This window comes from Schistocerca piceifrons, chromosome 7 (genome assembly GCF_021461385.2).
Source record: "Schistocerca piceifrons isolate TAMUIC-IGC-003096 chromosome 7, iqSchPice1.1, whole genome shotgun sequence".
Lineage (NCBI taxonomy): Eukaryota > Metazoa > Arthropoda > Insecta > Orthoptera > Acrididae > Schistocerca > Schistocerca piceifrons.
The window spans coordinates 191,848,758-191,992,936 of NC_060144.1; the positions used below are offsets into that span (position 1 = coordinate 191,848,758).

The 144,179-nt window shown below is 40.7% G+C and overlaps 2 protein-coding genes across 3 annotated transcripts; one reads left to right on the forward strand and one right to left on the reverse strand.

Annotated features, from left to right (window-relative positions):
• Window positions 1–11,368: 11,368 nt before the first annotated feature.
• On the reverse strand, window positions 11,369–23,116 carry LOC124805260. Its single transcript, XM_047265771.1, has 3 exons — window positions 22,821–23,116; window positions 22,537–22,702; window positions 11,369–11,972 (listed from the first exon to the last, which is right to left on the reverse strand). The coding sequence occupies exons 1-3, from the start codon at window positions 22,933–22,935 to the stop codon at window positions 11,708–11,710; spliced, it is 546 nt and encodes a 181-aa protein (XP_047121727.1). The 5' UTR covers window positions 22,936–23,116; the 3' UTR covers window positions 11,369–11,707.
• A 1,103-nt stretch (window positions 23,117–24,219) lies between these two features.
• On the forward strand, window positions 24,220–93,250 carry LOC124804852 (zinc finger CCCH domain-containing protein 11A-like). Of its 2 annotated transcripts, XM_047265204.1 has the most exons (7): window positions 24,220–24,351; window positions 26,146–26,282; window positions 54,328–54,396; window positions 64,097–64,216; window positions 72,633–72,762; window positions 87,797–88,009; window positions 90,970–93,250. In XM_047265204.1, exons 2-7 carry the CDS (start codon window positions 26,277–26,279, stop codon window positions 91,668–91,670), a joined length of 1,239 nt encoding a protein of 412 aa, XP_047121160.1. In that variant the 5' UTR covers window positions 24,220–24,351; window positions 26,146–26,276; the 3' UTR covers window positions 91,671–93,250. The 2 variants fall into 2 exon arrangements, with proteins under 2 accessions (XP_047121160.1, XP_047121161.1); XM_047265205.1 differs by lacking the exon at window positions 26,146–26,282 and having other exon boundaries at window positions 24,227–24,351; window positions 90,970–93,249.
• The last annotated feature ends 50,929 nt before the right edge of the window (window positions 93,251–144,179 follow it).

Here is a 144,179-nt window from a genome sequence, read left to right on the forward strand (position 1 = left end):
GCCTCCACCAGCTTGAACAGTCCCCTGCTGACATGCATGGTCCATGGATTCATGAGATTGTCTCCATATCCGTACACGTCCATCCAATCAATACAATTTGAAACGAGACTCATCCAACTAGGCAACATGTTGCCAGTCATCAACAGTCCACTGTCGGTGTTGGCGGGCCCAGGCGAGGCATACCGCTTTGTGTCCTGCAGTCATCAAGGGTACACAAGTGGGCCTTCAGCTCCGAAAGTCCATATCAATGATGTTTCATTGAATGGATTAGCATTGAAATCTGCAGCAATTTGCAGAACGGTTGCACTTCTGTCATGATGAACAATTTTCTTCAATCGTCCTAGGTCCCACTCTTGCAGGATCTTTTTCCAGCCACAGCAATATCGAACATTTGATGTTTTACCGGGTTCCTAATATTCATGGTACACTATTGAAATGGTCATACAGGAAAATCCCCACTTCATCACTACATTTGAGATGCTGTGTCCCATCGCTCGTGCGAGTTCAAACTCACCTAAATCTTGATAACTTGCCATTATAGCAGCAGTAACCAATCTAACAACTGTGCCAGACACTTGTTGTCTTATGTAGGCACTGCCAAACGCAGCACCATATTCTGCTTGTTTACATATCTCTGTATTTGAATACACATGTGTGTAACAGTTTCTTTGGCATTTCAATGTATAATTTCTACAAATATAACAGAAAACATTTGGGTTCTTCACACGCTTGTATGCAGACATTGTCGTAACTACAAACATTAGTTGAACTGTTTTATTAACTCTGTCTTAAGTACACAGGATGATCACAATGTAGCACTGGAAATGCAGGCCTGTCATAAACACCACTTTCAAGGTCACACAATAACAGCTAATATCAACAAGTGTAACAGACTAAAGGTATACAAGACCATATTGACAAATTTCCTTCCAACAATATGCGTAACCTACAGGTATAGCAACATATCATTTAAGTGAAACTGTGGCAAAGCTTTACATGACAGGAAAAAACTGAAAGCAGATTTGGAATGAGCATAAAGATTTGAGGTACTATCACATAATAATTTTCAATCATCTGATACAATGCAGACTAGTGTTATCTCAGTCAACTACTGGGTGCAGAATCTTAAAACCAGGATATGGATGAGAGTCCATTTGAGCCAACTTAAGCTAGGTAGTAACAGTGATGGTGAAATGAAAATGAGAAATCATAATGGTAAACTCCCCCCCCCCCCCCCCCCCTTCCTGGTCTTGGTTTTGAGGGGGAAGGATGAGGCTGTCTGTGATTGATTGTCAAAGCTCTTGGGCCACACTATGCTCCCACCTCACTTGGAGGCAACAGTGTCATGATTCTGTGGAAATAAAGGAACACATATGACCCAGCTAAATGTGTCTGGATCCTGTCTTCTGCCTAGAATGCTCTATGACCACTTCCACCTTTGGCACAGATAACAGCAGTGATATGTCGTGGTATGGAAGCAATGAGGTCTTGGCAGGTCACCAGAGGAACCTAGCACCACACCTGAACACAAAAGTCACCTAATTCCTACAAATTCCGTGATGGGGGGGGGGGGGGGGGGGGATGAGCTTTGGCGCCACATTCAATCGCATCCCAGATATCTTCAATCGGGTTCAGACCTGCTGAGTTGGGTGTAATCACATCAATTTGAATTCGCCTCTGTGTTTCTCGAACCACTCCGTCACACGCTTGGCCTTGTGATATGGTTCGTTATCTTGTTGAAAAATGCCCCTGTTTGGAAACATTGTCATGAAGGGGTTATATGGTCTGCAACCGATGTAAGATACTCCTTGGCCGCCATGGTGTCTTGTACAAGCTCCGCTTGACCCAGGGATGGCTGTGTGAAGGTATGTCGAAGCATGATGGGGCCACTGCCAGCTTGTCTCCATCCCACAGTATAAGTATCAGAGAGCTGTTCACCTGGAAGATGACGTACTTGGGTCCTCCCATCGGCACAATGAAAAAGATATCGAGACTCATTAGACCATGCAGTGCTGTGCCACTGCACCAATGCAACACGTCCATTTCTATCGTAGTTGCTGATGTCGTGGTGTTAACATTGGCATATGCATGGGTCGTCGTCTGCCGAGGCCCATTGTTAGGAGTGTTCAGTGCACTGTGTATTCAGACAACTACTACTCCAGAATGAGATTTTCACTCTGCAGCGGAGTGTGCGCTGATATGAAACTTCCTAGCAGATCAAAACTGCGTGCCGGACCAAGACTCGAACTCTGGAAACATCCCCCAGGCTATGGCTAAGCCATGTCTCCGCAATATCCTTTCTTTCAGGAGTGCTAGTTCTGCAAGGTTCGCAGGAGAGCTTCTGTTAAGTTTGGAAGGTAGGAGACGAGGTACTGGCAGAAGTAAAGCTGTGAGGACGTGGCGTGAGTCGTGCTTGGGTAGCTCAGATGGTAGAGCACTTGCCCGTGAAAAGCAAAGGGTCCGAGTTCGACTCTCGGTTCGGCACACAGTTTTAATCCGCCAGGAAGTTTCAACTTCTACTCTGCCTGGCATTAAAGTCTGATGTTAGTTCCGCCACAGCTGAATACCTGCCGGCAAAAACATTGTAACCCTCGCTTTTCTAAGAAACTGGTTTGTCACATATAAAAGTTGTATGTGCCAAGAGTAAGGCATGTATGATGTTATGCTGGCAAACATGTACATTATGCGCCATTTTTCGTTTGTTTCCTACTTGTCGCGAGGCGCTCGGATGCAGAAACATTGTAAATGTGGAGCAGGAACGTTGTGTGATGTTAGGTCAGAGCATGTACGAAGATATAAATAGGGGACAGAAATGGAAAATTAAGTATAGTGAATGGAAGAGGAATGCGAAGAAACATAAATGGAATTCGGGGCAACCATATTTGGCCCACAATAGCAAACCAGTACCTGGGAAAATAACTGCTGAACAGGTGGGTGCATAAACGTTGTATGCTAATCTAACAATATTTCTGTGAAATGGGAGATTCCATACGTTATTCGCAAACATTATATTGTAATGCGCTGTCATAGCCTTTACCTTAGACGTTAATGTGGTCAACTATACTTACCATTACATCGTGCTCCTTTTATAGGTTGCTACCTGCAAATGTAGATACCAGTGTAAAACACTAAAAATGAAGGACAACACAGAGCTGTTTCAAGAATTCTATGCTTTAGACTATAATGCACAAACCAGACATTTGGCTTCGTCATGCATTGAAATAGTAGACATCAAACGTAGGGAGACTGAGGAGACCATTTCGGGCAGACACTGCACATTCAGGGACTTTTTAAGAAGAGGAGCAGAAAAAAATTCAGGTATGTCAAAAAACGTTGTGCATGGTACATAGGATTACAGCTAGAGGTGTACAAATGCTCCAAGGAAAGATTAAATGTGGCGTGCCAATGGAGAAGACAGAAGGGGTAAGCATGTGAATCGTCCAAATAAGCTGCAGGACAGCTTGAAGGACATGATAAGAAACCACACTGAAAGCTACCAAAACAAGAAAGCCACTACTCAAGACATAAGAATCAAAAGCTCTGCCTGAGATCAGATTTGAATATTTCTAAACTTTTCCGACTCTTTAAAGAAGATAATCCAACAGTGCAGTGCAGTGAAAGAGCTTACAGAGAGATTTTCAGGGGACAATATAATTTTCGCTTTGGAGTACCACATTCAGATTCATGTGAGTATTGTGACAGACTGTTCCTGCTGTTAGTTAACAGTAAAAAAGAAACAGAGAAAGAAAATTGACGAAGAAAGCAAACTGTGCCATTTACATGCGGAAGCAGCATACTCAATGCTGGAGAAGTATACAGCAAAAGCTAAAGCAAACAAAACCTATGTTTTGATATGCACAGACCTCCAACAGGGGCTGTATTGCCCTACCCTTACCCATTCTGCAGTTTTCTATCAACGTCAGCTGTCAACCTACAATCAGGCAATACATAATGTTGGTGACAATAAGGTGTGGATGTGTGTATGGCTTGAAACTGTTGCTAAGCAGGGATCAGCAGAAATTACTTCGTGCCTTCTGAAGTATGTAACATCTACATTTTCAGTACTAAACCCATGTGAAGAAAGAACTTTAGTGGGTGGTCAGATCGACGCACAGGACAGAACACTGGCTGGAAAACTATTGTTTTGTATCAATATCTTCTGAACATGAAGTATTTCACCTCTGTGGAGCAAAAGTTTCTTATCACAGGACACAGCTTTTTGCCTTGTGACATAGATTTCGCATTAATTGAGAGAAATAAGAACTACTCTGTGTATGAACCATCTGAATGGGTTCAGGTAATAGCTACTGCACAACCAAACAACTCGTTTCTGTTGTTACATGGAGCAGGACAATTTTATTGATTTAAGTGATATTGAAAAGCACGTCCACAAAGATCCAAAATGCAAAATAATGGATTATGTTTGGATGAAGATATCTTCAGACTCCCCAACAGTACCTCAGTGCTGAAAGAGCCATAACTACTTGCAGCCTTGGTACTCAGCAAACCACTCCAGGGGTAAAAATAGTATTACAGTTCTGCTGGTGGTGTAGAGCTTCAATGACCTACCTAGACTTTATGGTGAGCCATTGCCTCTCTGCAAAAAAGAAAGCTAATCTGCTAGTTGTGCAGATATATTCCTGAAAAATACCCAGAGTTTTATGAGAACCTAAAGATAAAGCAAAGTCACAGTGTCACGGTCGGTCACGCAAAACGTACGTTTGCAACAATACGTTGTGTGTGCTGTGAATAATCGTGTTACACAGTGGGAACTATTACTAATGTTTCGTTTAAACTCCGTGTGCAGTATCGATTCTGTTTCATTATATTCTTGTGAAATGAAAATGTGAACGTTTATCACTGCAAAACCTTCTTTTGTAACAATATTTCCATCTTCAGTCAAACGCCCAGAAGTTCCGACATTGTATAATGCAAATTGCATTTATGCCTAATCAGAATAAAACCAATAAACAGTATTAGAGGTTAAATAATACCAGTGGTATAAACGTTGTAACTCACAAAAGTGTGCTACTCTCGTTAAGAGTTACGTTTTTGCATGGATGCCGAACGAAAATCTGTAATATCTTGCTTTTCAGGACACGTATTGCCACAACTTGTGAACACATTAATCAGTAATGGACTCATTTCAAGTGATTGTAAATGCTATTTCTGCCATTCGTAAACCTATTGCATAGGTAATGGTTTTTGCGCCTCCTGTACAATTTGTATTTTGAGGGTTACAACGTTTTTGCCGGCAGGTATTCAGTTTGCTGCCTGTCCTGTTTTACCAGTATGCCCAATCAACTATGTCAGACATCTGTAATGAGGGGGCGACTATCCAACCCCATAATGTCTGGACATGGTTTCACCTCAGTTTCGCCATGTACTGAAGGCACTCACCACAGCCTTTCTTAAACACCCGACAAGTTGTGCAGTTTCCAAAATGCTCATGCCGAACCTCTGGACCATCACAATCTGCCCTCGATCAAACTCAGATACATTGCGTGCATTTCCCATTCTACACATGAAAGGTACTGTCATCTATACTATGTACACCATGTGAGAGAGAGACTAGTAGCCATTCCTTGCCAGGTGGTGATGCTGTCACCCGGATAATATTAGGTCAGTGGTCATAATGTTGTGGCTGATCAGTGTATGTGGTTATGGTGCTTGAAGCAAGTTATAAAAGATTAGAGGTAGCTTGTAATGCCTTGTGGCTGTGTCAGGTGATTGTATTGATCCAAAATTGAGTTTACGTAAGCTGCAAGTATTAAAATTCTACTTTAAGATAAAGTGTATTTCCTGTTAAAAATTTTTTTGTTGGGCATCCTGAACATAATGTTTATGATAAGTTTTATTGTTGGTTCTTAAACTCGCCTAATTTAAATTGATTTTCACTTCAATATTGGCTACGTAAGTGTCAAACAGGTTTCCTTTTAATTATGTTGAATGATTATTTGCCAATATATGTTTGTAATTTTTTTAATACATGTGTGTTTTAGATTTTGCCTGTACCAGGCATAGGTTAATAAACTCTTAGAAGACAGTGGTCGACAAGGCCATAGAAGCAGTTTGTTTGAAGGCTATTCTATTCACTGTGCACCAATGTCATTGTCATTTGAAACTTTTGTAAACTATTCAGACTGTTATTTGTTGGTAATCTGTTGCTGAATAAATGCCTATAGTTTGTGTGTGTTTCTCTAGGTTTGTGTCCATGTCTTTCCATGAATTGGGCGTGTTTAGAGTTTTTGTCCAGTAGCATGACAGATTGCTCAGGTACCAGCTACGAGAATATGTTATACCAATTGCTGAATGATCTAAAACACATGAAATATCATGCGCCGTAACTGTTCCGTAATGAGCATTATATCTGCAACACACGTTTATTAGTGACACAGGATCTACACTAGCTGGAATTTTATTTACCCATTTGCATATGTACACAAGTATTAATTTGAAGATGATGTGCAGCAGCACCAACTCACTTTTTATCTATAGTTTTTTCTGTGTTTATTGTGATGCTAAGAATTTTTGATTTGTATAGATGTAAGGTTATTTTCTCTGAGTGCAGAGGTGCTCCTTAGACTTACAAACTGCTGAATATCCCTACACTTTATGCATTTTAATACTATGAGATACATTTTGTGACGAGAGCATGATCAAACTTTTTAAACTGAATGAATAGTAAAATGTCAATGCTGTCCTATTGGTAAATGAAAACATTTAACAGATACAACACAATTTGTTTTGGGTACCATCTGAATACAATACAATTACATGCAAACATGTAATATACTAGACTGTTCACAAAGCAGACATAAGTAGTACACTCCCATAACAGACTACTCCACAACATGAATGGTAGTGTATTGCTGATGCAAAACGTTTAAGCAGAGGTTTTTCCTCTACCGTTTTTGGTTGAGCATCTGTATTTTCTATTAACTCCAAAGGTGAAACTTCCTGGCAGATTAAAACTGTGTGCCTGACAGACTGGAACTCGGGGACCTTTGCCTTTCGCGGGCAAGTGCTTTACCAACTGAGCTACCCAAGCATGAATCGTGCCCCATCCTCAAAGCTGTACTTCTACCAGTGCCTCATCTCCTACCTTCAAACTTTACAGAAGCTCTCCTGCAGAGTGAAAATCTCATTCTGGAAACATCCCCCAGGCTGTGGCTAAGCCATGTCTCCGCAATATCCTTTCTTTCAGGAGTGCTAGTTCTGCAAGGTTCGCAGAATGTGTGTCCAACACCAATCTTTGCTGAGAAAACTTCTCATAACATAAAAGCAGTGTGAAGCATCCAATGGTCATGTCTGAACTAAGCCGCGGGTGAGCGAACAGTAAAATGTGGCTGTTTGCCAGATGGTTGTGCAAAGCACATTATTGGACATTCAAATGTACACACTAACACACACAAGCAAACAAGACATGGACATAACACTCTTCTTGTTGTGATCTTCAGTCCTGAGACTGGTTTGATGCAGCTCTCCATAACACTCTTATGAATCCATTAACATTGGCTTTTGTAAAGAAGCAGGATACTATCCCAATTTTAAAGTTTCAGCTTCATCTAAATACAAACTGTACTTATGTACGAGGCAATGTCAAAGTCTCTCCCATTACATAAAATCAACCGTAACTGAGTCATTCCTATTGAGTACAGTATGAACATTCTAAACTCTCATTATCTATTGTTATAAAAGAAACATACTAATATTCTATATGTATTCGTATATTTTCACTCAGTATGCACCACAGTAACATTTTTTTTCAAAAGACTACTGTCAAGATACAAATGTTTTATGAATCCCAGAGCTTTGGCACATATGCGAGTGGATACAAGGGTGAGAAGCAGTAAGAAAGTGCTGTGTGTACACCATGGGGTGTACTGAGGGAAATAGTGCCGGCTGACCTGTCATTACATGGGTGACCACGCAACCTGCATCTGACATCACTCCTCCACTGAACTTGCGACCTGCACTGAGTCACATACATGAATCAAATGTGTCTAAACTCTAATCTCAATCTTAGAACAATACTGTTGTTCACATATTCTGACATATACCTGTCATCAAACCTATGACAAATACTAATGAATCATTCATTTATGGGATTGTTCTCGACAAACATGCAAAAATATATGCATTAATTTTTCTTTTCTCTGTGTATGGGGAATCTATCACTTATACGAGTTGAAAGACATCTCACAATAAAGCAACAAACTGTTTAATAGTCATTCAAGGGGGTAATTTAAGACTTCCTTAATTCTTTTTTCTGTGTATTTGTTTATGCTTATGTAAAGGAACAATGGCAGAGGTTAATATTATCTGTAGCAATAAAACGAAGGCACAGTCTTCAATCTTTCTCCTTCAACCGCAGCGAGGAGATGCCTGGCTGTTTGTTTTTATCTTTAATCATCCTGGTTTGTCATGCAAGCTTTGCTATCTGTAGTTCTGAATAATTTATAATATATGTAGATAATTTTCATTCAAAATGTGTTAGAAATCTTTATTAACCTGAATATGTAGACCAGTGCTGTGATAATCATTGTGCTCCTACTTCCATTTTCAGCAGTGTGTGTGTGTGTGTGTGTGTGTGTGTGTGTGTGTGTGTGTGCATGCAACACTTATGGGGCACTGATCCACCATTGGCGTGGTTTCGTTGCTAATTTTCAGTTTTTGCCCCTTATCGAACAACCTCAACCCACAGTCATTCAAAGAAGCAGTCAGAATTTTAATCACGCAGCATACAGCTGTCACCAGATCGTGATGTTAATTACGCACTCCGTCTTCTGGCCACGAGTGGCCTACCGGCACCATCCGACTGCCGTGTCATCCTCAGAGGATGCGGATAGGAGGGGCGTGGAGTCAGCACACCGCTCTCCGGTCGTTATGATGGTATTCTTGACCGAAGCCGCTACTATTTGGTCGAGTAGCTCTTCAATTGGCATCACGAGGCTGAGTGCACCCCGTAAAATGGCAACAGTGCATGGCAGCCTGGATGGTCACCCATCCAAGTACCAACCACGCCCGACATCGCTTAACTTCGGTTATCTCATGGGAACCGGTGTACCCACTGCGGCAAGGCCGTTGCCTCATGATAATTAGAATTTCCAAAAATTCCATCAGTTTCCATTTTCAGTTGTGCTGCTTCCCAATCCAGGACAATGAAAAAACTTGCAACACTACAGTCCAGCAGCTGTTAGTACCATCATTCCTGATAGGCAAGGTTGACTGTGAGCAGCACTGGACTACCTATTAGACGTGTACCGTGATGAAGAGTGGACACACAGACCATTGTAAAAAATTTTAACATTTGCTTTATCTGTAGCAGTTTTTTTAATTGTTTCAAGAATTTTACAATTGTACTGTAAACAGAAGAGCTAACTCTGTAGCAAATTCAGCATACAATCTGACAGGAATTCCATCGGGCCCAGGAGTTTTGTTTAATTTTAATGATTTCAGCTGTATGTCACTGTCAATCGCACTACTGTCTAAGTTCCTCATCTTGGTCATGAAACAATGATTAAATTGGGACTATAGTTCTGGATTTTCCTCTGTAAAGCAATATTTGAATGCAATATTTAATATTTTTGCCTTTGTTTTGCTGCCTTCAATTTCTGTCAATTGCTGTCTCTTCTATTAATTTCTACACACTGACTTTGGTGCAATGAATAGCTTTGCCTCATAAACAAGCTTCAAAGCTAAAATATAAGGTGCCCATATTCATTTTACACATAAAGTATGTGGAAACATAGCAGAGAGTTAAGTAAGAAGTAATTGTATAAAATCAGTCTAGCACTTCAATCTAACACTATCAAAAGGCTACATCCCTCACACCTACACACGAAAAACTTTCAACAAGAGAAACCAGTATATTATTGTGACTAGTCCTACATCACAGGGGGGGGGGGGGGGCGGGAGCAAAGCTACTGCTTTGAAAGAATTATATAGTTGTTCAAATGACTAATCAGGTCATTGTATTTTTTTATTCCCAACAAATGTATCATGAATAACTGTGCAACATTGCACCTATTAGGGGGTATATGTGAAATATATACATGTCCATGATTTTCTCCTTGTCATCAATATGCCCTACAAGTATTGTGTTTAATACAACTCTTTCTTACACGTGTCAAAGAGATGACAATTTGAGTGAAATGGTTAAATTTGTGATGTTTGACATTGAAGGCCTAATGGATTTTACATATGCATTCACTGTGAATAGAAAGCCACGCCTATACTGATGATGCTATCTACAGGTCCATTCCACAAGAGCTTGAGCTTGGTATTGTCTTCGGAATTAAGTGCCACAGAATCCTGTTATCAGAATTGTTTCTACATTCTCTAGTGTTTCACGAGGCACGGTTTATGGATGTTCTTGAGGTGCCTGCTCTCATTCACATCCTTAGTTGGCGTATCCTACTGATCACCACCCATGCCAAATACTCTGACAACACGCATGCAGTACAGTGCTGAAAAAAAATTAAGATGACTCATAAAAACATTTGTTTTTCATTTCACAATGATTATTATTTATCATGCATTGAAAAGTGTTACATATTAATATAAAACTGTTTCTTGTATTTTATGGGTCCACCTTGGGCCTCATAACCCAATTTGACAAAGATCAAATCAGCTTCCTTGCACTTCTCCATAGAAACTTCATTCTACAGCATATGGACTGCCAATCTCAAGTCATACAAGTTCTTGAGGTTTGCGTTTGACAAGACAATTGTCCATAGCGTTCCACAAGTTTTCAATTGAACTGAGATCAGAGCTACATGGCAGCCATGGAAGCAGCTCAATGTCTCTATTCCAAGACCATTCCTTTATGACAAATGGTGCATCTCTTGCTGAAAAATCAAGCTGTCACCTCCCAAAATGATTCAGAAGGTGTAAAACATGTGTTGCCAAAATAAAGTTAAAGCAGAATATTCAAAAATGCTAGAAAAAATTAGCCATTTTAAGTACCAAGAAACCCTAAAAATAGGTAATACAAAAGTAATTTTCTTGTAATGTGCAGCAGTCCTATGATGATCCACTTTTGAGCTAGACCACTCCCTACATCAAAATTAAGTGATTGTCATTTTTTAAAATATAATTTTTTTTCAAAACATTTAACTATGAACACAGAATAAAACAAATTTGATACGAAGTAAGTTTATGGGCAGCACTGAGGTAAGTGCTGTTAGGTGGTGGTCTTAGTTTTTTTCCAGCACTATATGAATTCCAAATGAAACTTTCCTGGTCTGTATTCCCAGCATAATACCTTGTTAACATCATACAAATACAATAAAAATCTATAAAAATGTGTATTCCATGTTAGAGATTCCAATGTTTTCAACTTTACACAATAAAACATAACATATGAACAAGAAGGTACTTTTTATTTACAGAGTGTGCTTTTTTTCTTCAAATGGTGCTCCATCACTCCAACTGCCAGTAACAGCACATACAAAATACAGTATTTCAGCCTTTTGAAATTATTGGTTAAGATATAGACATTTTCAGCCTATCTTACAACTTATGCTAACTTAGTACATGAACATAAGCGAAAAAATTTCTGAAAAAGTGTGAAAAGTGTGCACGCACGCATGCACACACGCACCAGTCTTTTTACTGAATTATATCTTCCGGTATTCAGAAGATTTTTCACAACAATAGTAATAGAACACTGAAATAAAAAACCACATTTTTCACACACAGATTATCCATCTTTTTCAATTTTACTTAAAAGCATCTGTATGCGACCTGACATAACAGGTTGACCACATGCAGTTTTTAAGGACAGTTTTTTAAAATTTTCAGTGCGTTTACTTTTGTACTGTTTTAATCTTTCCTGTTTCTGCATCAACTGTTGCTCTATCATTTTCACCTTAGCCTCTTTTTCTCTTTGTTTCTCCTCAAATGTTTGTAATGCTCGTTTAAAGGCACTTGCTTTATGCTTCTTTAGAGATAGAGTACTCGAGTCCCTGAAACAATCATTATTACATTAAATTAGTACTCCGGTACAATGGTAATACCTTTTGTTTAACAAAAGGAGACAGTGCAACAAAGAATCGGGAGAAAAGGGGTGAGGGAGGGAGATGACAGATAGTGTGGAGGGAGGGACGGGGGGGGGGAGAGAGAGAGAGGGGGGGAGAGAGAGAGAGAGAGAGAGAGAGAGAGGGGGGGGGGGGGGGGGGAGAGAGAGAGAGAGAGAGAGAGAGAGAGAGAGAGAGAGAGAGAGAGAGAGAGAGAGAGAGAGATACCCTTCACAACAGAACAAGTGTTATCACAATGCAAATGAAAAAACAATCTGGAAAAGTAAATAAAAGTATATCCCCCCACACACACACACACCACAAAAAAAACAGAGGCTCACACACATATACTCCTATTCTGGATGAGTCACACAGTTCTGCTCAGAAGGATTTCCATGTGAATGGTCTCTAAGAAGGCAGGTGCGCAATTAAGCTGCTGGTCAGATTGACACCCATACCTGCCCACCAGTGCATTTAGACATACATGTCTGGCACTACACATTTTTGGCATGCTGCTGTTGTGCACACTCCTGCAGATTCTTCTCAGCAGTAACCTACAGCATATACCCTGATTATAGCGGATCGCCACTACTGGACCAAGGATTTTGCGACAGTCTATAAATATCAATATGCTTTAAGGAGAAATGTATGTGGAAAGTGGCATCGTAACATAAATGAGACACCCAAATATAAATTAGAATTTAAAGACTGAAGGCTATGGCGAACTGTTTTACATACCAGTTTTTCTCAAAGCAAACCACAACTGTTGCAAGGGGGGAAAAAATTTAAAAAAGAATAAAAAATATTACAAACTTAGGGACTCATTTAGAAAGGTAGTGAAGAATGTTTGTGACAGTAAGTAAAGTGGCAGATCTTTCAATGACTTATCGACAAGCTTTGAGGTACTATGATTTGCTTTTATTTGGTGTGGAACAAAAGTTGCCAAGTGCAACTTGGTCTAAAATAGATGTTTCTGTGGGTATGAATAAGTTGTTAATGACTGAGGATGATGAGAATGGAACTGACCAAGAGGTTACTAGTTTTGGCGGTAGTCAATACAATGACAATGTGAACACGTTAGAAAACTTCTGTAACCCTTCCTTCCAATACAAAATGTGTCTTATAAATTTCTGAACTGTCTTTTGCTCTTACAGTTTGATATCTTGACACAGCAGAATGCAAGCTATCACTCTATTCCACCAGTCACCCTCACATAATGTATAGTTTACATCATGACTTCAATGCTGAAGCAGAAATGTAGCCTTTACATCCATCTACATAAAAAAAAATTGTGCAACACACAGATCAAAATGACAATTTATCTGATAAACTGCATTGTTTGTGTATTTATAGACAAGGGTAAACACACACACACACACACACACACACACACACACACACACACAGGGACTGGCTGCTGTCCTCAGCAGCCAGAGAATGATCATTTGTGTGTATGTAGCCTATTTCCAATGCAAGTCTTGTTGGCCGAAAGATTACTTTCTCATAGTCTTTTATTGCGCCTAACTATGACTCATCATCTCTACTATATGGTGAGTAGCAACTATCCTTTTCATAATACTGTCAATGTTATATGCTGTAGTCTATATAGCATGGTTGGTTGTTCTTGTCTTCAGTCCGAAGACAAGAATAACTACAATGGGATGCATTTATAATTTTGTGTTAGACTGTATAGTGCTTATGTGTAGTTTAGTTTTGTGACCTCATGGTTTGGTCCTGTTTTTCTTTTGCAGAATTTTATAGAGATGTCTTAATGTTACGATATATTTTGCACCAAAGATATCAGTTTGTGTGTATTGTTTTCTGTGGTTTATGTGATTTGAGCAATCATTCTTTGTTTATTGATATTATAGGTGATAAATTAGTAAAATGTATAAAATACAATTAGTATAAAATTGTATGCATTTTTTTAAGAAGCTGCTCCATCTTTGGATGAAGACTTTTGTAAAATTTTCCTTTTTACGTCTGCTTGTTTAGAATTTTACCGAGGTCTTTTCTTCATGACAGTAAAGATTTCTATTTCCTCAAGCATTATTTTTCTTTATCAGCTATGTATAGAATGGATGTGCCATTGTGCTGTGTGTCATCTTGTGACACTGTTCTCTCAGATGTGTACTGAATGCTGATGGGTGACTTCCACTGTGCATGTATTCTTACAATCTTGGTTTCAGATTCCTTCCTGTCTTCCCGTCATATTTCACACAGTTTTTACATTTTAATTTATAAACTCCAGATATGAAAAATAATGTGTGTCATTCTGGTGAAAGGTACATGCATGCTCTTATTGTGTTCTCTGATCTGAAATAGGTTTTTAACATATTGACTGCTGTGTGGTCGGCAGTGGCCAAAGCAGACAGCACTGCTCTGCCGCGGGCTACTGGCAATCAACATGTAAATTTTTCTTTTTGCGGGACATGCTGGATTTTGTCTAATATTTGACCACACTATGGTAAGACAATGTATTTGCCTTTTTTAATTTTCACTAATTAGGTGTAATTTTTACTTATATTACACTATGACGATTGTTTACAACAAATACATAAATTTCTACACAGCTAAACACTGTCTCAAGCTTGTAAGTTTCATGATAGGTCTAAGTCCAGGTTTGAAATCCAGTCACATGCTTCTGCAGACAAATTGCAAAGGTCTTCCACTGCCCCTTCAAAAGCTCTGAGGGAACGTTCAAATGTTATGTACTATTTGTTGCTCACTGACAGATTCAGGAGGGCACTTCCAGCCCCACTGGGACAGGAATGCTCCAAGTCTGCCACAATCAGTACTGTTACGATTCAGTATGCATCAGTTTTCAGCTTAGATGAAAACTTGGTGGTCATTCACAGGGACTGTTGACTGGTTAATGATATTACACTGAAGACTGCTCCTGCAATTGACTGCTCCAGGTTTACGTGTGTGTGTGTGTGTGTGTGTGTGTGTGTGTGTGTGTGTGTGTGTGTGTGTGTGTGTGTGTGCGCGCTTTCGGACATTTTCAAAAGAACAGACATCATGCAGAATCCGCAGCTGCGATACATATCCTGCAAATTGAAACTGTAGGGAGCAGAAAGAAAAGGAAGAGGAAGCAACTGGTATCAGCTGAATCGGGACTTTATGTGGAATCTGCGTTTATGAGTGAAAATGTTTGCTGGACCAGGATTCGAACCCAGGATCTCCAGCTTGCTAGGCAGTTGCGTTAACCACAGCACAATCCAGAAAAAGTCTTTATTGCAAATACACAGACTATCTAGGCACACTACATGGCAGACCCATATTCCCACCTAGTGACACCTATCTGTAGTCACCGACCACGTCCTCTATGCTTGTTAATTTAGATTCCTGCCTGGGGTCAAACGATATTGTGCATCAGCACTGGAGGTTGTGGATTCATCACCCACTGAGGTGAATCAATTACTGAATGTGTAATGTAACAGTAGTCTTGTAAAAGGATATCCTGGGTTTGAGTCCGGCCGGAACACATTTTCCCTTGTCAGTGCCAATTCCCAGTGACGTCCCGCTGCAGCTGATATCTTCAGTTCCTTCCCTTTGCTTCCCCCCCCCCCCCCCCCCTGCACTAACTGGATGGTGCAGTGATTAACCTGACTGGCTAGTAAGCAGCCATGTTTAGGTGGATCCCACATAGTTTAGTTGGTTGGTCGGTTGGTTTAAAAGAGGGGGAAAGCGACCAAACTGCGAGGTCATTGGTCCCTTGTTCCTAATAAAACAATGCCCCAAGTGTGAGAAAAAATAGACGAGACATAACACAAAACAGAAAGAAAGGAAAGAACACAAGAACGAAGCCAAGGCAACAAACACTAAAAGAAACAAAAGAGGACAAGAGAACAACAGAGAGATGCAAGAAACAGTTAGAAGACAGTAAAACAAGGAAGCAGATTACAGTGGCTGGCCGACCACGAGAATAAAAACGAAAAGCCAGCTACGTTGCAACACATTAAAACCTCCACCCTAAATGAACTAGGGTGGAGGACACAGAGGGACAAAGTACATGTGCTAAAACTTAAATCAAATGATAAAACCCACCCTCATGTATAAATGTAAAACTAAATCAGTCAATGAGGCAGTGTCAGATAAAATGAGCAGCAACGAGTCCAGTAACACAAGATTTCGTCTGTGGGCAGTCAAAGTGGGACAGTGCAACAGAATATGGGCCACTGTCAACCGTGCGCAGCACAGACACTAAGGTGGGTCTTCACAGTGCAGGAGGTAAGTGTGGCACAACTGATTCCCTGCAAGAGGTCCGCATAGAAGACTTGCGCACATTCTTGGTCACCTTAATGACTCCCAGTTTGTTGTGCATACTGTTATGGCATTCTGTCTCCCAAAGCCGAAAAACCTTGCGACATAAGTGAGGTTCAGAGATGCCCATCTCCAGAAGTGGTTTTCACGTAGCCTGTTTGGCCAGCCTGTCGGCAAGTTCGTTGTCTGGGATGCCGACGTGTCCTAGAGTCCACACAAACACCACTGAAAGACAGGATCAGTCCAGGGCATAGATGGACTCAGGGATGGACACCACCAAAGGATGGCGAGGGTAGCACTGGTCGAAAGCTTGTAGGCTGCTCAAGGAGTCTGTACACACAAGAAACGATTCGTCGGGGCTTGAACAGATATACTGAAGTGCACGAGATCTGGCCACCAGCTCTGCAGTGTCTACACTTCAGCCATCGGGCAAGGAATGCTGTTAAATATGGCCTCTGTGGACAAGGGTGTCACCAACATTACCATCAGCCATCGAGCCGTCAGTGTAAACCACTTCAGAGCCCCGGAACACTTCAAGAAGCGAGAGGAAGTGACAGTGGGGAGCTGCAGGGTTAACGGAGTCCTTAGGGTTATGCAAAAAGTCCAGGCAAAGCTTTGGCATACAGCTATGGACCTCTAATATAGGTCGTACAGGCAAGGACTCCAGTTCACACATAAGCAATTGCACACGAACCACAATCATTAGCCATGACCTGGGCCACTTATGCGGAAGGTGAACCGCCGTGGTTGGGAAAAGATGAAATGTACACCTCACCTCACCGGTCTAAACTGGTGCACAGCTCACTGTCTGACTGCAAAAGAAGGTTCCTGTGAAATATGATACCCTGGAACACATTTAAGCTCTTATGGGGTGATGGTTACAGTAACATCCCCTAGCTTGTCACTAGCAAGTAACTCCTGTGACTGGGCAGAGGATGCTGTTTTGATCAAGACTGATCCAGATCTCATTTTGGACAAACCCTCCACCTCCCCAAACTTATCCTCTAAATGCTTAACAAAAAACAGGCTTCATCGTCACTAAAGATTCTCCATCAGCACTCTAACATACAAGGTACCAGGGCAAATACGATCTGCTGCCATCCTTAGCCTAACGTTCTTCACACGGTGTGGCCAGGAAGGGTATCATACTTCTGTGGATACAATTGAGCTCGTGAATGCTTACGAGACTGCTGGCATTTCACCACCAGCAAGAGATGACTGACTACGTTTCATCGCTTGTCATCCACCCTGATGCCACCCACTCCGACCAGGGGCCCTCCCCACGGGTGCCACCCAGCTGCAGCAAAGGCCACCTGGCAGGATGGCCACTGCTGGGAGTCCCCATGCCCCAGTGGGCATACGTGGGGAGTTAACGGTGTAGGCATCAGCAGAGCAATCCGCGTGTGGTCAGGGGGCTACAACCAACGGGGTACACGGTGGCCCTACCACAACGGACTGGCTACCGTGCCGGATATCAGGTGCTACGAAGTCTACAGTCATCGTTGACACAGAAAGCGACACTGCACAGTGCACGGTGGAAAACACACCCAGAAAGGTGTCCTCGCTCAAGGGACGGAGAATGAGAGGGACTGCAATGTGACGATGAGGAAGTGGGCTAAAGATCTCAATGGACACAATGCACCATGCAAGGCACTCTTCCCCAATTGGCTTGCTCTTTGAGAAAATTTTGAAGAACGGAGGTCAAACCCTACAGGGGACCATCACATAAAGGCCGAAACGTGTGAAACTCATTTTAGTCGCCTCTTAAGACAGGTAGGAATACCTCGGGCCTATTCTTACCCCCAGACATGCTGGGGCTCACGCTACAAATCATCTGGCTTGGAACTATTTTTTAATTAACTGATTTGCAACAGTTTCCTGTGTCACTGAGGTGCCAAATGCAGCTCAAATTGCTGTTGCAGACAAAGTACAATGTGCAACAGCAATACGCTAAATACAACAGTCTTCCTTCTGGGCAGTGCCATACGGACGTCCAGCGCCCGGTCTTCTCGCGAGCACCGCTTCCCGGACCACCGCTGCCAACAATCGTGTACAGGGGTACGTTTCTGCCGAGTCTATCTGCAATATCGTGGACGATCAGCCAGCTTCTCGTAGTCCTATTACACAATTGTGTTCAAACCCAGTGAGCTGTCGATAATGGCATCTTCTAGTGTTAAAGGCATTCTTTTCTATCATCATCTAACTATGCCCTATCGCAAACGTATCTAACAGTCACAACAGTTACAGTGCATATTTAAAGCATACGTGATTTGCATCCTCATAGTGGCACTACTAGCACCACTCTTCTGTGAATGGTGCATAATTTGAATGTATGTTATCTTTCAAATGTAGAAACACGCCTACCAACTTTCATTTATCTCAAACAACTACTTCTTGGTGTTGGGAATCTATCAGTGTAAATTAAGGGAAAGTAGAATATTCATAACAGAAGTAAGATTTGAAGGCAACATCCCCCACACTAGACTAGTTCCATCTGTCACCTAGGACTTATACCTGTGAGTAATTTTTGCACCAGTTGCCAGGTGATGCAGTCCTGAGACTGGTTTAGTGCAGCTCTCGACATTACTATTCTGTGCAAGCCTCCATCTCCCAGTACTTACCGCAACCTACATCCTTCTGAATCTGCTTAATCTATTCATCTCTAGGTCTCCCTCCACGATTTTTACCCTCCAATGCTAAATTGGTGATCCCTTGATGCCTCAGAACATGTACTACCAACCGGTCCCTTCTTCTTGTCAAGTTGTGCCACAAACTCCTCTTCTCCCCAATTCTGTTCAGTACCTCTTCATTAGTTATGTGATCTACCCATCTTATCTTCAGCATTCTTCTGTAGCACCACATTTCGAAAGCTTCTATTCTCTTCTTGTCCAAACTATTTATTGTCCATGTTTCACTTCCATACATGGCTACACTCCATACAAATACTTTCAGAAACGACTTCCTGACACTTAAATCTATACTCGATCTTAACAAATTTTTCTTCTTCAGAAACACTTTCCTTGCCGCGGCCATTCTACATTTTATATCCTATCTACTTCAACCATCGTCAGTTATTTTGCTCCCCAAATAGCAAAACTCCTTTACTACTTTAAGTGTCTCATTTCCTAATCTAATTCCCTCAGCATCAGCCAATTTAATTCAACTACATTCCATTATGCTTGTTTTGCTTTTGTTGATGTTCATCTTATACCCTCCTTTCGAGACACTATCCATTCCGTTCAACTGCTCTTCCAAGTCCTTTGCTGTCACTGACAGAATTACAATGTCATCGGCGAACCCCAAAGTTTTTATTTCCTTTCCATGGATTTTAATACCTACTCCGAATTTTTCCTTTTGTTTCCTTTACTGCTTACTCAATATACAGATTGAATAACGTCAAGGAGTGGCTTCAACCCTGTCTCACTCCCTTCCCAACCACTGCTTCCCTTTCGTGCCCCTCGATTCATAACTGCCATCTGGTATAAATTTTAATATTTGCACTCAATCTTATTGAGCGAGTTCAAAGTTCTTGATGAACAGCTCTCTTTATATGACATCCTCTTCCCCTTCTATATTATAGCCTTCATGCTCATTTCCATTGTATAGTCTCTCTTTACACACACACACACGCGCGCGCCTACCTTCATTTTTTTTCTCCCCTTTGCTTAATAATGGCTTTCCATAAAGCATGCTCTGGACGGCAGTCACCACGTTCCACACCCCAGAACGTGATCGTTGTGTTTGTGTTGCTGAATGCCGATAGACGTGCAAGTGTTTGGTGGCTAGCGGATGAGCTAAATATGCTATGTGGGACTGTGCTTCTCATCATCATTACCGACGGTTTCAGTATGTGTAACGGGTGTTCCAAATTGGTTCCAAAAGAGTTCAGTGATGACCGGAAGCGCAACCATTTGGAGATTGTGACAGAACTTGTTGAATGGCTGGAAAGAGACCAAGGTTTTTCAGATAACACCCTCACTGCCAATGAGACATGGTTTTCTGGGTACAACCCAGAAACGAATTGACAAAGGTCAGAGTGGCACACTCCCATGTCTCACAAGCCAAAGACAGCAAGAATGGGGAAATAAAAAATGAAAACCATGATAGCATAAAGCTTGATCCATTCGGAGTTTGTATGGCAAGGAACAACTGAATGCAGTCACTACCTCAGAATTAAAAAAATTACTAGCAGATCACACAAAGCACATGCCCACTTCAATGTGGATGCTGCATCAGGACAATGCGCTGTGCCACGCCACTCTGTTGATTCGGCAGTTCTTAGCAAAGTGAAACTTGTCAATGCTGCCGCAGCCGCCGTACAGTCTCGATACGGCACCATCAGTCTCCTTCCTGCTTCCATGTATTAAAACCAAGGTAAAGGGGCATCACTTTGATACCACTGACGACATCCAAAAGTCAAAATACATGCCATAAAGAAATTTCCTGTCATCAATTTCCAGGAAGCATACCAGGTATGAGGGAATTGCTTGAAGCAGTGTAATGCTGCTCAAGGCAGCTACTTTGAAGAATTTTAATATATTGTACAATTTGGATCAATAAATTTTGAACTTATTTATGATCACACCTTTAATACTAATGGAGTTCTAGCTTGCCTGCAAAACACCTTCCCAAAGGTAAGGGAAGAAAGCGCCCGCCAGAGTACAGACAAGCCAATGACAAAATCCAAAGGGAGGTCTGCTCTAAAATAATACCTACCTATCAAGCCAATATAATGAGCCATAAAATTTTAGGAATGTTTTGACACTAACTGCAAACATCTATGATCTCAATGTATATGCAGGGAAACAAACAAGGCAATGTCTTCCAGTGATAAACACCCTAGGGGAAAGGGTTGTTTTGGTTCTGGCAGAAAAAAATCAAAACTGCATGTGTCATATTTGTTTTTGACAGATTTTTAACTAGTATCAAGTTGCTCAATACCACCAGATTTCCAGCAGTGGGTACAGCTATTCGTTCCAGAAAAGATGTGCTGAAATTTCAAGGGAAATTGAAAAAGAACCTGATTTTTTTTTTACAAACCATCATGAAACAACAACTAGGTCGCCAGATTAAAGAAGTTATTGTTCGTTGGAGTTGTCACGATGCTACAATATAGGAAGCTCATCGCAAACAAAGATGGAAGCAAGCTGGAGGTAGGTTGCACAGGCATAATTTGTTTCTACAACAATTACACGTGCTGGTGGAACTCCTGACAAATGCTCAAGAAAATGTGAAACAACGTATTTTATAAGTTACATGTGCTTTCTGCTGCGAACACATGGATTTTGCATAAGGAAAATACAAGGTGAGAACTCAAACCATTAATTTGTTGTTTCACTCGCCAAAAATCTGGTAGCGGCCAGAAAACTAAACAGCCATCTCAAATGAAAGATATACGGCGACAAGTCATCAACACCAAAGCTAATTCTAAATGTAGATAGCCACTTGCCAATTGAAGGTACTAGAAGGAGATGATGCACAAAATGTGCCAAGAAGAAAACTAATAAGTGGACAAAAACAGTTTGAATAATGTCTCAAATACCTTTTTGCAAAAAATGTTTCACATCCTATGACACACATTCATTGTAACCTTTTCCTACATGCATGTGCTATAAACTTTATAAAAATTAAACTTTCGCACATTCAGTCGTTTCTCTCATGTCATGTCTAGATTACCAGTGGGACATTTCTGTCCCAACCCTCAAAATTTCCCTCTTCCACAACAAATACCTATGATTGTGCACAACTGACTTACCATTCATATGAAGAAACTAACACTGAAACAACAAAAACAATAAATGGTAGTGTAAGGGTTAAGGTCTGTAACCCAACTGCCATGCCATGCCACGCCACGCCATACCGCCTCCCCTCAGTGACTACGAATCGGTCTGCACGCTATCACCATAGGAGTGATGCTGCAGGCCACTAGCTGTAAAAGATCACTTCATACAGAAATCAGGCATTTCATCGGGAGAATGCGATTACGGAAATTGTGCCCTGTTTTGTCCCTATAAAACACACTTATACAATGAATTATACATTTGCCACTTGATAAAAAAGGTAAATAATTACAGTCATATAAGAGCACGACACATTTTGATAGTACAAATGTTGAAAATAACTAGAATGTAATGAATATTCATGAAATATGACAACAGCATAACTGATACTCCCATGATTAACTACGGGCTAAGGATCATGAATGAAAAAAATCTATAGACTGTGATGTATATTAAATGCATCACACCTGTTAGCTGTTTGTGAAGAGACTCCCGGGTCGTTGTCTTCGCTGCTTCGGTGGTTTCGACGCTTGTCGGCCGGATGGAAATAATTTTTCCCAGGATCTTCTTTTCGAAGTTGTTTATAGTACTTCCGTAACGCTGTCTTCTGTTTCTTCTCTTCCCACTTCTCGACTACAGATTAAATTATTTTAAGGCGATACAACCTACATGTTCACGGGGCGGAACAAAAGCAACTATCTTACACTTCTCAAGACCTTGCTGTTAGAACATAACGACCCAACTAACTTACCTTTAAGTTTCTTGTTGAAGGTTTCTTGTCGCCATTTGTTTTTCATGTACTTTTTAACATCACCCTTTCGACGACACTCACTTTCGGGAGCAGATGACTCGACATTTTGCCTCATGATTTTGAGGAATATGAAATATATTTTCACTTCAGTTCAGATATACACTCGATGAAGCATAGTGTGTTCATATTACGTTACGTTGCCTCGCCTTTGCAGTTGTTACTTGTAACTGAGTACCTGACTACCTGCCATACTTCACTCACAGTTCACACTAGTTCACTGTAAACACCACGGATAACCACGTGTTTAAAACCAAAGTCAATCAACATCTGCCCGCGATAGGATAGTCCACGGCCGCCTGGCGGCCGTGTATAGTCGGCCAGCGGTTTAAATTTGATTCACGTAATTTTTCATTGGAAAAAGTTTGCCCACGACTAAAAACATTAAGACAGTACGAAAGCATTGAATACTAATAGCTTACCTGGAATTAAATTTTTGTTCAGCGGCATACTGAAAAAATCAAAGAAATGAGAAACATTAATTGGAAAAAAATGTTTCAACGCCAATGTATAAATAAATAAATTTAAAAAATTAAATAGAAAGATTAAGAGTTTGACCGTCTTTTTAGGCTGAGCTACTTGTCAATATACACTCTGCAATGATTTTTATATAAATGATAGTCGATCATTAGCTATTAATATAATAGGAGAATGCATTTACACCACAGTCTCCTCGTTGAAGGAGGTGGTGTTTGTACTCATTTGCAGAGGCATTATACACAGTACGGGCAGTTCACGGGGAAATCCACAGAAACCATCCCATGAAGTAGTATTCTGTTCCATAAAATGTCACATTTTGGCAGGTCTGAACTAACTGCGAATGACCGTCTATTTTTATTTAGTTCTCGCCGTACTATGTTGATGCGAGACAAATGACAGCAAGGACAAGAATGATGGAAAACTGGGCTTCATGGCGAACTCCTCTGCCAATGTGGAACTATAGGGAGAAACCACAAAAATCTGTAACTGAGCCAGTGAGAGATTGCTTAGGTTACAAGTCCCGCATACTCACCATCTTGCTACTTCCCTTGATATCCTCGCACCCGCTGTCATATACACACATGCTTCGTCTGTCTGGAAAATGAAGCTGATTTTTTTAAAAAAAGCAATATTTTTATAAATCAAACTATATGTATTGCTTTAGAAAAGCATGTTTATTTAGGCCATATATAATTTTTTATATTATCTTATGCACACACGCGCACCTGGTTTAAATGTAAATGTTACGAGAAATAGGAATAAAATTCTCCGTAATACATGATTCATCATTGGGGAGAAACTTGTATCAACTTTTTTTCAGCTTTCTCATAAAATAAAAATTGGTAGTTGTCGATAGCTTCGGTATCGGATGCTATTGAGCGATGTCAAAGAGTATCGTAGATAGTAGAAATCACCGAGTGAAATTACAATTCCAGAACAGAAGAGAGTTCTGCTGAAAGTAGATTAAGATAGTGTGTAAAAATATACATTGCAGGTATGTGCTGTAAAATTTGTGTATAAAAATATGCACTTAAAACATGTGCTCCAGTAGCATATTTCTAGTACATTGCACTCCTTATTTGGAATTGTGTTTGGCATCGAAGACATATGCTAAATTTGCAGGAATTTGTTATTGAGAATATAAATGAATAACGGTATAATAAAACATAATTATTTGCCTGTGTTTGTACCTGTTAACGACTAAGCTAGAGCGAGGAATTTTACTTTAAAGTATTTCGGTGCTTTATAGGTGGTAGAAAGGTCGCGTATGTAGCGTACAGCAGCCACATTGTTCACTGTAAATAAATGCTTTCTGAATTACAGAAATAATTGTTTGCATCCTGTTAAAATACTCAATCCTGCACAGCCATCTCAACTCCACACCATAAACCAAATCAGCTGTCTTGTACACACTCTAACAGTTATGTTGTAATTGAAATATTGTCACAGTCTTGTGGTGTGGTCCACCAGAATTGTCCACATTGGCTGTGTTATTGAGTTTATACTAAGCCCTGACCTTTTCCATGAATTTCTTGCGTTGATGTTGATACTGACTTTAATTCTCTTTTCACTTTAAGAAAAGTGCCATACCAGTTGTTGACATGTATGGTAAATACTGTGTGGCAGAGTCAGAAATGCTAACTAGGCGAAAGTAGGGGGACAGGTCACGTAAGAAAAAAAATATGAGAGCTGTAATGAGAAGACTCAATCAGTAATTTAATCGTCCATGTGTTAACTGATTTTAATGTAACTTGGCCTGTCACAGAAGAATTTCAAAGTATCATGTAACTGCTAAAAGAATGAATCATCAGTCACAAATGCCTTGCAAAGAAGTGTTATCTTCAATTCTGTTTGATAATACATGCCTTAGCCTATCCTTGCTGTTAACAAAAGAAAATGCATTTTCAGAATACACAAAATGAAGTCAAAGACACCTGTTAGCATAATATTGTGAGAAACATGTACCATCTATCAATGGACTTGTCATATGACTTCTAATCATGCTTTCAGGTCCACTTTATCATCAGTATTAGCAATTTATTTATGCAGAATCATTTTAGTAGGAAATCAGATTGGTCAGCTTAATACAAGGAGAACATAGGCTAATTCATTTATACATACACTTGAATACCCACATGCTTAATGGAGGGAAGATGTGTCTGGTTATCAGCTGTGGACTTGGTGAAGGAATCATCCCAATATTTGATGCAAATAACAGTGTAGAAAACAAATTTAAAGATGTATGAACATAACTACTTTTCAGAAACAAAAAATAACTGTTGAAGTGTTTCATTACAGCTCATGATATACATAAATGTTTTCGTGACAGCTTCAAATGGTATTTGGAAATTTAATTTTCTGATAAAATAAATTAATGGGATCATGTCTTCAGAAAAGATGCAGCAAGGCAATGGGGTGTTTCAAGAGTTTTGATTCGCATGGACAGGAGGTATTGATAGTGTACGTATTTGATCTTTTGCATCTAATGAAGAGCATTAGATAGCAGTATGAGTGACATGTTGTTTGGGATTTTATTAATAGACCTACTTTTTATTGCTCATGTTTCATCCCAAACATTTTATGCATTGTTTGGTCTTTTGCTTCCTTGTTTGCCGAGGCTCCTTATATGATTACATTGTGAATTGACTATTGACTATCGCTGCATTTATAAAAAAATGTAAGATATACCAGCATTATCAATTCCTTAAAAAAAACTGAAGTGTTTCTCACATACTTTGTTTATTAATATTGTAATTCCTCAGATCTTCCTGTTGTAACTGTGTAACAGGTTCTCAGAATGCAGCTCATTGGAAGTAATTGGGTGATACAGCATTTCAGTGTCCCTCATGTATTGCAGTGCTGAGTGGATTGTCTGTCAGTATACCATCAGCCCTCTCCCTTCCCTTTCATGCTGTGTTGATGTCAGTAAGTATTACGTTTGCTCCTCAGCATCTACTATGAATTTAACTGTTTGTTTTTTTGTGTGTGTGGTCAGTTCCCACAAAGCATCCCAGTTCAGCTGTGTGAGAAATAAACTGAATGTGGATCACCTGGGATCCCGTTTGTTTAATACACACATGAAATACAGGCAGGACACATGGCACTGAACTGAATATATGCAATCCAGTCTCATTAGTGTGACCACTGCCTATGTTCAATGTCAACATGTAACCCATCACAGATATCGGGTGCTGCACTAGCATGTCAGGGTGAAAAACAGTGCAGTTGCCATGTAGCAGAAATGGAGGAATTTATCTGACTTCCAAAAAAGCATGATTGTTGGCTTTTGGAGGGGGAGGGGGGGGGGGGGTAGAAACATTTCCGAAATGGTTAAGTTTGTAAACTGTTCATGCCAAAATGGCGATATCAAAAACCAGTGCTGAGGCAACTGTGTTGCATCAAGGGCCGCCATAGGTGGTGGGTGAATGACTGCTGTGGAGATGTGTATGGGTGAATAAACATGCAACTGTTGAACTACTGACTGCCCAAATGAACTAAGATCCTACCAATAGTCTCCTCCATGACTGTTCACTGAACATTGCTGTGTGCGGGCCTCCGCAACAGGCACTGGCTCAATGCACCCATGCTAACTTGCTAACGAATGCTGGAATTTGTATGCCAGTACCACAACTGGATATCTGTTGAGTGGCGTCGGGTGGCCTATTCAGATGAATCTCATTTTATGCTGGTTTGAACTGAAAGCAAACACCCTGCAACAATGGTCAGAAGGGCCTATGCTGGAGGAGGGAATGTTAAGGTCTGGGTAAAGTTTTGTGGCATTCCCTGGTGATCTCACTGTTCTGGAATGGAGAGTGGATCAATTATTGGGGCCATGACCACCTCCTACGTGCAGTTTGTCTTTCCTCGGATTGTGGCATCTACTAGCAGGACACTGCAATGTGTCGCATAGCTTACAGTGTACTTGTATGGTTTAAAGAGCACCAGGATGAGTTTATCATATTCCTCCAACCACCAAACTCCCCATATTTAAACCCATTCTAGAATCTGTAGGACTACCTTGATCAGGCATTCCATGCCATGGATCCTCAGCTGAGAGATATAATGCAGCTGGCCACAACACTGGAGACGACATAGCTCCACACCCGTTAGCATATACCAAAACCTCATCGACTCTCTTCATGCACATCTCACAGCGTTCTGAGTTGTAAAATGTGATTATTCAGAATTTTGACAAGTGGTCACAATAATGTGACTGGACAGTGTAGAATACAATCATTGCCACAATGAAAAGTGAGGCTGCCAGTGGGTGTGAATTTTCAGTCTATCATGGATATGTGACAAGACAGTTCATAAGAATATGGTGCACACCAGTTACTTTCATCCAGCTGCATTCCAGAACTTTTAGCTACTAGTGTAAGTCTTCTCTGATGATACACACTCAATTGAAAATTTCACTTTCAGACTCAACAGAAGCTTAGTTTTCAAATGCCAGTTTAGTTTACAAAAAGCACTCAAGGCCATTTTTATTTTTATGGTTTTTTCACCTCATATTGTGTACAGAAACACTTCCATTGTGCCTATGACTGTGACATTACAGTATTTTCTTTACAGTTTGTTTGACACAGGTTATTACGGTCTTATTATCATTGGTTTTCAAGCCCATTTTCATACTTGCTTAATAAGTTATTCCAGCTGTTGCAGTTTTATCTATAGGCTACTAGAAGTGGTACAAGTGCACTCTGTGTCGGATTTTCCATTGCATGCTGTTGTAGATAAGTTAGCATGATGAATGATGGTACATCAGTACGACAATACCTAACTCAAATGTAGATAGCCAATGTGATTCTCATTTGTAATTTCATTTGCTTCATGGATGAAGTCAACATTTATTTCCTGTCACATACAGCAGTTTAGTAAGCTGATATTTTGTGTCACTCACAGGAATTTAAGCTGTGCTCTTAGGTTCCTGCTTAACCATACTGTCAGAAACAGCAACATATTCGGCATATACAGCCACAGATTACGTGACAAGCAAGACTATAAATATGACTGCTGCTCACTTTACTCACAGAAATTTAAGCTGTGCTATTGAGTGCCAATATAACCACAACCTTGGAAATCATGATATATTTGGGGGAAAAAGTAAAGTATTTGTACCACAATTTAAGCTGTGCTATTAGGTTCCAACCTAATCGTACTCACAGAAATAGTGACAGTTCCGGGGAAAAATAATCAAATATTTGTGGCAACCACAATTATGAAATTGAGCGACTCTCATTGGCTGCAGTATATTTCGCCTGATTGACTACAACCAATGGTGGTGAATTGCCAACTGCAGCGTTTAATGGTAATGTGCTGACACTGTAAGGCCACATTAGTCCTAGAGGTAAATAGTACACTGTTTATTAACAATTGCCCAGTGATAAATGAGACCTCTGACCACAATGGTCAAATAGCAGCAATGGCCCCTATGACACCTCAGTTATTTGTTGACTAGAAAGACTTTGACTATCCAGTAAGTAGTTTTAAAAAGCATTCAGAGGATGTTGTGGTGATTTATTTAATGTGTTAGATGCCACTTGTAATTTTATTAGATAAAGGACCTCTTCACTTGTGTAATTGCCTCCCAGTGAGAACTTTGAAATATGGCAGCAGTACAGGATTGCGTAAACCACTGGTTACAAAGATTATTTAAATAGAATCCTGTAAGCAAAGAAAATTATTTACTGTTTTTGTGTTATTAGCAATACTATTATTCAATTTTAAGAAACAATATTAAAATGTTTATGTTCAAAAGTAGCAGTCTTGAGAATAAAGTTTATACCATATGGTGCTCAGTCAAGATGGTAACTGGAAGTGTTGAGAATCGGGATGATTGTCATTGCGGAAAATTAATAAATGATGTGTACATCATACACCTGACATAGTTTTTAACAGTCAGAATTTTAATTGAAAAATTTAGAGTAGTTGGCTCAAAAAACTGTTCGTGTTGAAAAAATTTGAAGCTTAATATTAAAAGCTTTTTATTTTTCTTTAAAAAAAGGGTGGCCATTGTGGTAGTTTGTGTATTAGTTTATTACTTGTGCGCACAATTTTTCCAATGTGCTTTGTTTGTAGGCCTACACTGTTGTTAAAGCTTATGAAGAAGAAAGAATAATGAGCATATCTTAAAAGGGATTGCTAGTAAGACAGGATTCGGATTTCATAGGTTTCATACAGGTGGTTTTGCTGAGTGTGCCACCTGTAAATTCATCTCAGGTAGTAAAATATTTAACTGACAGGATATAAAACCTTGAAGTAGCTTGTCATCTTGGGAGCGAGTGGGCCAAGGTGTTGGTCCGCTCCAACCAATCCATAGTCCTGAAATGTCTGTGTCACATATTAGCCCACATTGTGACGAAAGTGTGCTGGTTTACCATCGTGCATGAACTACATTTTTATTACACTTCCTGGCAGATTAAAACTGTGTGCCGGACCGAGACTCGAACTTGGGACTTTCGCCTTTCGCGAGCAAGTGCTCTACCGACTGAGCTACCCAAGCACGACTCAGGCCCCGTCCTCACAGCTTTAATTCCGCCAGTACCTCGTCTCCTACCTTCCAAACTTCACAGAAGCTCTCCTGCGAACCTTGCAGAACTAGCACTCCTGGAAGAAAGGATATAGCGGAGACATGGCTTAGCCACAGCCTGGGGGATGTTTCTAGAAGGTAGGAGACAAGGTACTGGCGGAATTAAAGCTGTGAGGACGGGGCGTGAGTCGTGCTTGGGTAGCTCAGTTGGTGGAGCACTTGCCTGCGAAAGGCAAAGGTCCCGAGTTCGAGTCTCGGTCCGGCACACAGTTTTAATCTGCCAGGAAGTTTCATATCAGCGCACACTCCGCTGTAGAGAGAAATTTTCATTCTACATTCGTATTCTTTGATGCAGTGGCACAGTCTCCAACAAGGTGGACATTATATTAATGAGAAAGTCCAGATAATGCACACCAGTCAACCTTTGTGGTAGCACGCATGGCCCTATTAATCTATTGTTAAGTATGCTGCCCATAAGTTGATTGCGAATCAGTGTTGATGCCCTCTTTCCTGGAATTGCTTGGGGATTATATCTGCCCATACATGCTGGTTGTGGAAATTCACTACACCATCTCTTGTGAACCCTGCCTCATCGGTAAATAAAATCTTTGATATGAACAGTGGATTGCAGCACACTTCTGCAACAGCCATTGACAGAACCATTGTCTTCCATGATGATCCTGTGGTCTTTGGGCCTGAACGCAGTGTAGATAATATGTGTACAGCAATTGTTCATGAAGTATCCCCCAGGTGAGAGAGAGAGAGAGAGAGAGAGAGAGAGAGAGAGAGAGAGAGAGAGAGAGAGAGAGACGCACATTCTACTGCTGCCAATTGTCGCACACTGGTCCCAGGGGTTTCTTACATCAAACATAGCACACGCTGCTCCATGTCAGGCATGCTGACTGTGCGGAGCCTTCCACTGTCCGTCTTCTGAGGTGCAGGGCTACTTGTTTCGCTCAGACGTTAGGAAAGCCTGCTGGACAGCTTATCAGAGGGCACACTGCGCTTTGGATATTTTCCAACGTAAAGGGCACAGGCTTGCAGGCTTCGTCCATTTGCTAAATCGTAGCAGAATATCTTATCTGCTATTTCGCTTGTCGAGTAGTAGGCTTACATTGCTAATAAGTGGTAGGAAAGAGAAAATGTAAATGTACTACACCATTTGTATGTACAAACAGTGTAATAACAGTAAACACATAAGTGAATCTGCATTTGGAAGAAGGTACACACCATGACATGTCCCCAAGGTTGACAGTACTGTACACTAAGGGACATAAACCCAATACAAACTGTGTACAACATTACTCAAACCACACAACTGACTGCATACCACGTAGGTAAAGTACTGTGAGTAAGACATCGTAATACTATGCTGTCACATTTGAGAGATCGCAAATGCAGCAGCTGTGCTAATATCTGCAACCAGGCATTCCGCAGCCCTTCCTTTAAACACATGTTTATCTTGGAAAGTATGCATTTCCAGACCCATTTTTATTGAACTTGAACACCCAGTATATACAAGGGACATCCAGTAATTAGATAAGTCGATGTAGAAAAGAAAACTAGGTTTTTAAAAAATTATACTTGCAATACTTTTCAACATACTCTCACCAATATTAATACATTTGACCAATGAACCAGTTTTTTTTTTTTTTTTTTTTTTTTTTTAAACCTGATACAAACAAGTCTTTGACGTGTTTATTTTAGCAACTTCCCCACAATCCTTTAATCACCACATTGTCACAGAACTTTTTCCCACATAATGCCTGCCTGAGTGGACCAAACAGATGAAAATCAGAGGGTGCCAAATCTGTACCGTAAGGGGAGAGAGGTAGTATTTTCCAACCCATTTTTTCAATGGTTTCTTGAGTCTGATGGGCCTCGTGAGGACAAGCATTGTTGTGCAGCAATATCAGGCATTTTCTTTGAGAAAAACAACATTTTTCTCCTGTTGCACACTTTACCTTGTTGATCAGCATGTCTGAGTAGCAGATACTGTTTATTGTACACTGATTTTCCAAATAATCAGAAAAGATGACACCTCGAGCACCCCTAAAGACAGTCAACATGACTTTTCCCTCTGGTTCTTGAGTTCTGAATTTCTTTTGGATAGGTTCCATTCCATGCTTTGCTTTAGACTGAGCCCAAGCTCCAGTATGTTAAAAGCTTGTTCACAAAAGGATCACCTTCCATTTCATAGTGCTCTTTCAAGTCTGTACACTTTTCAACAATGCACGCCATGGTGGCTTGTGTGCATCAATGATACAGTTAGCTGTACCATAGGTACAACCACAACGGTGGGGTATCTGTTGACAGGCCAGACAAATGTGTGGTTCCTGAAGAGGGGCAGCAGCCTTTTCAGTAGTCGCAGGGGCAACAGTGTGCATGATTGGCTCACCTGGCCTGTAACATTACCCAACACGGCCTTGCTGTACTGGTACTTTGAAGAGATTAAAGCAAGGGGAACTAGAGCTGTTATTTTTTACCAAGGACTTGAAGCTCTACTGTATAGTTAAAATATAAATGACATTCTCTAGAGTAAAATATTTGGAAGGTAAAATAGTCAACATCAGGAGAAATGAAACCGGATCTGCAGATGAATTTTGATGGGGAATGGGATTTGATAGTAGGAAAAGGAAGAGAAGGAAAAATAATAAGTGAATATGGACTGGGGGAAAGGAATGAAACAGGGACTCACCTTCTAGAATTTTGCACAGAGTGCATTTTAATCATAACTAACACTTGATGGAGAATTGTGAAAGAGTGTTGTATACACGGAAGAGACCTGGAGACACTGGAAGCTTTCAGATGGATTACATAATAGTAAGACAGATTTTGGAACCATATTTTAAACTGTAAGACATTTCCAGTGGCAGCTCTATGCTAGGACCATACTCTATTGGTTATGAACTGTAGATTAAAACTGAGGGAATGGCGAAAAGGTAGGAAGTTGAGGAGATGGGACCTGGATAAGTTGAAAGAACCATATGTTGTCGAGAGTTTCAGAGTGAGCATTAGGCAAGAATTAACTACAGCAAAGGAAAGGAATACAGTAGAAGACAAATGGGTGGCTTTGAGAGATCAAATAGTGAAGGCAGGAGAGGATCAAATAGCTATAAAGACAAGGCCTAATAGAGATCCTTGTATATTACAGGAGATAATGAATTTAACTGATCCAAAGAAAAGATGCAAAAATGCAACAAATGAAGATGGTGAAAAGGAATACAGACATGTAAAAACTGAGAGTGACAGGAAGTACAAAATGGCTAAGAAAGAACAGTTAGAGAAAAAATGTAAGGATATAGAAGCATATACCACTAAGGCAAAGATAGATACCCCCTTTAGGAAACTTAGAAACATTTGGTGAGAAGGGAAGCAGGTGTATGAATATTAGCTCAGATGGAAAACCTGTACTAAGCAAAGAGGGGAAAATTGGAAGGGGTGTGTGTGTGTGTGTGTGTGTGTGTGTGTGTGTGTGTGTGTGTTGGCGGGGGGGGGGGGGGACGACGGTTGATTTATATAGAGGAACTATACAATGGTAATGAGCTTGAAGGCAATAATATAGAAAGGGAAGAGGATGTCGATGAAGATGGATGGGTGATACAATACACTATGAGAAAAGTTTTATACAGCACTGAAAGAACCAAGTCAAAGCAAGGCCCCTGGAGTAGATGACATTTCATCAGAACTACTGATATCCTTGATATCCTTGGGAGAACCAGCCTTTACAAAACTATTCCGCATGGTGTGCAAGATGTATGTGATAAACAAATTACCCTCGGACTTCAATGTATAATAATTCCAAAGAAAGCAGTTGCTGACTGGTGTGAATATTACTGAACTATCAGTTTGCAAAATACTGACATGAATTTTTTAGAGAAGAATGTAAAACTTGTAGAAGCCAACCTCGGTGATGATCAGTTTAGATTACAGAGGAATGAAGGAACGCATGACGCAATACTTACTGTATGAGTTCTCTTAAGAGAGATGAAGGTCAGTCCTAAACTAACGCCTTTTTTTTTTCCAAGTGCAACTGTGTAGGCTGTAAATCACAACATTGATGACTAATTTATGACTTTTCAAGCTATTGACACACAGAAGTTTTCACAGCCTCCTCATCTTCAAGGTAAATCCCATTATGAGCTTCTTTTAGTGGCCCGAACAGATGGAAGTCTGATTGTGCCAGTTCAGGGCTGTATGGGGATGAGAATAGTCTTCCCATCCAGCTTTCACAACCTCTTCAGTTGTGTGATGCCTGGTGTGTGGTCTTGGATTGTCATGCATAAGATGATCTGCCATAGCTTGTGTTGGAGGAACTCCCTGAGGATGTGCTTAAAGCTGTTTGAGGGTTCTGACATATCGGGCAGAATTTATTGTTCATCCCTGCTCCAAAAAATCAACCATAATCACACTATCTGCATCTCAGAATGCTGTAGCCATAACTTTCCATGTCATTTGTGCAGTTTTGAAGTTTTTCTTCTTCTGTGAGTTTCCATGATGCCGTTTCTTTGACTGCCTCTTTGGTTAAAAAAAAACAAACCCATGTTTTGTCTCTAGTCACACTTTCTTCCAGGAGCTCCTCTCCTTCCAAATGGAAGTGCCAGAAGAATTTTTCATGTCCCTTTATTCTGGTCAGTTAACATTCTTGTTAACCAAGTTGCATGAACATTTAGTATCACAGTTTTTGGTTATTCGACATCATACGTGTTCACTGCCGAGGGAGATAATGCAGAGCTAATCATCTGCAGTCACTCTGCGTTCACCACGAATGATGCCCTTGACTTGCTGAATGGTGGAGTTGTTGCAATCACTGGCCTGCTGCTGTGAATTTTGTCAGCCAACAGTGTTCTCCCTTCAGCTTCATTGTAGCGATGAACTCACCATCTGACAGTGCTGATATCCACTGTTGCAGCACCGAATACTTTTTTCATCCTTTCATGACTGTGGATGGGCATTTCACCATCTGCATTCAAGAATTCTGTCACAGAATACTGCCTAATAAAAACATTGATGTTTGCCACTTTGTAAGTGAATGAAGTACTGGCATCTGTTGATGCAGAAAGATACCATTGCAGTGGGCTGGAGAAGCTGCTTTGCAGAATAGTGCCAAATTCAAATTTTTCACTTAACAGACGTTATTTATGGAGAAAGGGAGCATTACTGTACTTTGACTGACCCTCGTAGGTTAAGGAAAGATAAACCTACATTCATAGTATTTGTAGGCCTAGAGAAAGCTTTTGGAAATGTTTACTGGAATACACTTGTTGAAATTCTGAAGGTAGCAATAGTAAAAGACTGTTTACTACTTTTACAGAAACCAGGTGGTAGGTAGAAGATTAGAGGAGCTTGAAAGGAAAGCACTGGTTGAGAAGGGCTGAAACTAGATTGTAGCCTATCCCCAATGTTAGTCAATCTGTATGCTGAGTAAGCCGCAAAGGAAACCAATGAAATATTTGGAGAAGGAATTAAAGTTCACGGAGAAGAAATAAGAGCTTTGAGGCTTGCCGATGATGTAGTTCTGTTGGAGGCAGCAAAGAACTTGGAAGAGCAGTTGAATGGAATGGACAGTGTCTAGAAAGGAGGATATAAGACAAACATCAGCAAAAGCATAGCTTGTGTTAGATGAACTCACTGAGGGCGTGCTTAAAGCTGTTTGAGGGTTCTGACATATCGGGCAGAATTAATGGAATATAGTTGAATGAGGCAATGGTTAGGGAACTGGATTTGGAAATAAGATGCTAAAAGTACAAGATAATTTTTGCTTTTTTAGCAGGAATAACTGTTGGTGGCCAAAGTAGAGTGTATATAATATGTAGACTGGCAATTGGGATAAAAAAAATTTGAGGAAGAGAAATTTGTTAACATTGAATATAGATTTAAGTGTTATCAGTCTTTTGTGAAAGTATTTGTTTGGAGAGTAGTGGAGTGTATGGAAGTGAAAAGTGGGTGATACAATTCAGATAAGAAAAGATCAGAAGCTCCTGAAGTGTGGCGCTACAGAAGAATGCTGAAAATTAGATGAGTAGATAATGTAACTAATGAGGTGGTACTGAATAGAAATGGGGAGAAAAGAAATTTCCTTCACAACTTGACAAAAAGAAGGGATTGGTTGATTGGATATGTTCTGAGTCATTAAGGAATCATCAAGTTAGTGTTGGAGGGAAGTTTTGGGGATAAAAATTGTAGAGGGAGACTAAGAGATGAGTGCAGGAAGCAGGCTTAAAAGATGGAGATTGCTGTAGTTATTCAGAGGTGAAGAGGCTTGCACAGGAAGACTAGCATGGAGAACTGCATCAAACAAGTCTTTTGACGGGAGACCAAAGCAGCAAAGAACACACTTTGAGACTTATTTCCTTGTGTTGTGTTAACTCTTTCAGGACCCACCTTGCACTTGTTTTGTTGTGCTGAAGTTCATTACTGATAACTTTATGAACTATGGCAAGACTTACTGTAACTGCTATGTGCTGAGTCACAGACTGCTCTACTTGTATACAGCTCTACAAACCACTGGTGCTGCCCTGTGTAGATTACAGGAGTCTCAGATACGACTTGACATCATCTTTGACATTGCAGATGCTGGACCCGCTATACCGTTATGGGGTACGACTGACAACTGATGCCTCTCAGACTAGCCCCATGGTCAGCCTCCTAACAGAGGCAGGGGTTCTATTGTTGCAGGTTCTACGACAACAACAATTGATCGCTTATGCGTTACAAATCCACTGCTCCTTGGAGCACGCGAACTAACGTCATCATCTCTCACAATGGTGGACCAGGCCTGTAGTTATGATCACCACTTGCATCCAGCCCCCTTTTTTTCCTCCTGAACTCCAGCTTTCCCCTCTCTCTGGGCTCACTAATGTACATGGTGCATCCCCTGTCCACAGCTCTGTCTTGATCTATAACAAGGTCCGAAAGACTTGGTCCGTCTTGAAGCCCTCTGCCATTAATTCTTCTCCATTTGTTTATGTGCCATATAGCTGTTTACTACATCTAAATGCATCCCCTACAAACTACAATGAAGTGGACGGCAGAAGGCATTTCTCATTGTACATTGTACTGAGCAAAATGATGCAGTGCTGAGACTCTGGACTTACATTTGAGAGTACAGCAGCTCAAACCTCAACCTGGGCATCTGGATTTATGTTTTCTGTGGTTTCTATAAATCTCTTAAAGCAAGTGCTGGAATGGTTCTTTTGAAAATGACATGACAAATTTGCTTTTACAATTCCAATTTGTGCCCAGTCTTCGTGGACCTCATCGTTGATAGAAAGTTAAATCCTTATCTTAATTGCTTTGGACCCTGTATTAGGAATTCTTCTTATTCACTTTGGATATGAAGTGCTGGAAGAATGGATTTTTTCATGACGCTGTGCAACTATAATTAATCTGATCTCGTCTTCATGGTCCATAGGGTAGTGATGAATAGATGTCTGTAGTATACTCTTAGGTTCCTCATTTAATTATGGTTCTATAAACTTTGTAAGTAAGCTTTTGCAGAATAATCTACCTGTTCAAGTTTTTCAGCATTTATGTGATGCCCTTCCATGGTTCAAGCCAAATTGTGATAATTTGTGTTGGCCTTCTTTGTGTACATTCAGTATCCCCTGTTGGTCTTTGGTGTCTCTGAAAGTCTCCCAGTAGACTACAATTGTACCAGTGAACTTAAGACTGCTACCTGTTCTATCTACAACTGAATGTGTGTGATCATTTCATTTCACAAGCCACAAATTGTTACTTATAAATATTGCTGCGAGGTGCCAATCTTTGTACTACTGTAAGATCTTGTCTAGATCTGCTTGATTGTACTCTGTGACTGTTACGTGCATAACCTATGTTTAGGCCACACACACACACACACACACACACACACACACACACACACACACACACACACATATACTAGGAACAAACAATATTTCTACAATTCATGGCTTGATCCAACTTGGATACAGAAAGGTTTACGGTGATTGTGTGGTGTTGGTGGTGTTGTTCCCAAATTACCTTATGTACAGCTATGTACTTTTAATGTACAACACATCATTATGTGTACAGTCTAGACACTGTATACGTATAATAGCTTATACAGCAAATACATCACTAGTTGGCTATCCTGCACTGATTAAAAAAAAAAAAATCCTGCCATATAAATATTAGTCCACATGCTACTAAATTGAAGTTGCCAAGAAATAGTACAAAGCATTGGAAACATGATCGTTTGTCAGTACATTATGTCTCCATGTAAAGAAATTTGCAGATTTTGAACTTTCCTATAATAGTAAGCTTCATTTACTATGTTACCAGCCTTTAATACAAAATGTATGTATGACTACTTATCTTAAAATTGACACCTCTGATTTTATAATTGTTAGCATACAGAATATAGCGCATTTAAAGACATCAGAAACAATTACGTTCATTGCACAAAGGCCATTCGAGTTAAGGCTACCCACCACTTTGGATCTAATTCACAAAATTTTGAAAATCAGACTTCAGGTCCATTTTTATTTTGATACATGTCGAACATTACTTCCAACAGTATTAGGAAAATGATAGATTACTACTCACTGTAAAGGTGATACATTGCGTTGAGTTGCAGACAGGCACAATGAAAATACTGTTACATGTTTAGCTTTTGCCAATGCTTCCTTCAGAAAGGGAAACGTACTCATTCAGGCAAGCAAGCACATCTCATGCTCACAGGAATGCAACTGTCACATTGAGCAGCAATCTGGAGTGGGGCGGGGAAAGGAGAGGGATAACAGGGTATGGGTGGGGGAGTCACTGGATCGCAGAATCCTCTGTGTGAGGGGCCCAATAGGTGGGCCAGTTGTGTGCCTCAAGAAGAGATATCATTAGCAGTGTAAGGGGGGGGAGGAGATAAAGTCCTGGTGCTGCTTGTCTGTTCTGCCCACTGACTCCACTGCTTTCATATCGGAGTATTCCTGATGTATTTTTGCTGTCATGTCTCGTGCAGAGTTCATTTGGAAACAACTATCCCAGTTGCCAAAATCATTATTTACTCTTGCCAAAATCATTATTTACTCTTATATCCATTGACTGTTTAATGACCAAATTCCAGTTCCTATCGGCATTGCACAGTATCTTTGTCTGTTCAAAAATAAATATATGGCCTTCCTTGATGCTTTGCTTTGCCACAGTAGATTTGTCAGTATGGCTGAGGTGAACGCTCGTAAGTGTTCAAACAGTGCTACAAGATGTAATGCTGGATATGGCTGATGTACTGCATGCCACACTCTCAACTAGTGCTGTATGTGCCAGGTTCCCACAGCAAAGTAGGTCTTTGACACAGCTATGAATCTCTCAGTACTGTTCAGGAGCTTTCACCTCAACCAAATCATCAAGTCTACTGAAGGCCACATGTTTGTTTCTAAACAAAGGTGGTGTGTAACACCATCGGCTTCTGGGATTCAATCATCAAAGAGGCAATGGAAATAAGACCACATGGTGATCTTGTCAACCGGGACAAGGGTTTTCAACTGGGAGACGTTAGGTTCACTGCGGTGATACCTGTCTATGACGCACCTGTGCCCAATGTTGACCATTTGGCAGCCTAACGACTTTTGTGGTCCTATAGAGTCTAAGTGCAATGGGCCTTTCATGGCATGAAGCTCACGTCTGGTACAGCTACTTGCTGCCATAACTAAATCATTCTCAGAAATAATATGCGGATACTGTTTTCAGTACCCAATTACTTAAAAGCGGGGGGGGGGGGGGGGGGGATGCATAGCTAACCAGGTTATGTACATTTCAGGACTACTACTGCGAATGCTCAATCATTGTGTGTGCCTTCTTAGTTTTTTACAGAACTGGCCAGTTCAAGAATGCTTAGAACGTATGATTGTTTCACAATCTTTCTCGTCTAATGTTCCCAGAACTACTTCATGTATTGGCTGGTGGCCTGCCTTGGCTTTACATTACCCTCCTAGGGTTATTGTTGGACAAGAAATTTAGCAGTATTGATCATTAACCTGAGATGTTCGCTGACCTGTATGGAGTCTTCTGTGATATTAAGTTTTCTCAAATCCCTTCTTGTCTTTTCCAGCCATCCCATGTTATTCTCTTAAAATAAAATTGCAAATAAAATTAAATATACTCCTTTGCACCATTGTCATTCAGTCTATAAATATGACCTTAAATCGTTAATCTCCTCTTCCCTGTTGTGTCTATGATTGTTTCTATGTTTCTGTATGAATCTTCATTTCTCCTGTTGAGCCAGTTACCATCATTATTCTTTTGTTGTTGTTGTTGTTGTTGTGATCTTCAGTCCTGAGACTGGTTTGATGCAGCTCTCCATGCTATTCTTTTGTAGTCCTAAAATTTTTCTGCGAATTTTCCTTTCTTTCTTTCCCAGTTCTGTTTGTTTATCATATTTACTCAGTATTAGACATTCAGATACGTGTAGTGTTTCTGTGTAATTACTATTGTGTAGTGTTTAATTTTTACCTAGAACAATACTGATCTTTTTATTATATAGGTTTTGGGGGAGTTTGTGTGCTAATTCCATTTTCTTTGATCTTTTTTTTATTTGTGGTGTTTTCTAATCCATTTTATTGTATCCATTCTCCCAAATACATAAACTTATTAAATCATTTGATGTTACCATGTTGTCTTTCTAATTATTTTTCTCTGTTCCATTTCTGTTCAATGTATTGTTTTCTCATACGGTATTTGTAATCTGGTTTTAGCGGCAGTTTTGTGAAGTGTTTCTATCGTTATCTTTTAATCTGTTTTGTCCTTCAGATTATTGCAATATCATCAAAAAAAATTTTACATTTCATCTCAAATCTTCCTGTCCTTGTCCCAGATGGATTCCTTTGATGTCTTTCTCTTGTAGTTCTGTATCCCACTCTCCCATAACTTTGCCTGTGACCAGATGGAAAAGAATCGCTGAGAGTCCGTCACCCTGTGCATCTACTGTGTGAATTCTGAAGGGTTCACACACTTCTAGGAATTTAACTTTTGAAGTTGTTTCTGTTGGACTAATCGTGTTTTTGTCGATACCTGCTTGTTCCAGTGCTAGGAATACTGTCTGTCTGGGTACAGAATCATAGGTTGTTTTTTTAAATAAAAATATGCCTGGGTTTGATCTACTTTTTTCTGAATGCTACTTGGTACTCACCAGTTGTGTGTTCTGCTTGGTGTTCTACGTTATGCAGTAGATCTTTGGATATAATTTTGTAGGTGACTGGAAGAAGAGATATGCCTTGGTAATTGGTGGTATTTGTCCCGCTTCCTTTCTTGTGTTGCGGATGGATTATGGCTTGTTTGCAATCTTCTGGAATTTTTCCTTCCTCTTACCAATCTTTAATAACCTCATAAATGGTTTCAGCTGCCCCCGTTCCAGTTTTCAGATCTCAGATAGTATCCTATCTTTAACTGGCACTCTGTTGTTTTCCTGCCAGCCAGTGTATTGTTCAGTTTGATACAGTGATTGTGGTTCTGAAGGTGTATTTTCTATTTGAGACTGTCTGAAAAAATAATCTCTGTGTTGTTTCCTTGCAGTTTAGAAGAGTTTTGAAATATTTTTGTTGTAACTCAAAGTTCTTGTTATTAGTAATCAATTTCCCTGTTAAATCTTTAATGCGAAGGCTGGTCTACTTGTACAATTGGTATTAATAAATGGAAATATTTTTAAACATAGCACGCTAGGGATAAGTCACTTCTTGCCTCACTCTTATTTGATTTGACAAGTTTGGTGACTTCATTTTAGTTGGTTTCTTTATTCATTTGAGGACCATATACATTACATAATGTTGTCTAGTTATTTACACAAAATTATATGTCATTTGCACACCATAATAATTAATGCGTGAGTAGTACTACCATAAAACTCTTCTAAAACTATAAATTGACGGTAAATACAGTGTGTCATTGTAACTGTGGTGTCCATTCTTGCGCACAAATCTAAGCAGCAACTTGGGTGTTCAAATGGTACATTAAGTTGTGATTTTGGGAACTTTTCCTGCTTTTTCTTTCTTTGAAAGTGAGAACCTACCAACTTCATACACATCATTGACATATGTGCTATGAAAAGTACTTAACAGTAAGCTCTCCCTAAGGTTAGAGTATGCTGGTTGTGTGGAGTATGTTCTAATTTACAAATGATAGAGCACAGCAATCAGTCGTCTTTTTCTTGCAGGCTTTATTCGGCAAATCCAGATTTCGGCTAGTGCCTAGCCATTACCAGTGCACCATTTCATAGTATCAATGCATGTTCTAGTATGTCAGTCCCCTATTGTTTGGGCTTCTATCACAGTTCTTTCAAGACTACTCTTGAAAGACTCTGCATGATGAGTGACATGAGCGAAAATATGTCAAGAATGCTCTGATGTGAAAGTAGCAGAGCCAGCAGGTAAAATAGACAGGCAGCAGCACCAGGATCTGATGCCTGAACCCCACGACATCTCCTCCAGGGACATGCGCTTAGTCCACCCGTTGGGCTCTCGGTAGAGGAGACTGTGTTCCAGCGGCTATAAGGGAATGAATGAGACCTACAACCAACACTTTTCCTGAAGATAACAAGTAGGAAGCTTGTCAAAACACTGCGACAACATAGTACCATGACTCTGCTGATACCACGAGAAGATTTTGTCAGTGTAGTTCTCTGAAAAAGATGCAGTTCATTATAATAATGAGATTACATAATTGCTAGCATAAATTATACTGTGGTTGGTATTGTGTGGACATAGTTGTTTATGGCAACACTAAAAGATTAATCATGCCTCCAAAATGTCTACATTTCTTATGTAGAATAAAGAATGTCCCAATTCTCAATATGCCCTGCCTCCCATCTGTGTCAACTGTGGAGAGCGCCATTCGTCTTGCTTGCCTGGTTGCAGGATTCTCCAGAAAGAAAGGAAAATCATGGAGTACAAGACCCTGGACTGACTGACCTACACTGAGGCTAAGAGAAAATTTGAATGCCTGCATCCTGTGCATATGACATTGTCTTACGCCGCCGCTACAACAGTTCTGACACTACTGGCTCTGCTAACCCCAGTTACCTTTCAGAACTGGAAGACTACACCTGCCCCCTTGATTGTGGGGGGCCACTTCTCTCCCTGTTGCTCTTGCACCAACTACTTCAGCAGCAACACCCTCCCAACCATCAGGGACGTCCGTCCCAACTTCTAAGCCGGAGAAGCGTACAACTTCTTCAGCTGCTCGTGCTACGAAAGGGTCCCTTGGGTCACTCGCTTCCCAGGTGTCTGCTAGTGGGAAAGATGATACCTGCCAGTGGCTGAAGAGTCCAAAAGCAGCTGGTCGCAGGGTGTCACGCTCATCCTCAGTCCCGGAGACTGAATCAGTGATGTCTTCCCAGCCAGGGAAAGCCACGGAACAATGAGAGAAATCCAAAAAGGAGGTCCTCAAGACCAAGGGAATTGTGGTGGCACCCACACCACCACTACCTCCAAGCTCTGTGTCTGTGAATGAGGTGGGGATTCTGGCGTCCACTGAGGACATAGATCTTGGCGGACCCTCAGACAAAATGGATATAAACTGCTCAGGCAAAAAGTCGGTGGCAGCAGGTGACCCTGAGGTGTAAACTGCCTCATTGAATGTTCCATGCCTTCTCATTCTAACGGTGAAGTCATCATCCAGTGGAATTGCGGTGGTTTTTTCCACTGCCTGGCTAAGCTACAGCAACTGTTAAGCTTTACACCTGCTATCTGCATTGCCCTCCAGGAAACCTGGTTCCCAGCAATATGGACCCCTGCCCTCCGCGGCTATAAGGGATATTACAGGAACCATAGCGACTATAATTGAGTGTCAGGTGGAGTTTGCGTTTATTTCCTAAACTCAGTCTGTAGTGAACATGTGCCCCTTCAAACCCCTCTTGAAGCTGTGACTGTCAGAATAAGGTTGGCGCAGGAAGTAACTGTCTCCAACACATATCTTCCTCCAGATGGTGTAGTATCCCTGAATGTATTAGCTGCACTGATCGATCAACTCCCTAAACCTTTCCTGCTTTTTGGAGATTTTAATGCCCATAACGCCTTGTGTGGTGGCACTGTGCTTACTGGCCGAGGCAGAGATGTCAAAACTTTAGTGTCTCAGGTCGACCTTTGCCTCTTAAATACTGGGGCTGCCACACATTTCATTGTGACTCGAGGTAGTTACTCGGCCATTGATTTATCAGTTTGCACCCCAGGACTTCTCCCATCTATACACTGGAGAGCACACGAGGACCTGTGTGGTAGTGACCACTTCCTCATCTTCCTGTCACTGCCCTGGCATCGAGTCCATGGACGCCTGCCCAGATGGGCTTTAAACAAGGCGGACCGGGAAACTTTCACCTCTGCTGTCTCCGTTGAATCTCCTCCACATGGGAACATCGATGTGATGGTTGAGCAGGTAACTACAACAATCGTTTCTGTGACAGAAAACACGATCCCTCGCTCTTTGGGGTGCCTCCGGTGAAAGACAGTCCATTGGTGGTCGCCGGAAGTCGCTGAAGCAACTAAGGAGCGTTGGCGAGCTCTACAGCGACATAAGCGGTACCGTTCCCTGGAGTACCTCATGGGCTTTAAACAGCTCCGTGCTTGTGTTTGCCAACTTATCAAATGATGGAAGCAGGATTGTTGGGAGAGATATGTCTCGACCATTGGGTGCCATACGTCACCTTACCAGGTCTGGGCAAAGATCAAACGTGTTGTCAGGTACCAACCCCAACAGGTGTTCCCGGTGTCTACATAAATTGCGTGTTATCTACCGCCGCAAACGCGATTGCCGAGCACTTTGCTCGAGCATCTGTGTCAGAGAACTACCCCCCAGCTTTTCGCACTCTCAAGTTGCTCCCCCTGCGGGTTCGGGGGTAAGAATAGGCTCGCGGTATTCCTGCCTGTCGTAAGAGGCGACTAAAAGGAGTCTCAAACGTTTCGGCCTTCTGTGATGGTCCCCTCTTGGTTTGACCTCCTTTTTTTTTTTTTCCAAATTTCCGTTGTTAGTGCGTGCCATTTGGGGAAGGACGCCTTACGTGGTGTTTTTTCTATTGGTCCATCATGCACCACCATCTTGCATGTTCCTTGTTGTCGTGTGGCGGGATTTACACCCAACGTCTTCTGGGTTACCTCCTTCTCGTCTTGTGCGCAATCCCCTTCTTAGCGCCCACGACAACTGTGGACCCTTTCAACACCTAAAATCCAGCACGGTAGCCAGTCCGTTGTGGTGGGGTCGTCATGTACCCTCTTGGTGGTAGCTCCCTGACCACGCAGGGATCGCACTGCAGATGCCAGAGCTGTTTCCTCCCCATGCATGCCAAGGAGTATGTGCCCATCTTGTCTGGGGCACGGGGACTCCGGGCAATGGGATATCGGCCAGGTGCCTGTTGCTTTGGCTGGGTGGCGCCCTTGGGGAGAGCCCTCGTTCGGAGTAGGTGGCATCTGGGCGGATGTGGCGCAATGAAGCGCAATAAATCACACCAAGCTGGTGGTCGCACGGCCACCAGCGTCTCTAAGCAAGGCAGAGTAGACTTTGATGCTGCGCAATATGACCCTCAGTCGTTCCCCTCGTTGGCTGCGCCATGGGAGGGACGTAGATCTAGTGCCAAGCGGGAGCCTTATGTACCGCAATACCTTGTCTGCAGCAGGACTGATGGTGACTCCTTTCTTATGACGAAGCCTCTGTTTTTTGTGGAACACCTGGAGGATAAGTTTGGGGAAGTGGCAGGGTTGTCTAAAATGAGGAATGGGTCCATCCTCCTCAAGACGTCTTCCCCAGCCCAGTCACTAGCGTTGCTCTTGTGTGATTAGCTGGGTGACGTCCCTGTTACCGTCACTCCCCACAGTAGCTTAAATATGGTCCAGGGGATTATTTACCATCGTGACCTATTGTTACAATCCGATGACGAGCTGAGAGCTGACTTAGAACGACGTGGAGTGCATTTTGTCCGTCGTGTACATCGAGGACCCAAGACTAACAGGGTGGCCACCAGTGCCTTTATCTTGGCCTTCGAGGGTGATGTCTTGCCCGAGAAGGTCAAGATAATGGTTTACCGTTGTGACGTCAAGCCCTACGTCCCTCCCCCCGATGCGGTGCTTCCAGTGCTGGAAGTTTGGGCACATGTCCTCCCGTTGCCCATCCAGCGCCACATGTCGAGATTGCGGACGCCCCTCTCATCCCGATTCTCCATGTGCGCCTCCGCCTGTATGTGTCAACTGTGGGGAGCACCACACTCCATGCTCGCCGGATTGCCCCGTTCTTCATAAGGAGCGGAAGATAATGGAATTTAAGACCCTGGACCGGCTTACTTATCGAGAGGCAAAACTGAAATTTGAAAGGTTGTATCCTGCTTCCCTTCGAACATCTTATGCTGCAGTCACGTCATTGTCGCCCTCGCGAGCGGCGGTTGTCGCCTCCTCTGTGCCGCCTTCAGTGGGCCCTCGGGGCCATGCCTCTCTGTCTGCCCCCCTCATGTCTGGGGCCACGCCTTCCTCTGTTGCCCCCTTAGCCGTTGGGGGCAAACCCTCTTCTGTCGCTCTCCCCACGCTTACTTCGGGAGTGACATCTGCTCAAAAACCGGGGGGCTCGATCCCTCCCCGTCCTTCTCCACCGGCGTTGCCTCTGCCGGTTCCTCTCTCGCGGAAGGGGTCCCTCGGGGCTCTCCCTTCCTTCGTTTCCTCTCCTACCCAGCCGGATGTCAGCCAGTGGCTGAAGGTTCCGCCACCTGCTGGTAGTAGGGCTTCTGCGTCGTCGTCAGCCACCGACGCTTCTTCAGAGAAGCTCTCCCAGCCCTCTCACCCTAAGGGCAGACGCGAGAAGAAGAAACGGAATGTGTCCAAGAAGAAGGACGTTCTGGCGGTTTCAGTGCCGCCTGCTGTACATAGTCCTGGCTCCGGGGATGAGGTGGAGATCCTCACCTCTGCTGCGGATCTCTCCCTCACGGAACCCTCGGGGGCCTTTCCTATGGCCTCAGCTGACTCTCCTCCTGTGGCAGCAGTTGGCTTTGAGGCGCCATCTGCCTCTTAGTCGCCTTCACGCCCTCCCAGTCCCTTACTGCTTCCATTCTCCAGTGGAATTGCCTCGGTTATTTCCGCCACCTGCCTGAGCTCCGGATGCTTCTGAGTGCTTCCCCTGTTCTCTGCATTGCTCTGCAGGAAACTTGGTTTCCAGCAATGCGGACCCCCGCCCTTCGTGGTTATCAGGGATACTATAAGAACTGTGCTGCCTGTCAACGAGCATCAGGTGGGGTTTGCCTCTTTGTTCACCACTCTGTCTGTAGCTCGCCAGTACCCCTTCTGACGCCTTTAGAGGCAGTCGCTGTCAGGGTTGAACTCTCACCAGCTATTACTGTTTGCTCTGTTTACATTCCTCCGGTTGGGGAGCTCCCCCAACATGTCTTGGCTGCGCTGCTGGCTCAGCTCCCGCCACCATTGCTGCTTCTGGGCGATTTCAATGCCCACAACCCTCTATGGGGTGGGACTGTCTCCGATGACTGCGGTCATGCCGTGGAGCATGTGTTGGAGCAGCTCGACCTTAGCCTCTTGAACACCGGTGCTCCCACGCATTTCAGTGTGGCCCATGGCTCGTTCTCGGCCATCGATCTCTCTCTTTGCAGCCCCGGACTTGTCCCATCCCTCCACTGGAGGGTGCATCATGACCTGTGTGGTAGTGACCATTTTCCCATCTATTTGTCACTGCCCCAGTGTCATTCTTCTGGGCGCCTGCCCCGCTGGGCTCTCCACAGGGCTGACTGGCCGGCTTTTACTTCCGCTGCAACCATTGAGTCTCTCCCACAGGGTGACATTGACGAGATGATCCGTGTCTTAACCACGTCAATCATTTCGGCGGCCGAGGCTGCCATCCCCCGCTCTTCTGGACTCCCTCGGAGGAAGGCTGTCCCCTGGTGGTCGCCGGAGATTGCTGAGGCTATTCGCGACCGTAGGCGGGATCTCCAGCGTCATAGGCGGCACCCGTCTCTAGAGACCCTCATCGCCTTTAAGAGGCTCCGTGCCTTGGCCCGTCGCCTTATCGCACGGCGTAAGCAGGAGTGCTGTGAGAGGTATGGCTCATCCTTGGGCTCCCGTGTCTCCCCCTCGCTCGTGTGGTCCCGGATCCAGCAGATTTATGGATACCAGACCCCTATGGGTGTCCCTGGGATCTCCTTGGACGGCGCTGTCTGCACAGATGCTGCCGCCATTGCTGAACACCTTGCTGCGCACTTTGCTCAGAGCTCTGCGACTGCCACTTATCCCCCCGCCTTTCGCTCTCTAAAGGAGCGAGCCGAGCAGACGCTGTTATCATTCCACACGCGTCGTTCTGAAAAATACAATGCTCCTTTCAGCGAGAGGGAATTCCTCGCTGCCCTCGCCGACTGCCCTGATACGGCACCAGGACCAGACTGCATCCACGCACAGATGCGAAAATGGGGTCCCGCAGGGCTCGGTGTTGAGCGTATCCTTATTTCTAGTGGCCATTAATGGTCTGGCTGCAGCCGTGGCGTCGTCGGTGTCTCCTTCTTTGTATGCCGACGACTTCTGCATCTCCTTTAGCTCCACGACTACAGGAGTCGCCGAACGCAGGCTGCAAGTCGCCATTCGCAAGGCAGCATCATGGGCTCTGACTCATGGTTTTCAGGTCTCTGCAGCCAAGACTCGAGTTATGCACTTCTGCAGGCGTCGGACGGTCCACCCTCATCCTGAACTTTCCCTCGACGGCCACCTGCTTGAAGTGGTGGACACTTGCCGCTTCTTAGGACTCGTCTTTGATGCCCGGCTCACATGGGTTCCTCATATTACTCAGCTGAAGCAAAAGTGCTGGCGGCACCTCAACACCCTCTGCTGCCTGAGCCACACCTCTTGGGGTACGGTTCGCTGCACGCTGTTGCGATTATACAGAGCCCTTGTGCAGTCCAGGCTTGATTATGGGAGCCTGGCCTATGGGTCTGCATCACCCTCAGTGTTGAAGCTGTTAGACCCCATACACCACTGTGGGGTTTGGGTTGCCACTGGCGCTTTTCGTACAAGCCCCGTGGATAGTCTACTGGTGGAGGCCGGGGTTCCCCCACTGCGGATTCGCTGCCATCGACTGCTCGCCGACTATGCTGTCCACGTGCATTGCTCGCCGGGCCATCCCAATCGTCGCCTGCTATTCCCTGCCATGGTCCTCCATCTGCCCGAACGGCGACCTAGGTCTGGGCTTTCCATAGCTGTCCGCGCCCAGTCCCTGCTGTCGGAACTGGGGTCATTCCCTCTTCTGCCTCCCTTCCGGGTCCGTGCACCTACGCCTCCCTGGTGTTTGCCCCAGCCGTCCATCCGTCTGGACTTGGCACAGGGACCCAAGGACTTGGTTCCGCCTGTGGCCCTCTGTCGCCGTTTTCTTGCGCTCCTCGCCTCATATTCGGGCTGTGAGACTGTCTTCACTGATGGTTCCCTGGTTGATGGTCGCACTGCCTACGCTTTTGCTCACGCTGCCCATGTTGAACAGCGCTCCTTGCCGGCTGGCTGCAGTATTTTTACTGCAGAGCTGGTGGCCATATTGCGCGCTCTTGAGCGTATGCGTTCCTGCTTAGGTATGTCCATCGTCATTTGCAGTGACTCCCTGAGCAGCCTCCAGGCCATCGACCGCTGCTATACCTCTTCTCCTCTGGTGTCCTATATTCAGGAGTCTGTTTCCGCCATTACCCGCTCTGGTCGTTCGGTGGTCTTTATTTGGACGCCAGGTCACGTTGGCATCCCGGGTAACGAACGTGTCGACAGGCTGTCCAAAGGGGCGATCGACACCCCAGCTTTGGAAATCGGCCTCACGGCTCGCGATCAGCAGCTGGTGTTGCGCCGTAAGGTGCTTGGGATGTGGACTGCTGAGTGGCGTGGCATGACATCCCCGCATAAACTGCGGGCTGTCAAGGAGACAACCGATGTGTGGCGCTCCTCCCTGCGGGCTTCTTGCAGGGACTCTGTAATCCTGTGTCGGCTCCGCATCGGCCATACCTACCTGACGCACGGCCATTTTTTGCGTCAGGAGGATCCGCCCCTGTGTCGGTGTGGGTTCCGGCTGACGGTCGCCCACATTTTGCTGGAGTGTCCCCGACTGTGCACCCTCCAGCAGTCTTTTAATCTCCCGGGCACTTTGCCTTTGGTTTTATGTGATGATGCCTCCATGGCTGACAATGTTTTAAATTTTATCCGTGGCAGTCCTTTTTATGGTTCAATTTAGGGCGGTCCTGCACCTTTCCATTTCTGTGTCTTTTGTCCTCGCGTCTCTCCATATTTGTTGCTGTTTTGGTGTGTCGTCAGATGATTGACTCTTTCCCTTTTTTTTGTTCTTGTGGTCAGTCAACCAGTCTCCGGCCATCTTATTTTCTTCTGTTCCTTTCTGTCTAGGGTTCCTCTGTACTCTTCTTGTCTGTAGTGTTTGTTGCTGCATTTGTGTTCTTTTAGCGCCTGGGGGGGCGTCTCCTCCCCCCTTTGGTTTTTACCTGCTTCGCCGATTTTCTGCTCGCCTGTTTTTGGAATGGGGGACTGATGACCTTTTCTGTTTAGTCCCCCTTAAACATCCCAACAACCACCATCTCAAGTGGCGGCTGGAAGGGAAACTCCTCTCGTTTACTACACATTACAGTGAATCCTATAATGCCCCATTTACGGAGTGGGAGCTCCTCAGTGCCCTTGCACATTGCCCCAACACAGCTCCTGTACGAAATCGGATCCACAGTCAGATGATTAAACATCTCTCATCTGACTACAAGTGACATCTCCTCGTCATCTTCAACCAGATCTGGTGCGATGGAGTTTTTTCATCCCAATGATGGGAGAGCACCAGGTAAAATCCCACTTGATATGGATAGCTATCGGTTGGCGGTTGGGTTGGGTCCTAGTCATGTGGCCCACTGGCTCCATGTCAGGGTTGCTCTACCACTGATAATCTTGTGTATCTAGAGTCTGCCATCCAAACAGCCTTTTCCAGATACCAGCACTTGGTTGCCATCTTTTTTGATTTACAAAAAGCATATGACACGACCTGGTGACATCATATCCTTACCACATAATACAAATGGTGTCTCTGAGGCTCACTCTTGATTTTTATCCTGAATTTCCTGTCGCTTCGTACTTTGTGTGTCCAAGTTGGTGCCTCCCATAGTCCCCCCATATCCAGGAGAACGGGGTCCCGCAGGGCTCTGTATTGAGTGTCTCTATTGTTAGTGGCCGTTAATGGTCTAGCAGCAGCTGTAGGGCCGTCTGTCTCACCTTCCCTGTACACAGACAACTTCTGCATTTCATACTGCTCCACCAGTACTGGTGTTGCTGATCGGCACCTGTAGGGAGCCATCCCCAAGGTGCAGTCATGGGCTCTAGCCCATGGTTTCGAGTTTTTGGCCGCAAAGTCATATGTTATGCACTTCTGTCAGCGTCGTACCATTCATCCAGAACCAGAACTTTACATTAATGACGATCCACTCACTGTAGTGGAGACATATCGATTCTTAGGACTGGTTTTCAATGCCCGATTGATTTGGATACCTCACCTTCGTCAGCTTAAGCGGAAGTGCTGGCAGCACCTCAATACCCTCTGGTTCCTGAGCAAAACTGGGGTGCAGATTGCTCTACGCTGCTGCAGCTCTACAGAGCCCTTGTTCAAGCCTGCCTTATGGTTCGGCGGCACCCTAAGCATTGCATTTACTCGACCCAGTTCACCACTGTTTGGTTCATCTAGCGACAGGAGCTTTTAGGACAAGTCTGGTGACCAGTGTCCTTGTGGAAGCCAGAGTGCCTCCATTCCAGGTTAGGCTTGCACAACTGCTGGCCAGTTGCATAGCACATATTCTTAGTTCTCCTGTGCATCCGAATCAGTCTCCTTTTCCCACCCACGGCGGTTCATCTCCTGCATCGGCGGCCCAGGTCAGGGCTTCCAATTGCAGTTGATGTCCGATCCCTTCTTTCTGAACTGGAGTCCTTGCCTTTACCACCTACACTTGAGATCCATTCACGTACAACTCCATGGTGTACACATAGGACCTTTCACGTGGCCCTAAGGACTCAGATAACCCTAAGGCTCTCCACTGCCACTTCCTCTCGATTCTTGACAAGTACTGAGGTCACGAAGTTGTTTACACCGACAGCTCGATGGCTGATGCTCACGGCGGCTCCGCATATGTCCATGGAGGAAATATTGAACAGCATTCCTTGCCCGATGGCTGTAGTATTTTCACTGCTGAGCTGGTGGCTATATCTCGTGCTCTTGAGCACATCCGTTCATGCCCCGAGGAATAGTTTGTTGTGTGTACCGACTCCTTGAGCAGCCTACAAGCTATCTACCAGTGATACCCTCGCCATCCTTTGGTGGCGTCCATCCCGGAGTCCATCTATGCCTAAGACCCGTCCCGTCATTTAGTGGTGTTTGTGTGGACCCCAGGACACGTTGGCATCCCAGGCAACAAACTTGCTGACAAGCTGGACAAACAGGCTACGCGGAAACCGCTTCTGGAGATGGGCATTTCTGAACCTGACCTGCGTTCTGTCTTCCACCGCAGTGTTTTTCGGCTTTGGGAGACGGAATGTCATAATAGCATGCGCAACAAACTGCGTGTCATTAAGGAGACTGTGAATCTGTGGAAGTCTTCCATGCGGGCCTTTTGCAGGGAATCAGTTGTCCTGTGCCGGCTCCGCATTGATGACGCTTGGGCGACCCACAGTTACCTCTTGCGCCATGAAGACCCACCTCAGTGTCTTTGTGGTGCCCAGTTGTCAATGGCCCATATTCTGGTGCTCCGTCCCACTTTGACAGCCCAGCGACGAAATCTTGAGTTACCGGACTCGTTGCTGCTCATTTTATCTGACTATGCCTCATTGGCTGATTTAGTTTTACGTTTTATTCGTGAGGGTGGGTTTTATCATTTGATCTAAGTTTTAGCACATGTCCTTTGTCCCTCTGTGTCCTCCACCCTAGTTCTTTTAGGGTGGAGGTTTTAATATGTTGCAGATCGGCTGGCTTTTCCTTTTTATTCTTGTGGTCGGCAGCACTTGTGGAATTGTTTTATTAGGAACAAGGGACCAATGATCTTGTAGTTTGGTCCCTTCCCCCCCCCCCCCCCCCCCCCCCTCTCAACCATCCTTTGCAGCTGATTTTTCGGAGTGGAGGGAGGATTGAGAGTGTGTTGGAAATCTGTTTGCAGATTAGTCTGAAGGATAGTGCCTAACTGTGAAGGCCTTTGTGAGAGCATCTGTGTATGGAGCAAGGAAATTTTTTGTCCCCGGTTGGCCAGGCTGTATGGGAAGGATTTTTTGGTGTGGAAGGGATGGCAGCTGTTGAAATGCAGATACTGTTAGTAGTTCGTGAATTTAATGTGGATAGAGGTGTGAATGGAGCCATCAGAGAAGTGGGGGTCAACATCCAGGAAGGTGGCATGCGGAGTTGTGAGGAGGACCAGGTGAAGCGGATGGGAGAGACGTTAAGGTTGTGAAGTAATGAGGACAGTGTGTTCTGGTCCTGAGTCCAGATTGTGAAGATATTGTCAATGAACCTGAACCAGCCTAGGGGTTTGGGGCTGTGCTACACTAGGAACATTCCATAGATGACCCATTGGCCATTGGATTGGCATAGAAGGGTGCCATGCATTTGCCAATGGCTGTGCCACAGACTTTTTTGTGTACCTTTTTATACCTTTGTGTGAGCCATTGGAGATCCCATCCACACCTCTGCCCACATTTCACCCACCAACTACAGTGAGCAGCTATCTACCCTTTTCATAATTATTGATATTCTACTACGTTAATTATTTCTTGATGTTGGACATTTTTCTTGTCAGCGTATGAATGAATGATTTTAATCCTATAAAGAACTTGAAACACGCTGAACTTTACTTCCTCAGTCAGCATTTTTATCTCTTTTTCCAGTGGATGAACTGATAGGTGTGTGTAGGACAGTTTCAAATAATCTGGGCAACACTGTTTGTATAGGGAAGGTATTGCAAAATATTCAAATACAGAGCAAGTAAATAACTATTGACAACATAAAAGGAAAGAGTAATAGGTAACATTTGTACGTGTTTGGTCATTAAGCTGTTTTTATTAATAATATTTCTTCAGCTACAAAATTTAGAAAAAAGACAAAATTCTCTTTGTTTAATAAAATCAGGTCTTTCAGATGTTATTTTAACCCTGAGACAGTTTTTGGTGGAGTCATATACGTAACTATGTGTGCTTTTCCTGCGTCTTAAATTTACCATTGTCTCCAGTCAAGTGTGTCATACTTTTATCTCTAAAGACTATAAAAATGCAACTTGTAAAAGAATTTTGCTGTGTTATGGTATCGAAGAAGGTGGAGGTATTTCTGTCTTGTGTTTCAAGCTCTATTGGTCTTTGGAAGCACTTTTTTTGACAGGATGCAATAGTGATGTAGCAAAGACACAGTATATTGCATTAAAAATTGAAACTTTTTGTCAGAGAGAATTGCTTTACCATTATTGGTCTTATATTTCAGTTACGCATTATGGATGCTGCCAGGAAGAACAATGACTGCTACTTCTACTACTACTCTACCTGTTTGAAGGTAAAACAAAACATTTATTAATATTATTTGAAAGTTGAATGTTATTACTGCTGTGGTAAATTCAGTAATATATTATAAACAATAGAGGGTATGAAGTATGGTATTGAATAGGGCGGGTGAAATAAAATAGAGTTGGGGAAACACATTTAAGACTGAAGCAAAATTAACTCATGTTAGTGAACAGGAGAGCTGCGCATTACACAAAAATGTTTGAGAAAGTAACAGGACCAGACATGTTTAGTAACTATTATTTATCAGAAAAATCAGCATCAGTACTTTGAAGAGCTGCAGCAAAACACTGAAAATACAATTGCTGCTATCTCTCTGGCAGAGCTGCTACACATTCTTTGCAGTTTGATAAATCTGCATCAATGATGCCATTTCCAACATCTTTTGTGGTTGTTTATGAACAAGTGTCAATCCTGTGTCAGTCTTATTGTAAATATTTTCCGGGCCAGTTTTACTTTTGAGCACAGTGCATACATGCGTGCATGTGTTGGTTTCCATTGAGTGTCACCCACATATTATTATGTTATGTATAAAAAGGAATCTGAAGCAAGGTGTTGACTTTTACGTGATATCTGCAAACATTTCGTATCTTGGACCTCTATTTCCATGTTGAAGTAAAATATAGCTTATTATCAAGTCTGATTTGTAATATAGCTCTGTGTCATTTTGTGAAATAATATTTGGAATTTTTTGTTGATTATAATGTAAATTGTTTGGGCAACTTATTTTGCTGTGTCTGCGACTGACTGTGGCACTTTTTTATTCTTCCAGACTGTCATTGTGCCATCATGATTTTCAAAAGTGTTCTATACAAATATGAGGTTACTCTAAATGTAGCATGTGAGCTGATACAGTACTTAAGGCAATGGACTCACATTTTATAGTATGGTGACAGTTCAAATCGCTTCCTGCCGTCCAGAAGCCTTCGTTCTCCTATGGTTTGATGCAAATTCTGGGACAGATTCTTTGAAATGGATGTGGATGATTTCTTTCTTTTTCCTTCACAACCCAAACTTGTGCTCCAGTCCCAATACCTCGTTTTCAATATGTTAAACCTTGATCTTTCTCTTGTCTTGATGCAGACAGATTTGGTATCTGTCTCGGGACAGAATTATGACTCATCAAAGACCATAACAGATCTCCAGCCATGCATTAGGATTTCATTTTGTTGATGAGATGTTTATGAGCGTAAAGGCCATTGTATGGTGTTAGTTTTAATTGGTTGTCACGGATCCTTAGCATGTTTTCAGCGGTTGTTGTAAGTGCTATAAGTGAATTTCCTTCTGTCACATATTCTGACAGCTTCTGAGCAAGAGATAATGATTTTGAATGCCACAGGGATTGGTACTGAGCCCTTTCTGGTTTCTGACTTGCATAAGTTATCTTCCTGTGATAACCAAGTGAGGCAGCACTGTGGTTAGTGCACCAGATTTGAATACAGGGCGACGATGGTGGTCAAATCCCCATCTGGCCATCCAGATTTAGGTTTTCTGTGATTTTTCTAATTTGCTGAAGGCAAAAGCCAGTATGATTTTCTTCCCCATCCTTCATTAATCTGAGTTTGTGCTCTGACCCTAATGATTGCATTGTTGACAGGACATTAGATGCTAGTCTACCTTCCTTTAACTGCCAATGCCTTTAAAGGCTCAGATGAAAGCTGAAGATACCTATAAAAGGTTCACAGCTAATTTAAGTCTTTACATCACAGCGTCTCATATTATGCAATTTGAAACAAACAGCAATGACCTTTTAGCACCAGAAGTAGACAGTCATAATTAACTCTAATAGTCCTGATTTATTTATTTACTTATTTATTCAGAATTGACTTAAGTTGTAACACAATTTTAGGTATGCATTTTTTTAGTGTTTACAAAAACTGGCGGAGTTCCAGAAGGACATAAAGACAGTAGGGCAACTTTTTGTGAAGTTTAAGGCTCAGAGCAGTTTATATGTTGAAGTACCGTTATTTTCAAATAAATGTAATTAAATTTGGGTTTTGGGGTTAAAACAACTTATAAATACAATAAACAAACAAAATAATCTTACAAACATGTTTTATGCAACTGTAAGATAACATAAAAAGGAACAAACATAAAGGGAACGTCACATTTTTAGACACATTGTCATAGTCTTTTTGTGGCAATTTTGACATTTCAGTTGCATCTTCTTTTTGTTTTCTTGTCCGATGGTAATTCGCCAACATCATCTTGCCTTCCATCAAATCGAGACTCTTGTCTTGCCCTTTTGCTAGGACGCCCTCTAGTATTGCAGTGACAGTTTGGTGATGTAATGTCAGATGATCTGTGGCTTCTACATTGTCCTTGTAAAGATCCCGGGCATTTTGCTGTGCATTGTCTATGAAATGCGCAATGATGGAGAAATATCACTTTTTTCCTCTTGTAGAGCTTCTGTACAGGGATACATTTTGATCAGCTCAATCTCTGCCCCCATATGAGCATTGTAGGAATGTAATAGGTTAAGCTGAAGCATGTTAATCCTTTTCTTTTGTTCCCTGGAAAATCTTGCTATGGAACACAATGGTTGAACTCTGTAAGAGTTGATGGTTACATTAACATCATCATTGTCTTTCCAACGGACAGTGGAAATTCCTCATGTTGAGCCAAAACAAAGTACCCATTTTTCTTTTATCATTTTATCTGCGTATAACAGAGTACAATTCTTAACTCGTTTCCACAAGTTGCTTCCACACCCCTGTCCTTTAGGTCATTTAGCTGTTGAACACTGATAAAGAGGTTTTCAAAGAAAATTCACCATGGAACATGTGGAATGGACTGGTCCACTTAAATCATTACCACATCATAGCCCATACCTTGGTTTCATAATCCTTACTACACATGCCAGCTTGGTGATAGGGTTAGAGTCAAATAATATATCCACCGGTGATGCCTCCACACCAGAATTTTATTCCACATCAGATTGGTTTCCCTTTTATGAATATTTGCACCTGTGACTCCCAAAGTACGGGACTGTCGATTCATTGACAGAATGGTGCCGCACATTAGGTGCAAATTGTTTGAATCTCTCTCTCAGCATACACACTAACGGTCCCAAAAGATCAGATTTCTGTAAATTATCATTGTCACATACTAACAGATTGGAAAACGCAAAGTGAAATTGATCCCTGGACACAGCATTTTCTGTGAGGTCATTGTGATTGTCTCTATCTGGTTGCTAGTAGATTTTTCTGCGTGACACTGTTACGTAACCACTTAGCAGAAATATTGCAATAAACACCAACATCTCATCTTCTGAACAGTCTTTCAGCTGCATACTGATTTGTGTAAGTGACCAACATTTGAAGCACTTCTTTGTCACAAAACTGTTGGAAATATTCAAGCAGTGTTCGCCTTTTCTTCATGTCAATTGTGCACTTTAGAAACCATTCGGGTGTTGGATTACCTATTTCTCCAATTTTCCCATTATATTTCATGAGATTTTGAACTTTTTCCTTTGATAGCCTTGTTTGTTTGTTTGTTGTACTGCTGGAGGGTCCTGGAACCTCTTCAGAGATTAAGGATTGTTTTTGTGCTGTGTTGACAAAATTACAGTTGCCAGAAATGTCCAAATCACAAAGTGCAGTAGCATTGAGTTGGCTTGCTGGTAATTTGTGTACACTTGTATTTTCTTTGGCACCTGAGTCTTTATCTGTTATGTCATAAGTAATATTTAGAGGAGTGTGTAATGTTACAGCCATGCCACTAATAGTATTTCATGATAATTTGTTTCTAAGATGTCCAAAAATTCCTTCAGATTACATGGTTTTCTGTGAATTTAAAATGACAACATATCACCCTGACATCCTTCTGGGAGGACGGTTCTGAATTACAATTGACAAAACCTTTCAATTGTAATATAAAACTCTAAATAATATAGTTTATTCCATTAGCTCAGTCAATTCATCCTTGGTAAAATTGGACTTATTTTCAAGGCACAGTTTCTCAATAACTGTGAACTATAGCAACAAAATGACTGTGGCAGTGCATTGGTGACTCAATGCACTTCATTTAAATATGTGTCACTATCTGTTGCAACAGTGTGTTATTCATGGAAATCAGTAACTTCAACGCTAAATGATGTCATCCTTACAGAAGGATGTCGGGCTTACTTGGGTTAAGTGCAGTATGTATGAGGGGCAATCAAGAAGTTCCCATTCAAAGGCTGTGTAGTCCAGAATCAGTATACCAACTAGGCAAAATTACCATGAGCATTGATTCAATCATTCCACCGGTGCACCAGGTTGAAATGCCCATTTGATAAAACATTGTATTCTGCTGTGTGAAGAATCTGTAACTGTGTGCTGCACATCCTTGTTGGACAGGAATCGTCAACCTAGAAAATCAAAATTGGGACTCGAACGCTTCCCTAAACCTATATAGGTTAACAGTAACTACCGATACCACACTATAAATCTCAATACTTTCACCACCACCACACTTAATCCTACCACAAAAAAAGACACCTAGAAAATCGAAATTGGGATCAAACACTTCCCTTGACCTATATAGGTCAACAGCAACTAACGATACCAAACCAGCCATAGCCACAACCACACCTTGCAATCAAGCACTTCCCTAAAGTCATATAAGTCAACAGCAAAGCAAAATACCAAATCACCAATACAAACAACCATAAGTTATCCATACGACATCTCCACATATAGCCTGGCGCAAGACGCTGGAAATTTAGTAAGTCTCATGTCTTCACGAAACACTGAACGCTTCACGACTTCAACAAACAGGCCAAATAGCTGAAAAAATTTTATTAGAGACAACGCACTGTCCCCCATCATCACCGACAACCGAAAACTGTTGACCTTGTCAGTCATATCCATACCTACCAAAGGCATAAAAAAAAGCAATTTACTGAAATTCACACATGACAAATAGAAAAAAAACTACAATAACGCCAGCATAACAAAACCAGAATCGTTAACTCACTGAAAAATATTTCGCTGAAAGCACAGTCACCACCAATACCACACACGTGCAGTGCTCCCATACAAATGAACCGCATATGCCACGTAACACGCTACTCATAAACACACCACCAGAGAGAACAACCGACCGCAACAATACGCCACCTATGAACATGCTAATACACACAAATTAAACCGAAAACATCACCTAACACACAACATATAAACACACCACCAGAGAGCACCACCGATCACATAAAAACAACACCTACAAACACGCCACTCCCACAAACTAAGCTACGCACCGTCAAGACGTCACACACCACAACAGCCTTACATCACGGGCCATTCCGACGGGTGGAATTGGACATTTCCGTTGACCCAAACAAACCGTTTTGATGGAAAATTAAAAAATGCCTCCATCAGCCATTCTTTCTACAAGTTATCTGAATATTTAGATTCAGGGATCGAAAAATTTTGTTAGCTACATGGCATGTAGCAATATATGTACAATAAAGCTGAATGACAAGTAATAATGCTCCACAAATAGGACTCGGTATTTGTAGATGTAAAAATATTTTTTTCAAAAAATACCTTCGTAATCAAGTAACTTCTTTTTATTGGGATAATTTTGGGAAAGTGTAGCTCATTTATAAAAGAGATGATATATAGAATGTTAGTGTGACCCATCTTTTAGTACTACTCAAGTGTTTGGGTTCCCCACCAGGTCATATTAAAGGAAGAGATTGTAACAGTTCAGATGCATTCTTGGCACTGGTAGGTTCAATCAGCACACAAGAATTACAGTATTACGGAGATATTTCATGAACTCAAATGGGGATCCCTAGAGCAAAGGTGACTGTTGTAGCATGAGATGATATTATTGTGTACACTTCGTCGAAGGTGTAATCAGGTTTAGAAAAAGAAACCATATTGATTTATTTGCCCACAGGGATACATGGCAAGGGTTGCCAGGAGAATGAGATAAGAAAACTCTAGTAGCCACAGACCCATTTCGAAAGAGAAGGGAAAATTCAAAGACGAAGGAATGAAGCCATTTACTATCTGCTCTAGGCATTGGCTCAGACAGGGGGAGAGATTTTTTCAGGCATGGCTCGGAGAGCCCTCAGTAATACGTGTTAGGTGATGTGACATGAATTGATTGGCAAGGCGGCTCTTCTAACAACAATTCAGCCTATTCCACGGGAACCAGTTGATTGTTGTTGCATTAGCTGAAAGGTGATGGACAAAATAGGTGGACTCTTTGTAAAATCTAAATAAAATGGGACCTGGGGACATCTTGTGTATCTCCTACCCTCTCCCTGAAAGAGTTCATCATGGATGAACTCTACAGTGTCAATGGGGTCATAAATAAGGGGATAACAATATTTGGTTTTCATTTAACAGTGCAATATTTTAATTTCATTTAACAATTCACACCTTGGAACGTGAGTACAATTGTTACATCACCGTATGGTGACTAAAATTGCCAACATAGGAATGTGACAGTGGCAGCTTTGCAAAGGTAGTAGAAACTGGTTTCAGATAGCTTTGGGGAGTACAAGCAACTGAAACATTCATATGGCAAGGATTAGGATTTAACATAAAAATCACTACATGTTTAAGGATCAGGGTTAATTATTATTATTAATAATAATAATAATAATAATAATAATAATAATAATAATAATAATAATAATAATAAAGGAAGTGAATGATTGATTTCTAGTGCTTTTAGCGGAGGTGGCAGTTACAATGTAGTTTGTAATAGAGTAGAAGTTGTATGACGTTCAAAGGCCTCATCAGACTGCAGTTGATCTGTTTTAGAATGACATGAGCACACAGTGCCCAGCATCGTTATGGTGATAGGTAACTGCCAGGGTGGCATCAATTGTTTGCCAACCTGACAATAAGGCAGATTTAAATCACAGAACAGAATATTGAAACATGGTTGTCTGTTCCCCCCCCCCCTCCCTCACCACTTTTAAGTATTGTCACAATCTAATTGACCCAATAAAAGTAAAACAAATTGAAAATATATTAATGTATGGAAGGTGCCAAGTCAACTACTTGATTAAATCCTTCAGAGCATCAGCCAGGATAAAATTAAATAGGTTTGACTAAGAAAACTATAAAATGAAAGCTGCAAAACATGACACTTCTCATTGTATTGCTCTGTCTTGTAAACAAATGATAAATCATTTACAGCAAACACTTAAAGGGCGGTTCCTTTGATCCAAATTTATATGATTCCAAAAGCAAGGTAATTAAGTCTAAATGAACCAAATAGAGAGATGTTTGAAAATCACAAAAGTATGCAATTCATAAGACAAATACAAAATAATAGTTTTAATGAATGTGAGATTACAAAGCTACAATTTGTGACAGTGGCAAAATAAAATTTGTCACAACTTTTGCACTTAAACTTGGTTGAAGAATGTGGTCAACTGTAGTGGCTGCATGTGTTTCTACTATATAACTTGCATGTGAAACATTAGTACGTAGCCACACTCAGTATACTCAGTATTAGAATAGCAAGCAGTGTGGAAGTCACTGCTGGAACAATTACATTAAGTAAAATTTGATAGGCTGCCATAATATGTGCGGCAGCTCAATCCAGTGATTTTTGTTGGCGTTCCTGTGCCAGTGACTAATCCAAGGAGTTGAAAAATTCAGTGCAGTTAGTAACCGGAAGAACTGATAGGGTAGGATGTACACAGAGAGAGAAGTTAAATCTGAGATGAATGACAGAATGGTTAGATTGTGGCGCCCAAAGTTTCTTTCAGCTGCGCAGAGAACCGAAGTTCAGCTGCCATAGTTCTAACACTATTCACATTGAGCTGTCATCCACTGTTTCACTCTCCGGAAAGTACAACTGTTTCAATCAACTGTTCTTTTGCAGCACTTCTTTGCAAAACTATAATTTTGTTTCTTGCAAATTTGCTTTGTCACATTGACTGTTGATGTTGCTGTATGTTTCATTCTTTTTGATGTTTAATGCCATTCCATGATGTTCTTATAATTTCTGCCATCATTTCACTTTTATGGTAATATCATTTATTTGATTCACCATTCAAAAACTCTGTTCTGGTTTTGCCCCTCTGTTCAACAATAGGTATTGTCCTGCCCATTGTAAACATGTGCCTTTGGTTCTTTCCTGATCATGATTTTAATTTTAGTAGTAGTCTCAGTTTATCCTCCTCTGTGACTTCTTCACTAAAGATTGTCTAGTTGCAATAGCCACATTTAAGGGCTATAATTGGAGCATGGAAGTATTAAATACTGGATGGTCATGTACAAAGTGGTACAATATGCCCACCATTAGAAATAATAAAAAATTCTTCACACACAGCAGTTATATCAGACACAGTTATTATACTGAAACTTTCTCTTTTACGCAATATAAGTTCATCTGTATACACTCTTTCCCAATAAACTCACCTTACAGATTCTTGTGTTCAACATCAGACAGAAATATTAAATTGTATGACCGCTGTTTCTAAGGGTAAGATACAAAAACAATATAATACTTCCACTTGGATGTTCATTTGCATCAACCGACTCTACTACTCAATAATTAGCATATTCCAAAGAAATTGCAATAAAGCAGAGATACCTCACACTTTGCACAGCTTCGTTGGGCTCTCCGGGTTGGTGTGAGGTTTCTTTTAAGGAAATCAAAAGCAAAGTTTTACAAAAACAACCTTGCTCCACACCCATCCCTCCCTCTGCACATTCTTTCCTCTCCTCTACCTTCCTTCCTCATATTCCCACCTTCCAATTGCTTACTCGGACTTGTGCCAATGTTTGAATTTTGTCAGTATGGAACTGTAGACAGTCTGTTTACATAAACAGCAAAGTTTTACAAGGAAATTCTAATTTGTACCTGCAACTTTTTCAAGTTTGGTATTATCAATGGTACTCTGATTTTTCTTCAGACATCGTATTGAGGGATTCTCTTGTCTTTTGTTTGTTCCAATTAAGTTCCACAATTTGTCGCCCATCTTACCACTAAATACTTAAAATGAGCATTACATAAGATAAATATTTAGTTCTACTCACAGTGCTGTTGATAAAATGTGCAGATACATCATGTTTAACTGGGAACTTTGGACTGTGTTGTGATGTAGTGGTTAACATAGCTGGCTCCTGACACAGATTCCTGATGGCCACCTCAGATTTTTTTGTGGTGCAAAATGCCCCGTCTTGTTACACAAGTTGAGAAGCAACCTAAATAACTATGCCGCAAAATTTAATACAATTAGATAAATAGATACAGAAATGTACAGCCACTGGCTCCAGAAGCTTGCACATTTCCTTAACTTTTGTATGTGTTTATCCCGCCTCCACTTGATGAGCAGATTTTTTTAATCCATCCAATTATATTTTCAAAACTTGATTATTTTCATTGATATATAAGCAAGAAAATTAACACACAAGCAGTCAAAGTGGCAATACTATCGAAAGGGTGGGTGCTGCTCAACACTTAAGTGTCATCAGTTATGTAGCTGTGTTTGTGGTACCAGTTAGTAGCACTTTTATTTATGCCATTTTGGTTTTTCATGGTGTCAGTCTGTCATTGTGCTGTGATGCCTATTGGCAAGCTGATGGAGTCTTCATATACATAATCTTTGAAATAGAATAAAGCCATATTGACAATTGAATTATGTAAGTATTTTTTGTAATTCCTAAGAAAAAAGGCATATAAAATACTTATTCACTGGACTTCTAACAGAATTTGTAAATTACTTGCAGGGAGACGGTTGTCTTTTTCGACATGAGCCATCAGCCTTGGGTTGTGAGACAGTTTGCACATACTGGCAGCAAGGCAAGTGTTTGAACCAGCACTGCAACTTCAGGCATATGGAACTAAGGGTAAGATACAAAAACAATATAATACTTCCACTTGGATGTTCATTGTTACTTCATAATCATTTTCTACTTGTAGTGCTTTTTTTTTTTTTTTTTTTTTTTAAACCCACGGTGGTTAGTAACTTTTATTACTCCTTATTTTTGAAGACTGTGGTAGGTGAGCAATTTATTCCCAACTTTCGCATATTCAATTGAATTAGGATGATACGATGGGGAGCTTTTACAGTATTTCCTCAGGGATCAGTGTGTTATTGCAATGAATGTGATAGTTTTTTCGGTATATTGCATAAACTAAATTTGCAACTTGTACAGTTTCATTTAATACATTCCAAGGACTGTGAAGTAATTAATTTACTCATTCCTTCAGAAGGGTGAAATTTTTGATACTGATTTGCTAATTATTTCATGCATGCATTAACTGTGAACTCACCTGTGTGTAAATCAGAGTTCTTCCTCTACACTTAAATGTAGACATTGATTCTTTTGCTAGTATTGTAAACACAAACTGTAGGGACACTTTTTGTCTGATGTGTACTATTGTACATAAAATCTATTTTTGGGGTGCAGTACATTTTCATTGTTGGTATTAAGTTACAATTAACTTCCTCATTTTGGGCAGCTGCATGTCTCATTCACAGGGAACTTTAATACAGTTTTATTCATTTGGTGCAGAGCATCTAAATATGTAATTAAATAACAAAAATAGTCAGTTATTGGTAATATAATATAAACAGATAGATAAAAAATCTACTCACCAAGCGGTGGCAGGGGAACACACACACACACACACACACACACACACACACACACACACACAGGATTTAACTATTACAAGCTTTTGGAGCCTGTAGTTCCTTCTTCTGGCAGGAAGGGGAAGGAAGAGGGGTGAAGAAAAAGGCCTGGAGAGGTTTACGGAAAGGGGTACAGTTCAGAAAAGCCACCCAGAACCCCAGATCAGAGTAGATTTACCAGACGAGACGAGAAAGAAACACTGATTGTTGGGGACTGCACCGGATGAGATTTGAGAACCTGAGAGCTTAAAGGTGGAAGACAGGGTAATACCCAAGATAGAGATTACTACTAAAACTACACATGTGAGTTAATAAGAATGGAAAGCTAAATGTGTTGTATGTAACAGAGGTGGGAGGGGGGACAGCGAAAAATAGACGAGTCAGAAAATGAAAGATGTAGGAAACTAAAATAGAGTGAAGAAAGGAGTAGTTACTGTGAATAAATGCTGAGACTAAAGGATTTAACGTAAATTAAGGCCAGGTGGGTGGTGAGAACCAAAGACATGTTGTAGTGCTAGTTCCCACGTGCGGAATTCTGAGAAATTGATGTCTGGAGGAAGAATCCAGATGGCGCATGTGGTGAAACAGGCACCGAGGTCATGACTGTCATGTTGTACAGCATGCTCTGCAATAGGATATTCTGTGTTGACTGTATACACCCTCTGCCAATGCCCTTTCATCCTGACTGACAACTGGGTGGTAGTCATGCCAATGTAAAAGGCCTAACACTGTTTACATAACAGCTAGTATATGACAGGTGTTGTTTCCCAGGTGGCTCTCCCTTTGATAGTATATTTTTGCCAGTTACAAGGCTGGAATAGGTGTTGGTAGGAGGGTACATAGGGCAAGTCTTGCAGCGGGGATGGTCACAGGGGTAGGAGCCATAGGATATGGAGATGGGTGCAGAAGCAGCATAGGATCTGACAAGAATGTTACAAAGATTGGGAGGACGATGAAAAGCTACTCTAGGTGTGGTGGGCAAAATCTCATACAGAAAGGATGTCTTTTCAGGTCATGATTTTAGGAAGTCATGGCCATGTTGAAGTAGCTGATTGATACCTTCCTGACCAGGATAATACTGGGTGACAAGTGGTGTGTTCCAAAGTTGTTTTTTTGGAGGGATCAGCAATACCAAGATTGGATGTGATGGCACAGCAAATCTGCTTTTGAAGTAGGCTTTTGGAATAATTAGGTCCTTCCTGAAGTGAGAGTGATGGTGTATTACTGTAAAGAGCCTGCATCTGAAAAAATGTTTGTCTTGAATGCCAAGGCTGTATGGGAGGTAAGGTTTGCATGGAAAGGGTGGCAACTGTCAAAATGTAAGTACTGTTGTTTGTTGGTAGGTTTGATGTGGACGGAAGTGTGTAGCTAGCCTTCGTTGAGGATGAGATCAGCCTCTCCATGAGTCCATACAGCGAAGGTGTCATCAATGTATCTGAACTAAACCAGGGGCTGAAGGCTTATGGATCCCAGGAAAGCCCCCTCCAAGCAACCCATGAAAAGTCTGGCATAGGAAGGACCCATCCTGGTTCCCATGACTGTACCCTGATCTGTTTGTATGTCTGACCCTCAAAGGTGAAGTAGTTGTTTGTAAGTATAAAGTTGATTAAGGTGAGTAAGAAGGATTTCATACGTTTGGAATCAGGTGTGGGCTGACTGAGGAACTGTTAAGCAGCAGACAGACCATGTACATGGAGTACGTTGGTATAGAGAGAGGACGGGTCAATGGTGAGAAGCAAGGTGTGATGGGAGTGGGACAGGCATAGATATCAGACGATATAGGAAATGGTTGGTATCTTTGATATAGGAGGGAAGTCTTTGTACTATGGGTTGCATGCGCTGATCAGATATACGTTTGGTCGGTGCTTTGAAGCCTGCAACTATAAGATGGCCAGGATGATTGGGTTTGTGGATCTTAGGAACAAGGTAATAGGTTGAGGTGCATGGTTTGGGTGGGGTAATAATTTCTATGGATTGAGGTGTAAGTCCTTGTGAGGAGCCTAATGGTTTTTAGGAGGGACTGCAGGTCAGTTTGAATCACAAGGATGGGATCTCTGTGGCAGCTGCTGTGAGTGCAGGAGTTTACTCCTGTCGGTCAAGTGCCACAGTGGTAGATCCATTGTCTGCCCAGGAGGATAATGATGTAATCATCAGCTTTTAGGGATTGTAGAGCCTGGAGTTCTGCAGAGGACAAGTTAAGGTGATGTTGTAGAAACTTGGGGAAGGGTCGTGAAGCAATGCTGGATGTGAGGAATTCTTGGAAGGCTTGTAAGGGATGATTTTGAGATAGTGGTGGTGGATCAAGTTGGAATCACGATTGGTATTTTTCACAGCATGTTTCAATACCTGATTTGCTGTTACAAATGTTTTGGGATTGGATTGCAAAGTGATATTTCCAGTTGACATTATGTGTAAAGGAAAGTAGGTCCTTCACCAAAGAAGCATGGTGAAATGCAGGTTTAGGGCTGAAAGTAAGACCCTTGGATAATACAGATAATTCGGGGGGGGGGGGGGATGCTTTGGATGAGAGGTTGTGGCATTGTACAGTTGTGACTGGTTCTTGTGATTATGAGTTATTACAGGTCAGGGAGGCTGTGGTGAAGGCTGTGGGATGTTAACGAGGTTGGCCAAACTTGGTCTGTGGGAGTGGGAAAGGAGTGGTGGTTGATGGTGTCACTGTTTGGGGAGCTGCAGAGGGACAGGAAGGGGAACACCACTATTGAGAGGGTGGGATAGCTTTCTGAGAGGTGAAGTCTGGCATGTCATTGCAGTCTGAAGTTGGCTTGGGGGATGATACCCTCCAAGGAAACATGAAGGCAGATAGCTGCAGGATTTTGTAGTAGAGAAGTCTGATGGAGAGGAAATTGGCAGGTGAGGCATATAGGTCCCAGATTAGTTGGTCAGTTCAAGAGACTGCTGTATTTGAAACTGTAAAAGAGGCTGGTGTAGAGTAGAATTACATCCAGAAACAGGGACTTTCAGTGTTAAGACTTAGGAAGTAACTCAAGGGACAAGTAGGTTTCAAGAAACAGAATGTGGGACCTTAGTTTTGATAGTGCAAAAGCATGTTTTCGAAGAAACAGCTACACACTTCCGTCCACATGAAATCTACTAACAAACAACAGTACTTACATTTTAACAGTTGCCACCCTTTCCATGTCAAACCTAACCTCCAATACAGCCTTGGCATTTGAGGCAAACTTATTGGTTTGGATGCAGACTCTTTACAGCAGTGCACCCTCACTCCAGCATTCATTGAATGTAATTATCCCAACAGCCTACTTTAAAAGCACATTTCCTGGGCCATCACATCCAATCTTGGTACTGCTGACCCCTCCGAAAAACAACTTCGGAACACACCACAGTATTATCCTGGTCTTGAATGTATCATTCAACCACTTTGACAAGGCCATGACTTCCTAAAATCATGGCCTGAAAAGAGATCCTTTCTGTCTGAGATTTTGTCCACCACACCTAGAGTATCTTTTCATTGCCCTCCCAATCTCCACAACATCCTTGTCAGACCCAATGCTCCTTCTGCACCCATCTTCCTACCCTATGGCTCCTACACCTGTGACCATCACCGTTGCAAGACTTGCCCTGTGCACCCTCATACAACCACCTATTCCAGCCCTGTAACTGGCAAAGCATATACTATCAAAGGGAGAGCCACCTGCGAAATGACGCATGTCATATACCAGCTGTTACATAAACACCGTTCAGACTTTTACATTGGCATGACTACCACTCAGATATCAGTCATGATGAATGGGCATCGGCAGAGGGTGTATACAGGGAATACACAATATCCTGTTACAGAGCGTGCTGTACAACATGACAGTCATGACCTCGGTAACTGTTTTACCACTCGTGCCATGTAGATTCTTCCCCCAGACACCAATATCTCAGAACTCCGCAGGTAGGAACTAGGCACACAACATTTCCTTGGTTCTCGCCACCCACCTGGCCTTAATTTACGTTAATTCCTTCCGTCTCGGCATTTATTCACAGTAACTACTACTTGGACCTTGCCGTCGGTGGGGAGGCTTGTGTCCCTCAGCGATACAAATAACCGTACCTTAGGTACAACCATGACGGAGGAGTATCTGTTGAGGGGCCAGACAAACATATGGTTCCTGAAGAGGGGCAGCAGCCTTTTCAGTAGTCGTAGGGCCAACAGTCTGAATGATTGACTGATCTGGCCTTGTAACATTTACCAAAACAGCCTTGCTGTGCTGATACTGTGAACGGCTGAAAGCGAGGGGGAACTGTAGCTGTAATTTTTCCTGAGGGCATGCAGCTTTACTGTACGGTTAAATGATGGCGGCGTCCTCTTGGGTAAAATGTTCGAGAAATAATATAGTCCCCCATTCAGATCTCCGGGTGGGGAATACTCAGGAGGACATCGTTATCAGGAGAAACAAAACTGGCATTCTACGGATTGGAGCGCGGAATGTCAGATCCCTTAATCGGGCAGGTAGGTTAGAAAATTTAAAAAGGAAAATGGATAGGCTAAAGTTGGATATAGTGGGAATTAGCGAAGTTCGGTGGCAGGAGGAACAAGTCGTTTGGTCAGGTAAATACAGGGTTATAAATACAAAATCAAATAGGGGTAAGGCAGGAGTAGGTTTAATAATGAATAAGAAAATACGAGTGCTGGTCAGCTACTATGAACAGCATAGTAAACAAATTATTGTAGCCAAGATAACCACGAAGCCCATGCCTACCACACTTGTACAGATTTATATGCCAACTACCTCCGCAGATGACAAAGAGATTGAAGAAATGTATGATGAGATAAAAGAAATTACTCAGATAGTGAAGGAAGATGAAAATTTAATAGTCACGGGTTATTGGAATTCGATAGTAGGAAAGGGAAGCGAAGGAAATATAGTAGGTGAATATGGAATGGGGGTAAGAAATGAAAGAGGAAGCCACCTGGTAGAATTTTGCACAGAGCATAACTGAAGCATAGCTAACACTTGTTTTAAGAATCGTGAAAGAAGGCTGTATACTTGGAAGAGGCCTAGAGACTGGAAGGTTTCATATAAATTATACAATGGTAAGACAGAGATTTAGGAACCAGGTTTTAAATTGTAAGACATTTCCAGGGACAGATGTGGACTCGGACCACGGTCTGAGAGTTTCGGAGAGAACAATTGACAAGAACAGGGGAAAGGAGTACAGTAGAAGAAGAAAGGGTAGCTTTGAGAGATGAAATAGTGAAGGCAGCAGAGGATCAAGTAGGTAAAAAGACGAGGTCTAGTAGAGATCCTTGAATAACAGAAGAGATATTGAATTTAAGTGATGAAAGGAGAAAATATAAAAATGCAGTAAATGAAGCAGGCAAAAAGGAATACAAACGTCTCAAAAATGAGATCAACAGGAAGTGCAAAATGGCTAAGCAGGGATGGCTAGAGGACAAATGTAAGGATGTAGAGGCATATGTCACTAGGGGGTAAGATAGATACTGACTACAGGAAAATTAAAGAGACCTTTGGAGAAAAGAGAACCACTTGTATGAATATCAAGAGCTCAGATGGAAACCCAGTTCTAACAAAATAGGGAAAGCAGAAAGGTGGAAGGAGTATATAGAGGGTCTATACAAGGGCGATGAACTTGAGGACAGTATTATCGAAAGGGAAGAGGATGGAGATGAAATGGGAGATACGATACTGCGTGAAGAGTTTGACAGAGCACTGAAAGACCTGAGTCGAAACAAGGCCCCCGGTGTAGTCAATGTTCCATTAGAACTACTGACAGCCTTGGGAGAGCCAGTCCTGACAAAACTCTACCATCTGGTGAGCAAGATGTATGAGAGGGACGAAATACCCCCAGACTTCAAGAAGAATATAATAATTCCAACCCCAAAAAAAAGCAGGCATTGACAGATATGAAAATTACCGAACTATCAGTTTAATAAGTCACAGCTGCAAATTACTGACACGAATTCTTGGCAGACAAATGGAAAAACTGGCAGAAGCTGATCTTGGGGAAGATCAGTTCGGATTCCGTAGAAATGTTGGAACACTTGAGGCAACAGAGACCATACAACTTATCTTAGAAGATAGATTAAGGAAAGGCAAACCTACATTTCTAGCATTCCAAGTTTTTGACAATGTTGACAGGAATACTCTCTTTCAAATTCTGAAGGTGGCACGGGTCAAACACAGGGAGTGTAAGACTATTTACAATTTGTGCAGAAATGAGATGGCAGTTATAAGAATCAAGGGGCATGAAAAGGAAGCGGTGGTTGGGAAGGGAATGAGACAGGGTTGTAGCCTAACCCCGATATTATTCAATCTGTATATTGAGTAAGAAGTAAACGGAAAAAAAGAAAAAATTGCAGCAGGAATTAAAATCCATGGAGCAGAAATAAAAACTTTGAGGTTCACCGATGACATTGTAATTCTGTCAGAGACAGCAAAAGATCTTGAAGAGCTGTTGAACGGAATGGACAGTGTCTTGAAAGGAGGATATAAAATGAATATCAACAAAAGCAAAACAAGGCTAATGGAATGTAGTCAAATTAAATCGGGTGATGCTGAGGGAATTAGATTAGGAAATGAGACACTTAAAGTAGTAAAGGAGTTTTGCTATTTGGGGAGCAAAATAACTGATGATGGTAGAAGTAGAGAGGATATAAAATGTAGACTGGCAATGGCAAGGAAAGTGTTTCTGAAGAAGAGAAATTTATTAACATTGAGTATAGATTTAAACATCAGGAAAACTTTTCTGAAAGTATTTGTATGGAGTGTAGCCATGTATGGAAGTGAAACATGGGTGATAAATGGTATAGTCAAGAAGAGAATAGAAGCTTTCGAAATGTGAAGGGATCGGTTGGTAGGACATGTTCTGAGGCATCAAGGGATCACCAATTTAGTATTGGAGGGCAGCGTGGAGGGTAAAAATCGTAGAGGGAGACCAAGAGATGACTACACTAAGCAAATTCAGAAAGATGTAGGCTGCAGTAGGTACTGGGAAATGAAGAAGCTTGCACAGGATAGAGTAGCATGGAGAATTGCATCAAACCAGTCTTTGGGCTGAAGACCACAACAACAAAAACTACTCCTTTCTTCACTCCATTTTAGTTTCCAACATCTTTCATTTTCTGACTCTTATATTTTTCGCTGTCCCCCCTCCCACCTCTGTTACATACAATGAACTTAGCTTTTCACTCTTATTAACTCGTGTGTTGTTTTAGCAGAAATCTCTATCTTGTGTACTACCCTGTCCTCCACCTTTAAGCTTTCAGGTTTTCAAATCTCGTACGGTGCAGTCCCCAACAATCAGTCTTTCCTTCTCATCCTGTGTGATAATTCTCCCCTAGCCCAACGTTCTGGGTGACTTTTCTGAACTGTAGAGTAGATGTTATGTCTGTCCATTTATATTAAATATGTAATAAGAGTTGTTTCTGGTTTGGTTACTCCTGGTATATAAACATTTGTGCTACTAGATTAAAGGTTTTGCTGGTATAATTTTTTTGTGTTCTAAGTTTTTACTTTGTTATAAAGACACAGAAGAGCACAGTTTTAAGTTAGTTATGCACAGTAGATCATATTGCGTGTTTCAATAAAAATATCTATCATTTTACTTTGGCTAATAAAAAGTAAATAAAATTGTTACAGAAAAATCGTAAATTAATTCCCTGCTACTGGGAGAACCAACCAGGTGGTTGCCGCAAACCGCATTGCCCATTTATGCACGAGAAACCACGTGACTCCGCTGGAACTATACCTGAGAAGGTGAATAAAGAAGGTAAGACTATTTTAGTAGATGACTAAAGCCACCAGTTTTAATTATGTCACATACAATTCTATGAAATAACTGGAATGTAAGTCTATCATTTATTTGCAATGAGCAGGTGAAGTGTAAATTTAAAAGCAATACAAGTAATGTGGGTCATGCTCTCTTTTGCAACTGCATAAAGTGTTGTTTGCACCTAAAGTATTTCACTACCATCAGTGGACAGATTTTTGGCTCCTTACATTATTTCCCTGTGTATAGTGTTAGGAGCCAGACTGACAACTTACGATGCTTTTAAACAAAGCAAAACACTTTTGGCCCAAATAAGGCTTTTAACAGTCTCACACACTACATAACTGCTTTATTATTTGTAAAACTGTGACAAAGTGTTAGAAATAATCTTTTGTAAGACAGTGTATGTCATAATTGTAGACAACCGCTAACCAAATAAAGTGACCAAGCAATCAATAAAAAGTGGCAATATTCTTGGTGTGTGTAGCTATAAAATTGTACAGTTATTTGTTATATAAAGATGTCAATTTGTCACCTGGGGTAACAAATCTGCTAGCTGTTTTCTTAATCAACATTTGGTGTAAAAGTCAGAATATTCTCTATTAATTGTAACGTAACCACCATCAGGTTGCTCATCCTGATAGAAACACGGTCTTCTTAGGACACCAACAAGTTCCTCGCCCATTGGTCAGTAAATTACAGTGTGCCAGATGAATGTTTAATGTTCCAGTTTGGAAACTGTTTAAAATTTAAGTAGAGACACATTCCATAGCTGTTAGTCGTGGAAAAATGCCATTGTGTGTAATGCAATTAATGGGCAGATCATTGGGTAAGTGGCATTCCTGTTCAGTTTACGCTTTCTTTACCATAAAAGTTGTACAGAAGAAACAGTTCTGTCTTGACAGAGCAACTTGGGATAGGAGTTGAGCAGTGCATTTTCCTCAAGAAGTAATTAAATTTAAATCTACAGCATGCAATCGAGATGTAGATTTATCATTTTCTTAAATTACTCAGTGGAATTTCAGGTCTGTAGTCCCTTTGAAAAGTTCACAATCATTTTCTGCCACAATCCTTGTGCAGGCTAAGTGTTATCTGGTTTATGCTGTCTGTCCTTCTGCTGTTTGTGAGGTATTGACTATTTATGTATAACCTTAATTCTTGTAGCTATGGAAACCATACCTTTCTGAATCAGTACTGGATTCACTGTCTGATAGTAGGGAACGGTGGAAATCTAGAGAACCGGTATTTGAGCCATCTGATGAAGAAATCTACTGTAGTCAATGTACATTTTGTGTAAGGTCCACAAAGATAAGATGAGAGAAATTAGGGCTCATACTGAGTCTTGTAGACAGTCGTTTTTCACTTGCTCTGTTTGTGGGTGGAAGAGAAAAGGAAGTGGCTAGTAGTGGTATGTGGTGACCTTCACCATGCACTGTACAGTGTCTTGTCAATTATGTATCTACATATAGATGCAACATAATTTTCATTGTAGTTTGTTGTGCTCTACATATGTGATGTTATTTTTGAAATATTCCCTGTATAATTGTAAGATTTAACATCCAGGGATGTTAATCTAATCACTAGTACCTTCAACATAAAGTTAGCACATACCTTTGGAATGTCCGTTGTTTTTGTTGAGTAGTCCTAAAAACTTTATTTTTTAAAAAAAAAGGCAGAAAAATAGAAAGGCAGTCACTCATTTGAAGTTGGCTGACGTGTGATGCGTCAACGCATATATGACAGCAAAGTCACATTACTTTTTTCTAATTTATCTACACACACTCACAGGAGCAGCCACACAGACTTGTTTAAATTCTAGTTGATTTTTTTAAAAATTCATTTTTATTGTTATTTTTAGGGTTCTGTGTCTCAGTCTATAAATACTGGACCCTTATAAGATCACTTTGTTGTCTTTGTTGAAATATATGCCACATACTAATTTCTATGGTTCCTTGTCACAGCTAAAAAATTGAAGCTTCTCAGTCAATGCAATCAAAAGATATGGCCATTTGCATCACATATTTTGATACAATCTCATTCATGAAAACCTATAGCTTACAATACAACTAAAGGAAGAAACCAGAAATTGTTAATTTGTAATTATATCACACACAAAAAATTTTTTGTTCATTTGTTTTCCAAATATTTGTCTGTCCATCTGTCTGTTAGGACCCTTTTTTCTCAGGGATGGGTAGATGTATCAAGTTGAAATTTATCAATATTGTTACATTCCATCCTGGATTTTCCAAGTTGAAATTTGTCACACAATAAGGTCTGTACTCCCTTGGTGGTGTAAAATGTTTAAGCTTCCAAGTCAGTACAGTCAAAAGACACGACCATTTATGTCACATATTTTGATACTTGCAAACACACACATCAAAACCTGTAGGGTACTTCCCATTGACCTAGACACATGAAATTTGGCAAGAAGGAAGGTTTCACAGTACACCTAATGGAAAAAACCTGAAAATGGTTAATTTGTATTTATATCGTATGAAGATTCTTTTTTTATATTGTATTTTTTTTATTTATTTTTTTATTTATTTTTTATTTGATATCTGTCTGTTAGTTCATCCGTTAAATACCCGTTTTCTCGATAACTGGTAGACATATCAAATTCAAGTGTATGTCAGACACTAAGGGCTATGTTTTGCCCATGGTGTAGAAAGTTTAAGCTCCTATGTCAATTAACTCAAAAAGATATGGCCAATTACCTAATATATTTTGATATTCGCAAACTCGCTCATCGAAACATACAGGCACTTCCCATTGACCTAGAATCATAAAATTTGCAAGCAGTAAGCTTTCACAGTGAAAGTAAAGGAAAAAATCTGAAAATAATTAATTTGCAGTTATATCATGTGAAAAAATATTTTTTTGCTATTTGTTATGTGTCTGTCTGTCTAGACCCCTTTTTCTTAGGAATGGTTACACGTATGAAGTTGAAATTTATGTCGTCATATACTAAGGTCTATTGTCCTTTCGCGGCGTAAAATATTTAAGCTTCTACGTCAGTACAATCAAAAGATATGGTCTTTTATGTCTAATATTTTGTTACCTTACCAGTATCGATAGCAATAACACGATAATTAGTGGATATTGCTTATAATGTAATATTATTCTTCCAGCAGTTGTATATTAGAAATGGCTAAAAGGAAGGAAGGAACAAAAGTAATTTAAGATGCTGAAAGGCATTCTTCAGGTTGGATTTTCAAAAGATTTGTGCCCAATTCTATATTCTGCATAGGTGCTTAAAAGTGATTCAGGCCTTTGAAGCCTAAAATCCTAAAGTGAATTGAGCTGGCTCTGGATAATTACACAAACTCCAGTAAAAGAAATTTGACAAATTGAAGGGCAGATGATATCATATATGCCAACTTTAGGGTTTGTTTGAGAACTATACCTAATGATCAAAAATTGACTCGGTGACACACGAGCTTGATGTGTAGAAACAGAGGAAATGTGTAGAAACAGAGGAAGGAGGAGGACAGCTGAATGCCATTTACCTATATGTGTGTGTGTGTGTGTGTGTGTGTGTGTGTGTGTGTGTGCATTGACATGAGTAAGGGCAAGATCACTGGTGAAGGGGTGGCCAGTGCATTGTCCAGGCCCACAATGTCATTAACAAAGAAACTAATGGAGCAGATACTGTGAAAGCTAGACTGATGCACCAGACATTACTAAGAACTGTAATATTAATCACTGAACTCCAAACAAAGACTCCCACTGTTAGTTGCAGCACCATAAAATGTATGCTAAAAGGTGTGTCAGAAGAGCAGGAACATAAGCAAATGGAGAAATTTTGTCAACTTTCATTTACTATTAATGTGAGGAGTTATTTCTTGGCTTTTACAATAAAGTGGTTAGTATTTCATGCAAGTTCCAATTGGAGACAAAGCAAAGCTCATGATGTTCTTTGACCATGTGCCCCTGTATTCTGTAAAAACTACTAGAGAGATACATATTTGTGCCTCATACAGTGTTTTGACAAAGTGAAGTATGATCTTTGAGTCATGGTTTATTTTAAAACAATCGTAAATTGTTGCTGAACTGAAAAATAAACAGATTCATTGTGGCAGTGCCTTGTCGACTGAAGAAAATACTATTATTAAGAAATCTATTTCAGAAAGATTTGCTGTTAAAATAGGTTCAAACAGATGTCTTTGGTAAAGAAAAGAATGTATGTAGCTAGTGCAGTATAATATGTTTAAGTAGCTGAACACAAATGATTAAAATATCCATTCCCTTACAGGATAATATTATATTTACTAATCAGAATTTGTGGAAAATAATTTAATGTACATGAAAGATATTAATATAGGTGTAGGATTACTCTTTCCAGTCTATGGATGATACATCATATTGTAACGGTATTGTATGGATGTTCTCCAAATATTAGTGCTGTGTGATGTTATTGATTTGATTAACAAGGAAGCAAGTAAGGAAATTTTTCTTAGAACTAACATATAGTATGTTCCTCTTGGGGAAAAACATGAAGTGCTTCTGTGTGTCTAATGGATGTCAGTTTTAACACTGTGTTACATTCTGCCGTAAGACTTTATGAACTGACTTGGAATTTAATGCAGAGCATTTATTTGTCTGTAATCTAGCAGAAATAGTCCTGCTGCCTCCACTCTGTCAGATAAAATTCCGACTACAAAAAATTCTTCCGCAACAAAGGTTTAACTTATTTACCTTATTGCATGTCCATTGTGTAAGCACAGTTCAACACACTTGAACATGGAGATGGGCTCTGGAGTTAAGAGAGACCACTAAATCAGAAATTCAAGAGTAATCTGATCTGTGCATTGCAGAGAGTGGAACATGTTTCACCTCTAATTGGAAAACTTAAAGTTCTTAGCTTGCCCCATCTGCTTTTCAGTGATATTTGATAGTAAATAAAAACAATGTTATTAAAGGTAAAATTTATAAACATCTAACAATGGTTCTAAATCTGACTTCTTTTCTGTTTGGCAAAATCCAGAATGCAATAATGACAATATTATGAAAAGGATAGTTGCTGCTCATTATGTACTGGAGATGCTGAATTACAGAGAGGTGTGGAAAAACAGACTGTCGACAAAGCTTTTGGCCAAACAGCCCTTCATGAGAGTAGACAACACACACACACACACACACACACACACACACACACACACACACACACGACAATCTTTGGCTGCCAAGGCCAGACTGTGTGCAGCAGCACATGATAGGGAGAAGCAACTGGGTGGTGGTGGTGGTGGTGGTGGTGGTGGTGGTAAGAAGCAGGAAGCTGGAGTGGGGAGGGGGAAGGATAGCAGGGTAGGGTGGGGGACAGTAAAGTGCTGCTACTGGGAGCATACAGGAACGAGTTGGGGAGAGGATAGGGCAGCAAGTTGCAGCTGGGAGGATAGGCACAAAGGGGAGGGGGGAGCAGAAAAGGAGAGAAGTAAAATGCTGCTCACCCTCCAATACATCACTATTAAATTTTTCTTAGTGTCTTCATTAGTTTCAAAAGCTTAAAGAGGTGTAAGATATACGAAAGAAAAACTTTTTATTTATCTTCATTTTCTCTTGTTGTTGTTGGCTCCACTTCTTGCATCCAGTTGCTGTTGGCTCCACTTCTTGCATCTAGGGGTACATTCTTGTGGCTGAAAGTGTTCCTGATGACTAAATAACTGATGAAGTTGTGCCTGTATATTTCTTGAATTTTATTCTTTGTCACATTTTAAATATCACACCATCTTAACGATGTCCACTTAATATTCAAAATTACATTATTAGTGTTGATCATATAAATACATCTGTCTCCATCAGAGGCATGCACACTACTACTTTGCATTCTGCAGTACGCAATTGTTCCAAAAAGTTTACAAAGCGAAAGAGTTTACAAATTTTCTCGACAAAAGAAGCATCTTTGCTAAAATTTATCATTATCTATAAATGAATCCAGAAATAAATTTAACAATTCACATTAGTTAGTCCAATTAATAACATGACTTTTAAGTATGCCAGAATTTCTTATTTCAAATATTTCTAAAACAAGAATAATTTTAACTGTACGTACAGAGTACTAACAAAATAATTTCTTTTTATGCATTTTAGCCTGAAATATAATACATCGTATACAAAATGAAATGAAATTCTTTCAGTGAAACAGCCATGAATGTTCACCTATACAGGAATAGATAGTATACATAGTATCATTTATATGTAAAAAAAAAAGTAATGTTAGAGGAGGGTGTCCCATTACAGTGTGTAGTTGAAACAGCAGGTTGTGTAGTGCTGGAATGGGAACAGGGAAGGTGGCAGGTGGGTAAGGACAATGACTAGCAAAAGTTGAGCCAGAAGGTTTACGGGAATGTAGGATATATTGTAGGGAGAGTTCCCATGTGCACAATTCAGAAAAGCTGGTGTTATTGGAAAGGATCCAGATGGCACAGACTATGAAGCAGTCATTAAAATGAAGAATGTCATGTTCAGCAGTGTGCTTAGCAAATGGATGGTCCCGCTGTTTCTTCCCCACAGTTTGTTGATGGGCAGACAGCTTGTTGGTTGTCAAGCCACATCGAATGCAGCATGGTGGTTGCAACTTAGGTTGTAGACCAGACGATTGGTTTCACAGGTAGCCTTGCCTTTGATGGGATAGGTGATGCTTGTGACTGGAATGAAGTAGGTGGTGGTGGGAGGATGTATGCTATAGGTCTTGCATCTAGGTTTGTTACAGGCGTACGAGCCATGAGGCAAGGCTTTGGGAGCAAAGGTTGGTTGTGTATGGACAAGGATATTGTGTAGGTTTGGTGAGCGGCGGAATACCACTATGGAAGGGGTGGGAAGGATAGTGGGTAGGACAAGCTACTCGAAACCCTAGCAGAGAATTTAGTTGCTCCATTCCTGGATGGTACTAAGTCACGAGAAGAGTGCTCCTGTGTGGCCGGACAGTGGGACTTTGGGAGGTGATGGAGGACTGGAGAGATAAGGCTCAGGAGACCTGATTTTGTCTGAGATTGGGAGTGTAATTACGCTCTGTGAAGACCTCAGTGAGACCCTTGATGTTTTTCGAGAGGGACTGCTTGTCCCTACAGATGCAATAGCCATGGGTGGCTAGGTTTTTTGGAAGGGCCTTCTTGGTATGGAGTGGGTGGCAGCTGTTGAAGTGAAGGTATTGGTGATGGTTTGTAGGTTTGACATGGATGGATGTACTGAAGTAGCTATCTTTGAGGCAGAGATTAACATCGAGGAAGGTGGCTTGTTGTGTTGAAGTAAATGGAGGAGATGATGATGATGATGATGATGATGATGATGATGAGGTTCTGGAGGAATGTGGATAGGATGTCCTCAACATCGATCCAGATCACAAAGATGTCATCAATGAATGTGAGGCAGGTGAGGGGTTTGGGATTCTGAGTGATTAGAAAAGATTCCTCTAGATGGTCCATGACTAGGTTGGCATAGGATGGTGCCAAGCTGGTGCCCATAGCCATTCCCCGGATTTGTTTGTAGGTGATGCCTTCAAAGGAGAAGTAATTGTGGGTGAGGATATAGTTGGTCATGGAACCAAGGAAGGGGGTTGTAGGTTTGGAATCCGCCAGGCATTGAGAAAGGTCGTGTGCAATAGCGGCAAGGCCATGGGCTTTAGGGATGTAGTGTAAAGCGAGATAGCATAATTAGCGATGAACAGGGCAACATGTGGTAAAGGAACAGAAACTGTGGAAAGGCGGTGGAGGATGTGGTTATCTTTTATATAGGAGGGTAAGTTGTGCGTAATAGGCTGAAGGAGGCGTTCGTCTACAAGAGCAGAGATTCTCTCAGGAAGTGCACAGTAACTGGTCACAATGGCACACCCTGGATGATTCCATGGAAGTGTGTTGATGGTAGGAGTGCAGGGAGTGATAGGGGTGGGGGGGAGGGGGAGAGAGAGAGAGAGAGAGAGAGAGAGAGAGAGAGAGAGAGAGAGAGAGAGAGAGAGAGAGAGGGGGGGGGGGGAGGGGGGGGGAGGTTTGGGGACGGGTCTAGGGATTTGAGGAGATACTGGAGATTCTGTTAAATGTTGGATTTATGGAATGGGGTCACTGTAGCAGGGTTTGTAGGGGGATGAACAATGGTGGAACCTTTTTAAGCAGGTAGGATTTTAATGTCGGGATCAGTTTATAGGTGGTGGATTGTGTTTCTCTCTGTGGATGTAAGGTTAGCTTGCATGTTGAGGGATTTGGGAAATGGTGTCGATGCAAGGTTAGAGGTTAAGAAATTCTGGGAAGTTAAGAGCAGTGATTTGGGGGCAGTGGGGGTGGATCACGGTTGGATGGAGGAGTGAACTCTCAGGCAGGGTTCAACATTGATCTTTGGTTGCGTTATGTACAAGGTAAGCTGCAACCATTATGCTGCACTCTATGTGAGCATGACAGCCAAGAAGCTGTATGTCTCCATGAATGGCCACCGAAAACTGTCACCAAGAAACAGCTGGACCACCCAGTTGCTGGCACACTGCCCAACGTGGTGTTCTTCATTTCAATGACTGCTTCACAACCTGTGCCATCTGGATTCTTCCTGCCAGCACCAGCTTTTCTGAGTTGCGCAGATGGGAACTTTCCCTACAATATATTCCACATTCCCATAACCTCCTGGTCCCAACCTTCATTAGTTAGTTGTCCTTGCCTACCCATCCCCTCCCTGTTTCCATTCCAACACTACACAGCCCTCTGTTCCACCAATGCATGGACAGTCATTTTCCTTCTCTCCTTTTCTGCCCCCTTCCCTCCCCCTCCTCCCCTCTGTCTAATTTGCCAACAGCACAAAGCTGCCCTACCCTCACCCCACTTCCTCCATGCATGCTCCCACAAGCATCACTTTACCATGCTCCACCCCTACCGTGCTATCCCTCCCCTTCCCCACTCCAGCCTCCTCATTACCCCCACCATCATTCAGTGCTGCTTCCAGACTGGCCTTGGCAGCCAGAGACTGTGGTCATGCATGTGCGAGATGCATTTGCGTTAGTGAGTGTGTGGATGTTGTCCGTTCTGATGCAGGTCTGTTTGGCAGAAAGCTTTGTTTGACAGTTTTTTTCTTTTCTATTAGTATTGTATTTTTATTTAAAGTTGAGTGTGAACAGCAGTTTTGATTGTTTAAGTTGTAATTGTGCATCATTCTATTCTTCATTATTAGAGTACAGTGGACTCTTGTTAGCGCATTTTTGAAAGGACCACAAATTTTGAACCTCATAAACAGGAAAATGTGTTACCAAACAATACCTAATTCAATAATGATTTGATTCTTCTGTCAATGTAAATATTGAATTAAGGGTACTATATTTGGGGTAATGTGCAGTCTCATAACACCACATTTCCTGATGTTCTATTTCAGTAAATTATTATTCAGAATGTCCCATTTTTGAGAAAACTTTCAGAATATCATGCCCAGAAACACTCTAAGTTACATGTTAGTATAAAAGAACCAAAAATGTGTTAAATATGGGGACATTGGCTAAATCTGATGTAGCAGATGTGTACCCTTCTACCATCAGCCAGTTGGAATGCAGGAAGGTCATGTGGTACGAGATCTTAACCTCTAGCGTCCAAAATACATAAAAAGGCATGTGATGTAGGAAAAATAAATTTTACCCTAAAATTACAATTTTTATTATTTTTCTCACAACAAACAAAACTTTTTTCATTTAGTGTGTCTCCACACTACAGATAATTGACTAAGGGTTGTCATTTCAACAATCTATCAGTATGTTGTACATCTTTTTTGCTTAACTACACTATAACACAGCAGGATAGAGTGCAAAGTCCTGTCTGTAAAAAGGTTTGGAAAAAATTCAACAGTTTATTGTTTATTTTGTCATGTTATTAATATTGTATTGTCTATCTTAATTAATAAAGTCCATCACTTCTTCATCGACTTCAAAAATCGAAACATAATGCTTAAGTGTGTCCATTGCATTCAGTAGCTTTTAACATTGTAAGAAATGCTCTGGTTCATCCTCATCTTCACTTTTTCTTGTTCCTTTTCCATCTGTTCTTGCAAGACACTGTCAGTTTTCATGGTCTGACAGACAGCAAAACCTTCCTCACATCCAGCATATTCATCAAAGCTAAGTTAGTGTTTTCTTGTTGCTCCATTATTTGCTGCTGTTGTCCAGCTACAGTTCCTACATTTTCTGGCACAATGTCTTCTGAAAGTGTCTAATGAAAGCTAGTCTTCTTGAAGCAGTTAGAGATTGTGCTTTCTGGTATAGAATCTCAAGCACTTACAAAATGCATAGCATACAAGGTCGTAACATTTTTCATCATAGTATCTAGATAGGTCAGCATCTTATTTATGAGAACCTTTTGTATTTTTGTTTCAGGCATTTTATAATGCATTGGTAAAGTGGCTGAAGGTAGCTTGTAGAATTGGGAGGAAAAACTCTACTTTTATCATATGCAGATACAGTGTATTTCAGGTATGCACTGCACACTGGTCAATAAATAGGTGTTTTTTCCTATTTATAACACACAACCTTGCATCCCATGCATCTAAGAATTGTTCGATGTAACTGTTGTTACCCGTGCGTTCATGTTAGGCATACACTTACATGGAAATGATCACACATTTTAAAGCATCGTAGACTCGTTGCCTTTCCAATTATTAGTGGCTCCAACTTTCATGTTTCACATTCATTATAACATAAATCAACAGCCTCTCTTTGCTAAATTTTCCGCCATGGCATTTTTCACTTCTGAACTCATTTTTGTCAGACAGAAGGTGAAAAAATAAGACAGTTTCACCTGCATTAAAAACATCATTGGAGCTGTAGTTTTCTGTGATTGGGAATAGTATTTTTCCTTGACTGAACTGTATCAGTATGTACTCTTCCAGCCTCACATCAAAGACATTTATACACTAAACAGTGTCCATTCGTGAACATTTTGCTGCAACCATCAGATACTCTGAAATCTGGGAGCCCCAACTTCAATGTCAAATATATTGCTTTAGCATGAACCACAGTACTATCAGTTGGAATATTCGAATCATGAACTTGTTCTATCCTCTTCAGTAGCATGTTTTCCAGGTCTGGAAATTGATCGTTATACATTTGCTTTCCTTTGCCATTTCCTCCTTACAAACCTAATGTTTTTATTATTTTTGTTTTGCTTGCAATTTTATGTAATGTTGATGGAGGAATGTTCAGTTTTTGAACAATACGAACACACTTCATGTGTGTGTGTTTGTTCACTTCCTGAATAGTGTTCGACTTTTCTTCATTTGTAAACTATCTCACTGTCTTTTAATAAATGACGTACCAGTACACTGTTTTTAACACAACCAAAATCACAAACTGAGAGTCAGTCAAAAGATAATCACAAACAAAGAACACCAGCATCTGAGTTACACACTATACGGTTTACTGTTTGGCCACTACAGAAGTCTTGAAGTCATCAAAGTGACTGCTAACCTGTACAAACTACTTCCACACATCATTTATACCATAGCAAATGATCTGTGAGACTTGCAAATTTGCCAGCACTGTCTTTCTGTCCATTTCTGCACTCCACAGCTGCAAATTTCCTACTCCCGCCGCTCTTGGCAGTAAAAGTTGTGGCAGCTACCCCAGCATTTGTATGTACTAAGAAGGTAGGGAGAATGTACAAACGAGTCTTTCAATGTGTGTTTACTGCGGCTGCGACTGGGAGTTCCAAAAATTGACATACTTTGTGGGATACACTACTTGACACTACTTTAAAACAAGTGTCAAGAAGAACATGCCAGGAAGTTGCTCATCTTTCTTCAAGCACTCCGTCTTCAGGCCCCAAGTGGCCCACCGGGACCATCCAACCGCCGTGTCATCCTCAACTGAGGATTTGGATACGAGGGGCATGTGGTCAGCACACAGGATAGAGTAGCATGGAGAGCTGCATCAAACCAGTCTCAGGACTGAAGACCACACACATGTGGGATACATGGTAGTGAGGAATGTACTAACAAGATTGTACTGTATTTGCTAGTGTAAAGGAGAGTACTACAAGCAACTCAGCCCTCCTCAAGTTTGGTGGCAGGCAGGTGCGTATTTGAGTGATGATATGGTTTCTGCCACATATCTTATTGCCTCTCTCCTCATACTCATTTCTCTTATTTTTATTGCCATTTCCAGTGCAAAAATTTTTATATTGGTATCCTTCTAAATTATTTAAGTAACAATGCTGCCAACTGTACCATTCAGATTTTCCCCTCTGACAATGTCTTCGCTGGAGACAAAATCTCCTTTCAAAAATCCATCACAGTCATTAGAAGTTATTTATGGGTTACCCTTGAAGAAAGATAGGCAACGGCCTTGCCACAGTGGGTACACCGGTTCCCGTCAGATCACCGAAGTTAAGCACTGTCGTCGGGCATGGCCGGCACTTGGATGGGTGACCATCCGGCCGCCATGCGTTGTTGCCACTTTTCGGTGTGCACTCAGCCTCGTGATGCCAAGTGAGGAGCTACTCGACCGAATAGTAGCGGCTCCGGTCAAAGAAAACCATCATAACAACCGGGAGAGCGGTGTGCTGACCACATGCCCTTCGTTTCCGCATCCTCAGTTGAGGATGACACGGCGGTCGGATGGTCCCGGTGGGCCACTTGGGGCCTGAAGACGGAGTGCTTGAAGAAAGATGAGCAACTTCCTGGCATGTTCTTCTTGACACTTGTTTTAAAGTAGTGTCAAGTTGCTATGTCATATGTTTGTCTTAATCACTAGTGATGAACCTGTTTTACAGATTACATGATTTTTATATTTGAAGTGCTAGAAAGTTATCCTGTTTATGAGACAATATATTCAAATCCTTATTTTTTAGTGAATCTCAAATTAGTGAAGGTTGATTGTTTAAACAATCAAATTTTCACAAAGTTGTGTGAAAGGAATATTGGGATCTACAATGAGGTCATTAGAAAGAGGGCACAAACTTAGTTTGAGGAAGGACGGAGTAGGAAGTCAGCTGTGTCTTTTCCAAAGGTATCTTCTCTTGGCATTTGCCTTAACTTGTTTAGGGCGAACACGAAAAGCTTAAATGTGGATGGTTTTGTGTGATTCAAACAACAAGTGTCTTGCCACAGCTGATGTGTGGTATGACGGAGGGAAAAAATATAACCATGTTGGTTTTTTAATAAAAAAAAATTCAGAAAAGCTATTGCATTGGTATATTCTAGTGGCTTTCAGCAATGCTTTGGGTATTCTGAAGTTAGGTGAAGTAGAGGAAGTAGCACTGAAAGATTGTGTGCCCTGTAGGTGATCGTTGAAAAAATTATGATATCATGTAGAGCATCAGATTCTTCCATAAAGTTAATATTATGTAATCAACTCAAATGGGGTATACAGTGCTTGTAATGGAATAGGAGTCATTTAAGTCTTGCAGATAGTTACATAATTCCATATTTCCGAAATCATTTACACAATTTCTATCGATATGATTTGGTGATAGTCAGTTTGCAAGTTATATATACATAATTTTTTGTGTGTATGGCTACAGATTTACCATTCAAATATTATTAAAAACAAATATGAACATATTTGTGTAACACTAATAGTGTTAGTCTCGAAATGCACTTAAATTTTAGGGTAAAGTAAAAGTCTTTGACTCCTACATGCATGTTCTATTATGACAATGAAAATTCCAGGATGGAGACAATAAACAAAAATGAGGAAAGGCAACCACTCTTAAAAGTAGAACTAATTCAGCTGCAAGAGTGCCTGCCTTTATAAATTTGTGTTTATTGTATCAGATATCATGCAAGTTTTTAATTAAAATTTGTCTTTAGAGTAAGCAGTTTTGCCAGAAGAATGTTATTGGGCAAATGATGAACATTTTTTAATTGCATTTTGATCACCTTTTTGCACAACTGACAACTGTGTAGGAAGTAATGAGGGCCACTTATTTTTTTTAATGTTGTAAATATGAACATTGTCACTAGTCTCAAATTGTGCTCAATGATGTGTTTCAGTAAATGCAAGTGTACTCCTTCAAATGATGACTAGGAATTGACTATGAGTGAGCATTACATATTATTTTCAATGGTCACTCCTTGCTGCCTGTCCCCCGCTCCCCTTGTCTGTCATAGTGACATGGTGCCATTGAAAGTACTTTTGTAATAGCAAGTAGTGACCTACCCCAGCTGGTGCACAGCTAAGTATCTACAGCAGGGCGAGCTGTCCGATGTAGCGGTAATAGCAAGTGGAAATGCACAAAGCTAGTGACCTATTCCAGCTCTGCGCAGCTAAGTACCTCCAGGTGGGCCAGTTGTCCAATGTAGCAATAATTTTGTTTACGAGCCACTGCGTACGTTGCCACCCAGTTCACCCAACTGCACTGCTGGTTTCGCTTGAGCTACATTTTCTGTGAGAGACGTCCCAATTGTCTTTCATTTCACACTCCTTAAACATTCACGCTATACAAAAAAAAGTGTTCTCATCAACTTAATATCTGATACATCATGTAACACAGGTCCCTTAGGAAGTGTGGTAGTTTGTGTTGGCTTGGTGCTGCAGTTGGGCAGTCTTTGCCTTTCTCTTGTGCCCACAAACCTACCTTGTGAATGAGTCTGTCTGTTAGTGAAAACCGTATTAAAATCCCTATATTATTTTCTCACATTATCCTGAGATATAGAAAAAAAAATGTGGTGAGGGAACTTAAATTTTTATATGTATTGATAAGGTAAGCCGTTTATTAATTGTGTCTGAAGGTAAAAATTATGTGAAGATCAGAATTCACTGAAATTAGCAATTTGAAAAGTGCTGTATTTCTTCCAATAAAGATTTTCGCGGCATAGATGCTCGGACCTTGAAGAGCTTGTAGAGAACTTGAACGTACTTCATTCTTAGTTTATTAAAAATTTATTTGCAGAGAACAACTTCAGTCATTTGAAGTAATCATTAACAATTTCTTCTGTTGCTATATCTCTGAGAAGCTTAATTGTAAGATTTGTGTCTTCTAGAAAAATTAACATCTTCACTTCATATGTGAAGGGTAGGTCATTCACACATATAAGGGACTGTGGTGATGATAATATTGATGTCCTTTCATATGGTCCACAGCACCCGGTGAAGTGAGCACTGGCTATAGCAACAATGACCGCCTTGGAGGAGTCCTGCCCACAACAACAGAAGCAGATGCATCATCTTTGGGCGCTGGACGTGGTCGCAGGCCTGTTGTTCCATTACAACAGCAGCAGCCAGGAAGTGCAAGTGACAGTGTTGCTGGATACGGAAGTCCACCTGTTGATCCTCTTGTAGTCAACTTTGAGGAAGGTATGCGGCTCTATTAGACTGTCCGCAATTAACATCTTGATTTTGAGAATACATCCTTCAGTTTTCAATGGTTGAATCTTGAGTGCCAGCACTTGATGTTCTCTGTGTTTTCTTCAGAGGGTTAGTGTTTCTTAATTCTTGTGAGAATCAATCATCTTGGTTCTTGATAAACATGGTTGTATTTTTCACCTATGGTGTAGGGAGAAGTGTTGTTTGAATTACATTTTTATAAGTGGCATAGATCTATGTTCCACATAGTAAGGCAGACTATTTTTGATTTTCTGTTTGGCTTTTCCGTCCCATGCTTATTTATCTCTATTTGTCTGTCTGTGTGTGTACTTGGGGGGGGGGGGGGGTGGAGGAGGGGGAGATTGTGTTTCTGACATTACACAGTTATTTGCTCATCATGTTTGTGTCTGCCTGTTGAGTGTAGTTTTTCCATGTGTGTGTGTGTGTGTGTGTGTGTGTGTGTGTGTGTGTGTGTGTGCGTGAGGGGGGGGGGAGACATTTTTTCAGTCCACATGTAAAAGCATTTATATTTCTGAGTTATTTGATGTTATTATGTTACAGTATTACTGGTCTCTGTAATACTTGTGTGTAGATTAAAATGTTGGATCTGTTGTTATTTGTCTCCAAACTTGGACATGATCCGTGTTTCAGAAGTGACATCATTTTAATCTTAACACTGCTGTCATGCTGAGTTATTACATAAAACAATGAAGTCATGAATTAAATTTTTTTGAGTAATTATTATAACATGATATGTATCTAATTATAAATATGTTATTTTGACATTGTAAGAGTATATGTTTATCAGATCTTTTATTTCTTTTTGTTTAATTGTGTTTCTAATATGTTTGAAATGTTATGAAAGCTTGATTATTTGCTTTAGGAGAACATAGTTAATTCTTTCGATCATACCGTATTTTTCCTCAATTTTTCAAGTAATTTTGCTCATTTACCTTGGCAATAAGTATGTGCTTTGACAAGACTGGTTGTTAATTTTTTTACAGAACTAATTGCAAATGATATTCAGTTGTGGGTATGGTCCTTTTCTTCTTATTTTTTTATCAGACTACTGCACTGGTACTATTAGTTGCAGCATGTTGGACAAATATGTTTAGAAATGAGCACTCGTTTATATTCAGCCTAAACGATTCAGACTGTTATCCTGTGCATTTCTTCTTTGTGCAATTCAGTAATACCAATGCAGCCAGGATATTTTGCTGAGTTCCTGCAGTACATGATACTAATATTCTGAAAATTTCTCAGACTTGAGTGCTGTTTGCTGGGGGCGGGGGGGGGGGGGGGGGGGGAGGAATAGATCTGTGACTCTTAATACTCAGGAAATGCCTTCCTATTGGATTGTGATTTTGAATTATTACACGTAATATTGGGAAATCGTTGAGTCAGCTTCATTGTTAATTATTATGTTAAAATTCGATATCCACATACCATGTTACAGTTGTATTACTCCATTTTGTTTAGAAACAGATCTGCAAGGCACTGTTAACAGCAATTGAAAAAATAAAATAGCAGAATAATAAAAGTTTTCATGATTGTTACAGTAAAAGTGGAATCATTCATTGAACATAAAAGTAATACAGCTGATATTAACAACAATCCTGTATTACATATTGATCCCATGAGTTTCTCACTCCAGATTATGTCTTTGTTAGCTATCTTTAATCGGTGTGCAGAACTGTTGCTGGTTAGTTGTTAAAATATTAATTTCTGCTGCTATCCACTTCAGTTTATTTGGGTTTTTTAATGACTTTGTGCACATATTTGTGAGAATTCATTTTCTTCATGAATCTTGTACTTGAGTAGTAACTACAAAACTGAGAAGTATGAAACTGCTCTATGGCAGTGAACTATCCTGAAGCATATTAACGTAGAGTATGCTTATATTATTATCTTTTGTAATGTGAGAGTTCATAATGAAATTGCCTATTCATTAACATGTCATATTGTAAGTAGAGATGAATGTTTATTGTATTTCCTGGTGGTGAGAACTGACTTAATAACCAAAGTACGCCACAGTGATATTAATTTGTACAACTAACGTATAATACCCAGTCTCTTTAGTTGTGTGCAATAATTTATAAATGTTTATTAGAAAAGTGCTAGCATATACTGAGGTTCTCGCCTGTCTGTCTGCGGTGCATGTGTATGCAGAAAGCTACAATGCCACAATGTGTGCTTTTGATTATTATTAATTACTGAATTTAGGGAGTGGAAAGATATTTATATTGCATTGTGGGGTCAATACACAATATTGAAATATGACTAGCATTTGTGATTCCTGGTTCTGTGTTGCATTTTACTTATCACCTTGTGGAATAGGTTAGGTTGTTGTGTTCAACCTTCATCCTTCTTAATATGTACTAATCATCAAAATTTGTCAATTTTGAAGACCCTATTTATTGTGACATCTCCATCTGAAAATTTTGCAGTAATGGTCTTTTTATGAGATTTCATGTGTATATAAAGTTGCTGCTTCTGTAGCTGCAGAGTACTGCCATTTTAGTGCAGGCACTATTATTCCATTTGGCTGCTTCATTTATTCAGATTTTATTGTATAGTTTAAAATGGAACACAATTTATGAATAACGTTTCTTTGTTTTTCATTACTATGGAAAGTAATACTGCGACTGTATTGTTTTGATCTTCAATATTATTCAGTTTTTATTTATTGCTGAGCAGAAATTGTGTACCAGTCCTGCTGCAGCAGGAAATATATATAATAAGTGACAAATAAACATGTTTACAAAAACTGTATGTATGAAATAATTGCTGATCTGCAAGAATGCCACCAAAGTAGTAAAATAAAGCCATTTCTTATCTAATGATTGATTTTGGCAATATTGCCTCTCCAAAAGAGAGAAAAATCTTTTCAGATGAAAAGTTCAAAATTTCAGATTTTGGCTAATATATTGCTATTGTGCGTGTTCTTGCAGAGTCAGACAATGAAAGTGTTCCTACCACGACCCCTACCAAGAAGCCACAGAGGAAGGTGCATGTTAAGACCCTGGAGGAGATCAGACTAGAACGTATCCAGGCTGAGTCTGCTGCGTTCTATGGCTACGGAGACGATGGAGGAGGGAGTGCGCCACAAGCTCCGAGTGACCTGCGTTCCAAGATATCTCGCAGGACTGAAGGTGCGTCAGATCCTTCCACGTTTAGAGTGCTCACTCTTGAAGAGATACGACGTGGTCGACGAGGAGTGACTGAGGAGGAAACAGAGAGCAGTGAAGCAGGTAGCAGTGAGGTGCAGTATAAGAGGTTAGCAGATTTCGAGAGGACTGCTGCCCCTCCAAAAAAACTTAGGAGGAAACCTCCACCCAGGGCACCACCAGATGTTATTACCCATTCTGGTGTTGTCAAACTAAAAAGACGTAGAGATTCCGAAGTAACGACGTCGTCTGGTTTTGGAATGCCAGACAGTACAACGAGAGATCTGAAAGCCAATGGTGTGTCACATGAGAATTTTCGTGGTGAATGCCCCCCACTTTCAATGTTCAAAGAAATGACAGCAGAGGAAGATGAAGATGAACTGCTGGAAACTGATGAAGAGACTGATGGTACAGTAGCAGCAAATGAGATTTCAGCATATGATGATGTTGTCCTTGATGACATCGATGAGTTACTTAACGTGTGAGCTGTGTATTCTCTATACAAATTGTGGCCTTATAAGTGTGTCTGATGTGGAACAGTTTATCACAGTTCTCGATACCGCAAAAGATATCACATTCCATTTGTATAGTGTGAAAAGAGGAATGAGCCACATGTTCACATTTCATTTTTAAAGACCAGTTGTTAATTAATTTAATTGTTTGTGTACATGTACACATGTGTATGTATGGAAGTTTGTGTGTGTGTGTGTGGGGGGGGGGGGGGGGGTGTCAAAGTAAAATAACGTGCAGCATAATGTGTGAATTACAGTTCTTCAGGTGTATAATTCACAAGTTTACATCTGTGTAAAAATTTGTTATCTCTTGTTGGTATATTATTTGTTTATCACTGTCAAATTGATTTACGTATTTAAAAATTGTACACTATTTTTTCCCTTGCAGTGAAAGCATGGAATGTTTACAGTGTGTTCATTGTCCCAGTCTATTATTTTTTTCTATTAAGACAGGTTGGAGAAAATGTTTCACAAGAAAAGGGTCTTTAATTCAGATATGTGTTGTTGGCCTTTATTATAGGTCACAAAGTGGCGAACTTCTAGTTAACGTATGATCATTATTTGTATTCTATTCTTGTGAAGTTAGTAAAGTATAGTGAACTGTGATTATTTCATGTTACATTCATGAAATCATTTGATCCTTACCATGTTTATGTATGATGATACATAATTACAAAAGGGTTGAATTTACAGAAATTAACTAGACTGTGCCCCAGGAATCGGAGTTTTCTGCCCCCTATGCTAAGTGCATGTACTTTGTGCTTGCCGAAGATACCACTTGAGCAGTAGTAGAACAATACATATCACGTGTTTGTTGTGGAATAATTTTTTAAAAAATTATTGCCTGTTCGAGAAGAAGATTCCGTGGTTGTTCCATCATTGTTGTATGTCACAATGATGTCCCTAGCTGTAATATACACTTATGAAACTGCTTCTGGTCAAGACAGTGAGGCACACCATGAAAAGGAGCTCTTGATACTCAATTTGCAAACAGTGTTGGCACTGTTGAAGTAAGTCTCATGAATATTGTCAAAGTGTCACACACACACACACACTTGAAATTTTATCTTTGCAGAGTGGTTGTTGTGCAAGACCTCACTTATCCTGGTATAATCAAGTGCAATTCATTCTGTAAAACACTCCTTAATAAACTGACCAATCACACTGTTCTCATATTAGGCATAATAATATACAAAAGGCCCAACTGAAGTATGCAGCTGTTGCACTTGCTTCCTCTTCAGGTAACCCTCATTGTGTGATGTGATGTAGCAAATTTTGGAATATGGTGTTGGCAACAGCAGATACAGGTTTTCTGTGGTTTCCCTAAATCGAATAAGATAATTGCCAGAACGTTTCCACTAAAAGGACCTGGCCAGATCCATTTCCCATCATTGTCAGACTTTCTTTTGTTTTGTGGTTCATCTGAACCCTTTCACAAAGAAAAATTAACACTTTCCGTAATATACAGAATGTGCAGCTTACAAGGAAGATTTGGGCACAATTTTGGGGGGACATTTTAGCACATGTACTGTTCAAAAAATGAGTGAGATTGCTTACATTAAAATAAAACTGTATTACCCTTTGTATTTGTAAATAAAACAAATTGACAGTTACTTTCATTGTTAGAAAAATAACACTGTCAGCTTCCCATTGCTCACATTGTAAGACAAATAAGGTATGAATATAAAAGGCAGTGTGGTATCAGATCAAAGTATGAATCTGAAGATCTTTAGCTTATAACTAAAGATATTGTTTAATTTGTAACTAAGGAGTCAGCACTGCTAAAGATATCATGTTAGATGTGGGAAACATTACAAAGTTTATATATATAATTACATAAAGTCCTGAATGGAACAAAAACAGTTGAATGGCTGGAGATAATTACTCCTTGTATAGTGCAGTAGATGAGCAGTAGAGAGGACAATCAACAAGTGAAAAGCAGAATGGTAGCAGAATGTTCGAATAGCACGTGGAAATGATACAAAGGGATTGAAACAGCAGGATAAAATAGAGGTGAGGGAGTCATATGGGAGAACAGTGTGAATGAATATTCATTGACGTATGAAGTGGACACAAGCTGTGGATTAAGACAATGATACATTGGAAAATGGAGATAATATAGAAACAGGGACAAAGGTAGATGGAGAGGGAATATTGGAGATAGTGGTGAGAGAGATTGAGGGACTGACGGATATGTTGTATAGAAAGCTGGTGTTGCACATAAGATTGTATGACATGGGTTGAAAAGTGGCTAAAAACAAAGTTATTAGTTCACAGTTAGCAGAATGTTGGGAGAGGAATTCCTTCCATTTTTAGTTCTAAAAAGATGAATTTCCATAGCACAGGAATCCATGAGCTACCTCTGTTGCCTCGATAAATATCCCTATTTTGCAATTCCATGTTCCTTTTTCCCCAGTTCATAGCCCTTGTTCTTCAACAACTGGAGCAACACTCCAGACACTACTGCAAGAAGTTTTATGATGTGATTTCATACTCTTGCAACAGAATACCACTATTCATGATGAAACAATGGAAGATCCAGGATAATATTGTCACTATTCATGATGAGCTATGCAACCTCAAAGATAATCTCGAGGCTTCTTCAACCTCTCACAACACTCCGACAGTTTCTTGCTAACTTATTCCATCTGCAACATCCCCATAAACACTCCTATTCATTTCACATGTTCCTACACAATGCAATGTGTAACTACTTATTTGGGTGTTAGCATCCATCTCTGACAGCTGTATAAAAACCTCTGCCTATATCAAAACCAAAAAAACAACCTAACTTACCCCAAACAATGGAAAATCCAGGATCAAACGTAACAATATTATGAAAAGGAAAGTTGCTACTCACCATCTCCACTGTATGGTGAGTAACAACTTTCCTAACTTATCTGAACTTTGATAGCGCACACCCATTCCACAAGAGAAAACTCTCCCACAAATTCTTGCTATCCATAGGTAGCTCACCTTTAGCCCAATATGCTGGAAAGATACTTCACCACATACCTGGTCTTCAAACAGATCTTCGACACCCAGCATTGACTGGCTGTAAAGAATCATCTCCTTTAATATCCAGTATATCTTCTGACAGTAACAGCCAAATCATATCATCCATCTGTGCTATTCCCCATTTCTTAACATTTAAATGCTTAGCATCTGCTCCACAACTAGTCTGTGTAATATTCTGGTCCATCCGTACACCTCTCCTACTTCCAACTTTGATTGTACGGTATTTACATGAGAGTAGGAGTGCAAGACCTATTCTATACTGAGCTTGTGCAAAATATTAGTCCTTTCTGTCCATATCCTCTTCTACGAGAGGGTAAGTCTCTTGTGTTAAACAGCAACAGATACTGACTGTTTATGTGAGAATCACCATCAACCACATGTTGATGCAGATGAATGGTCAGTGCCAAACTGAGGCTGAGGACAAGTTTGAACACTTAGTGGCAGACCATGACTCTTCAGGGGGGGAAAAGCACAAAAGAAATAAAAGCATTAATACATAATTATGTGTAAATGTTCAACATAATTAAAAAAAAGATTAGTGCCATACTTAGTTTGGATTTCATTTTCACATGCTTATTCTAACAAAATTCAAGAAACTGCTTTGAGAAACAGAAAACCCAAGAAAACTCCTGCAAGAGAATCTCACACATTGAATTATTATTTATTTAAGGTTTACATTTTCTTCCCTATCAGCAGCATATTGATTATCATTTCAGTAAAAATGTTGTATAAGTTTAGTAGTACACTGAAAACCTCAAGGAACCATTCGCATCTGAGGTGCCATAATTTTGGGTAGGCTGCCACGAGTTTCAATTTACTAGACTTCTTCCCCCTCTGGAAGTGTCTTTCCAGAGACTTCACGGTTTCCCTAAATTGCTTATGTTGAATGCTGGAATGATTTCTTTGCCTGATTTTCTTCCCTATCCATGTCATATTAAAGTGTGTGCTGAGCATCTGATGACATTGCCATTGACAGGACTTTTATTGTTAATCTTCTTTCCAGCCATTCATTACCAACTTTGTTTTTTTGTACATTTCTGCGAGGCACGGACTTTAATATGAAAAATGATGATTGGTCATTGAGCAACGGCGAGATTTTGGAATTACTTAGGGAAAAAAAATAAATTGGATCAGAGAGCAGAGTGGATTTTGACATAATTACAATTATAATGAATAGAAGGAAGAGGGAGCTGGGCTGGAAGAAACAGATCATCTAGTAATGTAGAATTTGTCAAGAACTCTGAATGTGTATGCATCATACCTTCCGAGTTACTGAAGTTAACAGGGCATTTAGGAATTAGATGATTATTTCAGTTTGTGTTGAAAATCTGTGGAACAGGTGACCTACTATCATTTTACCAGAAAAAGCATTATCATGCCACATACAGATAAAGGTGACTTTAATATAATCCGTATTTACCTATTGTTTCCACTTTCTTATTAAACCAGATTGCTCACTGTGCTAATTACTTGTAATTTTAGGACTCTCAATTTCACACCATGATCTGGTCCCATAATTAAACTGTATGTCTGAAAATTTTTTTTTTCTCTTGAGTGGTAGCGAGTGGGGGGAAGTGTTAGCCCGTCTAACAGTAGTTGGAGTGCACCGTCCTAGGGTCAGCTGTAAATTGTTCCTTCCAGGTTGACGCCGTAGCTGGTTACATACGCCCCAAGCAGATCCTATTATCTCATTACCTGACACAACATTTTCATCAAGAAATACCTCACTGTATCAATTCCAGCAAGGCAATGTGCACAACAGGAATCCCTCTCTCCCTAACTGTAGCATCTGTGAGTGACTTGTATAATTTCATGGCTATCTTTGCCTTTTGTAAGCCCGTCCAAAATGTGAATTCAGAATTAAGATGATAACCATCTCAAAAGAAACAAACACACAAAAGTTGCTGACTGCTTACTATACCTGAAATGAAATGATGGTGTGGCATTATTGGCTGGAGATCTTTTGTGGGGTTGTTTGGCTACCTGCTAAAAGTCTTTTTATTTTATGCCACTTCAGCAACTTGCATGTCAATGAAAATGAGATGAAATGATAAGGGCAGCACAAACACCCAGTCCCTGTTTGAAGAAAATTTCTGACTGAGCCTGGAATAAAACCTGGGACCTGAGGTATAGAGGCAGTGACGCTAACCACTATCTGAAGACCATAACACTTAAACTGCTACAGACATGCTTGCTGCATTCCATGGTGAGTGTGGTTTTGTCGTCGCCTTATACTGCTACCTGTGCTGAGACAGCGTTCCAGCCGCTACCTGTGGAATAGTTTAGCCGCACAGTCCAGCTCGCCTGTGCTGAATATTCTGGAGATCTGGGTGTGATGACTTCATCTTCAGATTTCACCTACCTAATCCCAATACAAAATAAAGATAGTTACTCTGAGAACTTAAATTTTTCCCCTTAAATCTTCTCCAGAAATGAATTACTGCATAGATAAACACAAAGGTGTGTCAATATTGTTTCACAGCTAGGAATTTCATCTGTTGTGGAGTCTTTAGTAGGATTTTATAAGCCTATGCCAAAAGAGACATGTTGCTTTGGATGCACTTCAGTAACTTAGCGTTCTTTCACAATACCTGCTGTCCTCCATACATTCATAACAGTAATATCTAAAGGAAAGGATAACTCTATCCTTTATGTGTATATACCTCGGCAGTAATTGGAAGCCCCAATAATAATTTTCTTTGCTCCATGTTTATTGATTCTGTTTCATTAACTGTCTTTGATGATTTCATCAAACAATGGAAAATCCAGGATGGACCCCTTGCCTCATGGCTCATATCCCTGTAATAGACCTAAATGCAAGACCTCTCCTATACATCCACCCACCATCACCTACTACAGTCCAGCAAAAGTCTCACCTATCCCCATCAAAGGCAATGCTACCTGTGAAACCAGTCATTTGATCTAAAAGCTAAGCTGCAACCATTGTGCTGCATTCTACGTGGGCATGACAACAAACAAACTGCCTGTCCACATGAATGGCCACCAACAAACTGTGACCAAGAAGCAGCTGTACCACCCTGTTGTTGAACATGCTGCCTTTACATGACATTCTTCATTTCAGTGTCTGCTTCACAGCCTGTGCCATCTGGATCCTTCCCACCAACACCAGCTTTTCTGAATTGTGCAGGTGGGAACTCCCCTGCAGTATACCCTACATTCCCTTAACCCTCTTGGCCTGAACCCTCAGTTGTCATTCTCTTTACCTCTCTAGCCTCTTCCCTGTTCCCATTCCAGCACTACACAGCCCACTATTCCACCAAGGCACTGTCTTTTTACTTCTCTCCTTTTCCGCTACCACCTCCCTCTCTCCCCCACCCTGTGTCTAACCTCCCGACTGTACCTAGCTGCCCCAGCCTCTCTCCATCTCATCCCTGCACTCTTGCTAACAGCACTTTATCGTCCTGCACCCCTGTCATGCTATCCCCCCCCCCCCCCCCCCCACCTTCTCCTGAACCCCACTCAGTTGCTACTCCCATCATGCGCTGCTGCTTGTAGTCAAGCTTTCACTGCCAGAGACAGTGATTTGTGTGTGTGTGTGTGTGTGTGTGTATGTGTGTGTGTTTTTCGACAAAGGCCTTGTTGGCCGAAAGCTCAATTTGTGACACACTTTTTGTTGTGCCTATCTGCGACTCAGCATCTCCACTATATGGTGACTAACAACTGTCCTTTTCATAATATAATTTCATGTGTAATTTGTTTCATACATGACAGCAAACTGAACACTTTGTAACAGGGGGACAGATTACCAAGTGACTTAGAGAACTGCAACGTGGTTACTCTGTCTTATATGCACAGCGCAGACATGACCTCTTAGCGACGTGCTTTAGCAGACATGCTGGCTGTGCATATTATGCAATTTTAAGAAAATGGTGTGGTGAAAAACTTTTATTCTCCTATATCTTACATCCTGATATTCGGTTGATAGGGGATTAAATTTGCTTCTGTTATTCATCATAGTTATTGTGCTGCATCAAATTAAGTGAAGCATTGCATGAAATTTTTTCTGCAGGGGTAAAAAAACAAACTTTGTGTAGACTTTGCATATGGTTCATTTTAGGTCATTCATTGCTGTGTACAAAATGTAACTAACATATGGAAATTGTATTCAAAGCTGAAACCAGAGTGATTCTCAATATTTTGGCTTTTTATATGTACAAGAGGGTTCCGTGCAGTGTGCCCAGTGTTCTGTACACTCACAGCATGTATCATGTAATCGTAACACCCATTTGTCATAAATGGTTCAAGTTACTGAAACGAAATTTCTTGAAATGATAGCATGCAGAGAGGTGCGTGTTTTGCCCTGTCATTAATACTCGAAACTTTTTTTATCTGTGAGATATGGAAGTAACTATTGTGGTTTTTTAATGAAACAATGTGCTTCATTTAATAACAATATATCATCAAAAAAAGAATACTCTGGAATTGCACATATTAATATTTAGGATGTTGTTTAATTCAACAATATTATGAAAAGGAAAGTTGCTACACACCATATAACGGAGATGCTGAGTCGCAGATAGGCACGATAAAAGACTGTCACAAATAAAGCTTTCGGCCTGTAAGGCCTTCGTCAAAAGTAGACATGGCTACACAGTGTTGCTACAGCAGCCTGAGACTGCAGTCCTGTGTGTTGTGTGTGTGTGTGTGTGTGTGTGTGTGTGTGTGTGTGTGTGTGGTCTATTTTTGATGAAGGCTTTATGGGCCAAAAGATTTATTTTTGACAGTCTTTTTGTTGTGCTTATCTGTGACTCTGTATCTCTACTATATGGTGAGTAGCAACTTTCCTTTTCATAATATTGTAACATTCCATCCTGGATTTTCCATTGTTTGATTTGAGCTTTGATCTAAACCTGATTGTTATTATGTCTCAAGATGTAATCACGACTTAACTAAATGGTTTAATTATTTCAGTTTCCATCAAGACAGTTGTTTGCTGACAACCTGTAGAATGCTTTATAGCCACATGTAGTGGGTATCAGCTTGCTAACTAGTCTCTCCAGCAGCACTACTGAAATGGCCTCTATACAGAGGCATCCGATAATCTGCTTTTATACTGTGATGTTAAGTACAAAGTATAATTACCTGTCACCATCTTCTTGATTGCTTCCTCTGTACAACCACAATGGCATGCCATTTTTTTCAGTAAAAAAACAAAGATGAAAACTTTAACACAAATAAAATCACAGCAGCAAATGCACACAAGTCAAACGTTGTACAGCTACTGAGCACAAAGCACAGGAATGCAGCTACTCAGCTGTTCTACCTGGCTGCTAAGTGCCTTGTGCATTAATGCATCCGGAGCACACAGAAATCTGAGTGGTCACCCATATTAATACATAGGGAGCACACAGGTAGTGGCAAGCGGCCACATACACACACCTCCAGAGCACCTAATGGAGGAATTAAAGATGCAGATAAAAGGGTTTAGGGCAACTGGGGACAGTAACAGTGATATGTGTAACACGTCTAAACCAATTAAATAGTTAATATATGTATACACACATATGTGATTGAGGTGACAGTTTTCTAGCTAGAATTTATGGGGAGTTGTAATTTTTTCACGTTTTTTTAACTATCGCCTGGTTTAATGGTAAAGTGCCAACTTACAAATCCTAAATTCTCAGGTTCGATCCCCAGTCAGTCCTATGATTTTTATCTCTCACTTATCATTTCTTAAACCTCTTGTAATGTTTGTTGATGTGAAACCTGTCGAAGTGCACTGTGGTTTGCAATCCGTGTTGAACTGTAGGACCACCTGTAACTGGTTGCGTCAGAATGTTTGACAGTGTTTTTGGGATTAATTTGATGTACTGGTACAAATATGGAGTCTGTTGTTCTAGAATGGCTTTAGTTTTTATTAGGTATAGTGTGTTGAAGTTAATATTTTTACTGAAACACTAATACAGCAGTTTAGTTCAAATAAAGATTAACTGTTTACAGCTGCTTTTTTTACAGCATGAATTTTGTCTTTGCCTGCCACTTATGGTGTAGATCCAAACCTGTCTGCAAAGTCCAGCAGAAACGTGCAAACACTGAAGCATTGAATCTTCCTTGGCATTGATATTCCAATACAGAGATTTTTTTGTGAAACCCGTCACCATGATCATCACTAAATGCTCCACAGTCTGCAGCGAAAAGTCAATACATGAGTCATATTGCATTTCAGTTTCTCCTAGGCACAAATAAGGTCATTTACAACTCCAGTGTAATTTTCAGCCCTCCTATTGCCAAATAACAATGACGTAACTTTCTGAAAGCATTGCCGCATGTTTAGCTCATTGGGACTGAAAATACACTCAAATTACTTTTTTGTGGACCAATTAATCCTCCCAGCTTGTTCTTCTCAACACTCAGTGCAGGGAATTTTCCATGCGAGTATTTAAATGATCGTTCATTGCTCTTATTCACTGCTTTTGCAAATGACTTCATCAATCCTAGCTTGACGTGTGGTGGCGGCGGCAGTGGCAGGACTTTACTGAGATTTACATTTGGTTCCCATGAGGTCTTTTTCTTGCCATGCAGTAAAGCTTTTTTTTCGTGATGAGTCCTTCTGTTTGTTGTAACATAAATTGTTAGCATGACTGTCCCAATCACAAATTTAGCAAAAGTACTTAGTATATCCACATTATAGGTCCATAAGCCTGACTCTTAAATCGGTACATACAAGCAATTGTGTACTAGCACAGCTTTAGAACTAATTTTTGTACCATCAATGAAAAGTCTTCATTTGTCCTGTTTATATGAGATATTGTGTTCTTGCATCAAACATTCAACATCTGTACAGTATGTCATTACATTTGTTGTGGTGAAAACTCTTTCAGATGGCTTTTGATGTTGGCGAAATGTACATACTCGAGCTGTATCCTCCAGATGGTTCCACTGCATGAAACGGAAGCTAATAGGTCGGCTTTATGTGTTGGAAGGTCCAAGTCTCTAACAAGATCATTTAGCTCACTTTGTGTGATTTTGTGCATTTTACTAGATGATGGTGTAATGACTGGATCCATTAAATATGGAAGGATGGCATGTATCTGACTGGTTGTCATCTTCACTGTCACTAGACAGTTTATTCTTGTGGCTTACAGAGGATCTGGAACTGGAAGACCTACTCCATGAGGTACTGGTCACATCATACTAGGTACATTAGAATCCTTTATCTTGTTAAAGCACTTATTGAGCAGAGGCACCAAGCAGAAGTAGCACACTCTCATTTGTTTTGTAGTGACACACCAAATGATCAGCACTGCAAAATACATGGACATTTTTTTCTTTCATCCATTCATATAACAAAAATGAGGAGCCCCTGCTGTTGATTGGTCCCCTACATGGCAAATGATTTCTGTTTTATAAGCAGGTCTGCTCAGCTCGTTCCACATTTAATTAAATTATTTAGTCGCCGCCCAGTTAAGTTTGGAAAATTAAGTCACAAGAAAGGGAATTAATCGCTGCTTTTATACACATTAATTATATATCCTTAAATGCTTTCATCACTTGATTACTTGGAGTCAAACAATACATGAAGTAGATTCCTTCAGGGTGAAAGGTAACAGGAGGTTAAGTCTCAACACAATATACAGTACTAAATTCCCATTAAGGAACATGAAACGAATTGGCCTACAAGAACTGTTGTGAAAAATACCAGGCTGGATGTACTGTGCCTGTTCTAACAATGAGGTGGTTGCTTGAGAAACAGTCATCAACTTTTAACAATTTATTTTCATGGAAAGAAAATTTTAAACACTGCGTAAGAAATAAAGTTAACTTAAAGTTGCCACTGCTAGCTTTTACATACTGATATCATTCCTGTGAACAGTATGTTGGATACTGATATAATTCATTCAAAATGGGGGTAGGATAGGATAAATTCACATGCACACTAAGTTCACACTAAAGAACACAGATTGAAGGAAGTCAGTCCGTCACAACATGACTTCAAACCATAGGTTCATGCCTTCCAATACATTAAGGTTGCTGTAAAAAATTGAAATGGTGCTGGGCACTTGCACACAAAGTAAGCCTATGCACAAAAGAGCCACATAAGTGAAAGGCCTAATAAAATGGAGTGTTTGTCAATTTTCTGAATGTTTATGAGGTAAATTAAATTGATAAATACATGCCACGACGAAAAAAATTCAAATGAATTGAAAAAAAATTAGCAAATGATAAATGTTAGAAGCTGTTGACTAAATTTACTCATCTGTGCACGCAGCCCATGAACAAAACAGTTACATGACAATCAGTGCTTAAAACAATAAAATCATGTGATAACATTAAACTACACTGTATATTTTTTATTACAAGAGTTCACCATAGAAAATACAATTGTCCGCAGCTTGTGGTCGTGCGGTAGCGTTTTCGCTTCCCGTTCCCGGGTTCAATTCCCGGCGGGGTCAGGGATTTTCTCTGCCTCGTGATGACTGGGTGTTGTGTGGTGTCCTTAGGTGAGTCAGGTTTAAGTAGTTCTAGGGGACTGATGACCATAGATGTTAAGTCCCGTAGTGCTCAGAGCCATTTGAAAATACAATTGGATAGTGCTGAGGGCACATAGAAAGAATTTATGACCATGTGTGGAAAGCTGTGAAATTACTCATACATCTGAAAGACCCCTTATAGGGCATAAACCTCTTCTTTGCTTTACCTGAGTCCACTAAGTTTGCCACCACGTGTCTACAGCAGACAGCAAAGTGCTACACTACTAACTACTATAGAAACACACACATCCACTCACTCTTACGCACAGAGGGTAAGGAAGGCTGGGAAATGTGGAAGCACAAAATATAAATAATAATAATAAGGGCTTGCATGGAACATAAATATGCTTATATAAATACATTGGAGAGATGTGGAGCATAGTCTGCCTGCACCATTAAGTTAATTTATCATGAAATATGCACTGCTTAGTTTTCTCCTGGCTTGGGCCAAGAAATGCACCAACAATTCAAGGTGCCAGTATCAAATGAAAATAACATTGTGAGAAAGATTACATGAAACATTTCTGACGGAAATGTTTCAGTGGCAACTGAAATATAGAAAATAAGCTTTTTTTCACTGTGTGTGACAAGGTTCATTTCCACTGTCCAAAAATTATGTATCCACACATGTAACAAAAATTGTTGGGGTTACTAACAAATCTGTCTGGCCATAACAGCAACTCAGAAACTTGCTTAAAAGTTGCAACACTCAATAGATAACTACAGAAGGCAAACAGTCTCACGCTGTTAGCTAGAAGCAAAACATTGACATATCATGCAGAGCATGTGTTCGCCAATTGATGTAACTGAGGGTGTGTTCAAGATCGTCTCCTCACATTGGAATGCACGTATCTTATAAAGTGCGATACACAGCATTCACATGTGGTTTCAGTACCATTCCCGATGTAACAAGAAAATGAAAGCTAGAAGGACAGTAATGAGGACGTAACAAACCTCATATAGTACAAAAACAGGAATTAAAAAACAAAAATTATCATTTTCAAATTGAGTATACCAAAATCTATGAAGATTGGGTGTTTCTCTATTTTTCCTTACATAAAAATTCATTGATTTTCAGAAAAATAACACCACACACTCACTCACACTCTACTTTGTCATTGTAAATGTTCTCTAACCTTGTAAATGAAATGTTCACAAACTAGTATACACTGTCAATCACAATTCCTGATAAACAGTGGTGTAAAATGTGAACTATCATTTCCATCACAATGAAAGAGTCCACAAATTATATTCACACAAACCCTGTCTCAGTGTAAATGTTTCCCTAATTAAAAATCTTTGTATATTCAAAACACTATCATTATTGCACCAAAGGATTCTACATAGTATATACGAGTATACAAACATTATGTCAATATTTGTTATCCTCCAGTTGCCCATGTGTGGGGGGACAGTATTCTTTATTACATAGACAGTGTCAACCCCATGTTGCAGCAACAAAAAAGGAAACCTCAATTTGCACATTGGAAGTAAGGTAACATGCAGGTTTGTAAGATTTTGGACTGTAAATTTACAGAACAATATGGTGAGGAAATCATACCTTTTAATGAAACAATCACTCTGGTTCACATTAATGCTCGCTAGCTATCTGCCACTATGTACTCCTGGACTGTATTGTCCACACTGTTGCACACATTATTATTAATTTTTTTCCCTGCTTGGTAGGTCACTTCACACGAGTAGTTGTGAGGTGATGTGCATACTGAAGCTAAGTTCAGACCTTGGACCATGACATGCATTTCAGCATGCAGTGACAAGTAGACGCAGGAATTGCCCCAGTAGGCATGAGTATATGTTTACAAGGTCTGTCATTAGGGTAGTGAGATGGGAGAGTGTCTTCCTAGCTTTGCATTAAGCCAAGCTGGGACGTAGCAGGGTGTGTGTCCCTTCCACAACATCTGTTGACATGGGACTGACAGGTGAGGTGTGACTCACATTCTTTCTGTGCCACCTACAAAAGCTGAGCTATGGTCAATGCTGGCTGCAACCCCCTACTTATTTGACTGGCTGTTGCCTTTTTCTCGAGTTCCCAATTGTAGCTCAGATACATGATACCTCGCCAGAATGCACAGCTTCATCATCCTTGGGTTTTGTCACTAGGTGTTAGTTCCTTTAAGAATGTAATACATTTGTTCCTCTTCACAAGTGGCTGTAATCTCTCCACTGTCCCCTTACTTGGTGACTTGTCACAGTAAGGACTGTAGGTAGATTCACAGATTCTGATCCACTATTCAGGCAGCTAACACTGCTGTTTGAGGTGCGCAGAGCGCTATCCTTAATTGTCACACAAACATTTTGCATGCCACAGGTAGCCAATTTCTACATTCCCAGCCCGTAGCTAAGCATTGCTGTGTGGCAGTTGAGCCAGATCTCTCTCTCTCTCTCTCTCTCTCACACACACACACACACACACACACACACACACACACACACACACAAGTGTGCACGTACATGCATTCTGAGCTGGAGTCTCAGAAGTACAGTGGAAATCTAATCTACATGGTGTGACCAGCACAGTTAAATGTGTATTAGTAGTACAGCTGTGGTGTTTTTGATTAATCGTTAATGTTAGTGTCAATCAGTTGTAAAGTTCAACATGATCAAAATTATCTCTAAAGTAATGGCTAAAAACTGATTCTCTACGCTTCACAGCAGTCTGTTTTGGTACTGTATGAGTTTATCTACAAGTGTGCATCCTTCTGGCAACTATAGTCTTTCTGAAAATTAAAAAAAACTAGATAAATAAATAAACAAGAAAGTCAGTATTTTCAGTTGCTGTCTCCCCCATGCACTACTGGCCTGTTAGTGGTTCAGGGTGTATACGATCCGGGAAAAACCTGGGAATTTTTTCATCCGGGAAAAACCCGGGAACTGTTTAAAATTCCGGGAATTTTTCATTGTTTTAGTTTTCAGTTAAATTTTATGTGATTTTCACTGGTAAGAACCAATACTCTAACAAATGATATTACTGTGTCCCGTAACTACAGAATAATACTGCAGCAACAAAACATGAACGAGACAAAGAGAAAAGAAAATAACACTTATTTGCAAAGGAAATGCGCCATATAAAACAACAAAACAGTGCTCATACAAGCGTCTGCCAGCAGCAAAGTGTGTCAAAGGCTTTAGGAAGACTATGCTATGCCTTATAACAACAAATTGCCTCCCATGAGCGTGACGTGATAACTGTTTAAATTAGATTCGTTTGAGCAGTTGCGGGCGGGCTCTTGTGCATGCGCAGTTGAGTCACGTATGGATAGTACCTTCTCCCGCTTCCAGTTACAGATGTGTGTCTGGGCGCCACTACTTACTATTGCCCCGATTCGGAAATACAGTAAATCTTGGGCTGATGCACAGAGCAGTCTGAGTTGTGGGGAGGTGGATCGTCTCCACATGACCTGTGTTTACGTTCAGTGATTTTGTTGTTTCCTCTTCGTTTATTGCTCTCTCATTAAATGATAACAAAACGGATTTTTGTGGCCAGGAACGATCAAATGAATTAAAATACGTTCGCATAATTACGGAAAGCTAAAGTATGCTTTTAGTTTCAGATTTTATTTCCACCTTTCTGACAGTCAAGCAATTATCGCCTTACAGAACAATGAAGTTATTTTTGCCGGTTTGCTAAAGAGATTTGGCTTTTATTAATCTTTACTGCTGAGGCTGTAAATTTATTTGAAACGAAGTGTTTAATTTCACACTATTGGTTGGCTTCAACTGTTAGCTGCATTTCAAGTTCACGTAAGGCATTATGCCATCATAAAGAACCAAACATGAGATAATACAGTACTGGTACTCCAAGAAAATTTACATAACGAATGTGCATTTTAAGCCGAATTACGCATTTTAGTATGGTTCACGAAATTCCGACGCTCCTGTAGTATCCTCTGATGCCTTGTTTCTTTTATGACATACTGTAAGATCTTTTAATGTTTTACACATACGGACATAATGGGCTTCCTGCGTCATCGTAGCTGCGCAATCGCGGTAACGCCTGTTATTTGGCACTCTCTTGCAACAGCTCAAACGAATCTATTTCTAACGGGTCGCTGGAAAATATTGCGAAAAGTGGTTTGAAAAGCGTTACATTCGAAGTAGATTTCCTTTTACGCAAGATGAATTATGTGCGAGAATGTATGATGAATTTCTTAAGTCACAAAGCGTTTGACTCTCATTTAAAAATCAACTCTCTGAGGACGACCATTTAGAAGCATTTCGAGTACAGAAGTTCAGAATTGTGAGCCCAGAAGATCAGACATTTACGTTGTTATTAAAAATTTTACTGGCACATTTGTGTGATGTATCTTAAAGTGTAACACGCGCAAAAATGATCAACATTATATGTAGAAGCTTAGCTTCTCTTCCAGCTTATTAATCTTAGAGACCAATATTATATAAGAATGCCATGTATATTAATTTGAACCATTAACTTTTCTTATTTGTATGTTCGCGCTACTTAAGAGTGATCTTGCTATGGGCTGACTACATCACGTGTCCTATGCTGTCATGAGCTGGCGAGATCATGTGACATAAGCTATGACTGGCTAACGAAAGCGCATCACAATCTCGATTTCAATGCTTCGGAAAGTGACATGCGGTGTTTGGTGGATTTCAAATTTATACCTTTGTAATACAAAAATATGCATGATAGGTCTTTCGAAACTTGTTTTTTTCGCCCCTGAGTTTCGTTTTCTTAATTGCCGGGAAATTTTACGTCAGTATATAAAGCCATGAACATTCGAAGGATTAATTAGTTTTACTGTGCCGAGGAATAGTATACTGTCACCTAACGCTGAAAAAGTGTATTTTCACCTGGGAGAAAGTGTATTCTTAACTGGGAAATCCGGAAAAAATCCGGGAATTTTTTTTCCTTGTCCACGTATACACCCTGTGGTTCTTCCTGCTGTCTCTTGTAGTATTTTTCCTCTGTAACCACTACACCATAATTTAGTTACCCTTTTCTCATGAATGTACCCTATGTCCATTTCATTTAACATGAATTGATTTTTTTTAACTACATTGTACGTGCCATTGCTCTAATTCATTTCCAGGTGTTCCAGCTACAAAGTGTTTTCATGGGGTATTCATGTTGCTGGAAAGGGCCTTTGTAAAAAATGAAAAAAAATTAATCTCTTCACCACTTGAGTGGAATGCTCATGCACTTTTATCATAATGAGAACTCCCTTCCTCCCTGGTATGTAAGGCACTTAGTCTTCTTATTGCGTCTGGTTTTTCATGCACCGGTTACATCCACGAGATGATTCCATGCTATCAGCTTATTGGGACTAAACCAAGCTCTCTACTTTTGGGAAATTTTACACATTCTCTCACCAAATCCATTGGGTTCTGACCTAGCAACACTTCACATGGGGCACACCTTGTGGTGTAGTGTGCAAACTTATTGAGAACATGCTCAAAATCAGAAGATCTAGTGGCCTAGACATTACATTGCTTATGAGAACATAGGTGGCACAACTGTCTGATCTCTCTTATAATGTGCTTAGTGGGATCAGCCTGCAGATGTCACAAGAGATGTGTATCAGCTTGATCTTCAGGTTCCTTAAGCATTTCTGTCCTTTCTTTTACAACACTCTCTAGCCAGTTGTCTGATATTAACAGCTTTGGCTTGCCACACTGAGGAAAATGCTGTCTGGTCAACATTTTTGCTGTTGCTTCTGTAGTGGCTCTTTTGAGGACATAAAATTTACAAACTTCAAAACATTACATACATATATCCACTGCTCCTATGTAAAGGCCCATACAAGTCAACTGCCACCAAATCACTAATACCTTTCAGAACTATGTACTCCATAGGGGATGTCGTAGTCATTGTCTGTACTGTAGTTCTTTGACGTGCATCTCAAGAGGGCAGTACCATCCTTATTCACTCACCATATTCTTAAAATGGCAGTTTCTGTGCAATAGTGCCAAACTCTCCCTCCCCCCTCCCCCTCCAAAATCTGTCCAACTGATGGGTGCATGCCACATTAAGTTTGTTTACTTCTTCATCAGGCACACACATTTTCCATTTCCCTCACACCTGACTACCTGTGAAACAGTGCTTCATTCCTCGCCAAGCAAACTTAGCATTATGCAATTCTGCTATCTATCTTTCCATCAGTTGATTATGTTTCGCCGTGTGGGATCATTTCCTTGTTCATCTGCAAGGGTATTAAAGAGATGTTGCAAGAAATTTTCATAGGTAGCACCTTTGATATACAGCAGCCTTATTTCATGTTGGGAACCCTGTAATGGTAGTGCCACTCCTCCCCAACAGGTAGTCGTGATAGGGCATCTGCAGTCCAGTTCTCTTTGCCTGTCAGATAGCGGATGGAAGGCCAGTGCCCAATGCATTAAGTGTCTGTGACTGAGTTTACCCTTCAACAGGAATTCTAGCACCTTATAGCGTGCCTAGACTTGTGTGAGGCAAGATAGCAAGAAAACCACAACTTTTGAAATCCTCAGATACTGGCTACTGTTCAAATTCGATTACAGAAAAATTCCTTTCACTTTTATTCAACACCCAAATCATGAATGCAATCAACTTGTCTTCCTTCCCATTTTCATTTTACATTATTTGACGGAGTGCAACACTGATTTCCCAACAGGAACAATTAGTTGCACGATGAAATGGTTGTGTAAGCTCACGATGAGCTAAATGTCTTGCATGATCCAACTCTTCTTTGATGTGAAACCTCTGTTAACGTTGCTACTCCCATTATCAAGATACATTCTTCTTGGTAAGGGCCAAAAAGTGGAGCATTGAGGGTTTGGTGGCTAACAAACTCCCACCCACTAGTCTCATAAAAGCACGTACTTGCTGTACATTGGTGGGGACTAGCGAGTTTTATATTGCACTGAGGCTACTGGTAACAGGTGTTATTCACCTTTTGACAGATTATATGGCTGAGGAATTTCATTTTTCATTTACCATTGCCTAAATATGGACCTTTTTAAGTTCACTGACACTTTTCTATTTCCTAAAGCTCGCGATACCTGTCGTAGTAACTGGTGATGTTTCCACCCCATTTTGCCTGCTGTTAGTAGGTCATCTATGTAGACTGGAGCTTACTTTCTAGCTTGTGACCCAATACTGTCCAGAGTATTTACGAATGCTGCAGTAGAGATACAAATCCCTAAGGGTAGCCTTGTAAACTGATAAAACTACCCCGTGCACAAAAGCTGTTTGCAAGCAGTGCTTACTTAATCTGCCAATACCCAGGTATAAGATTGAGGCTAATGAACGTCTGCCATCCCATGAAATATCTTATCACCATTAATTCTGGTTGATCTCTCTCCTTAACAAGAATTTAGTTCAACATGCAAGCATTAAAACATAACTGCACCACTACATCTCTCTTGGAAATAGCCACTATAGGGTTATTGTAACAGCTTACTACTGGCTTGAGTATGCCTCTATCCAGTATGTGTTGGGCTTCCTTACCCACCATCTTTCTCTTTGTAAGTGGGATTGGATATGGATTAGTGTAAAAAAGCATGTAATGTTTCACTTGAAATTACTGGGTGTTTCAAAATGAATATTGGGGTTTAAGGCTTTGCGGCATCCATTACATTCAACTTACAATTGTAAATAACACATCAAATGAAAGAGGATCTCAAACAGTTTTGTGTGTATATCTATGTTACAGGCTCTAAAGCCTACAGATTACAGTTTGCGTGGCAGTTTTGTATACAAAATGTTGCTCCATGACAATGAAAGATTTTCTGGATTGTGTCATCTTTAGCAGTGAATCGACATTCCAGCTAAATGGAAATGTGAGCATGCATAATGTGTGCATCTGAGGATCAGCAGATCACAAGAAGTTGGTGCAGTTGCAACGAGATTTCTTTTAATTGAATGTTCTTGTGCCATATCCCAGTGGAAACTTCCTGGGCCTTTCTTTTTTGATAAAGCAACTGTAATTGATGTTTCTTATCTTGATGCACTAGAACTATGACACTTCCCTCAGCTGGAAGGAGGTGAACCACATAACTTTATTCGGCAGCAAGATGGTGCTCCTCACTGGTATAACTCGGTACACGATTGGTTAAATGACATTATACCCATCCACAAGAGGCCAGATGACAGACTGTTTCATATGACCTCCATGTTCACCAGATCTGATGCCGTGTGATTTTTACCTTTCTAGGTTCGTAAAGGATCACGTGCATGTGTCTCCACTACCTGTTGATCTACCCAACATAAAAACAGGAATGAAACTCTTGTTGCAACAATTACCCCAGACACATTGATCAAGGCTTGGGAACTCACCTTCGATTCAGTGTGCGCTATGTGATGAATGGAGCTCACATTGAACTCTTATGAGAAAAACTGTTAGAGGTGCTCATACATTTGATGTATTATTTATAATTTTAAATTGAATGAAATAAATGTTACTTAGCCTTAAAACCCTGATGTTTGCTTTGAAATACCCAGTAGTATTCGTACTGTGCAATTCCACTCGAATACAGCAAAAACACATTGGTAACAGTATGCCAACTAGCCTGACTGTTCTTTCTCCTTGGGTGGTACCTGCACAGGTCCTGCAAACTTTGACTTGGTTTCATAACATACTTCATTGGTGAAACTATCATTGAATAATGATCTGTTCTGTTACCTGTACTACTCTTGCATTTTCAGTTAATGAGCATTGTCTGTCATACGATGAACACACACATGAGATGAGTCAAAAAAGGTCTTTACAACTTTCGAATGATACAGAAATTTTTTGAAATGACTTACAAAACTGGTAAATATGTCATTTTGGTTCAATGTGACTACCATTTGTGATGCGGCAAACATCCCACCAGTAATCAATGTCCTCCCACATAGTTTGCAACAAATCAGGTGTAATTTGGCGCAGATTTGATTTTTCAGGTCTGCTAAATTGTTTGGTAGGAGAGGAACATATGCATGGTCTTTAATGAAACCCAGAGAAAGAAATCCTTGGTGTCGAGGATTACACTGAACAGTTGTAGCAGAGTTCGTTACGTGAAACCACAGCACACAGCGAGCACGTTGCGCAACAGTGTAAGTAGCCATTTTAACTGTACACTATGCAGTGTGCTGGCATTCCCGATGGCAGAATGGTGTACTGATCAGGGTGTATACGCGGACAAGGAAAGAAAATTCCCTGGTATTTCCCGGTTAAAAATACCCTTTCTCCTGGGTGAAGACACACTTTTTCTGTGTTAAGTACAGTATTTTCCCTCGGAACTGCAAAACTAATCAATCCTTTGAATTATTATGGTTTTATACACGGGCGCAGATTTTCCCGGCACTTTAGAAAACGATCCTCAGGAAAAAAAGACCCGTTTTGGAAATATCTTTGATGTGCAGCAACATGTACGCTGCGTGTTTTCGTATTACGAAAGTATACATTGGAATCCCATCAAACGCAGCATGTTACTTTCTGAATTATTGAACTCGAGATTGCGATGCGCCTTTGTAACCCAGTCATAGCTCATGTCACGTGATCTCGCCAGCCGATGACACCGGATATTCAGAGCATAGGACACGTGATGTAGTCAGCCAACAGCAAAATCACTGTTACGTAGCACGAACACACAAACAGGGAAAGTTAATAGTTTAAATTAATATACATAGTGTTGCTACAAGAAAAGAAAAGCTTTCACATATAATATTGGTCTCTAAGGTTAATAAGCTGCAAGAGAAGCTAAGCTTTCGCATATAATGTTGATCTTTTTTGTGTGTGTTACACTTTAAGATATATCACACAAATGTGCCAGTAAAATTTTTAATAATGACATAATTGTCTGATCTTCAGGGTTCTAAATGGGTCGCCATCAAAGAGTTGATTTTTAAATGAGAGTCAAACGCTCTGTGATGGTACATTCTCGCACATAGTTCAACTTACGAAAAAGGATATTTACTTTGAAAGTAACGCTTTTCAAACCACCATTCGCAATATTTTCCCGCGACCTGTTAGAAATAGGTTCGTTTCAGCAGTTGCCAGAGAGCGTAGATAAAAGACGACACCGCGCTTGCGTAGCTACCATGATGTAGGAATGCCGTATGTACGTACGTGTAAAACATTGAAAGATCATACATTATGTCATAAAAGAAACAAGACATCAGAGGAAACTCCCAAGAGCATCGGAATTTCGTGAACCATACTAAAACGTGCACATTTAAAGCGCACATTCGTATGTCCAGATTCCCAATGAAGTAGACCTCGACCTGATATTAAGCTTTTCAGTGAGGTTTTCGGGATGTAAATTATCTTGGAGCATCAGTACTGTATTATATCATGTTTGGTTCTTTATTATGGCATAATGCCATACGTGCCAGACGATGAAAACTTGCACTTGAAATGCAGCGAACAGTTGAAACTAGCACTGTGGAATTCAACATTTCGTTCTGCGGAAAAAGTTAATAAAAATCAAATTTGTTTAGCAAACAGACACAAATAACTTCATTGATCTGCAAGGCGATTAATGCTCGACTGTCACAAAGGTGGAAATAAAATAAAATCTGAAACTAAAAACATATGTTAGCTTTCAGTAATTATGTGAATGTATTTCAATTCACTTGATAGCTCCCGGCCACAAGTATCCGTTTGGTTTTCTTTTGACGTGAGGGTAAACAGCAAAATCACTAAATGTAGACACGGGTCACGTGGAGACTACCCACTATAACTCAGACTGCTCTGCGGATCAGCCCCGGACCTACGATATTTGCTAACCGGGTCAATACTAAAAAAGTCGAATTTTCGAAAATATGTTCATCTTGTAGCGCACATCATTCTGAAAAGTCTGAAACTTAAAAGTATGTGTTCGAGGAAACGTAAGACATGTTATTTGGTCTTAAGTGTGCCAAAGTGCAGTGCCACGCCTCTTCATACAGCATTCTTCTATCGCACGTCACTGTATTTCGCTCTGTGGAATTGAAACGTGTATATTTTGTAATGGATGCCATCAAACTATATTCAGGACAGTGGAAACTGAAATGTCCTGTGGTGCCTCTCCTGCTCCCAGTCGGCCGGTTTGACAGCCTGCCCCTCTTTAAAAAATAAATAAAATAAAAAATCTCGCAGTTAATAGCGGATGGGTTATTTGTAATCGGAAGAACAAGAAGTCTTCAGGAGATTTGTACTCTATATTGCCAATTAACTAATAACTTGCTGTTTTGTGTGACATAAAATTAAATATAGGATACATAAAATAATGACAAGAGACAAGCAAGAAAGTACACATTTCTTCAATCCTTAGCTCCTAGCATTTTTTTCTCTTTAATTTTGCTACAGCTTTACATGGCGTGCTTTCCTTTCTGCGAAAGAATCTATTACCTCATCAAAGTTCATCAAACGTTTTGCTACATGAAAAATCAAAATGTCGGTATCTAATATTGAAAAAAGCTGTTAATACAAATAAAATACCTAAGATTGGTGTGGTTTCTCGATCTGTTTACGTCTATTTTGTCATTGTCTGCTAGATAGGTCTTTCTAATATTGCAGCAATTTTGTAACACGCACCAAATAAACGAGACTGTTTTGACACAAATAGTCATTTTTATAACACGACGGAATATAATTCACGAAGTACCAATATCAAATGCCTATTAGGGCTACTACAAGCAAAAAGCTTTATGTCAGGAAATAGTTTCACATTTCATTCATACGCACCAGTTTCTCAAGCATGAGAGCGAAAAGTAGTATTACGAAATATTTGTATAAATTTGGAAGCGTCTTAGTCTTCCATAATTTGTGTGACGTCCCTGTTTCTTCTCCTTCCTCGTTCTAACACATTGTCATCACCAATTCTGTAGCTATTCCTGCCATTGTCAACATTTGTTCGCCGATTAACTTCATTAACCCCGCCAAAATGACAGGTTTAGTTATCTCGCGGGTATCCTCCGGTTAGGTGTTGTTACATGTTCGTACAACACGTTTTCCGCGTGTCTTGCAGAATAGAACTTAAGAGGCTGCTAGCCGGGGACTGTACAACTGGTCCTTACTAGTGTAGCGATCTGGCCAAAAAGTTTCTGTCAAAATTTCATTTTCTTGGATACACCGAGAAGATAATACGTTATCTTTCTCACCTGTTATTGCTGTTAGTCGTTTATTTTCATTCTGGTAGTCTGAATCTATGGATTTCACTGGTAATTATAACAACGTTGATCATTCGTAAACCCAATCAACCACATAATCAGACAGCGATTGGCATTTATCCGTTCGGCTTTACTCCGCTCAGCTTGTATAGCCCCGTACCCTTTTGTCTGCGGAAAGTTTATTTCTAGATGCGACGAAGATTCTCCTGGCAGAGACATCACGTACACTATGCACGCATTCAAAAATCAACTTATGATTCATTCAGAAATAAACTTAAAATGTGTTTAAGAATGTTCAAAAACCAACAGGGATGCGTTTCAAAATCATATGAATACTCAATAGACCAACGTGCGCTGGATGCTAGGCGCTTTGTGAAACAAGTTTTTTTTTTCTGAAGAATACGAATTTGGCGCCCCCTTTTCCCGATAGCATCTAGCTGCTTGCTGCGACTGCTTGCACAGCCAACAGCCAGAAGCGGGAGTATCTACTACTCAAACGCGACTCAACTGCGCATGCGCTTGAGCCCGCTGCAAAACCGAATCTACTGCAAACAGTTGTGGCTTATCGGAGGCAATTTGTTGTTATGAAGCATTGCAGTCTTCCGAAAGCCTTTGACACATTTAGCTGTTGGCAGACGTTTGCAATTTGCATGAGCACTGTGTTTCGTCGTTGTATATTTTGCATTTCCTTTGCAATTTAAGTTATATTCGTTTTTTTTCTCTCTTTTACGTTTTATTGTTGAAGTATTATTCTGCAGTAGCGGGACACACTAATATTGTTTGTTAAAGTATCGGTTCTTACCAGTCACAATTACAAAAAATTAACAGAAAACTGAAACAATGAAAAATTTCCGGAATTCTAAAAAATTCGCTGGTTTTTCTCGGTTTTCTCCCGGATGAAAAACTTCCCGGATCTCCCGGTTGTCCCGGGTCCTATACACCCTGCTGATGCATTACATGAATCAAACTTGAGGCTGTTTGCTCAAAATGACACATCTACAAATTATGTATATTATCTCGATAAATTTCTATATCATTCCAAAGTTGTAAAGTCATGTTTGACTCACCCTGTATAATCCTTTGGAACCCTTTGCGCCATAGGACAATGCCCATTCTTCAAGTTCCACTATTAATTCTTTTTTTCCATCAGCTCTTGGGATGGGTAGCTCTTTCTAAACATATAAGATGGCATTTGCACTTCATAGCCAATCCCATCCCAGTAGAATTGGATTGCATAACTGCAGAATAACAATAACGTTCTTAAATATGCCGTTGACCATCGCAAACTCCAGTCAGATTTGGTTCTTTAAATGTTGGCTTTTATTTCCCACAACATCTCATATTCTGTGCCTGATAGCACTAATCTTGGTAGAGGACACCTTTCTACTAGTAATGCTTAAGAGCCTTACAATAAAGTCAATAGCTTTCTCCCAGAATTTAGAACAAGTAGTTATCCAGCTTGAATCACCAGTGGCACAACTAGTTGGCACTTCTTAGTTGCTGCTATCTTGTTTTCCAGCAATAGTGCTTCCTGGTTCTCTCTGTGGTAACTCAGCACTTTAATTTTTCATCGGGCCCGTCAAAAATAAATAAGTCTAAACCCCATTCCCACCCCTGCCTCTTTAAAGAAATACACTTACACAAATGAAACAGCATCAAATGTCTCATTTTTTTACAAATGAGCTAATGTATTTTTTATGTTAAGCATATAAAACCTTTATGGTTGAAGACACAAACACTAACTATGTTGGTTTTATTAGTTTCAGATAATTCACCTGTAGACTAATGAAAAAGTCACAACCAATACTCTTTTCCTTTTCCTTCCCCCTTCTGCAAGAGCTTTAAATTGTAACTTTAGCACACTAAAGTGGCCCTGCGGTCTGTGTGCATGTCTTTCTTGGCTGACACTTTTATTGTCACTTCTTTTATTTTATATATATATTAAAAAACAAAGATGCTGTGACTTACCAAACGAGAAAGCGCTGGTAGATAGAGACAATAAAAAACACACAAACACACACACAAATTTCAAGCTTTCGCAACCCACGGTTGCTTCATCAGGAAAGAGGGAAGGAGAGGGAAAGACGAAAGGATGTGGGTTTAAGGGAGAGGGTAAGGAGTCACACACACACGGAGGCAGATAGGCTTTACATGTGTGTGTGTGTGTGTGTGTGTGTGTGTGTGTGTGTGTGTGTGTGTGTGTGTGTGTGTGTGTGTGTGTGAGCGCGCGCGCGCGAGTGCGCGCGCGCGCGCGCGCGCGCGAGTGTATACCTGTACCTTTTTTCCCCTAAGGTGTAAGTCTTTCCACTCTCGGGATTGGAATGACTCCTTACCCTCTCCCTTAAAACCCACATCTTTTCGTTTTTCCCTCCCCTTCCCTCTTTCCTGATGGAGCAACCTTGGGTTGTGAAAGCGTGAAATTTGTGTATGTGTGTGTGTGTGTGTTTTTATTGTGTCTATCTACCAGCGCTTTCTCGTTTGGTATATACACACTTGAGTTATTGTGTTAAACTCTAATGTAAGATGTTGTTGTTGTGGTCTTCAGCCCTGAGACTGGTTTGATGCAGCTCTCCATGCTACTCTATCCTGTGCAAGCTTTTTCATCTCCCAGTACCCACTGCAACCTACATCCTTCTGAATCTGCTTAGTGTATTCATCTCTTGGTCTCCCTCTACGATTTTTACCCTCCACGCTGCCCTCCAATACTAAATTGGTGATCCCTTGATGCCTCAGAACATGTCCTACCAACCGATCCCTTCTCCTGGTCAAGTTGTGCCACAAACTTCTCTTCTCCCCAATCCTATTCAATACTTCCTCATTAGTTATGTGATCTACCCATCTAATCTTCAGCATTCTTCTGTAGCACCACATTTCGAAAGCTTCTATTCTCTTCTTGTCCAAACTATTTATCGTCCATGTTTCACTTCCATACATGGCTACACTCCATACGAATACTTTCAGAAATGGCTTCCTGACACTTAAATCTATACTCGATGTTAACAAATTTCTCTTCTTCAGAAACGATTTCCTTGCCATTGCCAGCCTACATTTTATATCCTCTCTACTTCAACCATCATCAGTTATTTTGCTCCCCAAATAGCAAAACTCCTTTACTACTTTAAGTGCCTCATTTCCTAATCTAATACCCTCAGCATCACCCGACTTAATTAGACTACATTCCATTATCCTTGTTTTGCTTTTGTTGATGTTCATCTTATATCCTCCTTTCAAGACACTGTCCATTCCATTCAACTGCTCTTCCAAGTCCTTTGCTGTCTCTGACAGAATTACAATGTCATCGGCGAACCTCAAAGTTTTTACTTCTTCTCCATGAATTTTAATACCTACTCCAAATTTTTCTTTTGTTTCCTTTACTGCTTGCTCAATATACAGATTGAATAACATCAGGGATAGGCTACAACCCTGTCTCACTCCCTTCCCAACCACTACTTCCCTTTCATGTCCCTCGGCTCTTATAACTGCCATCTGGTTTCTGTACAAATTGTAAATAGCCTTTCGCTCCCTGTATTTTACCCCTGCCACCTTTAGAATTTGAGAGAGAGTATTCCAGTCAACATTGTCAAAAGCTTTCTCTAAGTCTACAAATGCTAGAAACGTAGGTTTGCCTTTCCTTAATCTTTCTTTTAAGATAAGTCGTAAGGTCAGTATTGCCTCACGTGTTCCAGTGTTTCTACGGAATCCAAACTGATCTTCCCCGAGGTTGGCTTCTACTAGTTTTTCCTTTCGTCTGTAAAGAATTCGTGTTAGTATTTTGCAGCTGTGACTTATTAAACTGATAGTTCGGTAATTTTCACATCTGTCAACACCTGCTTTCTTTGGGATTGGAATTATTATATTCTTCTTGAAGTCTGAGGGTATTTCGCCTGTTTCATACATCTTGCTCACCAGATGGTAGAGTTTTGTCAGGACTGGCTCTCCCACGGCCGTCAGTAGTTCCAATGGAATATTGCCTACTCCGGGGGCCTTGTTTCTACTCAGGTCTTTCAGTGCTCTGTCAAACTCTTCACGCAGTATCTTATCTCCCATTTCATCTTCATCTACATCCTCTTCCATTTCCATAATATTGTCCTCAAGTACATCGCCCTTGTATAGACCCTCTATATACTCCTTCCACCTATCTGCTTTCCCTTCTTTGCTTAGAACTGGGTTTCCATCTGAGCTCTTGATATTCATACAAGTCGTTCTCTTATCTCCAAAGGTCTCTTTAATTTTCCTGTAGGCGGTATCTATCTTACCCCTAGTGAGATAGGCCTCTACATCCTTACATTTGTCCTCTAGCCATCCCTGCTTAGCCATTTTGCACTTCCTGTCGATCTCATTTTTGAGACGTTTGTATTCCTTTTTGTCTGTTTCACTTACTGCATTTTTATATTTTCTCCTTTCATCAATTAAATTCAATATTTCTTCTGTTACCCAAGGATTTCTACTAGCCCTCGTCTTTTTACCTACTTGATCCTCTGCTGCTTTCACTACTTCATCCCTCAAAGCTACCCATTCTTCTTCTACTGTATTTCTTTCCCCCATTCCTGTCAATTGCTCCCTTATGCTCTCCCTGAATCTCTGTACAACCTCTGGTTCTTTTAGTTTATCCAGGTCCCATCTCCTTAAATTCCCACCTTTTTGCAGTTTCTTCAGTTTTAATCTACAGGTCATCACCAATAGAATGTGGTCAGAGTCCACATCGGCCCTTGGAAATGTCTTACAATTTAAAACCTGGTTCCTAAATCTCTGTCTTACCATTGTATAATCTATCTGATACCTTTTAGTATCTCCAGGGTTCTTCCATGTATACAACCTTCTTTCATGATTCTTAAACCAAGTGTTAGTTATGATTATGTTGTGCTCTGTGCAAAATTCTACCAGACGGCTTCCTCTTTCATTTCTTAGCCCCAATCCATATTCACCTACTATGTTTCCTTCTCTCCCTTTTCCTACACTCGAATTCCAGTCACCCATGACTATTAAATTTTCGTCTCCCTTCAAAATCTGAATAATTTCTTTTATTTCATCATACATTTCTTCAATTTCTTCGTCATCTGCAGAGCTAGTTGGCATATAAACTTGTACTACTGTAGTAGGTGTGGGCTTCGTATCTATCTTGGCCACAATAATGCGTTCACTATGCTGTTTGTAGTAGCTTACCCTCATTCCTATTTTCCTATTCATTATTAAACCTACTCCTGCATTACCCCTATTCGATTTTGTTTTTATAACCCTGTAGTCACCTGACCAGAAGTCTTGTTCCTCCTGCCACCGAACTTTACTAATTCCCACTATATCTAACTCCAACCTATCCATTTCCCTTTTTAAATTTTCTAACCTACCTGCCCGATTAAGGGATCTGACATTCCACGCTCCGATCCGTAGAACGCCAGTTTTCTTTCTCCTGATAACGACATCCTCTTGAGTAGTCACCGCCCGGAGATCCGAATGGGGGACTATTTTACCTCCGGAATATTTTACCCAAGAGGACGCCACCATCATGTAATCATACAGTAAAGCTGCATGCCCTCGGGAAAAATTACGGCTGTAGTTTCCCCTTGCTTTCAGCCGTTCGCAGTACCAGCACAGCAAGGCCGTTTTGGTTATTGTTACAAGGCCAGATCAGTCAATCATCCAGACTGTTGCCCTTGCAACTACTGAAAAGGCTGCTGCCCCTCTTCAGGAACCACACGTTTGTCTGGCCTCTCAACAGATAGCCCTCCGTTGTGGTTGCACCTACGGTACGGCTATCTGTATCGCTGAGGCACGCAAGCCTCCCCACCAACCGCAAGGTCCATTGTTCATGGGGGGATTGTAAGATAATACATCCTAATGAGCAGATTAAGGTAGTATTTAAAAATTTTAAATTCAGTCAATTAATTGCATGAAATATTGAAAACCAGATTTTTAATGCTCCTGGAATGCCTTAAGTAGGCAACCTGCAAATGAGACTGGATGACAATTTTAGCTGTTTAATACTATAGCTCCCCATTTCCCCTGTACTGTGGTGCTGGCTGTTGCACTACTTCTAACCCAGTGACCTGCTCGTTTTGCCCAGTTCTTCTATCCAGTTCAGTAGTGCACACACACTTCTTATTCAATTCATATCAGCCCCTCACTCACATCTGGTTATTCTAATATAAGAATTGGTCCTGTTAGCCTTGGCAGAAAATCCTAAGAAATTTTGGTCTTATGTAAAAGCGGTAGGTGGATCAAAACAAAATGTCCAGACACTCTGTGACCAAAATGGTACTGAAACAGAGGATGACAGACTAAAGGCCGAAATACTAAATGTCTTTTTCCAAAGCTGTTTCACAGAGGAAGACTGCACTGTAGTTCCTTCTCTAGATTGTCGCACAGATGACAAAATGGTAGATATCGAAATAGACGACAGAGGGATAGAGAAACAATCAAAATCGCTCAAAAGAGGAAAGGCCACTGGACCTGACGGGATACCAGTTCGATTTTACACAGAGTACGCGAAGGAACTTGCCCCGCCTTCTTGCAGCGGTGTACCATGGGTCTCTAGAAGAGCGTAGCGTTCCAAAGGATTGGAAAAGGGCACAGGTCATCCCCGTTTTCAAGAAGGGATGTCGAACAGATGCGCAGAACTATATACCTATATCTCTAACGTCGATCAGTTGTGGAATTTTGGAACACGTATTGTGTTCGAGTATAATGACTTTTCTGGAGACTAGAAATCTACTCTGTAGGAATCAGCATGGGTTTCGAAAAAGGCGGTCGTGTGAAACCCAGCTCGCACTATTCTTCCACGAGACTCAGAGGGCCATAGACACGGGTTCACAGGTAGATGCCGTGTTTCTTGACTTCCGCAGGGCATTCGATACAGTTCCCCACAGTCGTTTAATGAGCAAAGTAAGAGCATATGGACTATCAGACCAATTGTGTGATTGGATTGAAGAGTTCCTAGATAACAGAATGCAGCATGTCATTCTCAATGGAGAGAAGTCTTCCTAAATAAGAGTGATTTTAGGTGTGCCGCAGGGGAGTGTCGTAGGACCATTGCTATTCACAATATACATAAACGACCTTGTGGATGACATCGGAAGTTCACTGAGGCTTTTTGCAGATGATGCTGTGGTGTATCGAGAGGTTGTAACAATGAAAAATTGTACTGAAATGCAGGAGGATCTGCAGCGATTTGACGCATGGCGCAGGGAATGGCAATTGAATCTCAATGTAGACAAGTGTAATGTTCTGCGAATACATAGAAAGAAAGATCCCTTATCATTTAGCTACAATATAGCAGGTCAGCAACTGGAAGCAGTTAATTCCATAAATTATCTGGGAGTACGCATTAGGAGTGATTTAAAATGGAATGATCATATAAAGTTGATCGTCGGTAAAGCAGATGCCAGAATTAGATTCATTGGAAGAATCCTAAGGAAATGCAATCCAAAAACAAAGGAAGTAGGTTACAGTACGCTTGTTCATCCACTGCTTGAATACTGCTCAGCAGTGTGGGATCCGTACCAGATAGGGTTGATAGAAGAGATAGAGAAGGTCCAACAGAGAGCAGCGCACTTCGTTGCAGGATCATTTAGTAATCGCGAAAACGTTACAGAGATGATAGATAAACTCTAGTCGAAGACTCTGCAGGAGAGACGCTCAGTAGCTCGGTACGGACTTTTGTTGAAGTTTCGAGAACATACCTTCACCAAAGAGTCAAGCAGTATATTGCTCCCTCCTACGTATATCTCGCGAAGAGACCATGAGGATAAAATCAGAGAGATTAGAGCCCACACAGAAGCATACCGATAATCCTTCTTTCCACGAACAATACAAGACTGAAATAGAGGAGAGAACCGATAGAGGTACTCAAGGTACCCTCCGCTACACACCGTCAGGTGGCTTGCGGAGTATGGATGTAGATGTAGATGTAGATATGCTCTCTACTACTCTGCATTTCTGTGGCAGGCCAGTGCACTGTCCTTGGTGAGGTGTCGTGTTTCCTGTTACAAGTATACTGATATTATCTAGAGCATTTTCCAGGTGTTCCATATTGCTTCTTGAAATGGATATCAACCACTCTTCCACTTTACTGGTAAACTTCATAATAATTAGTATGCTGAAAGCTTATATGTAACAACAGTCTTTTCATCATGCCTGTCTACAATTCAACATGTCATCTTTACAAGAAGTAGCAGTCTACCTTTCATAATATTGTTGATATTGCAAATCGATCTTAGCATCTTTTCATTTCATGTTGTTGTCATTCCACCCCATATTTTCCATTCTATTGAATGACGGTACTTGATTTCCAACATTTTCTTTCTCTACTTTGCTATGTTTTCTTGTCACCTTTGAACCCCTGTCACACTCTTGAATTCTGAGCCACCCTTTATCAACAGTCTCATATATGCAACATGCCTACCCAGAACGTGGATGCAGGTCTCCATGTCCCACATTCTCCCAACTGATATAATTATTTTTGGACATTCAAACTGATTCCACTACTTCACGTCACCTATGTGTATCTTCACATATTTTCCTGACCCTCCCTGCACTTTGATTACATACTATTTTTAGGTTGATATTATTTTTTTTTCATCTCATGTTTCACTACACTTCCTCTGGCTCCATCTTTTTTGAGATATTACCATGTGTTTTTTATTCTTTACTATGAAACCTTGCTTTTTCCATCTGTGCCAATAAAGAAGAGTTTTCCTATCCCTAGCCAGAAGCAGTCCCACATACTTTTCCTATGTTGTTGTCTGGCTCATGCAATCCCCCAAATGACCTGTCCCAATTTGTCCTTCCAAAATAACCTACAGATGATGCTGAATAAGATTAAATGAACTAGCACAACTATCAGTCGGATAATCTTCTTGGTCTCGTGACCAGTACAATGAATGCAAATTCGAATCTAACTGCTCTTTCCAGGCGCAACAGAACAGTTGGTCCTTGTGTTTGAATGTGCCAACTGAAAATTGAGAGTATTAGTAGAGCTAAATGCCAAAATATGCAAAATACTGGGTGAAAATGATATTGATATAGTCGTCATTCAAGAAACTGACACATAAAATGAAAACAGCTGAAGCTAGGAGGAAAAATGGCAGGTTATGATTTAATCGGTTCCACATACTTGAAATATATGGCATAGCAATAAACTTATGGAGTTATTCAGAAAAGGCTGTTATAGAGAAAGTAACAACATCTGAAAACACCTACAAAGTCATTGTTCAAGTTGAATAAGCAGTTATAAACAATATCTATAAGCCTCCGAAAACACTGTGGCCTCAAAGGACTCTTGTACAGTACCTCTCTCACACCCAGGACCTTACATGAGGGATTTTAATTGCCACTTCCACATAAAGCAAATGTAGTCTTTCTGATCAAACAGTGAACACCAACCAGTCTGGGAGGGAAAAGAATGAACATCAAATAATTTTTGATGGAAAAGACTGTGGTACGTTTAAGCTAGCAACCAGGGAAAATGAAACTATCCTGATCTCAACTTTGTAACAACTGTTACATCCCAGCAAATTCCTGTTAGCCCAGCTAACAAAGAAAAATTAGGGGGAAAGCTTGTGAGGTAAGACGGAGTGCATAGGCAACATACAAACAATCCTGACCTGTGGGGGGTGGATATGGTGGTTGGGATTGGAGGGCTTTTGAAGCCATTTGTTATGATTGTCTTGAATAACTCAAAAACTGCAGCTTCTAGCAAAAATGATTCCCATTACAAAATTAAACTACGTTTAATTTCCTACAAATAATGTCCTATTAATTTTTTTTCTAGGACCAATAGTTTCCACATTACAGGGGATGTAAAAATTGCAGATTATTAAAAAATAGTGTTTAATGGTATAAAATTAATGTTTATTGCTAAATGAACCACATTTAAGTACACCACAACTGTATTCAGGGATAAATTGTTTGCTCTGGATGCAAGGGAGGGGCAAGAGGTACGATTGAAGGGTAGACATATAGGGGAAGGCAGGCTGCCTGATTGTGATCATGCATTTTCCCACTTTGTAGATCTGCAACCTGAAAAGCAAATAGGCAGTTCCCACTCTTGCTATCCCATTGTGTCACAAGAAGCAACGACAGGGTGTTTCACAGAGTTGTACTGACCCTTCCACAGTGCTGCTAATGAATAAGTGGTGACGCATTTTGCAAACACTCTCTGAGAATGTTTATTGCCCGTGAAGTGTGTTAACAATACATGGAATATGGATATTATACAGGGTGATTCAAAAAGAATACCACAACTTTAAAAATGTGTATTTAATGAAAGAAACATAATATAACATTCTGTTATACATCATTACAAAGAGTATTTAAAAAGGTTTTTTTTTCACTCAAAAACAAGTTCAGAGATGTTCAATATGGCCCCCTCCAGACACTCGAGCAATATCAACCCGATACTCCAACTTGTTCCACACTCTCTGTAGCATATCAGGCGTAACAGTTTGGATAGCTGCTGTTATTTCTCGTTTCAAATCATCAATGGTGGCTGGGAGAGGTGGCCGAAACACCATATCCTTAACATACCCCCATAAGAAAAAATCACAGGGGGGTAAGATCAGGGCTTCTTGGAGGCCAGTGATGAAGTGCTCTGTCACGGGCTGCCTGGTGGCCGATCCATTGCCTCGGGTAGTTGACGTTCAGGTAGTTACGGACAGATAAGTGGCACTCCATCCTGCTGAAATATGAATTGTTGTGCTTCTTGTTCGAGCTGAGGGAACAGCCAATTCTCTAACATCTCCAGATACTGTAGTCCAGTTACAGTAGCACCTTCGAAGAAAAAGGGACCAAAAACTTTATTGGCTGAAATGGCACAGAAAACGTTCACCTTAAGCGAGTCACGTTCATACTGAGTTGTTTCCCGCGGATTCTCAGTGCCCCATATACAGACATTGTGACAGTTGACTTTCCCGTTAGTGTGGAAAGTTGCTTCATCACTAAACACAATCTTTGAAACGAAAGATTCATCTGTTTCCATTTGAGCAAGGATAAAATCACAGAAATCGATTCTTTTAATCTTATCAGCTGCAGACAGTGCTTGAACCAATTTCAGATGATAAGGTTTCATAACTAACCTTTTTTGTAGGACTCTCCATACAGTTGATTGTGGAATTTGCAGCTCTCTGCTAGCTCTGCGAGTCGATTTTCCTGGGCTGCGAACAAATGCTTGCTGGATGCGTGCTACATTTTCATCACTCGTTCTCGGCCGTCCAGAACTTTTCCCTTTGCACAAACACCCATTCTCTGTAAACTGTTTATACCAACGTTTAATACACCACCTATCAGGAGGTTTAACACCATACTTCGTTCGAAATTCACGCTGAACAACTGTCGTCGATTCACTTCTACTGTACTCAATAATACAAAAAGCTTTTTGTTGAGCGGTCGCCATCTTAGCATCAACTGACGCTGACACCTAGTCAACAGCGCCTCAAGCGAACAAATGTACAACTAAATGAAACTTTATAGCTCCCTTAATTCGCCGACAGATAGTGCTTAGCTCTGCCTTTTGTCGTTGCAGAGTTTTAAATTCCTAAAGTTGTGGTATTCTTTTTGAATCACCCTGTATAGTAAAAAGACTAAGGCAATAAACACAAACGGACAGAATCTAGAATCTCTGCACACTATTTTACTCTACTAGCGGAAAAAATTGGTTCTTCATCTTCCTGTACAGCATATGCAGTCTTCTCCTGAGAAAAAAACTTCCCCCATCACTACTGCTGTTTGCTTTTACAGATTATAACTCTCCAGAATTTCCCACTCTCTTATTTTTCCTGTACTCTTATGTGAGTAAACAAAATAACTTCACTGGGCTCATGTTTATATAGTGGAGTTATTTTCAGTTTATTAGTTGAGTTCTTATTTGCTCAACTGTTGGAGTTGTCAACTGTCTACCAGGCTGAAGAACCTGGCCCAAGTGCAACATGCTGTCAACATGTATTTGACAATGTCAGTTTCATTTTCTTTACTATCAGTAGCTGGAATACTTTCCGCAGCTTGAGGGTATGAAATCCATCGCCCTAGTCTGAGCTCTCCCAACTTCTCAAAAGGCATGGGGCTTCTTCTGCAACTGAAGTAGGTCACCTAGACGTTATGAAACTTTAGATTTTTGAACATGAGATAACCCTTTCGTGGTTGATGGGTCATATATGTCCCACTGACTTTGAGCGCCAGTTCGAGTGTCGAGATATATGTTACCCAGCTCTGCACGGTGCTGCTATCTAGGGACGACTCTACTGAACCTGAGAAAAAATTGGGACTGCACTGCAAAGGCAGGAGCGCTAGTTCTGCAAGGTTTGCAGAAGAGCTTCTGTAAAGTTTGGAAGGTAGGAGACGAGATACTGGCAGAAGTAACGCTGTGGGGATGGAGTGTGAGTCGTGCTTGGGTAGCTCAGTTGGTAGAGCACTTGCCCGCGAAAGGCAAAGGTCCCGAGTTCGAGTCTCGGTCCGGCACACAGTTTTAATCAGCCAGGAAGTTTCATATCAGCGGACACTCCGCTGCAGAGTGAAAATCTCATTCTGAGAACAAAAGTTGTTTGCACTGCTTGTGGTGTACGACTTTGTGCCACACCATGTTTTTCCAAGTTTCATGGAATGTAAAGTTTTGTAAGTATTGGTCATGTATCATAGAAACTGAAATGTAATGAATATTTTTTACACTGGCTCTACACAAATAAAAAGATTACATGCATGTATAATTTGTAGTTATTTTATTCTCCACAAAGTCCAGTTTATGGCTAAAAAAAAAAAATTACAAAATCAGTCAGTCAGCAGAAAAGGTATCTCGCGTTGGTTCATGGGACATATGTGTCCCACTTCCTGTTGTGAAAAAATGGAGAACTTAAAAAATATTTTGGTGGTGAAAATATAATAATGGGACTGAAAATAAAACATTATCACCTTAATATTTTAAAAATCTGTAAAAAATGAATTTTATCCATGAAAGGATTAAGCAATGCATAACAGCAGATTACTGGTCTAGATTTGAGCATGATCAGTCCCATTCCATCAAACATATTACACCAACTTTGCAAGATATGCATGGTAAGTGGCTCAATTCAGTGCAGTCCACTCTAAAAGTGATAGCAAATCCTGAATGGCAGAGATTTATGCAGTCTACCAGTAATGCAGTTGATGACGAGAGAAGAACAGTAACTTTCTGGTCATTCATTAATTCACCACCAAGTGACTGAAACACAACTGGTGACTACAACACGGTTATAAGACTTTACAATACACTGTCAATGATAGACAGCAGCAGAGTACCAAATTTACCAATCCAGTTCCTTTCTCACCGACATTACATAGGTCACTGACATCACATTTACTAGTAAAAACCTTCTCAGTCATTGTTTATTGATACATATTGTATATAAATGCTCACTTAAGAGTTGCAAATAAGTACTTATTTAATAAACTGAAAATAACTCCATTATATAAACACAAGCCCGGTGAAGTTATTTTCTCTACTCACATAAGAGGACAGGACAGGACAGGAAATGGTGGGGAGGTATTGTTGTTGTTGTTGTTGTTGTTGTTGTTGTTGTTGTTGTGGTTGTGGTCTTCAGTCCAGAGACTGGTTTGATGCAGCTCTACATGCTACTCTATCCAGTGAAAGCTTCTTAATCTCCTAGTACCTACTGCAAGCTGAAGATGAACAGATAGAGAAAGTGTATGAGGATATTGAAAGAGTAATGCAGTATGTAAAGGGGGACGAAAATCTAATAGTCATGGGCGACTGGAATGCAGTTGTAGGGGAAGGAGTAGAAGAAAAGGTTACAGGAGAATATGGGCTTGGGACAAGGAATGAAAGAGGAGAAAGACTAATTGAGTTCTGTAACAAGTTTCAGCTAGTAGTAGCGAATACCCTATTCAAGAATCACAAGAGGAGGAGGTATACTTGGAAAAGGCCGGGAGATACGGGAAGATTTCAATTAGATTACATCATGGTCAGACAGAGATTCCGAAATCAGATACTGGATTGTAAGGCGTACCCAGGAGCAGATATAGACTCAGATCACAATATAGTAGTGATGAAGAGTAGGCTGAAGTTCAAGACATTAGTCAGGAAGAATCAATACGCAACGAAGTGGGATATGGAAGTACTAAGGAATGACGAGATACGTTTTAAGTTCTCTAATGCTATAGATACAGCAATAAGGAATAGCGCAGTAGGCAATACAGTTGAAGAGGAATGGACATCTCTAAAAAGGGCCATCACAGAAGTTGGGAAGGAAAACATAGGTACAAAGAAGGTAGCCGCGAAGAAACCATGGGTAACAGAAGAAATACGCTAGTTGATTGATGAAAGGAGGAAGTACAAACATGTTCCGGGAAAATCAGGAATACAGAAATACAAGTCACTGAGGAATGAAATAAATAGGAAGTGCAGGGAAGCTAAGACGAAATGGCTGCAGGAAAAATGTGAAGACATTGAAAAAGATATGATTGTCGGAAGGACAGACCCAGCATACAGGAAAGTCAAAACAACCTTTGGTGACATTAAAAGCAACGGTGGTAACATTAAGAGCGCAACGGGAATTCCATGGTTAAATTCAGAGGAGAGAGCAGATAGGTGGAAAGAATACATTGAAAGCCTCTATGAGGGTGAAGATTTGTCTGATGTGATAGAAGAAGAAACAGGAGTCGATTTAGAAGAGATAGGGGATCCAGTATTAGAATCGGAATTTAAAAGAGCTTTGGAGGCCTTACAGTCAAATAAGGCAGAAGGGATAGATAACATTCCATCAGAATTTCTAAAATCATTGGGGGAAGTGGCAACAAAACGACTATTCACGTTGGTGTGTAGAATATATGAGTCTGGCGATATACCATCTGATTTTTGGAAAAGCATCATCCACACAATTCCGAAGATGGCAAGAGCTGACAAGTGTGAGAATTATCGCACAATCAGCTTAACAGCTCATGCATCGAAGCTTCTTACAAGAATAATATACAGAAGAATGGAAAAGAAAATTGAGAATGCGCTAGGTGACGATCAGTTTGGCTTTAGGAAAAGTAAAGGAACGAGAGAGGCAATTCTGACGTTACGGCTAATAATGGAAGCAAGGCTAAAGAAAAATCAAGACACTTTCATAGGATTTGTCAACCTGGAAAAAGCGTTCGACAATATAAAATGGTGCAAGCTGTTCGAGATTCTGAAAAAAGTAGGGGTAAGCTATAGGGAGAGACGGGTCATATACAATATGTTCAACAACCAAGAGGGAGTAATAAGAGTGGACGATCAAGAACAAAGTGCTCGTATTAAGAAGGGTGTAAGACAAGGCTGTAGCCTTTCGCCCCTACTCTTCAATCTGTACATCGAGGAAGCAATGATGGAAATAAAAGAAAGGTTCAGGAGTGGAATTAAAATACAAGGTGAAAGGATATCAATGATATGATTCGCTGATGACATTGCTATCCTGAGTGAAAGTGAAGAAGAATTAAATGATCTGCTGAACAGAATGAACAGTCTAATGAGTACACAGTATGGTTTGAGAGTAAATCGGAGAAAGACGAAGGTAATGAGAAGTAGTAGAAATGAGAACAGCGAGAAACTTAACATCAGGATTGATGGTCATGAAGTCAATGAAGTTAAGGAATTCTGCTACATAGGCAGTAAAATAACCAATGATGGACGGAGCAAGGAGAACATCAAAAGCAGACTCGCTATGGCAAAAAAGGCATTTCTGCCCAAGAGAAGTCTACTAATATCAAATACCGGCCTTAATTTGAGGAAGAAATTTCTGAGGATGTACGTCTGGAGTACAGCATTGTATGGTAGTGAAACATGGACTGTGGGAAAACAGGAACAGAAGAGAATCGAAGCATTTGAGATGTGGTGCTATAGACGAATGTTGAAAATTAGGTGGACTGATAAGGTAAGGAATGAGGAGGTTCTACGCAGAATCGGAGAGGAAAGGAATATGTGGAAAACACTGATAAGGAGAAGGGACAGGATGATAGGACATCTGCTAAGACATGAGGGAATGACTTCCATGGTACTAGAGGGAGCAGTAGAGGGCAAAAACTGTAGAGGAAGACAGAGACTGGAATACGTCAAGCAAATAATTGAGGATGTAGGTTGCAAGTGCTACTCTGAGATGAAGAGGATAGCACAGGAAAGGAATTCGTGGCGGGCCGCATCAAACCAGTCAGTAGACTGATGACCAAAAAAAAAAACCTTCTGAATCTGCTTAGTGTATTCATGTCATAGTCTCGCTCCACGATTTTTACTCTCCATGCTGCCCTCCAGTACTAAAGTGGTGATCCCTTGATGTCTCAGAATATATCCTACCAACCGGTCCCTTCTTCTAGTCAAGTTGTGCCACAAATTTCTCTTCTCCCCAATTTGATTCAATATCTCCTCATTAGTTACGTGATCTACCCATCTAATCTTCAGCATTCTTCTGTAGCACCACATTTCGAGAGCTTCCATTCTCTTCATGTCTAAACTATTTATCGTCCACGTTTCACTTCCACACATGGCTACACTCCATACAAATACTTTTAGAAACAACTTTTTGACACTTAAATCTATAATCGATGTTAACAAAGTTCTCTTCTTCAGAAGCACTTTCCTTGCGATTGCCAGTCTACATGTTATATCCTCTCTACTTCAACCATCGTCAGTTGTTTTGCTCCCCAAATAGCAAAACTCATATACTACTTTAAGTGTCTCATTTCCTAATATAATTCCCTCAGCATCACTCGACTTAATTAGACTACATTCCATTATCCTCATTTTGCTTTTGTTGGTGTTCATCTTATATCCTCCTTTCAAGACACTGTCCATTCCATTCAACTGCTCTTCCAGGTCCTTTGCTGTCTCTGACAGAATTACAATGTCATCGGCAAACCTCCAAGTTTTTAAATCCTACTCCGAATTTTTCTTTTGTTTCCTTTACTGCTTGCTCAATATACAGATTGAATAACATCAGGGATAGGCTACAACCCTGTCTCACTCCCTTCCCAACCACTACTTCCCTTTCATGTCCCTCGACTCTTATAACTGCCATCTGGTTTCCGTACAAATTGTAAATAGCATAGTGCTCCCTGTATTTTACCCCTGCCACCTTCAGAATTTGAAAGAGGGTATTCCAGGCAACATGGTCAAATTCTTTCCCTAAGTCTACAAATGCTAGAAATGTAGATTAGCCTTTCCTTAACCTATCTTCCAATATAAGTCGTAGGATCAGTATTGCCTCACATTGCTATGGAATCCAAACTGATCTTCCCCAAGGTCAGCTTCTACTAATTTTTCCATTTGTCTGTAAAGAATTCGTGTTAGTATTTTGCAGCTGTGACTTATTAAACTGATAGTTCAGTAATTTTCACATATGTCAACACCTGCTTTCTTTGGGGTTGGAATTATTATTTTCTTCTTGAATTCTGAGGGTATTTTGCCTACCTCATACATCTTGCTCGCCAGATGGTGAGAGTTTTGTCAGGGCTGGCTCTCCCAAGGCTATCAGTAGTTCTAAGTCTACTCCCGGGGCCTTGTTACGACTTTGGTCTTTCAGTGTTCTGTCAAACCCTTCACGCAGTATAATGTGTCCCATTCCATCTTCATCTACATCCTCTCACATACATTGCCCTTGTATAGACTCTCTATATACTCTTTCCACCTTTCTGCTTTCGTTTCTTTGCTTAGAACAGGATTTCCATCTGAGCTCTTGATATTCATATAAATGGTTCTCTTTTCTCCAAAGGTCTCTTTAATTTTCCTGTAGGTAGTATCTATCTTATCACTAGTGATATATGCCTCTACATCATTACATTTGTCCTCTAGCCATCCCTACTTAGCCATTTTGCACTTCCTGTCAATCTCATTTTTGAGACATTTGAATTCCTTTTGCCTGCTTCATTTACTGCATTTTTATATTTTCTCCTTTCATCAATAAAATTCAATATATCTTCTGTTGCCCAAGGATTTCTATTAGCCCTCATCTTTTTACCTGCTTGATCCTCTGCTGCCTTCACTATTTCATCCCTCAATGCTACACATTCTTCTTCTACTGTATTTCTTTCCCCCATTCTTGTCAATCGTTCCCTAATGCTTTCCCTGAAACTCTCTACAACCTCTTGTTCCGTCAGTTTATCCAGGTCCCATGTCCTTAATTTGCCACCTTTTTGCAGTTTATTCAGTTTTAATCTACAGCTCATAACCAATAGATTGTGGTCAGAGTCCACATCTGTCCCTGGAAATGTCTTACAATTTAAAACCTGGTTCCTAAATCTCTGTCTTACCATAATATAATCTGTCTGAAACCTTCCAGTATCACCAGGCCTCTTCCATGCATACACCCTCCTTTCATGATTTTTGAACCAAGTGTTAGCTACGATTAAATTATGCTCTGTGCAAAATTCTACCAGGCGGCTTCCTCTTTCATTCCTTATCCCCATTCCATATTCAGCCTACTATGTTTCCTTCTCTTTCTTTTCCTACTATCGAATTCCAGTAACCCATGAATGTTATTTTCATCTCCCTTCATTATCTGAATAATTTCTTTTATCTCATCATACATTTCATTAATCTGTTCGTTATCTGTGGAGCTAGCTGGCATATAACCTTGTACTACTGTGGTAGGCATGGGCTTCATATCTATCTTGGCCATGATAATGTGTTCACTATGCTGTTTGTAGCAGCTTACCCACACTCCTATTTTTTTATTCAATATTAAACCTACTCTTGCATTACCTCTATTTGATTTTGTATTTATAACCCTATATTCAGCTGACCAGAAGTCTTGTTCCTACTGCCACCGAACTTCACTAATTCCCACTATATCTAACTTTTACTTATCCATTTCAAATTTTCTAACGTACTTGCTTGATTAAGGGATTTAACATTCCACACTCCGATCCGTTAGAATGCCAGTTTTCTTTCTCCTGATAATGATGTCCTCCTGAGTAGTCCCCGCTCAGAGATCCTCTGGAATATTTTCCTCTGGAATATTTTACCCAAGTGGACACCATCATCATTTAACCATACAGTAAAGCTGCATGCTCTCGGGAAAAATTATGGCTGTAGTTTCCCCTTGCTTTCAGCCGTTCGCAGTACCAGCACAGCAAGGCCATTTTGGTTAGTGTTACAAGGCCAGATCAGTCAATCGTCCAGACTGTTGCCCCTGCAACTACTGAAAAGGCTGCTGCCCCTCTTCAGAAACCACACATTTGTCTGGCCTCTCAACAGATACCCCTCCGTTGTGGTTGCACCTATGGTACAGCTATATGTATCGCTGAAGCACGCAAGCCTCCCCACCAATGGCAAGGTCCATGGTTCATCTGTAAATTGAAAAGCAATAAGAAGCTATGGTAGTGAAAAACACAATTTAGCAGTGTAGAGTAATGTGCAGAGATTTACTTAGAAACTTTCCATATGTGATTCTAGCATTGGTATCATTAATAACTTGCATCTGTATTACATGTAGTGTTAATATATTCTGTGGAAAATAACACCTCCCTCCATCCACTCACTCAATTCATAATGCATGCTGTGGAAGGGCCTGTATAACTTATGAAACACCCCATAGATGTTTCCAGAATGAGATTTTCACTCTGCAGCGGAGTGTGCGCTAATATGAAACTTCCTGGCAGATTAAAACTGTGTGCCCGACCGAGACTCGAACTCGGGACCTTTGCCTTTCGCGGGCAAGTGCACTTGCTGAGCGTCTCACTGAGGGCTTCATAGACCTCCCTGTCTTGTCCAGAAACACATCTCCCTTGCCCTGTCTCGTGAGTCACCAATCATCCCCCACATACCGACTGTCTGGCCACAAAGGAGCAGTCTTCTTGGCCCAGTACCACCTAAGACTATAATAGCGTCTGAATCATGTTCACACCTACCAACCTTACAGTGGAATTCCACCACCTTACCACCCTATGCTATATTCTTGCCTATCCCTATTCCATCTGCATTCTCAGTCCCTTGCCCCACAGCCCATATCCCTTGCATAATACCTAGATGAAGATTATCCCATATATCCTCTCACTACCAACTACTCCAGTCTTGTCACAGGCATCTCCTACCCCATCAAAGGCAAGGCCATGTGTGAAGCCATCATGTGATCTACCAACTTAGATCCAGCGCCTGTGGAGCACGACCACTGACAACCTCTCTGTCTGCATGAGTAACTTCTGCCAAACTGGTGAAGAGACAGCTGAACCATATAATTACTGAGCACGCAGCCCAGTGCAATGTGCTTGACTTTAATTATTGCGTCACAATCTGTGCCATCCTGCAACAAGAAGTATGCATTTATATATTTTGAAGTTTTACTTCTTTTCTGACTTCACAGCTTTAACAAGTTCTTTCCCGTTGTCAGATTTGACAAATTTAGCAAATTCAGAATATTTTACTTGGTAGTTAAAACTCACAAATAGTTCAGCTTTCATCATTTCCACTTTCAGTCTGTTTCTTTCATTGCTCCAGATATTTAGCATCACACTGAAAATCTGCTCTATAAACGCATTGGGTTGTGGCACTATTAGCACATGTTGAATAACTTTCAGCAAATTATGTGCTTTGCATCTCTTAAAAAATGTCATCCATTTGTCTGAAATGTTTGAGTCTGGTAAGTCTTTAATGAATGGGAAGACATCATTCAGAACACGTTTCATCACCATTTTTATTTATGTTGAAATAATCTATAAGTTTTATTATGTCCTCCATTTTAAGAGTGTCTTCAAGATTTAATTGAGAGTTAAGCTTCAAAATTGGATCTTCACTAAAGTCAAACCATTTTTCTACTACATGTTCCAGAATCTTAGTATAAACTTGCTGAGTATCTCTGGCAAGTTTTGCTTGTTCATGTTGGGGACATTTTTCAGCTCTTGTAATACCTTGAATCCAAAGAAATTATTTCTTTGTCTATTAATAGTTTGTGTATGCAACTTCAGGAAAGTAGAATATATTTGTTATTCGTATATAATCACTTTCCATGTGTTTTATGGTCATGTTAAATAAATGCATAACAGTGTGGGCAAAATAAATGTAAATCTCTGGGAGTGTTATTTCAGCGTCCCTTTCACTGTCATTTTCATGGGCTACAAATGTCCAAATAAGTTTGGCAGTATGGTTTTCACCCTAGCTTAGAAAATAGGACTTTAACAGTGGCCAGTTCTGGAGCAATCTATCTACAGCAGAAAAAGAGTCGGAAAGTGTGTAGGAACATGCTACAGTAGAGTGCAGTACTCTGAGTGCAGGAACTCAATAAAATTTCTGCGGTTCATTCACCTTGTTCACACATGAAGAAAACTCATTAAGTACCTTAACCACCAACAATTCAACATCGTATGACAGTAGTTTTAGTCCATATTTCGCACTATATGCCTGTGACAATGTTCTGCAATGAGATGTGATACTTCAAACGTATTTTTCAACTCCTTGAAAACGGATTTGTTTCTCCCGCACTGATAATAAAATTAAAACGCAACATTGTCATGCCCTGTTTTGTTTGTTGTTTTTTGCCACTATATAATATAACCGAGTAGAAGAACAAATAGACATAAACTAATATTGTAATTTCGCTTTATTGTCCACTTGGAAGTGACATGCAGCTGTCATAAGAAAACACAAGCTATTGTTGGCCTGTCTTTCCTAGTTCGTTCTTACTGGAGCAGTCTTCAAATGACTTGACAACAATGGACACCACTGTGTAAGAAAAATACAATGCCTCTTTGAACTCTTTGACATGGCTTGTCAAATGAACTTGCCAACTTATATTATTACATTGGATTTTTTTGTGACAAATCCACTTGTGACTAAGTCTGGTATGAAATATTGAAATCACAGCATAACCAAACTGAAAAATTTAACTGACTACATTTTCATTATCTGGTTTCTTCAAAAACTTAAAAAAATTGAAATTAGTAAATATGAATTTAGCCTAATTTAACAGAGCCCGAAAACTGGATGTTTGACATCTTGTCAGGACATTCAAATGGAACAGTTTTTATTTAAAAACTAGACTGTCCGGTCTAAAACAGGATAGTTGACAACCATATCAGAAACTGGTTAGAAGTCGTTTCAAATGAAATATTAAAAATCTTTCATTGCTATATTTTCAGATTTTGATAGGTCGATTATAAGATTTTTGCCACTAAGAGTCCTTTTTTTTATTTTGCTCCTAATACGCCTTGAGGTCCCTGATGCCACACATAAAGCTGCAAACAGTAATCCACTCATATGTATCAGTGTCTTTGTTGTATATGAATGTGTCATAGCGTTAACCCATTGAAAACAGATTCTCTTTTTTTTTTTTTTTTTTTTTTTTTTTTGAAATGATGTAAAGTGTTGTTTGCTCCCTGTTCTTTCACATGACCTGACCGATCAGTAATAGACACAGCAGATGTGGGAATAACAGCAAGTTTTGTCTTCACGTCAGCTACAAATTAATGGCATCGCATTTATACTTGAAGTAAACTTCAAATATTTTGAATCGGCTCATATAGGTCAAAGAGGACTTAATAATGAGCAATGTTCATCTCAATTGCAATACAGACAGCCTAGTCTCACAGATATCCATCAGTAGCAGAGCATAGACGCTCACAAGCAGCTCTACATGGTTCATATGTCAAGAAAACGTCTCTGGAAAACTGTTGCTCATGTTATCTGTTTATGTATAGGATTTTATGTTAGTTATTATAGGGGGTAATGGGACTTTGTGGCTACTAAGTATGGTAAATCTTTTAGATAGTTTTTCTTGCACAGTATTGTGAGTTTCAATTTGGCGCATATTTATTTTTTCCTTTAAGACTTTCTTCCATTTATGCAGTTCATGATTACATTTTACAAAGAAAAAGCGGGTTTGCACAATTCTTAACGCTAAGGGGAGTTAGATCAGAATTTTTTTCACATTTTCTAATTTTTATCTCATTATAAAATTTGCAATTTTCGGAATCACCAGAAATTTTTACAAAATTTTCAAAGAAAACCTAGCAGGGTATCAATCAACTAATCTGTGCTTTTGCCGACCCAATGGACCACTGCAAATCAACCCTAAAAAGAAATGTCAAATTTTAGCTAAATATTTTCACTCATTTCTCAACTGCAAGCTAATGACAGAACTAGATTTCGAAAAACCCACATCCAATCCCGATTCAGATCCGCCATCACTTAAAGAGGTAAAGGAAATAATCAATTCTTTGAATACAAGTCTCCAGGGAAATATGGAATCATAGCAGAAGTATGGAAATTAAATGACAATAATCTCACACAAGCAACCCACAGAATTATATCAAATATTTGGGAAACTGAACAAATACCTGCAGAGTGGAAATGTGCATTAATTTACCCTCTCCACAAAAATGTGCAAAAACCGATCCAAATAATTACAGGGGAATTTCACTGCTCCCTGTAATACAAAAAATTCTTTCAAAAGCCCTGATAAACAGACTAGAAGAACAATCGGACCAGTTAATAGGGGAGTATCAGGCAGGGTTTCGCAAAGGTCGATCTTGCATCGAACAGATATGAAACTTAAAAACAATTTTGCAAATGAGAAGATGCAGAAATACTGTGGTAACTTTTGTCCATTTTAAAAAGGCTTAAGATTTAATAGATAGACAAACATTATTCCACACTTTAGAGGAGTTCAGGAGTGACAGTAAAACAAGGTCAGTTATGCAACAGATACAACCTCCAAAGTTGAATTCATGGGAGAAACATCAGAATCATTTCATATTCATACTGGTGTTCGCTAAGAAGTTGGAATGTCCCTCCTTCTGTTTAACATGCTTCTGGAAAAAATTGTGAGGACATGAGAAAATGAAATAAAAGGAATTCAACTTGGGATTAAAAAAGAACAGAGAATTAGGGTGAAGTGTCTGGCTTTCGCGGACGATCTTGCCATTCTAACGAACAATAGAGAGGAAGCCAAACTTGCATTGCAAAAACTACACGAAATCTCACAGAAAACTGGGTTACAAATCTCCTATGAGAAAACACAGTATATGGAAAACAAATCTATAGATAATCTCCCCATTACTACTCTATATGGGAAAGTGCAAAAGTTGCCCACTTCAGATATTTGGGAGAGATAATCAAACCATCAGGACTGAACTCAATAGCCAATTAAGATAATCTCCAGATTACAAAAAGCATATTAGCTCACTTAGAATCACTATAATAAGAAATCTATTTCTGTCAATGTGAAACTAAGGCATTGCAATGCAGTAGTCCTACCAGAAGCACTTTATGCTGCAGAAACTACAGTGATTCATGGTCATACGAAGATCAGAGAGATTGAAAAGCAGGAAAGAAAAATTCTGAGGAAAATATGTGGACCAGTGTTTCGGGAAGTAATTTGGAACAGGAGGCCAACTAGAGAGATTTACAAAGACATAGAAACAATAACGGACACCATTAGAAAGATAAGGATGAAAGCTTATGGACATATCAGCAGGATGAATAAAAGCATGCTCACAAGAGAAATCTTTGAGATAGTAAACAAGAGCAAAAACATGACAAAGCAGATCACTGAAGCAGAAGAAGACATTAAAGAAGTTGGGATCACACAAGACAACATAAACAATAGAGAACAGTTTAGAAACATCATAAAGAAACACACACTTAAACAAGAACAGAACGGGAAAAAGATGGTTGGAAGAACACAAGAGAGAACACAGTGAATGTATGAAGATAATTTGGGAAGAACGAAGAAAGAAGAAGACATGACTACTCAAGTTTAAAAAACTGGTAACTTTTTATATAGAAAGCTGTGGATTGCAGTGTTATAAAGGTTAAATTACGTGTTTGTAGCACTTTCAAAAACGGTATTGTATCGTTTCATAGTATATACATATGTTGTATGTCAAAGTGCTAACGTTTTTCCCAGGAAAAGTGATGAATAGATTGATAAATGTCTTAAAAAGTGTTTTTAAGAAACGTGGGTTTCATGGTAATAGATTTTCGAATAAAGGGAAACATTGTGTTCATGTGAGGATACAGACTTGTCAGTATCTCGAGAAACAAGCATTAGTGCCTCGAAGATTAAAATAAAACGTTGCGATACAGTTTTCTCAAAACAAAAGTGATGTAAATGGTAGGTTAGGTTATATTCTGATAGATTTACATATCCTAAAAAGGTTGTTAGGTGAATACGTGTGTTTAAAATAGTATGTGGAGGGCCAGTTACTTTACATTGTGGAGTCGATAGGTCACATTGATCATGTAAAGCATGATCTTTGAACTCTAACTGTTCTGACGAGCGGCCATGTTAATGTTACAGTCAGCCCACGTGCCTTGTACAGTGTACACGTGTATCTTTCTTTGTGCTGAAATATATGTATGTATAGACGTTTATAGGAACAGTTCGTTGCATATACAGTTATCTGTATTCCCGTGCTGAAATATATGTATGTATAGACGTTTATAGGAACAGTTCGTTGCATATACAGTTATCTGTATTCCCGTTTCACATATTGGTGACACTGAAGATTCTACGTCTTCGGAGACTTCCACGCTGGCTGTGTGGAGTCAACAGGTTTTACATTCGACGCCATGGCTGCCTCACCCAACGATTTATACGAGGATTTGGAGGCTCAGCTACTACTACCAGGCCACTCCAATCCCCTGTCAATGGATGTTTTGTTGCTAACGGACAGTGATTCACGATGTTCAACGAAGTTAACCTCAAACTTTGCAGTTCTAAAACGGCCGAGTGTTGCGCCGTTACCTCAACCAATGGATTCAGGTTTCGTGTCGTCGGACTGTGCACACCAACTTGTGAAAGGTGAAGGGGACGATTTCCAGAATAGTGTAACGATCGATCACTCATGTAGTGTCCAAAGGGACCCAAATTCGCACATATACTTTGATCCTCTACGCGCCGCAATGTTGATTATAGTAGTGCCATGCGCAGCGCCGCCATTCGTGCAAAACGCACACGCGGTCAACTGCTATCAAGCTATGCCAGTTTTACCTTCCTCACAATTTAATAATAGACATTTTTATACATCAAGTTCAACAGGCTCAACCACCAGCTTTGTCGACCACCTAGGTTCGACCACACCCGAAGGCACTTTGCTATCCAGCAACTTTATGCCACAACAATATGACCGCCAGCAGGTTTCACCAGTGATTTATGGTCCTACCACATGGGGTGCGTTTCCGATGCGCACAGAAAACTCTTGCTCTTGCTGCACCAAGTACCAAACCACCCCCCCCCCCCCCCACTACTGCCCCCCCGCCACTTTCGGGGCACCCCAATTCCTTCTGCAGTACCATCTGCGCCTGCCATTCCAGCCTTCCACCTCTCTTCCGAGGTGGACAATTTAAGTACTGTGCCTTTAACCTCCAGTCCAGTTTACGGGCCTACCTCATGCACCGCTCGTCTGTTTGTTCCCACGGTACCGACTGTGCCTTCCGGATTGTGCTTCCGTGACTCATCAGGCAACCGGCTGTTGTTCGGGACGTATTTGCTAGTAATATGCCAACGCCAGTAGTGCTGGGTTACTGGACAGCCTATCCTATCACTGGACAGTAGGCCTTCCAAGGAAATCCGAAACCACCCTTGTCCCCCACCTCCCCTGGCCGTCTGCCAAAGCTACTTCCTTTATACGGGACAACCCTGTTTCATGGTTTGCGCTTGTGGTGCACCTTTTCGAGTTACATCAGATGACCGATGACAACTCCAAATTTCTATGACTCGTCACACACCTCCATGACCACTCAGATTTAATTTGTGACCTCCTCCTTCCACCATCATGTGTTTCAAACAGTGCATCGCACGCGATGCAACCACACCCACAGTGCAGGCAGCTACCCTGCATGTTGGTAAACATTCCCCCTCTCTCACGCGCCAACCACGTGATTCGGCGGTCATCGCCATTCCCCCGTGTCGCCAACACCTCTCTTGCCCGTGCCAGTTATTCAAGGCAAAGCTAACAAGAGACAGTCACTGCGCGCCCCGATCCGCTCTGTGCCTTCGCGAGCAGCCGACCTCACCAAACAAGCGCATGCTGCACTCACGTAATAGCCATTTGACTTTTGTGCTGGCTTTTCCCACTCGCACTAATGGCTACACCTCGTCGCGCCCCTCTCATCCCAAAACTTCATGTCAGGACATTACTCAGCCTGGTGTGCAGTTCTCAGTCTCTTCCGTCACTGACAGAACAACACACAAGATAATAACTACTGCTGGCCCTCCTATTAGGCACAAGGTTAGATGCCTAAACCCCATTAAGTTGCGCGTGGCCCAGCAGCAAATTAATGACTTTTGGAGGCAGGCATTCTACAGCCATCGGACAGCAATTGGTCTTCACCGATTCACCTCATCACCAAACATGACGGTTCTTTTCGAATGTGTGGTGATTACAGATGCTTAAATGCTCGTACCATCATGGACAATTACCCAGTGCCAAACATAAACAACTTCACCCATATGTTATCGGGTGCCACAGTCTTCAGTGTGACTGACTGTAAAAGTGCCTATCACCAGATTCCCGTAGTGCCGGAAGACATTCCAAAGACTGCTATCATCACGCCGCTCGGTTTGTTCCAATACAACTTCATGCCATTTGGCTTAAAGAATGCGGCACAAATGTGGCAATGTTTCATTGACTCAATCTTACGACAGTTCGAGTTCTGATTTGCATATCTGAATGACATCCTCATTTTCAGCAAGTCGACTGAGAACCATGAAGATCATTTATCCCAGATCATCCAGACCTTGAACTCCAACCGTGTCGAGGTCAACAAAGATAAATTCCAATTGCGCCAGTCTTCTGTGACATTTTTGGGTTACACTGTCTCCGCAGATGGAATACAGCCTCCCAAATCCAACGTGCAGTCTATCATGTCATTGCCACCCCCGCCTACGTACAAAGAACTCCGACGTTTCCTGGGTACTATAAATTACTACCACCGACATCTACCTCCTGCTGCCGCCGTGCAGGCCCCTTTGACGGACTCACTGTTCGGCAAACAGATTTCTGGCCTTAAGCCAGTCCATTGGTCTGAACCTATGATAGAGGCCTTCAGGGGTATAAAGACAGCATTAGCTTATGCCGTCGTACTCGCCCTCCCTGATTCATCCGCCGAGCTGTTCATCACTATGGTCGCCAGCGACATCGCGGTCGGGACAGTATTACAGCAACACAAAGGCATCACGGTTTCACTCCTTCATTTCTTCTCTAAAAACTGTCTACAGCACAGAAGACAGAACACTTCTGACGGTCTGTGAAGCCATCAGAAACTTTCGCCCTGACATCGAGGGCCATTCTTTCTTCATCCTTCCTGACCACAAACCACTGGAAGACGCCTTCTGCAACCCTCCCGAGGACCCACCCCCTTGGCGTTTCGGCCACTTCGACCTGATCTCTCAATTTACTACGGTAGTACACTACATCAAAGGCATGGAAAACATCCCCGCTGATTTCTTTTTGCGGATCAATACTGTCTCAAGCATCGTCGATTTATCCGACCTCGCTGCTCTCCAGGCCTTTGACGATGAATCTCAAGCTCTTCTTACAGATCCTCAGACATCGCTTGTGTTTACCAAAGCCAAGTTCCCTGGCGTTCCAGATGAAGTGTGGAGCGACTGTTCTACCAGCACTCTGCGGCCGTTGCTCCATCCCATGTTGCGCCGACAAGCCTCTGACACCTTGCATAACCTGACCCACCCTGGCGTCTGTGCCACGACTTGCCTTGTCACCGAGTGTTTTGTTTGGAAAAATGTTAGGCAGGACTGTCAAAACTGGGCACGCAGCTGCATTTTGCATTTCCTGCCAACACAACAAAATCGGACGCCACACCTCTCCCCCCCCCCCCCCCCCCCTTGGCAAGTTTGACATTCCGCAAGGACGTTTTCTTCGTGTACATATCGACCTTATCGGCCCTCTGCCACCGTCAGAGGGCCACGGATATATCCTCTCTGCAATGGA

Bases quoted from the DNA above. Each gene is read 5' to 3' on its own strand.
- LOC124804852 (XM_047265204.1), top strand. The intron at 54,397-64,096 runs GTAAAACAAAAC...AATTACTTGCAG, and splicing joins ACTACTCTACCTGTTTGAAG to GGAGACGGTTGTCTTTTTCG. The intron at 64,217-72,632 runs GTAAGATACAAA...AAATTGTTACAG, and splicing joins TCAGGCATATGGAACTAAGG to AAAAATCGTAAATTAATTCC.
- LOC124805260 (XM_047265771.1), bottom strand. From the start codon at position 22,935: ATGAGGCAAAATGTCGAGTCATCTGCTCCCGAAAGTGAGTGTCGTCGA. The intron at 22,703-22,820 runs GTAAGTTAGTTG...TTTAATCTGTAG, and splicing joins CTTCAACAAGAAACTTAAAG to TCGAGAAGTGGGAAGAGAAG. The intron at 11,973-22,536 runs GTGTGATGCATT...TGATTGTTTCAG, and splicing joins TCTTCACAAACAGCTAACAG to GGACTCGAGTACTCTATCTC.